This window comes from Culex quinquefasciatus, chromosome 3 (genome assembly GCF_015732765.1).
Source record: "Culex quinquefasciatus strain JHB chromosome 3, VPISU_Cqui_1.0_pri_paternal, whole genome shotgun sequence".
Taxonomy (NCBI): Eukaryota; Metazoa; Arthropoda; class Insecta; order Diptera; family Culicidae; genus Culex; species Culex quinquefasciatus.
Genome location: NC_051863.1, coordinates 88,811,571 through 88,955,749, shown reverse-complemented (window position 1 = coordinate 88,955,749; position 144,179 = coordinate 88,811,571). Strand labels below are relative to the sequence as shown.

The following is a 144,179-nucleotide window of genomic DNA, read 5'->3' as shown; positions in this document are numbered from 1 at the left end:
CGTACCGCGATTTCCTCGAAGTCCAAGCCGAGCTCGAACGCACCGATAAATCCGAGTATTTGGAAACTCATTTGACGGAACGAGCCGACTTCGAGACGAGATACTGCGAAGCCAAGGGATTTTTGCTGTCGAAGCGGACCGAGGAGCAGAACCTGACCGCAATGAACAGCACCATGAACACCAGCCAGCCTACCCATCCAGTATCCTTCCACCTACGCCTACCCAAGATCGATCTGCCGAAATTTGATGGAGATTTCTCTCGTTGGCTGTCCTTCCGTGATGCGTTCACGTCGATGGTGCATTCGAATCCAGACATCCCAACAGTGGCGAAGCTGCAGTACTTGTTGAACTCACTCGTGGATAAGGCAGCACTGCAGTTCGAGAACGTGGAGATAGAGGCAGACAAGTATGCGCCAACGTGGGACGAACTGCTGAAGCGCTACGACAACAAGCGGTTCCTGAAGCGCAAACTGTTCCATGCCCTGTACGATCTGCCTTCGCTGAAGCGCGAATCCGCTAGTGACCTGCGTACGCTCGTGGACGATTTTCACCGGCATGTGAAGGCGTTGGAAAAGCTGAAAGAGCCAGTCGCACACTGGGACACACCTCTTGTCAGCATCCTGTGCTACAAGCTGGACTCCAGATCGCTGCGTGCTTGGGAGGAGCACACTAGCAAAGACGAAGTTGTGACGTACGCAATGCTGACCGACTTCCTGTACCAACGGTTGAGAATGCTTGAATCCGTCCGTGAGACCTCAGAGCAGCAGCAGCCGTCCAAGGTGGCCGGTACCAATCCCCATCCGTTCCAGAAGAAGCCGTTCAAGGTCGTATCCAACGCTGTCGCATCTAGGACGTACAGCAACAATCCACAGTGTCTGGCCTGCTCGGAATCCCATCGTTTGTTTGAATGCCCAGTGTTTGCCAGGAAGTCCATCCAACAACGCCAAGATTTGGTGTACCAGAAGCGCCTCTGCTGGAACTGCTTCCGATCCGGACACCAATCTCGGAATTGCTTGTCGAGATTTACGTGCCAGGTCTGCCACGAGAAGCATCACACCCTGTTGCACCGAGATGCACCCCCGAAGATGTCGTCAACCCAAGCCGCGCCGAAGAAGCCATCCCAGCAACCGATCCAATCCACGTCGACGTCGGTGGATCCCGCACCTAGCACGTCGAACCCAGAATCCCAAGTTAGCTTGTCGGTCCAGTCGCACCGAAGCACAGTACTCCTGGAGACGGTTGCACTTGAAGTTCTTGGCCAGAACGGAAAGAAGTATCCTGCTAGAGCCCTGCTCGATTCGGCGTCCATGTGCAACTTCATCACGAAGAAGCTTGCGAACACCCTGAACCTCCGTCGAAAGAAGGTCGACATCGATGTAGCAGGGATCGGAGAATCCACGAAGCAGATCAAGTGCCAGCTGACTGCAACCATCCAATCCAAGTACACTCCGTACGCTGCTAAGCTCGAGTTCCTTATCCTGAAGAGACCGACGATCAACCTGCCAACCATTCCAGTCGACGTATCCCAGTGGAAGCTACCTGAAGTTTCGTTGGCAGATCCCAAGTTCAACGTTCCGTCTGATATTGACATTGTTATCGGCGGAGAATCCTACCACGAGCTGCACACTGGCAGCAAGCAGACCCTCGACGAGGGCCTCCCGTTGATGATCGAGACAGTGTTTGGGTGGACCGTATCCGGAAAAGTGTGTATCCCATCCCCAAGTATCCCACGTGTTTGCCACCTCACCACTGTTGATCGAAGCCTGGAACAAGCGCTCCAGAAGTTCTGGGAACTGGAAGCTGTCGAACCCTGTTCAGTGCTAACCACAGAAGAAACCCACTGTGAAGAAATCTATTCCGCTACCACCACGCGCGATTCGTCGGGTCGTTATATCGTTCGCTTGCCACTCACCCGCGATCCGCTCGTCACCCTCGGCGCATCCAGAACAATCGCCGAACGTCGTTTCCTGAGCCTAGAGAAGAGACTGGAGCGTGATCCCACCACTCGTGAAGCGTACTGTAAGTTCATGGACGAGTACGAACGCCTCAACCACATGCATAAGGTCGACGATCCCGTGGACGACAGCATTCCGCTCTGCTATCTTCCACACCACCCGGTATTCAAAGCCTCGAGTACCACAACCAAAGTCCGTGTAGTTTTCGACGCGTCGTGCAAGACGGCGTCGGGATTCTCCGTGAACGACCTGCAACTGGTGGGACCAGTCGTTCAGGAAGATTTGCTGTCGATCGTCATGCGTTTCCGGACCTACCCAATCGCGCTAGTAGCAGACTGTGAGAAAATGTACCGCCAAGTTTTGCTACATCCGGAAGACCGTCCGTACCAACGCATCCTCTGGCGTCCCACTCCAACCCAACCGCTTGCGACGTACGAGCTGAACACCGTAACGTACGGTTTCGCATCCTCGCCATTCTTGGCAACCCGCACCCTCCTCGAGATATCCAAAGACGAAGCCAAGAACTACCCAGAAGCAGTCGAAGCAGTGAAGCAGGATTTCTATGTGGATGATTTCCTGTCTGGCGCTGATGACCTCCCATCCGCAACCCGAATCCGGAAGCAAGTATCCGCCATGCTGCTAGCAGCCGGTTTCCCGCTGAAGAAGTGGGCATCCAACGTTCCAGAGGCGCTAGCTGATGTTCCGGAAGAAGATCTTGCCATCGTTCCGCTCCGTGACCTGAAGGACGACCAATCGGTGTCTGTGCTCGGACTTGTTTGGGATCCAGTTTCCGACACACTTCGTTTCAAGGTGGAACTTCCGCTACCCGCAGCTGTACTCACGAAGCGGATCGTGATGTCGTACATCGCCAAGATTTTCGATCCAGCTGGCTTCAGTGGTCCAGTTATCGTAGTATCCAAGCTGTACATGCAGGGTCTGTGGACTTTGCGCACCAAGGAGAAGCACCGCTACGAATGGGACCGCCCTCTCCCTCGCAGCTGCAAGCTGAATGGAAAGCGTACCACAGTACGCTTGAAGAGTTGTCGAAAGTCCGGATCCCAAGATGTGTGTACCTGCCAACCGCCATGTCCGTCGAGCTGCACTTCTACTCTGATGCGTCGGAGAAAGCCTACGGAGCCAACTGTTACGTGCGCTGTGAGACGGTCAAAGGTATCCAAGTGAGACTGTTGGCGTCAAGATCCAAGGTCGCTCCGCTGTCCAAGCTCCAATCCATCGCCGATCTTGAGTTGTGTGGAGCTGAACTGTCCGTGAAGCTGTACAAGAAGGTGGTGAAAGCCATCAAGAAGCCGGTAGAAGTGTTCTTCCATACAGACTCGATGATCGTACTGCAGTGGTTGCAGTCTCCACCAGCCCGTTGGAAGACATTTGTGGCGAACCGAGTAGCACGGATCCAAGCCGAAACCAACGTGAGACGCTGGCGAGATGTTCCCGGAATCTGTGACCCAGCCGACGTCCTCTCCCGTGGCCTGAGCCCCATCGAGCTTGTGAACTGTTTGCTGTGGTGGTTTGGCCCGGAGTACCTGTCCAAGTCCCGTGAACACTGGCCACGCTCTGTGATTCCCGATGTCGATCCTGCTACTCTACCTGGAGCAAGAAGCAAGGCCGCCGTGATGCTGATCACCGCTGCCGATCCGAAGTTCTCCGATGAGCTGTTCAGCCGTTTCTCCGATTACTTCCACCTACGTCGCACTGTTGCTTACTGGAGAAGATACTTCCGTATCCTGAAAGCTGTATCCAAGAAAGAGAAGCCAGAGCGTCCCGAAATTCTCACTGCCGCCGAGCTGCGTGACGCTGAGATCGCTCTGTGCCGTGTAGCCCAGCGAGACATGTTTGCAGAAGATGCTGCCGACCTGGTCTCCAAGGAACGAGTATCACCGTCGTCGCCGCTGAAGTGGCTCAACCCGATCCTGCACGGTGACGGACTCATTCGAGTCGGCGGAAGACTCAGCAATGCTGCAGTTCCTGATGAAGTAAAGCACCCGATCGTGCTGTTGGCGAAGCATCCGCTTTCCATCCTGTTGGCGAAATCGTACCACGTTGATTTGTTGCACGCTGGCCCCCAGCTGATGCTTGCTACGATTCGCCAGAAGTTCTGGATCATCGGTGGCCGGAATCTGGTCCGCCAAACCTACCATCTCTGCAAAGAATGTTTCCAGAACAAGCCAACCCTAGTGAAGCAGAGCATCGCCGATTTGCCAACCTCACGTGTCACCCCAACCAGACCGTTTGCTGTGAGCGGTGTAGATTATTGTGGACCTTTCTACATCAAGTCGCCCATCCGAAACCGAGCTCCAACCAAAGCGTATGTCGCTATTTTCGTGTGTTTCGCAACACGTGCTGTGCACATTGAACTAGTGTCGGACCTATCCACCCAAGCTTTTCTGTCCGCACTTCGTCGTTTTGTCGCACGCCGTGGAAGACCGAAGGAGATCCACAGCGACAACGGAACAGCGTTCAAGGGCGCATCCAACGAGCTCCGCAAGGTCTACAGCATGCTGAAAACCGATCAAGAAAGCCGGAAGTCGATTCTCGATTACTGCGCTGCAAACGAGATAACCTGGCATTTCATCCCACCGCGTGCTCCACACTTTGGCGGACTGTGGGAAGCAGCCGTCAAGTCAGCGAAGCACCACCTGTTACGTGAGATCGGCAACACCAACGTGAGTTACGAGGACATGAGCACTCTACTAACCCAGATCGAGATGTGCTTGAACTCCCGACCCCTCGTGCCAATCCCAAGCGATCCCTCGGACCTAGAGGTCCTGACACCAGGCCACTTCCTGGTCGGCACGAACCTGCAAGCTGTTGAAGAACTTAACCTGGCCGACGTTCCGGACAATCGTTTGTCGCACTGGGAGCTGACACAGAAGCGTTTCCAGAGAATCTGGTCGAGATGGTATCCTGAGTATCTGCAACAGCTCCAGTCGCGCGCAGTCAAGAGCTGCAAGAATCCCGTCACGATCGTACCAGGACGAGTTGTGCTGATCAAAGACGACAACCTGCCGCCGCCGCAGTGGCCGCTAGGCCGAATCACCCACGTCCATCCCGGCAAAGACGGCGTTGTTCGCGTCGTCACTTTGAAAACAGCAACATCGGATGCCGTCGTCAGGCCAGTCGCCAAGATCGCACTCCTGCCAGTTCCGGCCGAGTCGGAGCAGCAGCTTAATCCGGCTTGCAGTAATTGAACCCGGTAGAGCACGCCAAAATTTGCTCGATGTCTTCGTGGGAATCTCGCAGGTAATTGCGGTTCCAATCCCCTATTTTGTGTCGTTCGATCTACCGGGTCTTTTCCACTCCCAGATGCCTAAGCCGAAGAAGAAGAAGTACGTCGTTTGTCATCGTTTTTGCTGTTTGTCGACATCCGCCGTGTAAGCCGTTCATCCGACCCTGGTAGAGCACGCCGAAATTTGCTCGATGCCTTCGTGGGAATCTCGCAGGTAATTGCGGTTCCAATCCCCTTATTTGTCGCGTTCGATCTACCGGGTCTTTTCCTCTCCAGATGTCGAAGAAGATGGTGCCCAGCGAGTCAACGATCCAGTTCGTCGCAGTTTTTTGACCCTGGTAGAGCACGCCGAAATTGCTCGATGTCTTCGTGGGAATCTCGCAGGTAATTGCGGTTCCAATCCTTTACTTTTACGCGTCCGATCTACCGGGTCTTTTTCTCTGCCAGATGTTGACGAAATTGGATTTCTGGCACCACTTCTTCACCACCCCCAAACTGCATTCGTGACTCCGCCTCACCACCCACTTCGAGCCGAGAAGTCACATGGCCTGTCAGCGGACATGCCAGATGCAGCCGAAGAGTCACGTGCTGGCTCACCCGAAGTTTCCCGATCGCCAGCGGAGCCGAGTCGAGTCCGATCAAGGTCGGCGAAGGAGCGATGGAGAAGCATGGTTGTATGATTGTGAAGAGAGTGTTTTTGATTTTTTGATTGTGAAGAGAGGAATGATTGATTTTTTGTGTTAGTTTTAGAATTAGTTTTGTACATATTGTAAATAGTGTGTTGAAATAGCCGAGCCATTTCAAGGTGGCCGGAATGTTTAATATGTTAACTAACCCTAGACTTAAAACTAACAATTTAATGTAAAACTAAAAATTATTTGTAATTGATCGTGTGAACCAACCTAACAACAATCATTGAAATGATCATCGCGAGCGAAACTGTTATCTACTCTCGCGAGATCGTCACGATAACTGCAGTAGAATAGTGTAAATAGCAAGACTCAAAAAAACTACTTGATTTGTATTGGTCAGCAGTAGGTTTCAGATCAGATCAACAAAACCCCCCAGAACAGATCCCAATAAACCACGGTCAGAGTAGTATCTCGGTCGCGTCTTTTATCCCCGACGAATAAAGTTCTTCTTTTTTTGATTGTGCATCCAATTGACGATTCTTGGCTAATATCCATCCGAAAGTGCGCGAGTGATCTGTTCTGTACGGTACAGGTGTTCTGGGCTGTGAATCTGCTGTGTTGCTGGCATTGGCTCACTTGATTCCGCAAGTGGCCAAGCCGTGAAGAATTGTGCTGGCCTGCTAAGAGCAGAAGAAGCTGGGAAAGGTGTTCTGGCGAGTGTTGGAAGTGTTGGCGAGTGTTGGAAGTTTTGGGTTTGTGATCCGTTTGGGTTTGTGCGTTCAGTTGGGCTTGATTGCGCAAGCACCTGAAGCTGTTCTGAGTTCGGCAAAGTTTCTGCTGCCGTCTGTGCGTGTGTGCTCGGGGAACCTACCTCGACGTGCGTGGCTACCTGTGGAGCGTCTGAACCGGTCACGTAAGTGCGTGCGAGCTGCGTTTTTTGGGCCACTCTACGAGTGGGTGTTAATTCCTCCCATCAAACCATCCGGGATCGAGCCCGGCCCCATCAAAGGGTTATTCTGATTTTGAGTGTATATATAATTCCGTTTCAAACGGTTCCGTGTTCGAACTGTTTGTAACGTTTAAAACGGAATTCGTATACACTAAAACCCCCGTTTACGCACAAGCGTTACGCTTTTTGTTTGGTTGATTTATCGAAAACAGTGTAATGTTTTTACATTCTTTTGACAGCAATTTGTAGATCTGCACAAGACGTATAAATCGCTTTAAAAAGTTTGCAAAAATATTGCGTCGTTCCAGAGAAATCGACGAAATACAAAGCGTAACGCCTGAGCGTAAACCGGGGTTTTAGTGTACGATTATAATCAGATTCCGTTTCAGAATTCAAATTGAACTGACTGGGTGGTAACTTTTCGCTGTCATGTCACAATCTGGGACGGGACGGCTGGATAGTCTTCTTTTGAGTGTTTACGTTTGTATTCTTCTTCTGTTTTTTGCAAGAAAATTCGTGTTCGAAAACAAATATCAAGCAATCTGTGATTCAGATAGCTTGACAATTGAAATTTTCTTGATGATGTTTTTCAACTCAGTGCTCAAGCATGCGGATGACTTTTTCTTTGGTTAAAATGTTGTTGAGTTTTTCCTCGCAGATTTTTTTTTTTTTGATTTGGCTGTTAAAATTTGCGGTTGGACGTGGGTGGAGAATCCTGAGCGAGGGGTGGCTAACTTCCGCCTTGGCCTAGCGATAAAGCAACTTTTACAAGAACATTCAACGTTCGTTTTACTTTTTCCACCTTCTCTGACCTTTTCTTGTGCTAACGCGCGTTAGCTCGCCTTTTCTGTCCTTTTTTGTTGCCTTCTCTCACCAAACTGCTCGAATTATTTGACAACGAGAACTGTCAAGTACAACTGACAGTTCTCGCTGTCACATTGATCGAGAAGTTCGTCGTGGTAGAAAATTTATGTTTTTTTTACAACTATTTGCCACAAAATGCCACAAAATTCCGATAAAATTAACGCTTTTGTGTAAAAAAGGTCCACCAAGAGTTTGGTATTGGAGAAAGCAGCGAAGGTCCCGGAAGAGCACGGAAGATGCAAAGTTTCTTCCACCGAATCTGCTACGGCAAACATCAGATTGTCAAACCTCTCTGTCCAGAGTTGCGGCGATGGTTTGTCGACCGGGAACCTGTCGGTAGGAAGCTGAACGGGTTGAATTGTGTAACGGAACGTCCAGCCGTGCAACAGTAACGACGACTCTGGCCACCAGATCTACTATACAAACTTCTCAACTGTACCTAAAGTAAGTAGAACGAATCGTACGAGGCTTCATTTTATCTGCCTGCCATCGTTAAAGCCGATTAACATCTTCACAGGTCGGGCAATAATGTGACATCATCGTCCAGCTGCTGATGACAACGTAACGGCTCCCGGTCTCAAACTCCACCCTTGAGCTAAGCAGCCTCGCAGTCAAACTCCTCTTGCAACAACCCGCCCACCAGCAGCAGCAGCAGCAAAATTGTATTTCCCTTGTAACAATACCACCAGGACACAACCATCAAAGCGACAACATGCCGAAGCTAACCGGGTGACTTCGAACGGGTTGACCATCCCGGTGCAGAACGGCAGCTGACGGCGAACACGCTGTACTCTACTAGCGATGGGACAACCTCCGGACGTGATAATTCCGAGGGTGCCAGAAACGGTCGTGGGAGATTCGATGCGGACAGGTTACGACCTTGCAAATTCCGATGGTTGGCGAGAAGTTTAATCCGGTACATGAAGTTGGTCAAACGGTGTACTTTCACGAGGATTATCAGGGGTTGGGAATTGTGAAGAGGAGTACGATGAAGCGCCGGTGGCCGAATTGATCGTACCAGAGGAAGAGGTTCCGGCAGTTTACGATCACTACGGGGTGGAGCCACTGAAGCTACCGGAGATTTGGAACGATCTGATTACTGCCAACCAGAAGATTTTAATATTGCGCAAGTGGCATGATTTGAAGCACCACATTGTGGACGCAAGGAAGATCGAGGATCAGCTTGTCGCCAAAGCTTAAGGAATTTCTTAAAGTTTAATCGATTTTGTTTTCACAGACCTTCGACTACTGTCCCAAGGTGCTACCGGATGTGGGCACTTGGAACCGTCACATCAAGAAAATACAATCTTATCGCCCGTTATGAAAACCGCCACGCTGCCGCTGTACCGCTCAACCACCGTCGGAGGAACCCCAGGCGGACACAATCACTCAATGATAGATCGAAGAAAAGCTGGTCGGACAGTAGGCCGGCATAGTAGCTGATAGTCAGTTCTCACGAAACTGGTTAGACGGCTGACATATTTTCGCAAGTTGCTAATCTACGACAAACCCTTTTTGCGACATCCCGTTTTCGTCTAGCACATCCAACGCTGAAGACCGCAAAAGATCCTAAAACATTTCAACCACTCTCGATTCTCGATAATGTTTGCATTTATATAGTGTGATAGTACAAAAATGCAAAACAGATTTAAAAAAGTCGGTCAGAATGCTGCTTTTTCTTTTATTTTTTTTCAATGCATAAATAAAACAACGTGTTTGATGACAGCAAAACTAGTCATTTTTATTTAAAAGAAAACCCAATCTTAGCTTTTTTCTTCTCCACCATTCACAGTCACGACCTCTCAGTGGCCGGTTCCACGGCGCCGAATCTTGCGGAACTGACGCGTATCCGCGAGTTGTACGCAGCGACAAAGTCGTCATGCATTAGCACCGGACAGCCAGCTAGCAAAGTATTCTTCTCCTTTTTCTTGATACCTACCTCAACTCGACGAACCCGCGGATGTTCCTCAGGGCCGACGAAGGTCCGGATGGTTTAAGGAGGACGCATCGTACTTGTTCCAGATTTAATGTTCTTATCAACATGCGCTTCTCGTCGTTGTAGGTCCTCGATCCACCACGACCGCGGTGAAACCGGAAAAGAGTAGTAAAAGAAAAACCTCTTTTAAAATTCTCCCTTAAAACAATCTCGTGCGAATCTGACCAATTACGGTTTCCGTAGCCAGTGAGCGCAGGATCAAGGTAATCCCGAATGTGATGTGGATCATACAGAAACTAAAATTCTGCTTTGAAGATTTCCGTCCACCTTTGTATCGGGAACAGTGTTACAGATGAACTTAAACTGGTCATGACGGGATGAAACGCCATCCCGGCAATATCAACCGGGTTGGAGAAACGGCTTCGGTGATGATCCATCAATAACACATCTGCGGCGAAATCAGGACCTTCAGTGCCCGACCGCACCAGGTCCGATATCCAAGACTTGTTGAACTGCGTTTGCTGGCCGATCAGTTGGTTGATGTTGGTCGAGCCGCTACTGCCCGGCTTTGGCTTCATCACCGGGAGACTTTTTTTGGGGTTGTTGGATCGCTTACATGTGTTCATGCCTCCCGGCTGCAGGCTGATCCTTGCTGCGGGCTTGTTGCTGGCGGTGAACCACTCCACTATGGGGTATTTCCATATAAGCGAGCGGCCAAAAATTATTTTTTTGCTTTTTTGTGACTTTTTTGTGTTGTTTGTACTTAGTATAATGAAAACAAATGAAATTTGATATTTTTCAAAAAAGTTTAATTTTCGATTTTTTCATATATATATTTTGAGGCCACATGCATTAAAGTGGTGAATTTTAATATTCTTGCTCTGTCTATTTGATGCACGGAATGGCGGTTTATGCTATTGTAGTAAACACGGGTTTGTTTATTTATTTTATAATACACTGCAGCCATCTTGACGATGGAAACTGAAAATGTCGTCAAACGACCATCCACTGCAAATTTACAAACCAGACTGAAGACCCCGAGTCGCGCACACACACATGGCTCTCTCGTGTGCATCGCAGCAATCGATGATTTTGTCTTGTCGCTCTCTCTCTTTTGCCGACGCTTTACGTTGCGCAGCAGCAAGCGCGAGGCACTCACACTCATACGGTCACTCGCGCGTTGCTGGCTTATTTCACTCAGCAATCAAAACCGTTCGAGTTTCGATTCTAACATTTCAAATGGCCATACTTACATGTAGCATTTATTTTGCATTGAATATTTCAATCGATTAAGTTGTTTTGCTTAATATTGAGTATCCTCGTCTTGTTCTCTACAGCTATGTTAAAGTTTCTGATTTACGTTCAATCTCCCTCCCCTTTTTCTTGAGTTAAAATCCACCTCTCTTTGAAGACACCCCCCCCCCCCTCCCCCTCCAATTAAAATTTGATTTTTGCGGTGTTTTAGAATTTTAGACGGTTTATTTTATGGAACATTGTATGGATTCTCGTCCACGTTTTTGGTTGTGGTTTTTCCCTGAGTTGATCATGTGATGGTTCTGCAATGTTGTAATTCTTACAAATATACTCGAAAGCAGTTCGCACGTTTTCAGAATAGTGCTTCGTTATATCGTAAAGGGACACTACGGTATTATTATCCATACTTTCAAAAGAACACAACAACGAACTGATACGAATATTCGACGAATCGTTTCTGTAAAATACTTAGAATAGGAATTTCTAATTTTATTAAACGTACCTAAGTACCAACAAAGTCATGAATATCAAATCAATTTCAAAACATACATAGCAGGTACGTCATTTCTGCCTCCGCAGGTAAATAATGTGATTTTAACCAAGCGTATACGCGAAATCATTAATTTCCTTGCATGAATCAAAATGTTCAAAATGGCATAACTCAAAAGTGCACATAAGTGCACTTTGAAATTTGGAGACAAGTTAGGACATGGTTCAAATTTTAAGCTGCAAAATTTTCAGATCGCACAAATGCACACAAAAAAGTACTCCATTAACAAAGTTGAAAAAACTTAATTTTGAAAAAAATCCATCTTTTTTATTTTTATTATTTTTTGCCTGTAAAAGTGTGTTTTGTAAAATATTATTGGAAAGTTGAATCAATAACCTTTCTGAATATATATAATGATGCAGGAAAAATACATAAACAGCTACACAGTACAACTATGAAAATAATCATTTTTTTGTCAAAAACATGTTTTTCTTACCATTTTCGCCTTTGAAGGTCTGCAATTCAGTGAATTTTAAACCTACAACTTTCAAACTCCAGATATTTCTTAGTTAAAATGTTTATTTTCGAAAAAAAATACCAAAAAAGGTGCAGGTGGTTATGTTCTACATGACCAATATGACAAAGAACTTTGTACAAAACTCTAAAAATCATGATATTTTTATTTATATTTTTTAATTCTTTGCCTATTTATTTAATCCTGAATAATTAATTCTAATTAAATTTATTCAATCAATGGCACCACCCGGTAGAACCAACCACCAAAAACCATGAATTTTGATACCCATATTGCCCCAAGTCATATGGTTCGATAAATGTCCCCGGTAGAATCTTCCCTCAGGGCCATGGCCACTCCGGGTGTGGCCAATTCTGTCAAAATAACCATTTTCATTACCAGTATCAAAACCATGAATTTTCATACCCATATTGCCCCAAGTCGTATGGTTCGATAAATGTCCCCCCGGTAGAACCTTCCCTCAGGGCCATAGCCACTCCGGGTGTGGCCAATATCCTACCAGTTTGGTCCCAACCCCATTGCCTTGAATCATTCTGGTTTCCGAGTGACCGTTCTAACAATATTCTTTAGAACAGAATTCCTCCCAAGGTGGTGCACAACCTGTGTCTTTCAATGTGTGTATGTGTGTGAGCAATAAAATTACCACCGTCGATCCGTCTCTGACGGATTTTCGGTCAAAACTAACTGTTCAGAGGCTATCTGTTAGCTTATATAGTCCGCATGAAATGTGGCAAAATGGTGCAAATTTTGCCTCGTCTCCTGCTTTCTTGGAACTGTCACGCGAGAATGTTGCACCATTGTTGCCACATTTCATGCGGACTATATAAGCTAACAGATAGCCTCTGAACAGTTAGTTTTGACCGAAAATCCGTCAGAGACGGATCGACGGTGGTAATTTTATTGCTCACACACACATACACACATTAAAGGACACAGGTTGTGCACCAACTTGGGAGGAATTCTGTTCTAAAGAACATTGTTAGAACGGTCACTCGGAAACCAGAATGATTCAAGGCAATGGGGTTGGGACCAAACTGGTAGGATATTGGCCACACCCGGAGTGGCTATGGCCCTGAGGGAAGGTTCTACCGGGGGGACATTTATCGAACCATACGACTTGGGGCAATATGGGTATCAAAATTCATGGTTTTTGATACTGGTAATGAAAATGGCCATTTTGACAGGATTGGCCACACCCGGAGTGGCCATGGCCCTGAGGGAAGGTTCTACCGGGGGACATTTATCGAACCATACGACTTGGGGCAATATGGGTATCAAAATTCATGGTTTTTGATACTGGTAATGAAAATGGTTATTTTGACAGGATTGGCCACACCCGGAGTGGCCATGGCCCTGAGGGAAGGTTCTACCGGGGGACATTTATCGAACCATATGACTTGGGGCAATATGGGTATCAAAATTCATGGTTTTTGATACTGGTAATGAAAATTGTTATTTTGACAGGATTGGCCACACCCGGAGTGGCCATGGCCCTGAGGGAAGGTTCTACCGGAGGACATTTATTGAACCATACGACTTGGGGCAATATGGGTATCAAAATTCATGGTTTTTGATACTGGTAATGAAAATGGTTATTTTGACAGGATTGGCCACACCCGGAGTGGCCATGGCCCTGAGGGAAGGTTCTACCGGGGGACATTTATCGAACCATATGACTTGGGGCAATATGGGTATCAAAATTCATGGTTTTTGATACTGGTAATGAAAATGGCCATTTTGACAGGATTGGCCACACCCGGAGTGGCCATTGCACAGTGTTCGGATTGCCAAAATTAAGTGGAATAAATTGATAACTCTTTTATTTGACGTCCTAGCCAAATGGTGTCTTCGGAAGAGTTGTTGTACTTGATAAGGGCTATCTTTTGAAGTTATTGACATACAGGGTGACGACCTTCCAGGGTGTCAACCATAATTAACTTTGTTGGATGACGTTGTAGGGCTTTGGTGTCTTGGGCAAAGTTGTAGAGGAGAAAAATTCATGAAGGTTGTTCGAAGGCGCCAAATTTGTAGCTCTTAATCTACTCGAAATATAGTAATAAGGCGGCAATATTCTCCTGTCACTCACAGCGAAGGAGAAACGTGATTTTATCTCGCAATAAGCAATATTAAATACGATCAATTTACCCTTTCAATTTACCGATTATTACCACGTTTCAATAAGATTCCGCTTAAAAATTATAAATAAATTGATTAAAAACCGTAAAACTCAAATTGAGATACAGTGAACTCTTGTCGATATTGAAGGGACCGTCGAGAGCAGGAGTTATGAAATTATAGAACAAAAAATCAAAGCAATCTATTTGAAGGGACTAAAAAATTTATTGACAGCTGGAGTAATATTGATATCGAGAAGATCGACAACGAGAGAGTCCACTGTATCTCTAAATCGACACCGATAGACACGGAGATATTTTCAGAAAATGTAGTTGAAAGTGTGTACTTTCATGTGCATTGTTCGGTTTTGCGCCAAAATTCGCCATTTCGAAAACATTGCAACTTAAAAATATGCTCAAAATCACTTACAAATGATTATAACTCCTCAATAAAGGCTCACAACATTTTGCTGTCTTGGGCAAAGATGTGTAATTTTATGTCATGAACAACTCTTCAGAACATAGTAGGCCGCTAAAATGCTAACATATTAAGTTATCACGTAGTAGATTAAGAGCTACAAATTTGGCGCCTTTGACAAACTTTCATGAATTTTTCTCCTCTACAACTTTGCGCAATACACCAAAGCCTTCCAACAGAGTTAGTTTTTGGTTGACACCCTGGAATGTCGTCACCCTGTATGTCAATAACTTTAAAAGATAGCCCTTATCAAGTACAACAACTCTTCCGAAGACACCATTTGGCTAGGAGGTCAAATAAAGGAGTAATCAATTTATTCAATTGCCCTGAGGGAAGGTTTTACCGGGGGGATATTTATCGAACCATATAAATTGGGGCAATGTGGGTATCAAAATTCATGGTTTTTGATACTGGTAATGAAAATGGACATTTTGGCAGGATTGGCCACACCCGGAGTGGGCAGTGCCTTGGGGATGGTTCTACCGGGGATACATTTATCGAACCATGAATACAAGTATCAAAAACCATGAATTTTGATACCCATATTGCCCCAAGTCGTATGGTTCGATAAATGTCCCCCCGGTAGAACCTTCCCTCAGGGCCATGGCCACTCCGGGTGTGGCCAATCATGTCAAAATGGCCATTTTCATCACCAGTATCAAAAACCATGAATTTTGATACCCATATTGCCCCAAGTCGTATGGTTCGATAAATGTCCCCCCGGTAGAACCTTCCTCAGGGCCATGGCCACTCCGGGTGTGGCCAATCCTGTCAAAATGGCCATTTTCATCACCAGTATCAAAAACCATGAATTTTGATACCCATATTGCCCCAAGTCGTATGGTTCGATAAATGTCCCCCGGTAGAACCTTCCCTCAGGGCTATGGCCACTCCGGGTGTGGCCAATCCTGTCAAAATGGCCATTTTCATCACCAGTATCAAAAACCATGAATTTTGATACCCATATTGCTCCAAGTCGTATGGTTCGATAAATGTCCCCCGGTAGAACCTTCCCTCAGGGCATGGCCACTCCGGGTGTGGCCAATCCTGTCAAAATGGCCATTTTCATTACCAGTATCAAAAACCATGAATTTTGATACCCATATTGCCCCAAGTCGTATGGTTCGATAAATGTCCCCCGGTAGAACCTTCCCTCAGGGCCATGGCCACTCCGGGTGTGGCCAATCCTGTCAAAATGGCCATTTTCATCACCAGTATCAAAAACCATGAATTTTGATACCCATATTGCCCCAAGTCGTATGGTTCGATAAATGTCCCCCGGTAGAACCTTCCCTCAGGGCCATGGCCACTCTGGGTGTGGCCAATCGTGTCAAAATGGCCATTTTCATCACCAGTATCAAAAACCATGAATTTTGATACCCATATTGCCCCAAGTCGTATGGTTCGATAAATGTCCCCCCGGTAGAACCTTCCCTCAGGGCTATGGCCACTCCGGGTGTGGCCAATCCTGTTAAAAAAGGCCATTTTCATCACCAGTATCAAAAACCATGAATTTTGACACCCATATTGCCCCAAGTCGTATGGTTCGATAAATGTCCCTCGGTAGAACCTTCCCTCAGGGCCATGGCCACTCCGGGTGTGGCCAATCCTGTCAAAATGACCATTTTCATCACCAGTATCAAAAACCATGAATTTTGATACCCATATTGCTCCAAGTCGTATGGTTCGATAAATGTCCCCCCGGTAGAACCTTCCCTCAGGGCTATGGCCACTCCGGGTGTGGCCAATCCTGTCAAAATGGCCATTTTCATCACCAGTATCAAAAACCATGAATTTTGATACCCATATTGCCCCAAGTCGTATGGTTCGATAAATGTCCCCCCGGTAGAACCTTCCCTCAGGGCCATGGCCACTCCGGGTGTGGCCAATCCTGTCAAAATGGCCATTTTCATCACCAGTATCAAAAACCATGAATTTTGATACCCATATTGCCCCAAGCCGTATGGTTCAATAAATGTCCCCCCGGTAGAACCTTCCCTCAGGGCCATGGCCACTCCGGGTGTGGCCAATCCTGTCAAAATGGCCATTTTCATCACCAGTATCAAAAACCATGAATTTTGATACCCATATTGTCCCAAGTCGTATGGTTCGATAAATGTGTCCCCGGTAGAACCATCCCCAAGGCACTGCCCACTCCGGGTGTGGCCAATCTTGTCAAAATGGCCATTTTCATTACCAGTATCAAAAACCATGAATTTTGATACCCATATTGCCCCAAGTCGTATGGTTCGATAAATGTCCCCGGTAGAACCTTCCCTCAGGGCCATGGCCACTCCGGGTGTGGCCAATCCTGTCAAAATGGCCATTTTCATCACCAGTATCAAAAACCATGAATTTTGATACCCATATTGTCCCAAGTCGTATGGTTCGATAAATGTGTCCCCGGTAGAACCATCCCCAAGGCACTGCCCACTCCGGGTGTGGCCAATCCTGTCAAAATGGCCATTTTCATCACCAGTATCAAAAACCATGAATTTTGATACCCATATTGCCCCAAGTCGTATGGTTCGATAAATGTCCCCAAGTAGAACCTTCCCTCAGGGCCATGGCCACTCCGGGTGTGGCCAATCCTGTCAAAATGGCCATTTTCATCACCAGTATCAAAAACCATGAATTTTGATACCCATATTGCCCCAAGTCGTATGGTTCGATAAATGTCCCCCCGGTAGAACCTTCCCTCAGGGCCATGGCCACTCCGGGTGTGGCCAATCCTGTCAAAATGGCCATTTTCATCACCAGTATCAAAAACCATGAATTTTGACACCCATATTGCCCCAAGTCGTATGGTTCGATAAATGTCCCCCCGGTAGAACCTTCCCTCAGGGCCATGGCCACTCCGGGTGTGGCCAATCCTGTCAAAATGGCCATTTTCATCACCAGTATCAAAAACCATGAATTTTGATACCCATATTGCCCCAAGTCGTATGGTTCGATAAATGTCCCCCGGTAGAACCTTCCTCAGGGCTATGGCCACTCCGGGTGTGGCCAATCCTGTCAAAATGGCCATTTTCATCACCAGTATCAAAAACCATGAATTTTGATACCCATATTGCCCCAAGTCGTATGGTTCGATAAATGTCCCCCCGGTAGAACCTTCCCTCAGGGCCATGGCCACTCCGGGTGTGGCCAATCCTGTCAAAATGGCCATTTTCATCACCAGTATTAAAAACCATGAATTTTGATACCCATATTGCCCCAAGTCGTATGGTTCGATAAATGTCCCCCCGGTAGAACCTTCCCTCAGGGCCATGGCCACTCCGGGTGTGGCCAATCCTGTCAAAATGGCCATTTTCATCACCAGTATCAAAAACCATGAATTTTGATACCCATATTGCCCCAAGTCGTATGGTTCGATAAATGTCCCCCCGGTAGAACCTTCCCTCAGGGCAATGGCCACTCCGGGTGTGGCCAATCCTGTCAAAATGGCCATTTTCATCACCAGTATCAAAAACCATGAATTTTGATACCCATATTGCCCCAAGTCGTATGGTTCGATAAATGTCCCCCCGGTAGAACCTTCCCTCAGGGCCATGGCCACTCCGGGTGTGGCCAATCCTGTCAAAATGGCCATTTTCATCACCAGTATCAAAAACCATGAATTTTGATACCCATATTGCCCCAAGTCGTATGGTTCGATAAATGTCCCCCCGGTAGAACCTTCCCTCAGGGCCATGGCCACTCTGGGTGTGGCCAATCCTGTCAAAATGGCCATTTTCATCACCAGTATCAAAAACCATGAATTTTGATACCCATATTGCCCCAAGTCGTATGGTTCGATAAATGTGTCCCCGGTAGAACCATCCCCAAGGCACTGCCCACTCCGGGTGTGGCCAATCTTGTCAAAATGGCCATTTTCATCACCAGTATCAAAAACCATGAATTTTGACACCCATATTGCCCCAAGTCGTATGGTTCGATAAATGTCCCCCCGGTAGAACCTTCCCTCAGGGCCATGGCCACTCCGGGTGTGGCCAATCCTGTCAAAATGGCCATTTTCATCACCAGTATCAAAAACCATGAATTTTGATACCCATATTGCCCCAAGTCGTATGGTTCGATAAATGTCCCCCCGGTAGAACCTTCCCTCAGGGCCATGGCCACTCCGGGTGTGGCCAATCCTGTCAAAATGGCCATTTTCATCACCAGTATCAAAAACCATGAATTTTGATACCCATATTGCCCCAAGTCGTATGGTTCAATAAATGTCCCCCGGTAGAACCTTCCCTCAGGGCCATGGCCACTCCGGGTGTGGCCAATCCTGTCAAAATGGCCATTTTCATCACCAGTATCAAAAACCATGAATTTGGATACCCATATTGTCCCAAGTCGTATGGTTCGATAAATGTGTCCCCGGTAGAACCATCCCCAAGGCACTGTCCACTCCGGGTGTGGCCAATCTTGTCAAAATGGCCATTTTCATCACCAGTATCAAAAACCATGAATTTTGATACCCATATTGCCCCAAGTCGTATGGTTCGATAAATGTCCCCCGGTAGAACCTTCCCTCAGGGCTATGGCCACTCCGGGTGTGGCCAATCCTGTCAAAATGGCCATTTTCATCACCAGTATCAAAAACCATGAATTTTGATACCCATATTGCCCCAAGTCGTATGGTTCGATAAATGTCCCCCGGTAGAACCTTCCCTCAGGGCTATGGCCACTCCGGGTGTGGCCAATCCTGTTAAAAAAGGCCATTTTCATCACCAGTATCAAAAACCATGAATTTTGATACCCATATTACCCCAAGTCGTATGGTTCAATAAATGTCCCCCCGGTAGAACCTTCCCTCAGGGCCATGGCCACTCCGGGTGTGGCCAATCCTGTCAAAATGGCCATTTTCATCACCAGTATCAAAAACCATGAATTTTGATACCCATATTGTCCCAAGTCGTATGGTTCGATAAATGTGTCCCCGGTAGAACCATCCCCAAGGCACTGCCCACTCCGGGTGTGGCCAATCTTGTCAAAATGGCCATTTTCATTACCAGTATCAAAAACCATGAATTTTGATACCCATATTGCCCCAAGTCGTATGGTTCGATAAATGTCCCCCGGTAGAACCTTCCCTCAGGGCTATGGCCACTCCGGGTGTGGCCAATCCTGTCAAAATGGCCATTTTCATCACCAGTATCAAAAACCATGAATTTTGATACCCATATTGCCCCAAGTCGTATGGTTCAATAAATGTGCTTCCGGTAGAACCTTCCCTCAGGGCCATGGCCACTCCGGGTGTGGCCAATCCTGTCAAAATGGCCATTTTCATTACCAGTATCAAAAACCATGAATTTTGATACCCATATTGCCCCAAGTCGTATGGTTCGATAAATGTCCCCCGGTAGAACCTTCCCTCAGGGCCATGGCCACTCCGGGTGTGGCCAATCCTGTCAAAATGGCCATTTTCATCACCAGTATCAAAACCATGAATTTTGATACCCATATTGTCCCAAGTCGTATGGTTCGATAAATGTGTCCCCGGTAGAACCATCCCCAAGGCACTGCCCACTCCGGGTGTGGCCAATCTTGTCAAAATGGCCATTTTCATTACCAGTATCAAAAACCATGAATTTTGATACCCATATTGCCCCAAGTCGTATGGTTCAATAAATGTCCCCCCGGTAGAACCTTCCCTCAGGGCCATGGCCACTCCGGGTGTGGCCAATATCCTACCAGTTTGGTCCCAACCCCATTGCCTTGAATCATTCTGGTTTCCGAGTGACCGTTCTAACAATATTCTTTAGAACAGAATTCCTCCCAAGGTGGTGCACAACCTGTGTCTTTCAATGTGTGTATGTGTGTGTGAGCAATAAAATTACCACCGTCGATCCGTCTCTGACGGATTTTCGGTCAAAACTAACTGTTCAGAGGCTATCTGTTAGCTTATATAGTCCGCATGAAATGTGGCAACATGGTGCAAATTTTGCCTCGTCTCCTGCTTTCTTGGAACTGTCACGCGAGAATGTTGCACCATTGTTGCCACACTTCATTCGTTGCTGACCCCTTCCGCAGTACCAAGCATGCAACATTTTCGTAACGCGCGACATTTTTCGTTTTTCTGGATTGACACCTCACCAGAATAGAGCCCTTAGGACAAAGTTCTTTGTCAAAATAATTAGAGTATGTCGGTTTTTCGATTTATGGCCGCCTGAAACCCCATAGTGCGGTGGCCGGCTTCGGAACGCCAAACTGACTCACGAAAGCAAACACCCGATTGTTCTCTCTGCGCGACACCCGCTAACGGCTCTGTTGGCTAGTTACTTCCACGAGAAACTACTGCACGCAGGTCCCGCCCTCATGCTGGCCACTCTCCGCCAGAAGTACTGGATCTTGGGCGGACGAAACCTGGTGAAATCTGTCTACCATCGTTGTCACACCTGTTTCCGCAGTAAACCCACGCTGGTAATCCAGAGCATAGCAGATTTGCCAGCATCGAGGGTCGCACCAACTCGTCCGTTCTCTGTCTGCGGCGTTGACTACTGCGGGCCGTTTTATATCAAGTCACCTGTACGAAACCGCGCCCCCACCAAAGTCTACGTGGCCATTTTCGTCTGCTTTTCGACCAAGGCGGTCCACATCGAGCTGGTGAGCGATTTGTCCACGCCACACGGAAAGGAGTTCCATCTTAACACTGGAACGCCCAACGCATGTCCAACTTACACGGACGCCCAAGCCTCCCAAAAAAGTTGGAACGGCAACTTCAACTCAATGGTTCTCGGGCACAACTCAACCAATCAAGATAATTCTTCTTTCCAGTGATTTGTTAGGATGTTTAGATGATTCTAGAACTTTACAGAACTTAATTTGATCAAATCTGTATTTTTTGCGACCAAAAACGAAAGTGCAAGTGCAAAAGGTGGAGATGGTGCGTGAGTGAATGGATTAAAAGCCAGGAAGATTTTCTGCGGGCTGAGATCTTCGGTTGATTAGGTGAGAAGTTTTTTTTTTGTGTTGAGGGAAAGAGGTTAGAAGTTGAGCCTCTAATTTTTGTTTGGACGATTGGTGGCATCCCTTTGTCGTGAACCCTTTGGCGGGGGAGGTGGAGGCTGGCGTTTGTCCACACTCCACTTTTTGGTATGGACATCTGTCTACGTGGGGGGGGGGGGGGGAGGCTGCGGGTACAGAGTGTCTAGGTATAGACTGGCCAATGTTTGACAGATCCAAAATAAGTTAAGTTTAATTAAACTGAATATAGTTAAAAAGAAATAAATTTAGTCTAGTGTGGTTATATCTAGAATTTTTTGTTAAATTTAATTAAACTTAGATACATTTTTTTAAATTTCGTTACATTAGGTAGAATTTAGTTCACTTGTTGTTAAAAGTTGTTTGGTAAAACTAAGTTGAATTAAGTAAATTTCAGTTGAATGAGGTAAAAATAAGTTAAATCAAGTTAAATTAAGTTAAATTAAGTAAAATTAAGTTAAAATAAGTTAAATTAGGTTAAATTAGGTTAAAATAAGTTAAATTAAGTTAAATTAAGTTAAATTAAGTTAAATTAAGTTAAATTAAGTTAAATTAAGTTAAATTAAGTTAAATTAAGTAAAATTAAGTTAAATTAAGTTAAATTAAGTTAAATTAAGTTAAATTAAGTTAAATTAAGTTAAATTAAGTTAAATTAAGTTAAATTAAGTTAAATTAAATTAAGTTAAATTAAGTTAAATTAAGTTAAATTAAGTTAAATTAAGTTAAATTAAGTTAAATTAAGTTAAATTAAGTTAAATTTAGTTAAATTTAGTTAAATTTAGTTAAATTTAGTTAAATTTAGTTAAATTTAGTTAAATTTAGTTAAATTTAGTTAAATTAATTAAATTTAGTTAAATTTAGTTAAATTAAGTTGAATTAAGTTAAATTAATTATTTTTGTAATTTTATATTTTTGTATTTTTGTATTTCTGTATTTTTATATTTTTGTATTTTTGTATTTTTGTATTTTTGTATTTTTGTATTTTTGTATTTTTGTATTTTTGTATTTTTGTATTTTTGTATTTTTGTATTTTTGTATTTTTATTAAATTTGTCAATAGAATATATACTCAATATAACTCAATAGAATATCAGGATGGTCAATTATAACAAAGTTGAAAAAGTCTGGAATCTATTGAAACATTCAAAAAATTTGCTGGACTTCCAAAAAACGTACTTGTTGAAAAAAAACAGTTTTGCAGGCAGCAACGGTTTTTTTTTAAAGAGATTTCAAAATTACTAGTTATCGAAAAATCGAAAAATTACCTGGATGTACCGAGAAACGTTGCAAGATCAGAAAAGAAACGAGCTAAATCAGCCAAAAGGCTGGGTGAATAAAGCGAGCTTTACTGGCAGCAACGGAGGCTTTTGAAAAAAAAACTTGTAGAAATAGCAGAAAAAGTAGCTATTCTAACCAAAACACCCACCAAGAATAGTGGCAAGGTTAGCTAAACTAGCTTAAAAAGATTTGTTAAGATATCTGGATTCACAGCCATCAATGGAAAATTTTGAAAATTATTCCTAAAAAACTAGTTGAAATAGCCTAAAAACTCGCTGGGCTAACCATAAAGCTTGCTAGAATACCTTAAAATCCAGCTAAAATAGCTAACAGACTTTCTGAAAACATACAGCTTTTGAGACTGACAGCATTTTTCCAGCATACAAATTAGTAAAATTTGCTAACATTTTAGCCAGATTTACTATTTTTTGGACCTAGTTCCAGCTGTCAGATCCAGGATTTTTTTTAGGATTTCTAACTAAAAAAAATGGTGGTTGAAAAAACAACCAATTTTTTTAGGATTTTTAACCAAATTTTAGTAAGATTCACGATAAACTTTCTTTCCGGGCAAGGGCACATTTTGGTCCCTGTTATTTGCCCAAGTAATACCAAAATTTGGTATTCCCGTGTTATTTACTCCTGCTCGGGCCGTTCGCTCTGTGCTGAACAAGCGTCCTTGCTCAAACTGCCTGGCTTTGCAGGTAGCGCTTCGGAATTCTTTAGCTTCTTCAAATCTGCCGATCCTGCTGGTGAGGACCGCCTCTTTCTTGCCATGAGGCATTTTTGCACTTTTAAAGCACTTTTCAGGAGCTAATATCCAAGAGTACCGCACTGATCGGTGGTCCACAAAGGAATGCTTGTCTACCGATGTTTCCTTCAACATGTAAGATACCGTTGCTTTTCGGTTTCTTTTGCCCTGTCCGTTTTTGCATAACTGTCCAATGTTTATGCAAAAACTTTTGTGACATAGGACATTCATCCGGCTACAATCAATTTGTTTCTAGTGCGCTCCTAAAATCGCCTAAATGTAGACTTCATTTTTCGTGATTTCGTAAGTTTATTTGACAGTGTTCATTGGATTCCAATAGGAGCTTTCTAAGCTTTTCATCGTTTATATCGTTTTCAAAGTTTTCAATGCTGGCGACGCCAATGGCTTTCTACCTACCACATGCCGTCAACTCCGTCAAATTTCAGGCATCAAAACACTAGCGCCACTCCGATGCGAACGGGAAAATATTCAAACATTAAGCTTTAAAGCGATGGTGGGAGAGCGAGAGAAAAAAATAAAGTTTAAGCGCAGCGAAGAGAAGAAACACAAGAAACGAAAAAGCTTGTTGCTGCTGTCACTGTCACTGCTTTTCGCGCCACCGCACGAGATGGATGTATTTTGCTGTGCGCAGCGCTTTTTGTTTTGAATTTTTATTTGAAGCAAATCAATCAGTTAGCGTACATTTTTGTTGTTTTTCGATTGTGTAGTGATACGTATTGATCTGCACTGTTTTGACTGTAATAAATGAATCAATTTGTGACGTGAGAATATAATTTTAAGTGATAACTTATTTTGTAAGAAAACCCTCTTGATTATATTTGCTTTGACGCTTTGAGACAGTCCAAAATATTGATTTAAATATCGTTAAAAATACAAATATTGCCGTAACACCCGTCTGACCTATGTCCGATTGTTGGCCAATCCGGTCTTACCGGATCACCTGAAAATAGTTTTGCTTGTAAACCTATCAATTAACTCGTCTTGAGGACCCCTTTGTTCTCTTACTCTACCACGTCCTCGTGTAGCGTTTCCTTCGAAGACCGGAAAAAGGCACTAACCAGGCACTAACTGTTTGCTGCTTTTGTCCCTGGGAGCCTGTGACAGTTCTCTATCTGGAAGAATTTACCAGCAGAGCATTTTCCTTAGTCTTTGGCTGGATCCGGGTTTGTTATGAATTGGTTTGCCGCCTTTAGACGGGCTTCGATCTAAAAAATCGCCAAAAATCAATTTTCCAACCGATTTTTGATATTAAAAAAGCATTGGAAAGAAGAACTCTTAAAATTTTAGAAAATTTCAGGGTTGGAAGTTTAACTTGTTTTATGTGACTTTGCCAATGTTTTTTGAAATGTCATTTTTTTAGGGGTCAACTTTGGCTGTGTTTTTTACTAACATTTCCTATATTTTCAGTAAAAAGAAGTATGCAGTAATTTTTGTAGTGTCCCAGACTATGCCTCTACGCATTTTTTGCAATTTAAATGATGATGGTGCGATTCTATGGCAGAAAATGTGAAAAACATGCAAAAAATTGAAAAAGTGACTGTAAAAACATGAAAAAATTAGATAGGCGAAATGTAATTATATTAGATGGTAGAGTAGGCCAAATACTACCAAAAACAAACATAAACTAAACAAGATACAAGAAAAACATAAAACAAGAGAAGTAAAGTTTTCGTAGAACAAAAGTTGCTCAAAATGACCTCCTGAACAGGGGAAAATAAATATTTTCGAAAAAAAAATTTGGGCAGTAGAGGGTTAAGTAAACGTTGTTAGAACCGTTCAGGATGTTGTTAAACGGTCAGATTAAGAAGTGAGTTAGGCAAACGTTTTGAGAACCGTTTAAGAACATATCGTGGCAGGCAAGAATGTGCACGGAGAAAAAAGAGTTCCCAAAATCGTGAACAAGCGTTCATGAAAATGAGAACCACGAACAAAGTGTTCAAATTTCATGGTACGTTTTCAAAATCGTACCATGGGATTTGAACACTTTGTTCGAGGTTCTCATTTTCATGAACGCTTGTTCACGATTTTGGGAACTCTTTTTTCTCCGTGTGAAAGAGGTTTTTCATAAAAATACGTCCCAGGTGTTCGCTTAAGTGATTTGTTTCTTTATTTAGCACTTTATTTGTAAGTAAAATGTCACTTTCCGATACTTTAAATAGTAGCTGAATAATAAAAATATCAACCATTAAAAATCATTCAATGTCATTATTCTGGTTTTGAGATCATTTTTTTCAATCATGTTTGAGTGCTAATCAATATCGCTTGCTAATACTCTGCTGCTGCTGCTGGTTCCCATTGCTGCATTTTCAGTTTTCCTATTTGATGAAGAATCCTCAGGGCAAGTATCGAACCCAAGATCACTCCAAATGTCAAGTCCGGGCGCGCGTCTGCATCTTTCCACGAGGGGTTATGTTGGATGAGCAGGCTTAAACGTCAATAAGAAGTCTGCGGTCATCTAGGTTTTACCAAGTTCACTAACAGTTTGTCAAAACTTCCTTTGAACATTAGCTGTTTCTATTTTTAGAAATATATGTGCTTGTTTCGGCAACATGTTCTTGCTCGGTTTTTTAAACACGAACGCGAGCTACACATAAACAACTTGCTTACGAGAAATCCTAGCTGAAACCAAAGGAGCAATTCTCTACGAAATCGGTCTTTTTTCTTCAATTTTAATTTTTGTATTTTTTTAATCCGACAGAAACTTTTTGGTGGCGTCTGTATGCCCAAAGAAGCCATTTTGCATCATTAGTTTGTCCATATAATTTTTCATACAAATTTGGCAGCTGTCCATACAAAAATGATGTTTGAAAATTAAAAAATCTGTATCTTTTGAAGGAATTTTTTGATCGATTTGGTGTCTTCGGCAAAGTTGTAGGTATGGATATGGACTACACTGGAAAAAAATTACACACGGTTAAACAAATTTGGTGATTTTTTATTTAACTTTTTATCACTAAAACTTGATTTGCAAAAAAACACTATTTTTATTTTTTTTATTTTTTGATATGTTTTAGAGGACATAAAATTCCAACTTTTCAGAAATTTCCAGGTTGTGCAAAAAATCTTTGAGCGAGTTATGAATTTTTTAATCAATACTGATTTTTTCAAAAAATTGAAATATTGGTCGCAAAAATTTTTCAACTTCATTTTTCGAAGTAAAATAAAATTTGCAATCGAAAAGTATTTTTGTAAAATTTTGATAAAGTGCACCGTTTTCAAGTTAAATCCATATTTAGGTGACTTTTTGAAAATAGTCGCAGCTTTTCGTTTTTTTAAATTAGTGCACATGTTTGCACACTTTTGGAAAAAATATTTTTGAAAAGCTGAGAAAATTCTCTATATTTTGCTTCTTCGGACTTTGTTGATACGATCTTTAGTTGCTGAGATATTGCAATGCAAAGGTTTAAAAACAGGAAAATTGATGTTTTCTAAGTCTCACCCAAACAACCCACCATTTTCTAATGTCGATATCTCAGCAACTAATGGTCCGATTTTCAATGTTAATATATGAAACATTCGTGAAATTTTCCGATATTTTCGAAAACAATATTTTCAAAAATGTTAAACCAAGACTAACATTTCATATGGATTTATCTTGAAAACGGTGCACTTTATCAAAATTTTTTCTAATGTACTTTTCGATTGAAAATTTATATTTACATCGAAAAATGAAGTTGAAAAATTTTTGCGACCAATATTTCGATTTTTTGAAAAAAATAGTATTGATTAAAAAATTCATAACTTGCTCAAAGATTTTTTGCACAACCTGGAAATTTCTGAAAAGTTGGCATTTTATGTCCTCTAAAACATATCAAAAAATAAATTCAATTCAATTCGGTTTTATTGGTGAATAATCAAGATACAATCAGTTCTTTTGCAATTCATAACAGAGTTTTGGAGTTCCTTTCAGCTGTGTGTTGCATCATAATCCATTTTGGAACAATTATCTCTATAACTAAGGAACTAACAAGAGCAAGAAAAATTTAAAAAAAAACTTGCTAAAATTATCAAAAAATAAAAATAATAAAAAATAGTGTTTTTTTGCAAATCAAGTTTTAGTGATAAAAAGTTAAATAAAAAAATCACAATTTTTTTTTACCGTGCATCATTTTTTTTCCAGTGTAGTCCGTATCCATACCTACAACTTTGCCGAAGACACTAAATCGATCAAAAAATTCCTTCAAAAGATACAGATTTTTTAATTTTCAAACATCATTTTTGTATGGACAGCTGCCAAATTTGTATGGAAAATTATATGGACAAACTAATGATGCAAAATGGCTTCTTTGGGCATACCGAAGCCACCAAAAAAGTTTCAGTCGGATTAAAAAATACAAAAAAAATCGAATGACCTCCTAGGTTAAATCTACTATGTTATCATGTTTAGCAAACTGAAATGAAACATCATGTCTGCAAATGTCATTTTGCTTTTCGAGTTCTACAAGCATGTTTCATTTAATTCAGAATAAACTTCAAAATGAACTACTCGTAATCCGTTCAGGGCTGAGCTGTAGGGCGTCATCCATAAAGTATGTCACGCTAAAATCGGTCAAAATTAACCCCCTATGTCACACTTTGTCACGCTGGTTCCGACCCCCTTGAAAAGTACGTCACGATTTGTTGGACCCCCTCCCCTTCATGACTTTTTGTACAATCTTTATTAAATTTTCAAAAGGTCCTTTCTGCATAGGAAGCCCATTACTCATAGGTTGTTTCGAAAATTTGACGATTTATATGTAGAATTGTTATTTAATTCGGAGATCAATCGAGGAAGTTTTTTTTTATTTTTAAAGGTTGTGTTTGGATTTTTTTTTAATTGGAGCCTTGTATGGGATGATTTAAGCAAATTAAATCTATTATCAAAAACTCTTTTTCTTAACGTGAAGACTTCCATCATTGTCATGATTTTTCCTTCAAAGATATAAATTTTGCGTCGCTTTCAATATTATGACAAAATTCCTTTAACAAGTTGTTTAGAAGAGTGCCCTACACATGCTGATTCCTTTTGGTAACGATTATCCCATTCCTTGTTAAGTTATGGAAATCGTCATTAATCAATGATTGCCAACTAGGACGTCAATGACTGTGCCACAAAATTATATAATTTTTGAAGTACAATTAATTTAGATAAACAATTCCTTCAGTGGATTCAAGAAGGCAACAACCGACACATGCTGATTCCTTTTGGTGCTGATATTCGTTAAATTGAATTTAATATACCGTAAACTGGGGTCAATCGGGACACATGGGGCGAATTGGGACAGCAGTTTTAACCATGTTGGAGCACAATATTTTGATTTTTCTGGTTGGTTTCGGTTAGAGCAGACTCAGGCCAACAAAATGTGTACATCCATTTCCAAATTTATAAGCTTTAAGTCCTCTAAAAACTGCTGTCCCTATTCAGACTGTAGTCCCGATTCACCCCAGATTACGGTACAATATTTTATAGTGATGATTAATTTTCTACAAAAATGTTCAACGGCTTCACGTTAAAGCCTTGTATTTTGTTTCATTTATGAGTAAACTTTATCAAACATTAAACTTCTTTTTAAATATAGTTTAAGACTAAATTTTCATTATTAAAAAAAAGTCTTGCGTGACGTCACAGTCTCACGAACCCCCCCTCCCCCCCTTGTCACACTTTGTCACGCTTGCGACAACCCCCTCCCCCTAGAGCGTGACGTACTTTATGGATGACGCCTAGGTTAGTCGAGGTTAGTCGTCGACTAACAAGTTCTTTAACAAAAATGTCGCCCTCCTTAAACCATTTGGCGCCCTCAGCAGGGCCCAAGAGAAACTTTGCATTTTGCAAATTTGCCAAGTTGCCGATTTGTGCTGCGCCTTTTTGAAAAAGATAAAGCGCCCCCTCAGGAAGCCCCAGGGTGCCCAAAATGCCATTTTTGCAAATTAAAAAAAAGAGCCTAAGGGAGATCAGGGCTGAGCTGTAGGTTAGTCGAGGTTAGTCGTCGACTAACAAGTTCTTTAACAAAAATGTCGCCCTCCTTAAACCATTTGGCGCCCTCAGCAGGGCCAAGTTGCGCCGCGAAACGCTGCCGCGTTTGTTTTGAATCAACTAGTAGTGCTTCAACGTGTTCCGTTTTGATGATTCTTTCCTTTTTCTAGATGCTGCTACGTTGCTGTTCGCTCTGTTCACACTGTTCGTTTTATGCATCGCTAGCATACAATGACCGGTGTTATGGTATATCAGGGTCTGATCTGTGTTTGAAATATACATATTTGTTCGCTGCGATGAATTAATTTATTGCGGCTGGAGTGGCTAGTTTTTGCCAAATCATTAATAAAATTACCTTAAGTAGGGGTTCAATCGGTTCAAAATGATTTTTTCTATGGAATTTGCAATTCCTCAGTCTTTTCAATGAAACTTAATTATGTTTAAAGGGTAGAGTAGCATACATCTAAAAAACGTTTGCTGAAAATGTCACATTCCAAGAACAAAACCCGCGATTTTGGCAGCTTTATATATGTGGGGTACACCCAAAGGAAAAATATATCTCAAAATCTGCAACAGTGGATTTGCTGCAGAAAATGTCATATTTTATAACATTTTTTGCAGCAAGCCCCTATATCATTTTAGCCCGCGTGTAAACATTTCAGCGATCTGCAGTTCTCACCAACACATATAACGCTGGCCCGTCCCCGAGCAACACTCCAAAGAGAAGCATATGTTGGTGCTCTTTCACTCACTTTTAATCAAGCGTCCATGGCGCGGTGGTAGCGTGTCGGATCAATAACCAAGAAGTTAGTGGTTCAATCCTCGTTCTGTTAAGTGTTTTTTTTTGTGGAATACAACCAAAAAGCCGTCGGTAATGTCGAAAATTGTCGGTAACGGGCAAAAATGTCATACCCCCATATCGCAAAAAATGCATGAGGACAGTTTTCATGCAGATTCTAATATACTTTCATGCCGCCATGCATCACAATCATGCGACCGCCGTTTGGGTGTACGGTTTTCACCAAAAATGTTTTTTTCAAAAAAACAACCTTTTAATATGTTTTTTGAAATGGGTCGATTCCTTTGAAAGAGTAACACTGCTGAGTTACTTGTTTTGATCATTGCTTCGTATAAGAGCATTATTTTAGTTTCAATTTTTAAACGATTCATCAAATTCCATCATATTTTTGGAAAATGTTGATAAACTATCTAAGATCAATCCTTCGCTTTTTCGCTATCATTTAAATTGTTTTTGTTCGTTAGAAGTAATTAGATTAGATTAGATAGATTAGATTAGATTTGTTCGTAAGAAGTAATGAGAAGTGAATCGTTTTTTGACCCATAGTCACACAAACTGACGGTACAGTAATGTTAACTTGTTTTCAATGTAATTTCGAGATAGAGTATTGTTGATTTTAAATGAAATATGTTTGTATGAAAATTGATTACCTTTCCGAATAGGGGATTCATACTCGTACTGTTGCTGTATAACTGTTGCAGTTTGCCGATAATCAAACAACATTTTATGATTAGTGCAGGGACCTAATGGAAAGGGCAAATGGATAAAATTTATGTGTCTTTCTGAAACTCACTTTTTTATTTGCTAACGTAGCTGTTATTTTTTGTGTAATCAAAAAACGAACAGCATATTCCACACCCCCCATTTGTGTTATACAACCATGTTGAATAATGGTTTTTTGATCAAAATGTAAACAATTGACCAAATTGTATGACACTTGTTGAATAATTAACGTATAAAAACGCTAGTGGAGCAATTGATGCGGTAGTTAAAAATAGCTATCTCTGACTCTGTCACTTTCGTAGAAGCTGAATGGCTAGCTTCCCTGCACACAGCAAAAAATCCGATGGTAAAACGCATGCATAAGCATGCACATCACCTTCGTCAAAATGAACACTTAATATTACACACTGCAAGTACATTTTTTTTTTGAAACACAAAAAAAAGTTGCAACCGACGGATTCAAACCCAGCACCTTAGCCTACTTGCCCATCAGACCGATGAATAATGGAAAGGATAAACGCATATATGAGCATTCGGTCAAGTAGGTTTCCCATATGATGGGCTACATATTTCAGGATGTAAAATCACATAAACTTGCATGAAATAATGCAATATTTATTTTACACCCAGGCCTTTTACACGCAGCTGGATTACTACTTTTTTAGCTGTGCACCGTGCGGCACACGCGGTTCACTTGTACCTCGGTTTTGCTATGCTTGGTGCGCTGGAACGATGAACCAAAATACCAACACACAAAAGGGCTCGTACCGAAGCTAGAAAACCAAAACCGCGGTGTGCGTTGTCACTGGCGCATGGGAAGCTTGCATGATCGCGTTTGTCATAAACGCTTGTTTGATTAGAAACGTACCGTAAACTGGGGTCAATCGGGACACATGGGGCGAATTGGGACAGCAGTTTTAACCATGTTGGAGCACAATATTTTGATTTTTCTGGTTGGTTTCGGATAGAACAGACTCAGACCAACAAAATGTGTACATCCATTTCCAAATTTAAAAGCTTTAAGTGGTCTAAAAACTGCTGTCCCTATTCAGACTGTAGTCCCGATTCACCCCAGATTACGGTACATACATATTGTACGATTGAAAATATTCTTTTGGTGAAAAATGTGTTTTTTATTTCTTTTGGAAATCATATCATTTATAATACATCCCAAGTAACCGCGAGGCACTAAATAGCGGCATTAAATCAGCATTATATTGGCATTTAATACCAGCAAATAATGCTTCAAAACATTAAATCAGCACTTTTCCCTTGAGAAATATTTCAAGTGGCGCACAGTGATGCCGATTTAATGCCTCACCGAAAGCTCGAACAAAAAAACTGCTTTATCGACGTCAAGGCTGGGGGAAAAAAAGGACAGCTAGCTGCTCCACACACTTGGTGGTGGGCCTCCTTTGTTTTTTTTTTCTCCTGTTGCGTTTTATGTGTGAGTGTGACACTTTGATGTTATTCTTGCATTTTTCTCGTCGATCTCCAGGATGCGCGCCAGCCAACTGATGTATTCTGAAATGAGTGTTTGTTTTGAAAGTTTTAATCGATGTGGTTGATGCATCGAACATTAAGGAAGACTTTCTTTCTGCTGTTTCGAGTTTCTGGTTCATGAGAAAAACCCGTTGTCATTTTGTTGGACGAAAATTATTGACGAGCAAATTGCGGCCATCCAGTCAAGTACAGTACAATCAATTACGGAAGGCTTGGGGTTAATAGGGACAAGTAATGGCTAACGGCTAACGTAAACTGTTTTTCCGAGGAGTGCTTGGTCCACGGTTGGCAAAATTTCACAAAGTGTATCAGACTTCCGGAAAGAAGCTTTTTGCTTGCGAGAAAAGTCATTCAATTTACCAGAGAACTTTTGATAATGTCCATTGTGCTATAGGAATATGTTTTGAAAAATTTGGCTTAATTACAGGCTGCAGTTTTCCACAAAAAAAATAAACAAAAAAACACTTCAATCGGGAATTGAACCCAGTTCACGCAAAATAAAACTGTTGCACATTGGGGAAATGCGCCTTAGCCCGCACGCTTATTGGAACAGTATAACGGGAGAAGGATAAAAGTCAATAAGAGCGTGACTGGCTGAAATGTTTCCCGTATGGATGGGTTACTTTGTTGATAAACATCAAATGCTTTGAAGCACATTTTCAAGGTCGTAAATGGTGATTTAATGCCAGTTGTAATAGGGACGTGGCGTTACATCGTGCTGCCACCTGGTTTTTTTAAGCGCAAGAGTGTAAAAGTGCTGAGTCATCGTCTAAAAATAGACGGCGTCCTATCTCGCCCAGCAAAATGAAGTCGATAAAGCAGTCGGTTTCGATGAGCAAAAGTGGAAAATGTGGTCTAAAAATAGCGACGCCATCCCCCTATGCTGCAAAGTTTTGGTACTTTGAGGCATTCGCAAAGCTTATTTACTACTTCAAAGCATTCGAATGCTGATTTAGTACTGAATAAATACTTCAATTTAGTGCTTGTGGTTACTTGGGATTGCTTTCATCATAAGACTTTCTTTTGTGCTGATGTTATAAATAAATAAAGTCGATGTTATGAATTGAAAGAAGTTCTACCATTGTTATATTCTTTAGTAAGAAAGGCTCTATCTCACCCCATGTGGGATTAAATCGGATTTTTAGCATAACTTTTTAAGTACTTAACTCACGGTGTACTTTTTCGAGACCTCAAAGATAAAAAAAATCGGTATGTCTGATACTTGGCACCGTGAAAGAAGGGCTCTTTCCCGAAATTTTGCGGGGTTTACCGAAATATTTCGTCGGGGGGTCTAGACTAACTTTTTTTTTTTGAAGATTATTTTTCGATTTTATGGGATATTTGTTCAAAAAAGTCACAGAAAATCGGTGCATTCATGTTGATATCACTCAAATTTCTTATAAATATGCCTTGGGGACACTAACCAACTATATTTGACCAATATTTGACCTCCAATAACAAAATTCGAACCAAATTTACCAGATGTCTAGCTTTCTTTGAAATTACCCCAAAATCCAAGCTGGAAACCCCGATACGACCGAAAGTAAATCTTTTCTTTGTACAATTTGTCATGAAATTAAAGCAACACATTGCCCGTATACAAATTTGAGCATTAAACAATGCAAAACATAGATTTTTCATTTAATAAGCTGTTTATTACCCAATAGGTTCCGATTTTTTTTCAATCCTCTGCCACATTACACAATTACATTTTAAAACATTTTAGAATCAATCACATTGTAGAAAACAGTTTTCTGAACAAGTTCCATAAAAAAGTTTCAGTTTTGGTTCAATATAAGCAGAGATATGCCCAATTTCCTGAAATAAATAGTGCCTTTCTCCAAAATTTCTTAATTTAATTACCTTTCACATGATGGTCACTGACTACTAAGTTTTGTAATTAATGCTATAGAATAATTTTCATGAATTTCGTCAAAACTTGTTATAATTTCTATGTTTTAATAAAATATTTTCATCATAAAAAATATCTTAGTAGTGCCCATCATGTGAAAGGTAATTAAATTAAGAAATTTTGGAGAAAGGCACTATTTATTTCAGGAAATTGGGCATATCTCTGCTTATATTGAACCAAAATTGAAACTTTCTTATGGAACTTGTTCAGAAAACTGTTTTCTACAATGTGATTGATTTTAAAATGTTTTAAAATGTAATAGTGTGATGTGGCAGAGGATTGAAAAACTATTGTTTTGAACCTATTGGGTAATAAACAGCTTATTTATTTAATAATCTATATTTTGCATTGTTTAATACTCAAATTCGTATCTGGGCAATGTTTTGCTGTATTTTCATTACAAATTGTACAAAGAAATGATTTATTTTCGGTCATATCGGGGTTTCCAGCTTAGATTTTGGAGTAATTTCAAAGAAAGCTAGACTTCTGGTAAATTTGGTTCGATTTTTTTGATTGGAGGTCAAATATTGGTCAAATGTAGTTGGTTAGAGTCCCCAAGGCATATAAATAAGAAGTTTGAGTGATATCAACATGCATGCACCTATTTTCTGTGACTTTTTTGAACAAATATCCCATAAAATCGAAAAATAATCTTCAAAAAAAAAATTATGAGATATTTCGGTATACCCCGAAAAATGTTGGGAAAAAGCCCTTCTTTCCACACACACAGACATTTGCTCAGAATTTGATTCTGAGTCGACATGTATACGTGAAGGTGGGTCTACGAGGCCTATTTAAGAAGTTCGTTTTTCGAGTGATTTTATAGCCTTTCCTCAGTGAGGTGAGGAAGGCAAAAACTTAAATAACAAAAACTTCATGATGATAACTGCAAGTTTTTTAATTCATAAAAAATTATTTTGAACATACAACTACTATATCATCTAGCCAATAAAACGATTGCCTTAAATCTCCTTCACATAAATACGGTGCCTTAGTCCAGGATAAAATTGTAAAACCAACAATTTCAAGTTTTTTAAAAAAAGCTTCTATTTCTTTTTCAATGGACATTCCTGTGTGATTAGGCCAGTGATCCAAAAGTGGCCTTAATGGCAAATGACTCGAATCTAAAAATAAAAAACCAAAAGAGTAAATTTGTTTACACAAACATTTATGATTCAATTGAAACCGACTTTTTTCCACATAATGGCTGTACGGCAACACCAATGCTACCATTAAGCGTCCGTCAGGCGCAAGTACGCTGTAAATCTCATGCAGAAGTGCTAGTGGGTCAATGCAACGGTCTAATACATTTAAACATGATACAAAGTCAACATTATTAAGAACGTTTATTTCCTCGACAACCCTGAAACCAAGAAAAGGTTATCATTACTAAACAGAAAAAATCGTGGTAATATCACATCTGGGAAGGGGTACAACTTTTATGTCAAAAAAAGTGTAATTTTACCTCTTTTTCATATTTTTTTTTCTTCATAAAATTATTTTTAGTAATTTTACCTCTGAAAATGTGTAATTTTACCACTATTCTGGTGTAATATCACTTTTTCAGTCTTAATTTAGGTAAAATTACATTATAACAGAGGTAATATTCAACCTTCTAAAACTACACTTTCCAAAATTACACTATTTTTTGCTGTGTAGCATAAAATTGTGTATTCCGACCACTTTTTTTTTTAGTTACTCACTGGATTTGCTTTTCTGCTAATCGGCTTCGCATAACCCAACTAGACTCTGTTGCAAAAAGAGTTATGTTCGAATCTGGCACAAGCAAAGATATCGCATTTACTAATCGTGCTGTAACTTCTCCGTCACCAGCACCAATGTCTAAAACTCGTATCTGAAAAAAAATGGGTAGGTATGTAAAGGAGATATCTTAATCGGAATATATGCGAGTGATCTTTATTCAACTCTTGCACAGTCCGACAAGACTTTGATCTCTTTCCCATCTTCTACGCTCGGACATATTTTATTCATCATCAACCCAACGTTGATGATGGTAAAAGCGATAAATATCACATATATTCTTCACTAAGTCACGAATACTAAGTATCCAAATTCAGGCTTTTTCGGGGCTACCCCCTGAAATCAAAGGTTGACCCATCACAAGGCGAAATTCCAAATTTGAGCTCATTCTGACCACGGGAACCCCTCCCTCTAATCGCTTGAAGTTTGTATGGGAAATTGTCAAATTGTATGGAGATGAACTGTTTCAGTTTTTACCTGTAGAGGGCGCAATAGTCGTCCAATCTTTATCAATTCTCGGAGGCACCATTTTTTTTTTTTTTTTTTTTTTTTTTTTAATTTATATTTATTTTGATTTTCTTCCATGTACATTCATTCAGTTAAAATATTATTGAGTGTCCAATCACAATCGATGACTTTTCACCTCAATTTTAAATACTAGCAACTTTCATTTATTCATGAAATATTGTAGCTTTCGCTATTCAGTGATTTCAAATGTAGGAGGTCCTACATGTACAAAAGGGAAAAGGGATACCTTAAAACTAACTTATAAACTATATAAAGAGCGGATCAATGCAGCTGAAGACTGCAATGATTTTTGTCGAAATGCATCAATTATCTTATTGGACATAACATCCAAAGTGTCAACTTCGGCTAATTGATGAAGTTCACTGGTGCTGAACCAGGGAGGAAGTTTCAGAATCATTTTCAGAATTTTGTTCTGAATCCTCTGAAGTTTTTTCTTCCTGGTTAAGCAACAGCTTGTCCAGATCGGCACAGCATAAAGCATGGCAGGTCTGAAAATTTGTTTATAAATTAACAGTTTATTCTTGAGACAAAGTCTAGAATTCCTGTTTATAAGTGGATACAAACATTTAATATATTTGTTACATTTAACCTGGATACTTTCAATGTGATCCTTGTAAGTAAGGTTTTTGTCAAAAGCAAGTCCAAGATATTTCACTTGATCCTCCCACTTTAAATTTACCTCATTCATCTTTATAATGTGATGACTTTTGGTTTAAGAAAATCAGCCCTTGGTTTGTGAGGGAAAATAATAAGTTGAGTTTTGCAGCATTTGGAGTAATTTTCCATTCTTTCAAATAAGAATTGAAAATATCCAAGCTTTTGTAATCTTCTTGTGATGACACGAAGGCTTCTACCTTTGGCGGAGATGCTTGTATCATCAGCAAAAGTGATTTCTGACATCCTGGGGGCAAATCAGGCAAGTCAGAAGTAAAAATATTGTATAAAATTGGACCCAAAATGCTTCCTTGAGGGACGCCAGCACGTACAGGTAGTTGATCAGATTTGCTATTCTGATAACATACCTGCAGAGTACGATCCGTCAAATAATTTTGAATAATTTTCACGATATAAATCGGAAAATTAAACCTTTTCAATTTCGCAATCAAACCTTTATGCCAAACACTGTCAAATGCTTTTTCTATGTCTAGAAGAGCAGCGCCAGTAGAATAGCCCTCAGATTTGTTGCTTCGAATTAAATTTGAAACTCTCAACAACTGATGAGTAGTTGAATGCCCAAGGCGAAATCCAAACTGCTCATCAGCGAAAATTGAATTTTCATTAATGTGCGTCATCATTCTATTAAGAATTATTCTTTCGAATAATTTACTAATAGATGAAAGCAAACTAATGGGCCGATAGCTTGAGGCTTCAGCAGGATTTTTATCCGGTTTCAAAATCGGAACTACTTTGGCATTTTTCCAACTACTGGGAAAATATGCCAAATCAAAACATTTGTTGAAAATTTTGACCAAGCTACTTAAAGTTGCTTCTGGTAATTTTTTAATTAAAATGTAAAAAATGCCATCCTCACCAGGGGCTTTCATATTTTTAAATTTTTTGATAATAGATTTTATTTCATTCAGATCCGTATTAAAAACTTCATCTGATGAAAATTCTTGTTCAACAATATTCTGAAATTCTATTGAAATTTGATCTTCAATAGGACTCAAAACATTTAAGTTGAAATTATGAGCACTCTCAAACTGCTGAGCAAGTTTTTGAGCTTTTTCCCCGTTAGTTAATAGAATATTATCACCATCTTTTAAAGAAGGGATTGGTTTTGAGGTTTCTTAAGAACCTTTGAAAGTTTCCAAAAGGTTTGGAATAAGGTTTAATTTGTTCGACATCTCTTGCGAACTTTTCATTTCGCAGGAGAGTGAATCTGTGGTCAATAACCTTTTGCAAATCTTTTGAATTCGCTTCAGTGCAGGATCACGAGAACGTTGATACTGTCTTCGGCGAACATTTTCAGACGAATCAGAAGCTGAAGATCGTCATCAATAATGGGAGAATCAAATTTGACTTGGACTTTAGGAATAGCAATATTCCTAGCATCCAAAATTGCATTAGTTAAAGATTCCAAGGCTGAATCAATATCAGCTTTGGTTTCTAAAACAAAATCATGATTTAAATTATTCTCAATATGATGCTGATACCTGTCCCAATTAGCTTTGTGGTAATTAAACACAGAACTATTGGGTCTGGTAACTGCTTCATGAGAAAGTGAAAAAGTTACTGGAAGGTGATCAGAATCAAAATCAGCATGAGTCACTAAAGGACCACAATACTGACTTTGATTTGTCAAAACCAAATCAATTGTTGATGGATTTCTAACAGAAGAAAAGCAAGTTGGCCCATTCGGGTATAAAACCGAATAAAGACCAGAAGTGCAATCTCTGAATAGAATTTTACCATTGGAATTTACTTTTGAATTATTCCAAGATTGGTGTTTGGCATTAAAATCACCGATGATCAAAAATCGAGATCTATGCCGAGTAAGTTTATTCAAATCCCCTTTGAAATAATTTTTATTTTCCCCAGTGCATTGGAAGGCAAATATGCAGCTGCAATCATAATTTTCCCAAAAGAAGTTTCAAGTTCAATGCCCAAACTTTCAATAACTTTTAACTTAAAGTCACGTAACGTGCTATAAGTCATACTACGGTGGATAACTATTGCAACTCCACCGCCATTTCGATTCATTCTGTTATTGGTTATAACTTTATAATCTGGATCACTTTTCAAATAAGTGCCAGTTTTTAAAAATGTTTCGGTTATAACAGCAACATGCACGTTATGAACTCGTAAAAGTTGAAAAATTCATTTTCTTTCGCTTTTAAAGAGCGAGCATTAAAATTCATAATATTGATGGAATTACTTAGATCCATGATTAAACTTCAGGGTAAGAACAACATCATTCGCAAATTTTAATCCAATCTGGATAGCTTCCATCATGGATGTAGCATTACTCATTGTTTGAATCAAACCAAACAGTGAGTTTTGCAAAAAGTCATTTTTCAAACGTAACATCGCCGAGATCAGAAGATCCCAAAGCGTTGCCAGCAGAAAAATTTTCAAATGAAATTTGAGGTACCTGCCCAATTTGAAAATTGGTAGAGGATTTAAAATTCGTGGATGAACCCGAACCCGAAACGACGTTGGCATAAGAAATGCCATTGTGTTACCTAACTTTTCCACGGTAGAAGTATTTTGTCTAGCTTCAGAGTGAGACAGCACGAACGTTTGATTTAAAGATGCAGGTACAACCTGACTTTGAGAAAATTTCGGTTTGGATTTCGGCTGATGCTTAGCACGAGAATCCAAAACCTTTTTCTGATGGGGCAATCCCAGAAATTTGATTTGTGATTTCCACCACAATTTGCACATTTAAATTGGGTGACTTCTTTCACGGGACAATTGTCCTTGTCGTGAGAAGAATCCCCGCAAACCATGCATTTTGGAACCATGGCGCAATGATCAGTACCGTGACCGAATGCCTGGCAACGCCGGCACTGGGTCAGATTCTGGCCATTACCGCCATGTTTCTTAAAATGCTCCCACTTTACCCGTACATGGAACAAAAACTGAACTTTGTCCAAAAGTTTCAAATTGTTGATTTCATTTCTGTTGAAATGAATCAGATAAAATTGTGAAGTCAAACCAAAGCGAGAAATATTCCCGTTTGATTTTTTCTTCATTGGTATTACTTGGGATGGGGCAAAGCCAAGCAACACCTTAAGTTCGTTTTTGATCTCATCCACCGACAAGTCGTTGGAGAGACCTTTCAGGACCGCCTTGAATGGACGAGCATTCTTGGTCTCATACGTGTAGAAATTGTGTTTGTGGTTTTTCAAATAACCAACAAAAGTTTGGTGATCTTGTAAAGATTCCGTCAACAAGCGACATTCTCCTCTTCGACCAAGCTGGAACGAAACCTTCAAATTGCAAGTTTCCTTGCAATTCTTCAGTTGCGTTCGAAAGCTGGCCAAATCGGAGACGGAAGTCACTACAATTGGCGGAGCCTTTACTCGTTTCTCGACGGCAGAAGGCTCAGTACGAGGAGAAGGATTCTTGTCAACAGTTTCGGATAAAACACCGAAACTGTTTGCCAATGGAATTGGAGGATTGACCTCACTTTCAGAATCAGAATCAGACCTCGGATGAGGCTGTTTTCTTTTTCTGTTTCCGTTAGCCGATTTAGCGTTCAAACGCTTCACCGACGTAACGACCAAATCTTCAGAAGATTTGCGTTTACCTTTGTTTTGACGCATTTTGCAAGCAAAGTTCTCTTAAAAAGATGGCTTCGTTTGTAAAATACAACAAAATTTCAGGTGGGGTTAGTCTTGAAAAGACTGTTTAGAATTTTGGAAAGTAACTCAGGTAGTCTTTAAAAAGACTGTGAATTTTTTTGAAATAACTCTGAGCTTAGGTAGTAAAAAATACCGCAGCGCTCTAGTGTCCGTTCACCTCGAAGGTTCGCAAGACACTGACTCAGAGGCACCATATTTTAAAGATTTTTTGGCAGGCAAGCGAGCACGCACGTGCATTTAAAAATTATTGTTTCTAGGTAGCCCCTTAGAGCAGTCTGCGCCAAAATGGTAATTTTCAGAAGCTAATAACTTATCAGTAAAAAATCCAAAAAATATGGTGTCTTCGGAAAGTTGTTCTAAGTTTAATGAAGGTCATCTGAGAATTGATAAAGATTGGACGACTATGGCGCCCTCCACAGGTAAAAAAGTAAAATAGTTGCTTTTCTCCATACATTTTGACGATTTTTCCCATATAAATTCAAGCGATTAGAGGGAGGGGTTCCTGAGGTCAGAATGAGCTTAAATTTGAAATTTAGCCTAAAGATGGATCAATCCCGAGAAAGCCCGGATTTGGACCACCCTAGTATTTAGCAAATAAAGTTAGCTTAAATCGATGTACTCACACTTACGCAAAATCTTTTAGCATTGTTCTACTTTCACGGAGATTTTCGATAAACAAAACACATGCAAACGTGTTTTCCCGGACATTCAATTTTAACAGAAATTAATTGCTGGATTCCATTTGTAATACTTACAGTGTTGTTACCATTGTTTGCTAAATTCTTCAGTCCACTATTAGTAAGAATCGTTTGAAACTGGTTATCAGATAAAATGTACATTGATCCACGCCTTAATATTCCATTTACATCTGTTTGTGTCATAAATACGCTGAGGAATGCTTTAGCCAATAAGTGCCACAATTGGAGCCATAGTTTACTGGATTCAAGACGTGACTGTTCTATCCACTGTAATGTTATTTCATCTGGACTGCCCATGTTGATAAATCTGTTTCGGAATTCTTTCGGAATATTTAGGAGTGTATACCACTAAAAAAAGACTTAATTAAAATTTATACCTAAAGTCCAAAGTGATCCAAGATACCATGTTAAAACCTCATTAAAGGAGGGGAAAAATTGAAATAAAATAGGCTTTCTTCGAGACAATTCTTGGAATTTTATAATTTTTGCCATTTTGTCAACAAGACTTCGGACCTACGTTATATGAATTTCTAGCTTATAAGACCCCTGATTCAGATTAAACACAGAGCGGATTCGCTAATTCTAGAGTTTTTTTTAAAGGTACCGTGATCTGGGGCGAACCGGGACACATAGGGCAAATTGGGACAGCTTTTTTTTTAATTTATATTTATTCAGATTTTCTCTTCCATGTACATTCAGTTAAAATATTATTGAGTGTCCAATCACAATCGATGACTTTTCACCTCAATTTTAATTACTAGCAACTTTCATTTATTCATGAAATATTTTAGTTTTCGCTATTCAGTGATTTCAAATGTAGGACATGTACAAAAGGGAAAAGGGATCCTTAAAACTAACTTATAAACTATATAAAGAGCGGATCAATGCAGCTGAAGACTGCAATGATTTTTGTCGAAATGCATCAATTATCTTATTGGACATAACATCCAAAGTGTCCACTTCGGCTAATTGATGAAGTTCACTGGTGCTGAATCAGGGAGGAAGTTTCAGAATCATTTTCAGAATTTTGTTCTGAATCCTCTGAAGTTTTTTCTTCCTGGTTAAGCAACAGCTTGTCCAGATCGGCACAGCATAAAACATGGCAGGTCTGAAAATTTGTTTATAAATTAACAGCTTATTCTTGAGACAAAGTCTAGAATTCCTGTTTATAAGTGGATACAAACATTTAATATATTTGTTACATTTAACCTGGATACTTTCAATGTGATCCTTGTAAGTAAGGTTTTTGTCAAAAGCAAGTCCAAGATATTTCACTTGATCCTCCCACTTTAAATTTACCTCATTCATCTTTATAATGTGTTGACTTTTTGGTTTAAGAAAATCAGCCCTTGGTTTGTGAGGGAAAATAATAAGTTGAGTTTTTGCAGCATTTGGAGAAATTTTCCATTCTTTCAAATAAGAATTGAAAATATCCAAGCTTTTGTAATCTTCTTGTGATGACACGAAGGCTTCTACCTTTGGCGGAGATGCTTGTATCATCAGCAAAAGTGATTTCTGTCATCCTGGGGCAAATCAGGCAAGTCAGAAGTAAAAATATTGTATAAAATTGGACCCAAAATGCTTCCTTGAGGGACGCCAGCACGTACAGGTAGTTGATCAGATTTGCTATTCTGATAACATACCTGCAGTGTACGATCCGTCAAATAATTTTGGATAATTTTCACGATATAAATCGGAAAATTAAACCTTTTCAATTTCACAATCAAACCTTTATGCCAAACACTGTCAAATGCTTTTTCTATGTCTAGAAGAGCAGCGCCAGTAAAGTAGCCCTCAGATTTGTTGCTTCGAATTAAATTTGAAACTCTCAACAACTGATGAGTTGTTGAATGCCCAAGGCGAAATCCAAACTGCTCATCAGCGAAAATTGAATTTTCATTAATGTGCGTCATCATTCTATTAAGAATTATTCTTTCGAATAATTTACTAATAGATAAAAGCAAACTAATGGGCCGCTAGCTTGAGGCTTCAGCAGGATTTTTATCCGGTTTCAAAATCGGAACTACTTTGGCATTTTTCCAACTACTGGGAAAATATGCCAAATCAAAACATTTGTTGCAAATTTTGACCAAACTACTTAAAGTTGCTTCAGGTAATTTTTTAATTAAAATGTAAAAACGTTACTTAATCTACCAGCAGGTGGTTGCTGCCTTCCTCCTAAAAGCCTTGCAACCACACATTACGAAAGTTTTGGCTAACGCTTCCTTAGTAAAGACACTATACATCTGAGTGCTGCCATCTATGATAAATTCAATGAACCATTTGAAAGCACTGCAGTGTTTGTGTGCGTGCACTGAGTCGAAAGTTCCGACAGCTATCCGACGGAGCTTTCAAATAATGTAAATAATGACCCTTTTTTGTATCAACCAAAACAGTTTTTCGAACATAACTTTTAAGGTACTGCACCAAACCGGATGAAATTTAAAAAAGACTTAAAGGACCTAAAGGCAAATCCAAAAACATAGATCCGGACAGAATCGGTCGGGCCAGTTCCGAGAAAAGTGAGTGAGAAAAAAAATTCTACGTCCATCCACACGCACAGACATTTGCTCAGAATTTGATTCTGAGCCGATATGTATACGTGAAGGTATATCTAGAAGGCTTACACGCAAAAAAAGCGTTCTCGTAGCCATGAACAAAAAATCACGAATTTAGCAAACAAGCGTGTTCATGGAAACGTGAACAAATTCATGAAATCATGGTACAAAAATCATGAAATCATGATGGGCACTTCATGAAGTTATGAACTAGTTCACGAAGTTGTGATCCATGTTTAAAGCAGAAAAGTTGCGTTATTTTTTAAAGTCGACCGTAACGCTTGGAAACAAAACAGACATGTTTTGACGTGCTGGCCAGCTGATTGGCGGAATGTGCTTGTGCGTTGACTTTTAGAGAAATTTTTCAAGAAGTTTTCTTTGGTAATAAATGTTTGTGCTTGTGGTTTTCGATTGTCGACTTCTGGAGGCCAGGTAAGTTTCGCCAGGGGGAAATGGCCACAAGGGCTCATGCATGAAGACCGTGGCTTGTTGGGGGAGTCTAGCGAAAATCACGTTCCAAGGAATAAGTTGAAATTGTGTATGGTGAAAAGCAACGCAGGAAAGGAGTAGGGAAGTTGGGGTTGGAGGAGCATTTCAAACATTTGAAGCATTTCGATAAATTCAAGTACATGTAATGTATTTCAAGTAATTAAGGTTATTCAAGTTTTTGTTTCAATAATTTAAGTAATTCAAGCATTTCAAGTAATTATAGTATTCAAAGAAGTCCGATGCAAAAAAGTTATAAAGTTTTTGTCCCACGTCTCTGGTCGGGGTCAAGGAAGGGGGGTATTGTGGGCCAAAATTTAAAATATAGTCTCAAAATTTGCATGTCAAAAGTGTTTTCAAATGCATTTTACACTAGGTCAGTTGTTTTGCAATCATTAGTTCTCAAAAAATTAAGATTTTACGAAAACAAAAAATTGAGCGAATAAAAACTTTTTGCGATTCTAAGCACCTACAATTTTCAAAAAATCATTTTTAAATTAGCCCAAACATGCTAAAAATGCTTCTAAACGCAGGGGAATGCATTTTAAATTAATTTCAGATGATTACATTTAAATTTCCATTGACATTTTGAAGTAAAATTTTAAATATTTATAATATTTAAAATATTTAAAATATTTTTAAAATATTTAAAATATTTAAAATATTTAAAATATTTAAAATATTTAAAATATTTAAAATATTTAAAATATTTAAAATATTTAAAATATTTCAAATATTTCAAATATTTCAAATATTTCAAATATTTCAAATATTTCAAATATTTCAAATATTTCAAATATTTCAAATATTTCAAATATTTCAAATATTTCAAATATTTCAAATATTTCAAATATTTCAAATATTTCAAATATTTCAAATATTTCAAATATCTCAAATATTTCAAATATTTCAAATATTTCAAATATTTCAATATTTTAAATATTTCAAATATTTCAAATATTTCAAATATTTCAAATATTTCAAATATTTCAAATATTTCAAATATTTCAAATATTTCAAATATTTCAAATATTTCAAATATTTCAAATATTTCAAATATTTCAAATTTTCAAATATTTCAAATATTTCAAATATTTCAAATATTTCAAATATTTCAAATATTTCAAATATTTCAAATATTTCAAATATTTCAAATATTTCAAATATTTCAAATATTTCAAATATTTCAAATATTTCAAATATTTCAAATATTTCAAATATTTCAAATATTTCAAATATTTCAAATATTTCAAATATTTCAAATATTTCAAATATTTCAAATATTTCAAATATTTCAAATATTTCAAATATTTCAAATATTTCAAATATTTCAAATATTTCAAATATTTCAAATATTTCAAATATTTCAAATATTTCAAATATTTCAAATATTTCAAATATTTCAAATATTTCAAATATTTCAAATATTTCAAATATTTCAAATATTTCAAATATTTCAAATATTTCAAATATTTCAAATATTTCAAATATTTCAAATATTTCAAATATTTCAAATATTTCAAATATTTCAAATATATCAAATATTTCAAATATTTCAAATATTTCAAATATTTCAAATATTTCAAATATTTCAAATATTTCAAATATTTCAAATATTTCAAATATTTCAAATATTTCAAATATTTCAAATATTTCAAATATTTCAAATATTTCAAATATTTCAAATATTTCAAATATTTCAAATATTTCAAATATTTCAAATATTTCAAATATTTCAAATATTTCAAATATTTCAAATATTTCAAATATTTCAAATATTTCAAATATTTCAAATATTTCAAATATTTCAAATATTTCAAATATTTCAAATATTTCAAATATTTCAAATATTTCAAATATTTCAAATATTTCAAATATTTCAAATATTCATTTTTTTTTATTTTTGTATTTTTGTATTTTTGTATTTTTGTATTTTTGTATTTTTGTATTTTTTTGTATTTTTGTATTTTGTATTTTTGTATTTTGTATTTTTGTATTTTTGTATTTTTGTATTTTGTATTTTTGTATTTTTGTATTTTTGTATTTTTGTATTTTGTATTTTTGTATTTTTGTATTTTTATTTTTGTATTTTTGTATTTTTGTATTTTTGTATTTTTGTATTTTTGTATTTTTGTATTTTTGTATTGCTTTGTATTGTAACTTCTAAGTGACGTTGGGCCATAGTTCGTTGACATTTCTTTAAATAGTCGTAATTTTCAATTTGATGAATTTTGATATGTCACATGACATGGTTCCTTGCAAATTCCGAAGTGTCCCCAAGTGGCACCGGTTACCGGTGACCCGTTCCGGATTGGCCAGGTTGAACCAGAGAAGGTTGGCATCACTTATGATAGACATAGTTTTTAATTTGATGAAGTTTGATATGTCACTTGACATGGTTCCATGCAAATTCCGAAGTGTCCCAAAGTGGCACCGGTTACCGGTGACCCGTTCCGGAGTGACCAGGTTGAACCAGAGAACGTTGGCATCACTTATGATGGACATAGTTTATAATTTCTTTAATTTTGATATGTCACATGCCATGGTTCCTTGCAAATTCTGAAGTGTCCACAAGTGGCCACCGGAGACCCGTTCCGGAGTGGCCAGGTTGGACCAGAGAAGGTTGGCATCACTTAGAATGGTCATAGTTTTTAATTTGATGAATTTTGATATGTCACATGCCATGGTTCCTTGCAAATTCCGAAGTGTCCCCAAGTGGCCACCGGTTACCGGTGACCCGTTCCGGAGTGGCCAGGTTGAACCAGAGAACGTTGATATCACTTATAATGGGCATAGTTTTTAATTTGATGAAGTTTGATATGTCACTTGACATGGTTCCATGCAAATTCCGAAGTGTCCCCAAGTGGCCACCGGTTACTGGTGACCCGTTCCGGAGTGACTAGGTTGAACCACAGAACGTTGGCATCACTTATAATGGCCAAAGTTTATAATTTCTTTAATTTTGATATGTCACATGCCATGGTTCCTTGCAAATTCCGAAGTGTCCCCAAGTGGCACCGGTGACCCGTTCCGGAGTGGCCAGGTTGGACCAGAGAAGGTTGATATCACTTAGAATGGTCATAGTTTTTAATTTCTTGAATTTTGATATGTCACATGCCATGGTTCCTTGCAAATTCCTAAGTGTCCCCAAGTTGCCACCGGTTACCGGTGACCTGTTCCGGAGTGGCCAGGTTGAACCAGAGAACGTTGATATCACTTATAATGGACATAGTTTTTAATTTGATGAAGTTTGATATGTCACTTGACATGGTTCCATGCAAATTCCGAAGTGTCCCCAAGTGGCACCGATTACCCGTTCCGGAGTGGCCAGGTTGGACTACAAAGGTTGGCATCACTTATAATGGTCATAGTTTTTAATTTGATGAAGTTTGATATGTCACTTGACATGGTTCCATGCAAATTCCGAAGTGTCCCCAAGTGGCACCGGTGACCCGTTCCGGAGTGGCCAGGTTGGACCACAAAAGGTTGGCATCACTAATAATGGTCATAGTTTTCAATTTCTTGAATTTTGATATGTCACATGCCATGGTTCCTTGCAAATTCCTAAGTGTCCCCAAGTGGCACCGGTTACCGGTGACCCGTTCCGGATTGGCCAGGTTGAACCAGAGAAGGTTGGCATCACTTATGATAGACATAGTTTTTAATTTGATGAAGTTTGATATGTCACTTGACATGGTTCCATGCAAATTCCGAAGTGTCCCAAAGTGGCACCGGTTACCGGTGACCCGTTCCGAGTGACCAGGTTGAACCAGAGAACGTTGGCATCACTTATGATGGACATAGTTTATAATTTCTTTAATTTTGATATGTCACATGCCATGGTTCCTTGCAAATTCTGAAGTGTCCACAAGTGGCCACCGGAGACCCGTTCCGGAGTGGCCAGGTTGGACCAGAGAAGGTTGGCATCACTTAGAATGGTCATAGTTTTTAATTTCTTGAATTTTGATATGTCACATGCCATGGTTCCTTGCAAATTCCTAAGTGTCCCCAAGTGGCCACCGGTTACCGGTGACCCGTTCCGGAGTGGCCAGGTTGAACCAGAGAACGTTGATATCACTTATAATGGGCATAGTTTTTAATTTGATGAAGTTTGATATGTCACTTGACATGGTTCCATGCAAATTCCGAAGTGTCCCCAAGTGGCCACCGGTTACTGGTGACCCGTTCCGGAGTGACTAGGTTGAACCACAGAACGTTGGCATCACTTATAATGGCCAAAGTTTATAATTTCTTTAATTTTGATATGTCACATGCCATGGTTCCTTGCAAATTCCGAAGTGTCCCCAAGTGGCACCGGTGACCCGTTCCGGAGTGGCCAGGTTGGACCAGAGAAGGTTGATATCACTTAGAATGGTCATAGTTTTTAATTTCTTGAATTTTGATATGTCACATGCCATGGTTCCTTGCAAATTCCTAAGTGTCCCCAAGTTGCCACCGGTTACCGGTGACCTGTTCCGGAGTGGCCAGGTTGAACCAGAGAACGTTGATATCACTTATAATGGACATAGTTTTTAATTTGATGAAGTTTGATATGTCACTTGACATGGTTCCATGCAAATTCCGAAGTGTCCCCAAGTGGCACCGATTACCCGTTCCGGAGTGGCCAGGTTGGACTACAAAGGTTGGCATCACTTATAATGGTCATAGTTTTTAATTTGATGAAGTTTGATATGTCACTTGACATGGTTCCATGCAAATTCCGAAGTGTCCCCAAGTGGCACCGGTGACCCGTTCCGGAGTGGCCAGGTTGGACCACAAAAGGTTGGCATCACTTATAATGGTCATAGTTTTCAATTTCTTGAATTTTGATATGTCACATGCCATGGTTCCTTGCAAATTCCGAAGTGTCCCCAAGTGGCACCGGTTACCGGTGACCCGTTCCGGAGTGGCCAGGTTGGACCACAGAAAGTTGGCATCACTTATGATAGACATAGTTATTAATTTTATGAAGTTTGATATGTCACTTGACATGGTTCCATGCAAATTCCGAAGTGTCCCCAAGTGGCACCGATGACCCGTTCCGGAGTGGCCAGGTTGGACCACAAAAGGTTGGCATCACTTATAATGGTCATAGTTTTTAATTTCTTGAATTTTGATATGTCACATGCCATGGTTCCTTGCAAATTCCGAAGTGTCCCCAAGTGGCCACCGGTTACCGGTGACCCGTTCCGGAGTGGCCAGGTTGGACCACAAAAGGTTGGCATCACTTATAATGGTCATAGTTTTTAATTTGATGAATTTTGATATGTCACATGCCATGGTTCCTTGCAAATTCCGAAGTGTCCCCAAGTGGCCAGCGGTTACCGGTGACCCGTTCCGGAGTGGCCAGGTTGAACCAGAGACCGTTGGTATCACTTATAATGGACATAGTTTTTAATTTGATGAAGTTTGATATGTCACTTGACATAGTTCCATGCAAATTCCGAAGTGTCCCCAAGTGGCACCGGTGACCCGTTCCGGAGTGGCCAGGTTGGACCAGGTTCCGTCGGCATTGCTCCAATAAAGCAGGTTCTCGGTATCTTTCATCTGCGGCCAAAAAATCCAAAATCGGTTAAATTATCTAATTTTGGTATGCGAATAACTGATTGCAAATAAATAAATCCGTACCAGGGCCAAAATTAAACAGTTCATCACGTAATAATTGAATGATACCCTGCAACTGTCACTTTTCCGTTAAATGATTTCTGAACGTTCTTCGCCTCTGTTTCAAAACTGTGGCAACGCCCACAAAATTTCTCCGAAGGAAAATTTCATGCTTTTGTTCGCATGAGCGTGAACAAATGTATGATTTGTTTCCTGTTACCATGAACGAAGTTTATAAATACGAGAACAGGAAAAACGTAACCAGACCTGGCGTTACGGTTTTTCGTGAACAAACGATCATGGAAATCGGTTGCAAACATGCATTTGTTCACGGTGCAAAATCTTATCATAAAATTTGCTTTGTTTCCATTTTCATGGTACGTTGTTCACGTTTACGGGAACGGACTTTTTTGCGTGTATTTAAAAAGTTCAATTTTTGAGTGATTTTATAGCCTTGCCTCAGTGAGGTGAGGAAGGCAAAAATGCCATCCTAACTAGGGGCTTTCATATTTTTAAATTTTTTGATAATAGATTTTATTTCATTCAGATCCGTATTCAAAACTTCATCTGATGAAAATTCTTGTTCAACAGTATTCTGAAATTCTATTGACGTTTTTTTTTTTAACCAGGATGTCCCGGCAGAAACTACGGCGCCACATCACAGCGGAGAAACCCACAAAAAGTGTTCTAGTTTCTGAAGATTTGCATTGTTTTTTTTTTTTTGCTGCACTCTTCAGCGAGTGCCGCTGAAGTTGATGAGAGTTTGCACGAGAGTGTGATGATGATTTGACAGCTCGATACGCTCGCTTGTCACTGGACAGGCGAATTGAGGGAGGTAGGTAAGTTTAGTGAGAATAAATTTAAAAAAAGATGAATAGATAAATAGAATAATGTAACGAAATACCAGCTAAGCAAAAAAAAAACATGCAAATTGAAGCGTAGAATTTACATAGGTAATTAAAAAGTTGGAATCATAAAAAAATGTTCATAACGCTTCCTTAGTAAAGACACTATACATCTGAGTGCTGCCATCTATGATAAATTCAATGAAACATTTGAAAGCACTGCAGTCAGGGAAGGTATTTGCCGATGGGCCTCCAAAAAGATTTTTTAATTTATTTCCTTCCAGTTAAGGACTTTACTATAATCATGTATGGAGCACTTGTAGATATTTTACTAATGAACAACTTTGTAGAACATTGTTTTGTTCTAAACTGAATGCTGTTGACATTAGAGCGTAAACAAAAATCCCCTCACCATCGCGAGTGAGGGACGCCGATGGTGGCATTTTTAGACATTGTTTACGCTCTGGTGTCAACAGCATTCACTTTGGAACAAAACAATATTCTACAAAACTGTTCGTTTGTACAAAATCTACAATTGCTTCATACATCATTATAGTTAATTCTGTAACTGGATGGTAATAAATCAAACGAGGGCTTCGCGATGTTTTTCTGCCATTTGCCACCCCTGACTGCAGTGTTTGTGTGCGTGCACTGAGTCGAAAGTTCCGACAGCTATCCGACGGAGCTTTCAAATAATGTAAATAATGACCCTTTTTTGTATCAACCAAAACAGTTTTTCGAACATAACTTTTAAGGTACTGCACCAAACCGGATGAAATTTAAAAAAGACTTAAAGGACCTAAAGGCAAATCCAAAAACATAGATCCGGACAGAATCGGTCGGGCCAGTTCCGAGAAAAGTGAGTGAGAAAAAATTTACGTCCATCCACACGCACAGACATTTGCTCAGAATTTGATTCTGAGCCGATATGTATACGTGAAGGTATATCTAGAAGGCTTATTTAAAAAGTTCAATTTTTGAGTGATTTTATAGCCTTGCCTCAGTGAGGTGAGGAAGGCAAAAATGCCATCCTAACTAGGGGCTTTCATATTTTTAAATTTTTTGATAATAGATTTTATTTCATTCAGATCCGTATTCAAAACTTCATCTGATGAAAATTCTTGTTCAACAGTATTCTGAAATTCTATTGACGTTTTTTTAACCAGGATGTCCCGGCAGAAACTACGGCGCCACATCACAGCGGAGAAACCCACAAAAAGTGTTCTAGATTCTGAAGATTTGCATTGTTTTTTTGTTGCACTCTTCAGCGAGTGCCGCTGAAGTTGATGAGAGTTTGCACGAGAGTGTGATGATGATTTGACAGCTCCATACGCTCGCTTGTCACTGGACAGGCGAATTGAGGGAGGTAGGTAAGTTTAGTGAGAATAAATTTAAGAAAAGATGAATAGATAAATAGAATAATGTAACGAAATACCAGCTAAGCAAAAAAAAACATGCAAATTGAAGCGTAGAATTTACATAGGTAATTAAAAAGTTGCAATCATAAAAAAATGTTCATTAACTATTACGAAAGAAGATTTTAACAAAATGAAGAAAACAGCAGTTATTAAAAACAGTAAAAAAAGAGTAAAATCCTCAAAGGTGATAAAAATTTGCAATAATAGATAATAGTTATCAAATGTGAAGCGAAGGAAAGGAAACACGCAATTTTAGTGAAAATTTTAATTGAACTACAACAAACAAGATATATTAAAGAAAGGTTCTTATCAATGATACAAGATAAACAAGAAAAGGTAAACAGGACATTTCAGTGAAATTGCCTAAAGAAAGAATTAAATAGAGTTTGGTGGGATTTTTTTTTTAAACGCAAAGAAGAAAGGAAAAAAAAACATTTCGTGAAAATTTGAATTGAAAAAAAAAGATGTTTAACAAACATTCCTTATCAACGATACAAGAAAAAAGAAAAGGTAATCAGGAAATTTCAGTGAATTTGCCTAACACAAGAGCAATTCTCTGAGATTTCGGTCATTCGATTTTTTTTGTATTTTTTAATCCGGTTGAAACTTTTTTGGTGCCTTCGGTATGCCCAAAGAAATTTTGCATCATTAGTTTGTCCATATTTTCCATACAAGCTGTCCATACGATATGTGAAAGAAAATCTGTATCTGAAGGAATTTTTGATCGATTTGGTGTTCGGCAGTATATATTACACTGAAAAAATGATACACGGTAAATTTGGTGATTTTTATTTAACTTGTTGTCACAAAACTTGATTTGCAAAACACTATTTTAATTTTTTATTTTTGATATTTAGAGGATAAAATGCCAATTTTCAGAATGGGCAAAAATCTTTGACCGAGTTTTTAAATCAATACAGATTTTTTCAAAAATCGAAATATTGTCGCAAAATTCAACTTCATTTTCGATGTAAAATTAAGTACTTTAGTGAATTTTTGAGTGCACCGTTTTCAAGTTATAACCATTTTTAGGTAAATTTTTGAAAATAGTCGCAGTTTTTCATTTTTAAAAATAGTGCCCATGTTTGCCCATCTTTGAAAAAATATTTTGAAAAGCTGAGAAAATTTCTATATTTTGCTCTGTTGAACTTTTTGATGCGATCCATAGTTACTGATATTGCCATGCAAAGGTTAAAAACAGGAAAATTGATGTTTTTCAAGTCTCACCCAAACAACCCACCATTTTCTTATGTCGATATCTCAGCAACTATAGGTCCGATTCACAATGTTAATACATGAAACATTCGTGAAATTTTCCGATCTTTTCGAAAATATAAAAAATTTAAAATCAAGACTAACATTTCAAATGGGCGTAATATTAAATGTTTGGCCCGTTTGAAATGTTAGTCTTGATTTTAAATTTTTGAAAATATTTTTTCGAAAAGATCGAAAATTTCACGAATGTTTCATGTATTAACATTGTAAATTGGACCTATAGTTGCTGAGATATCGACATAAGAAAATGGTGGGTTGTTTGGTGAGACTTGAAAAACATCAATTTTCCTGTTTTTTACCTTTGCATGGCAATATCTCAGTAACTATGGATCGCATCAAAAAAGTTCAACAGAGCAAAATATAGAGAATTTTCTCAGCTTTTCAAAAATATTTTTTTCAAAGATGGGCAAACATGGGCACTATTTTAAAAAAATGAAAAACTGCGACTTTTTCAAAAAAGTTACGTAAAATGGTTATAACTTGAAAACGTGCACTTTATCAAAAATCACTAAAGTACTTTTGATTGCAAATTCAATTTTACATCGAAAATGAAGTTGAAAATTTTGCGACTAATATTTCGATTTTTTTAAAAATCTGTATTGATTTAATAATTCGTAACTTGGTCAAAGATTTTTGCCCATTCTGAAATTTCTGAAAGTTGGCATTTTATGTCCTCTAAAACATATCAAAAAATAAAAAATAAAAATAGTGTTTTTTGCAAATCAAGTTTTAGTGACAAAAGTTAAATCCATACCTACAACTTTGCTGAAGACACCAAATCGATCAAAAATTCCTTCAAAAGATACAGATTTTTGAATTTTCACATATCATTTTTGTATGGACAGCTGCCAAATTTGTATGGAAAATTATATGGACTAACTAATGATGCAAAATGGCTTCTTTGGGCATACCGAAGGCACCAAAAAAGTTTCAGCCGGATTAAAAAATACAAAAATTAAAATTAAAGAAAAAAGACCGATTCCGTAGAGAACTGCTCACAAAGAATCAAAAAGAGCTTGGTGGGAATTAAATAATAAAAAAAAACGTTACGAAAAGCGAAAATTAGTTTTATGTGACTGATTCTTTTTAAAATAAGTTAGCTGTGTGTGTTTTTTTTGTAATCTGAGAGCTAATTGTTACTTAATCCACCTTTAGGTGGTTGGTGCCTTCCTCGAAGAGAGAGTGTTCAGCGGCAGCACGCATGTGCTTTGTTCACCGCCGTTTTATTTAGGAAATCTCTATCCGGAGATTTATTGGAAAGTGTTTTGGGTTAAAGTTGAAGGTGTTTGCCAGGTGCACAAAGTGAAGGAATTTTGTAAAATGGTCCGAAATATGTGAAAAAATTGATTTTTGTTTTGACACTGGTGCGTCGCAAAATGGCCTCGCGTCCTCGTTCGCGTCTCTTTTTCGTTCGGTTCTCTCTGTCTCTCACAAGTATGCGTGCGGTCGAGCATCGTTGTGCCGCGTTTTGTCTTGGTGGTGGTTTTCGGCCAGAGCTGTGCTCGAATCATCGGTTGAATTTGTTGGTGTGTGAGCGAGTTTGCGCTGGCAGCTTTGCTAAGAAACGCTGGACGACGATTTTACGCCTACCCGTCGCTCGGTGGAGAGGGGCGGCAATGATCGAGAGGCGACTGCGTGCAAGCCGAGACCCGTGAGAGCGTTCTATTTATGTTGTGTGTTTGTCCCTGAGCGGTGTTGGTGAGAGTGGATTGAACGTGGTTGAATTTTTGATGAACGAGTGTGTGTGTGTGGCTGATCTAATCCTCACAGTTGATTTACAGTAGACCTGCTTTGCTTTACAATATTCTTGAAATACAACGTTAATATATAATATTTTAAATCGAAAACCTCAGAATAATATGCGCGGTAGTTGTTCTGAGTTTAATTTCTTTGGTATATAACTCTTTCTCCTTGATTCAATCTTTCCACAGCCGGCTGTCTAAGAAAGAATCTTGAAATTTAAAAAAACCATCAGCTAAATTAAACAGTCTCTACAGCAGCATCCGATTGTTTGCTTTGAGAATAAATTTTCACTCTAATAAAATACTAACCTTCCACTTGAAATAAACGGAAGTGTCTCTACAGCAGCATCCGATTGCTTGCCTTGAGAATAAAATTTACCATTTAATAATATCATGCCAACGGTCGCAACGCTCGTATCCTAGACCTTATACCTTCCCAAAAACCGTCCAACTCCAAGCGAAAATTACTTGAGGATACCGTGGAGACTTTCCTTAATACTCTGAAAAAGTGGAGCATCAACACTTCCCGTCTTCCAAATTTTTCCTTGTCCCTGGTGCGCGGTGGAGATGGGAGCGGCCGGCAATGGACGGCTGTCATGGTGGTGAGAATCTGGTTCAGGTGGAGTTGGTTCTTTTCCCAGTTATCAATTCCTAGGCAACTTGGCTTAGACAATCATCACCACATGCCGAAATCCAGTCTTGCAATCCGCTAAAATCACTGTCTCCTATGAAGCGAAGGTTGTTCTCCTCGCATATTTTTATCAAAATATCTGCAGATCCGGCCTCAAAAAAGTTTATTGAAAAAAACTGGCGTACCTTTGATGACCTTTCCAACGATGGGTCGAATGATATAACATGAACCTTAGAGAAAAAATGTTCCTTGGACCACTTCGACACGGCTACCTAGTGTAAGTGTGGGTTAAAGTTTGTCGCTTAGCTTGTAGGAGCGTTTGAAAAAATCACGCATTTCCATATTAATTTCCATGTAAACTTTAACCCCCGAGCGACAAGCCAGTTTTCAGCCAAATGGGCTCAAACTTGGTGTGAGAGTCCCTATGGGTACCCTCTACAAGATGGTCTTTATTTCAGCCGGATCCGAGCACTTTCGAAAAAAATGACCCACCCTAATAGGTATATGTGAAGGTGGGTCTACGAGGTCAAATAAAGAAGTTCATTTTTCGAGTGATTTTATAGCCTTTCCTCATTGAGGTGAGGAAGGCAAACACACAAAAACCAGCTAGCAAAACAGTAAATATAAATTGACGAGTAGAGTTTACAAAGCTGATAAACAAATTTAAAAAATGTAAATAAATATTAAGAATATAAATTTAAAAAGGTAAATAAAAGTAAAGAATAAAAATAAAAAAAAAATAAAAGAATTCACAAAAATAAGTAATTATCCAATTAAATGAGAGAGAAAAACTAAAAAAGGAAGGAAAACAAGACATTCAAGTGAAAATTTGAATTAGGCAACAATAAATAAGAGATATCTTAAAAATAGTTATATTAGATAAAAAAACAAAGGAAAGGAAAAAAACAGCGTAATTGTCTTAAAGAAAGCATTAAATAATAAATTAGATTCGCAAGGGTCAAATCGGTCAAATCATATTGGAGACCTACATTCAAAGTTGAAAATATAAATATTTTCTAATTATTCGTCCTTACCTTAATAATAGTTAAGGTAAGCAGAAACAATTGCTGGGGGAAGGGTATGAGCATGAGCATGGTTGACTGCCAATGAGCTGCTACTCCGTTATTGACAGATCAGCTGAAGTTAAACAATGAATCAACAATGATCAGTGGGAGCCAACCATCCGTTCACTGTTTAACCTCTGAAGATCCCAACTTTATTAGTCAATACCGGCGTCCTCCCAAGAAGCCTGCAGTTCAACGAAAGGGAGGAATGTTAGTCCGATAGTTGAAGTTGCAGACTCATCAAGCACAGTTTTTCGCTATATACTTGTTGATACCGCTTGAGACCGTTGAATCCACAGCATCTTCTTCAAGCATCACGTGATTAATTTTTTTCGGGTTAGTAGGATAAGGTATTGGCTTTCGATGCCTCCCGAGCTACGATGCTATGGGGAGGACTTTCATAACAAACCCGTCGGCGAGCCTTCCGAGCAACGATGCTATGGGAAGGTCTTTCTGGTTAACACACAAAATCACTCACACACAGTTAGTTTGCTCCACTATCAACTCGACGATCCAAATTGTCAGTGCGTCTTTAGATCATTATATAGAAATGGCTTTTTCACCGCAAAACATAAAACCTTATTCGAATAATTTCTAATCTAATCTAATCTAATCTAATCTAACCCTAGCGCAGCCAGTCTTTCGAGGGCATGCCTTAGGTTGATTAACGCCTAGCATCCTCTTGTCAACATTAACATTTGCAGTGCCTCAATGCAATAAATTGCTTTGAAACATCACAAACGTTAAAGCGGCCAGGCCAACTGCGTAAAGTTTTCCGCAAAGATGATTCATTGAAGTTAGAGGGTGACGAGCGGGAATTCCCGGGAAAAATTTCCCGGGAAATCGACCATTTTTGGACCTCTCGATTCCCGGGAAATTTGGTCGAGAGTCCCGGGAAATTTTGTACTTATAAAAATCGAAGCAAAATGTTATAAACTAATCAGAACATCATTTGACAAATTTCAAATGGTTTAGAACATTGGATGTTAACTTGTCGTACGTTCCAATAACTATAATCGAGAGAAGCCCAATAAATGTGGACTCCAAAATTTACCATAAAGCAAACTTAGCGGTTACATCCCAGAAATAAAATAGATTTTTTTTTATTATTTGTAATAAGGATAACCCTTTTCAAAATGTTCAATTTCCATATACTCTCTCAAGCATAGCAATTTCATTGTTGATGGCAATAAGTCATTTTGTGTTTCGCATCAACCTCAATATTAGAATATATTTTGGAAGAAAAAACTCGGCAATTTGTAAAGATTGCCTCAATTTTTGTTAAGGTCCGCCAATTGTGAACATTCGGGTTTTCCTGAAAAATGTAAATTTTTCTTCAATGAATATTTTCAGTTGATCTTGAACAAGAAAAAAAATTCAAATTGTTATGTATGATATTGCAAAATCCCGATACTGGGAAATTATATATTTGCTATTTTTACTTAACAAAAATCTAAAAACAAGTGCATGCAACAACTTTTGAAAAATCACTTAGTTCGTCTTAATTATTTTAACCTTAATTTTTTTCTGAATCTGCAAATATAAGATTTTTTTGGGACTCAAAATTGTAGTTTCAATTACGAATTAAGACTCGTAATTGAAACTACAATTTTGAGTCCCAAAAGCTCAAAACGATCTTGTATTTGCAGATTCAGAAAAAAATTAAAGGTTGAAAAAATTCCTTGAAATAATGAGGCTACTTAACTCCTTCCCGCCCAGAGCAAAATCGAGATTTTTTAAGGTTTCCACCATTACTCGAAACTGATTCGACCAAATTCGATGAAATTTTAATGGTTATAAGTTAACATTCTATTTAAAATAACGCAGGTTGAACCTGGTTGAAAAAATGCATGGTTGAAGAGAAATTTAATTTTGAAGACAAAAATGAGTGGTGCTCTGGAGTAACCATGTATGAATAAGTATGAATAAATTGTAACCGAATTCTTTGAAAAGAAATAAATTTATGACTTTTCCTTTTTAAATTATTGGCACTACTGGCATAGCTAAAAAACTCCCGGGTCCCGAGAATTCCGGAAATGGCCAAATTCAACTCTCGATTCCCGGGAAATTCAAATTCTCGAGAATCGTCACCCTCTAATTGAAGTGGATTGAGTTTGAGCACGAATGTTCAAACAACAACACAATTCTGAATCTACAGGGAAGGAAGAAACGTGGGGATCCCCCGCTCACGTTCCTGTTTGTTTAAGCAATAAATCGTTGGAAGCCACCATGCTAAGAAGTTTTGGTGCTCCGGGACCTTCTGGGATGGGACATTGTATTTCCACAAATGCCCTGGACACTATTTGCCGTGGTTATAGCGCCACAACTCGCTCACTGTTGAAGAAAATATTTTGAAACTATTTCTACTTTAATCGACGCAGACTTAGTGTTTGGATTACTGAATGCAAAAAGATCAATAACTAGAAATATTTCTGGTTAGGTCATTAGAGTCATTAGAGTGAAAGGAGTCTAAATAGCTTAAAATAAAATTTATAAAAATTTTACTTACCTTATCAAATCACTCATGAGCTAAAAAGGAATGAGCCTACCTCAAATTCAATGTTCCTTGGTCAAACCTCTCCCGCTGATGCTACCCAGTCACGACGTTCTAGCAGGATTCTAGCAGAGTTCTCACAGAGTTGGATATTCTTACAGCATTCTATCAGAAATGTTCCACCGTTCTAGCAGGATTCTGGCAGAACCAGCTCTGCTAGAATATTTCGTGACTGGGTAGGTGCTCCTGCCTCGTTGGTCAAATCTGTGGTGTCTCTGTGCCCATGTGTGTGCACAGCAACGAACACATGTCGACTCGTCAGCCACCCACCATCAAAACGAGCGCCGGTCGACACAAAAAGAGAGTCTTCCTTCATCTCCCGCAACCTTCGTTCGTACACAGACGATTTCCTCCCAAGGCACGCCACTTTTCGCAAAACTTCCCTAAAATATAAACTTTTCCAGATTTTTTCAAAAGCCAACGTATAACACTTTGGAATCACACGCGAACAGTTTCTGGCCTTGAGCGAAGACTTTTCTCTCGCGTCGAACACTTTCGCTCTTTTGTTTTCTTTCTCTCTTTCAAGCCAACTGTCATCAAAAGCAAAGGATGGCCAAGATTTTCCTCGATTTCGATGCAACGAAAAACACTGTAATTTGCAAAATATTTGCAAAACTTCACCATAATCGTAGTCTGCTGTTCAAAACGAATCGATTAACACTAATTTCACTTCTTAAATCGAATAAATAACACGAATATTCGCGATGTTCCGCGGAGCTACCGGACGACGCGATTTGCTCACAGAGGCAGTGTTGCCGATCTCCTAAAACCTTATTCGAATAATTTTAACACAATCCACCCGACGCCGTGCCTTCCGATCAACGATGATATAGGAAGAGCTTTGAAAATCACAAAACAATTAATTAAGTTTTACGACCACGCTCCCTTTACAAATTATGCACTCACCCCATACAAACAGCGACACTCAATCACAAAAAACCTGAATAATCACGACTTCGCGTCCCCACTTCCAGCGCACCAATGATGCTATTATTCAATTACCACATCACTCACCCCATACGAACAGCGACACAAAAGCACACAAAAAAATTAACCTGAATAATCATGACTTCGCGTCCCCAATTCCAGCGCACCAATGATGATATTATTCGATTACCACAATCACTCACCCCATACGAATAGCGACACAAAAGCACACGAAAAATTAACCTGAATTTGACCTGAATAATCACGACTTCGCGTCCCCACTTCCAGCGCACCAATGATGCTATTATTCGATTACCACAATCACTCACCCCATACGAACAGCGACACAAAAGCACACACAAAAATTAACCTGAATCATCACGACTTCGCGTCCCCACTTCCAGCGCACCAATGATGCTATTCACAATTGCTGGGGGAAGGGTATGAGCGCGTAAAACAAAAATGACTGAAAACCTTTGAAAAACATAACAATGAATTATTTCAAGAAGATTTATGCTGTGGTAAGTTCGATTCAATGTTATGTGCTTGGTTGATTAAAATATAACATTTAACTGTTTTATGTACCTAAACAGTTTGATGACTACCTTTCCAGCGTGCGGGTTAGAAGCAACCATTAAAAAAATGTAATTCCGTTTAATAAATCGTTCAGTGCTTGGAAACGGCTGATCATTTTTTAATATAGATAATCATTCTCTTTCTCATTCTAGAAAATGGGGTAAAATTATTGAAACAGCTCTTTTATACAAAAGGCCCCAAATTGCTAGTGTTTGAAATAACCCATTTGAATGAAATAATATAAATTATCATTGTTATGTTTTAGCACATAAAGGGTGGCTCCTCTTCCCCCAAGTAAATTAAATTTAACAATTCCGATACAAATCTTCTGAAAATATTCAATTACAGATTCAATATGAACATTCTCTAAAATGCTCCGAATATGAGGGATGATTAGTACTTTAATTAAGCTTACTGCTGGTTTTTTTAAAGGTAAAATAAAACATTTTTTTTTGCTTTTTTGGTGTTTTTAAAACCGCCTTGAGTCCGGATTCTAAAAACATAAAATAAACATAATTTGTCAATTAATTGAATTTTTTTGTACATATCAGTGCATCTCTTCACGTCAATGAATTTTTACATTAAGAATGAGTTAGCTCTTTGTTAGCTCACTAAAGAGTGAATCATTCTGCCCCTTGGCTAATTCTAAATTTAAAACAGAACGTATATTTCGGTTCGCCGACTAAATCCATTTCATTGCTTACTTTTGTTTGTTTGACCTCTTTCTTGTTTGTTTTTGCTGCCTGTGTTATGATAGTTTTAGAAACTTCGTTTCAAACAGGCAGATGCTTCAAAAGGGAAAAAACAACTACCTACTTTGGCTCAACAGCTCACGTGAGCGCAAAACGCTCCGGTCTTCAAAGAGAGGTGGATTTTAACTCAAGAGGAATGGGAGGGGGGTTGAACGTAAATCAGAAACTATAACATAGCATAGCATAAGCCGCCATTCCGTGCATCAAATAGACAGAGCAAGAATATTAAAATTCACCACTTTAACGCATGTGGCCTCAAATATATGAAAAAATCGAAAATTAAACTTTTTTTTGAAAAAATATCAAATTTCTTTTGTTTTTATTATAGTAAGTACAAACAACACAAAAAAGCAAAAAAAATTTTTGGCCGCTCGCTTCTATGTAAATACCCCATAGTGCTGTGTAGGCCCCACACTGAAAATATGCCACACTTTTTATTCAAGTGCCCAAACACTTGAATGATTGAATAAAGTCACATCGTAGATCTAATTGGTTTGTGTTTCAACATCAATCCAAACCACTATCAAATGCAAGTGTTTGGGCGGTTGACTTTTGGTATTTTTAACATGTTATTTTCATTCGGGTGGCTCAAGCTTTTCAATTGTTTGCTCATGAATTTGTCCCACCTTCTTGAACTATTCAAAATGATGAGCAAAACACTTGAAAATGATCTTAAGATCTACCCAAAACAGGCACTATTCAAAGTCAACGTGATTATCCACATGAATTTAATGTGTTTCACTGATTGATTTTTGCGCGACTTTCATCGAAGGCTAGAAGCGAGGCAAGAACCAATAGCACAAAAAACACTCCCATCTTCAACTGGCCGGCCGGCGCAGTGGTAGCGTGCATGACTAGCAAGCGAGAACCTGTGAATCGCTTGACGTACTTTTTTTTTCAACACCATTTAAAATTCAAGTGTTTGGCTATTGACATTATTTCATGGCCAATCACCGAAATTTCAAGTGTTTTGCGATTGATATTTGAGTGCTCTGTACAGCAGGGCCAGATCATGTGTAGAACACTTCGTTGAGCTGTGTAAGTTTTGCTCAGTGTACTCCACGGCAAAACAAAACAGCCAATCAGAGAGCGGCAAGATTTTCTGCGTGGTTCAAAGCACGCGCTTGCTTGTTCAAGGCCAACTGCGATCGTTTGGCACTTGCAAGCGAAAATTGTTAATATTCGTTCTATTTTTTAAAATGAAAATTTTGGGGGAAATATTTTTAAATTAATTTATACGCAAAGCATCAAAAGCTTTAAAAGATGCACCAAAAGCACACACAAAAAAATATTTCCGAATGTTACAGTGCAGTGCAATTTGATGTAAATTTGCAACAAATTATATGTAAAAACACGATTTTTACAGCGGTTTGTTTGGTTTTAAAGCTAATTACATTGCTCATAACTGAAAACATAATATTTTTTCAGTGTAGTATAGTAACCTGGATAGTAAATTAGCTTATATCTGTAAGCCCATACATCCAATTGAAATGTGCACAGAAAAAAAAATCCGGTAAATTTACATCATTTATGATGTACCAAAAGTGCACGTCATTAATGATGCTAATTTACATCAACTTTATTTGAAATTTACGTGTCATCCGATTTAATTCTGTAGAACAAAAAGCGTTTCGAAAACATGTAAATTTCCGATGAAATCTACGTAAATTTACCAAAGTTCGAAATTTTTTTACTCCGTTGAATTTTAAATCCGATGTAAATTTCAAATACTTTTATGGCCAAAATGTAGTATGAAAGATCACTCTTTGTTATCATTTCTAATCAATTCAAGCACATGATTCCATTGACATAATGCTTATTATTGACCAGATAATACAAAAAAGAATCATTTCAAACTGTAGGCAACCAAAAGCTTGAAAAATAGCATGGGATTTTAAATTCAACGGAGTAAAACCAAATTCCATAAAATGCACACTAAGTTTGATAAGAATTTAGATTGTGATTTTAACTCTGCGGATTTACTCAGAAATAAAAAAATGGCAATACTAACAGTTAAGCAATTTAAACCTCTGAAGATCTTTCTAGCCAAATACTCATCTCGATCTGCTCTATCTTCAGGCTCGAACTGTAGAACTGGTGATAAAGGCGAACACGGACGGCTCGACCGAAACCACCTGCTGCAGGTTAACGTCGCGCAGCAAAATACCTTCAAGTTGTTGCGTCCTGTTGCGTCAATCCAGCGATCGGCCAAATTCAAACCCCTTTAGCTGTATAAAAAAGTATAAATTTTTACTCCACAATTGTAGCGAATCTATTACCTACGACTTACCAGCTAAGTGTAACTCTTCTGGCCTGCTTCCACCAGTGATTTCCGGATGATGTTTCGCTGTGACGACGGCGTCTAGTGTCCTCGCCACTAGCGTGCCCAGATCCTAAAGGAAGGTGGGGCAACAATATATGAGCGTTTTTAAAATTTCGTCGGTTATGGACACACCCTGAGCAAATTTAGATGGTGGGGCAACTGCCCCATGTTGCCCCACCCTGTGCACGCTAGTGCTCATGAATCAAACATGATACAAGGCATTGATTGGCATTAATTGAACTCAGAATTAAAAGAAAGTAAAATGTCAAAAAGGTACAAAACGTGACGTACTTTTCAAGGGCGGGGGCGTTGTAGATGACGCCTCATACTAAAAATAATGTTATTATCTTTGTTAAATAAATTAGGGGATGGGAGGGGTTTGTATGGGTGGTTGGGGCCTTAAATATAGTGAAATATTTCATGGACGACCCAGTATCCATTGCATTTAAAAGCATTTGGGAGGTGTTGTGCAGCCGCAAAGTAACCAAAAGTACCGTGCTCCTCCATTTATAGGGGAGAGTGGGGAGACTTGATCCCCTTTTTTTGTACCGCACATAACTCTGTCAATTTCTCACAAAACTATAAACTTTTTGCATGAATTGAAAGCTTAAACATTCATCTATGTTTGGCTAATAAGGGTATTTCATCAGATGAACTCTTCGAACCATGCCAAGCGTTTTAAAAAAATATTTTAAACCGGCATTTTAAAAATGTTAGGGGTAACTTGATCCCCCTTTCAACATTTTGAAGAAATCTTAAGCAAAATGTTTCTTATTCATTCAAACTTTTAATTTTCTATAAATTACAGCAATTTCACATAAAACCTGTACTTTTGTGTTCAAAATATAACAAGTTTAGTATGTAAAATATTTAAAACCTACAATATTATTTTTAGACCAAAATTAAGCATGTTTAAAGCTGGAATTTTTGTTTACAAAACTTTTGAAAAATGTTCATACTGCAGTAAGTTATGTACAACTAAACTAAAGGAAACTATGGAAACCCAGCCCAATTAATTAATCTTGAGGCTGATTCCAGTGACTGTAAAAATGCAGGATCAAGTCTCCCTATACGCACTTTTTTAAACAATTGATTGTAAAAATAGTATGACGATAAATTTAACATCAAATGCGTAAGGGTTTTGGAGTTGATAAGTTTATCAAACAATTCATGTATAAAAAATATTTTTTTGAATAAATTTTGAGTGTTTTCTATACATATCAAAACAAAGAAAAAAAGATCTCTTGGAAGTTTTTTGCAGCTCGTTTTCGAAAAATGTGTGTAACTCAATCTAAACATTTTTTTAATTTTTTTTCTTTGTTTTCTACAGTGAGTTTTAGTTAATTTCGCACATCTTTCTAGAACAAAGCTAATTGTTTTACCCACATGCTGACGAGATACAGGCTTGGGATCAAGTCTCCCGGGGATCAAGTCTCCCACTCTCCCTACAGTTAAAAACTGAAAATGACAAAAATCGAAAATCCCTCGGTGAAATATTTTCTAGGTCACGGATATCGAAAAGGAACCACCTTAGCTACCTTTCCACTAAAAAACATTTTAGGTACATTTAATTTCAATAATAATTGCCTTCCGCCATGGCGTGCGGTATTTACAATTTATCGAGCAGAGATTCCTAACATTCTAATAACGACACAAACTCAGTAACGCTCAAAACATAGGTTTGAAGTCATTCAAAGATAGAACAAAACATGAACAACGTTGGATTAAAATACTCTCGTTATCATCTCTAAGATTCTAAACACCACAAGTCTGTAAGCCTGCAGATTAAATGTTTTTGCTGGTATTTTGGCAACTCTGACTTCAACCTGTCAGATGTCAGATGCCAGACGTTAAATCTGCCACCAGGGTTCCTACACATACACACATAAGCCAAATGACACCTCTCGCGGCGAGAGTGTCACTTTTTCCGTCAAGGAACGCACTCACCCGATTGAAATCTCCTCCAGGGCCGGAGGCCATTCCGCTCTCCTCCGCACCAGGGTCACGTCAACATTCCTTCTTGATTCCCTCCTCTGCCAATTCGTGGTCACCAGCCAAAGACAACCACTATCACCTCAACCAGTATAAACACACACAAAAAACACTCAAAGAAGTCATTCTCCCGGCAAATGTCCCGTCCGAGGTCCCCTCTCACTCTCTCTGCCTTCTGAGCACCAAAAAAATTGCACAATGGCAACAAAATAAAACACAGCCAACACTAAAATGGCCCAAAAACACCCCATTTCACGCAATACTCGACACTATTTCGAAATAACACTCCTTGGCGCGTCGACAAACACGTATTGAACCCGAAACGCCGGTCAGGTTTTACACCGAAAATCGAAGGATTTCCTTTCCGATCGCGGAACAACGCGTCTGATCCGTTTAAGCTGACTTTTCTCCAATTGAAAGGGCACATAAATATAAGAAAAAAAAGCAGTCAAGAATCAATTGAATATTTCTGACTGCAAAACCAATATTGTTTATATTTTTAGTTATGACACTACATACTTAAATAAGAGAGGATCAACAGGTTATCGTTCAATGATCATAGTGAAATAACACAATTAAAGCATTCCATCACAATAAAAATGCTTCAAAGCATAATGGCATCTGATAAATCTCTTTCAAAAAATGGCAACGCAGTGCATGCAACTCTAAAAACAATTGAAAATATACGAAGTTTTATGAATTAACCTGAATTATAGCAATAACAACAATAAACAATGAAAAAAATATATTTTTGTTGAATTTTAGATAACCTGACTCCGGGCTATCAGAAATATTCGGACTCTGACTCCAGCTCATAAAAATTTAGCCGACTCCAGCTGTTCGAGTTTTGACGACTCCGACTCCCCAAAAAGACCCGACTCCACTGACTCCGGCCACAGCCTTGCTTATTTTTGCGGAAAGAATCGAACCAGGGGAAATCCCTTAAGATTTTACAAAATTTTAAATTTTTCTTGTCACCCTAATATGTGTATTGTCCGTTTCTCTCCAAGGTATGCACTCTGCGTAGCATTTCGAAATGTGCCGTTGACATTAGGTATATTCCCGTACTGCAGAATTCTGCAGTTCTGCACAAAAACGGCAGCAGAGCGTTCCCGTACTTTTCTGCAACAAAAGTAACTTTTCTCTCAGGTAGAACTTCTGCAGTGAGAGAGGTAGAAGTTGCAGCAAAACCGTTCCCGTACTTTTCTGCAAGCTCTCTTCTCTTTCTTGTTGAAAAGTTACTGCAATTTGGTGTGATGGACAACGATGCCAGTTTATTTTATGGGAGATCTGTATTTTCTTAAAAATAAATCTGTATTTTATCTGTATCATGTCAAATTCGAAACCATACAAAAAAAAAATTTAATTTCAACAGCAGATTTAAGCTTTTAAATGATATTAAAGCATAATTCAATTACTAAATTGTTGAAATTTATAAATATAATCATTTAAAAAAAATCTGTATATACAGATTTTTGTGATTTTTGGGATCAAAAAATCTGTATAATACAGATTTATCTGTATATCTGGCATGGCTGGTGATGGATGTTGAGTACACGCTTACGTAAAATTTGCAAGTTGGGTGAAATCATCAATTTAATTATTAGTTGCAATAAACTTTATGTTTTATTATTACTAAATTAGAGTAGTCTTTTGAAGGAAGTTTGTATATTTTGAATTAATGGATTTTGGAGTAGTTTTTCTAATGTCTGTTTTTAATGAGAACGGTTTCAGGCTTAGTTCTTTATGATATAGCGATTTTTAGTGTTAATATTTTAACCTGACAAAAAAAGATAGCTAAAGTCAGTATTACAGCACGGCTAATACCTCAACAAAAAAATATTATAATAACAGATTGTTTCAAAATTTTAAAAGACACATTTTTTGTGTTTAATAATTTCAAATAAATATTTGTTTAGAAATAATTTTTGATCTTCAATTGATTGTGAAAAGACTAAATATGTTTGTTTAAATAATAGGTAAATTTAATTGGCAAATAAATTCATTGTACCTTTAACGGTGCTACCAATTTGTATTCTTATATGAACCAAAAATTTGATGTAGTTTTGTCGAATTCTTCTATTTTAAGAAATTTAAACTCTAAAATTCGGAAATTTTTAAATGCCGCCATCTTGAATCATAAAAGTACAATTTTTATTGGAGTCATATTTTAGGTTAGAAGCTCAGATTAGAGGGTTTAGAGGTTGGAAATTTTGACAAGTTCTTCGGAAAATAGAGTACTAACTGTTTCTATTTTTAATATCTGAATTTTAAAATTTTTGATTCACAGAATTTTAACATTACTTATTTTTGAAATTTTTAGCAACATTTTTTTTAATTGTAGCTTTTGAATTTTGGTGTTCTGGACTCTGAAATATTCAAACTTTTGATTTTTTTATTCAGAATTTCAAAATATAAGAATTTTTAAGTTTAGGAACTTTTAAGTTTAATTTGAATTTTTAAAATTATGATTTTTTTTATATTTTGAACATTTTGATATATTTATTTTTTAATTATTTGTATTTTTCAAGCTTTGAACGAGGCTTTGAATTTGTGTTTTATTTTTTTTCTGATATAAATATTTGCATTTTAAAATTTCTCAAATATCAGATTTTTTTTATGTTTCTCAATTTGAATAAGTTTTTTGTAAATATTTTTAATCATGAATTTCTAAATGTCTAGATTTCTAATTTTATGATTTTGTGATTCACTTATTTTTTTAAATTTGTCAATTTCGCTGCATCACCGTTGTTCTTCTATGTGACATCCATTTATAATTTATTTATGGTTTCCTGAATAATCTTTTAAACATTTTGCTATTAAAACGTGTATTTATGGTACGAGTTTGTCATTTTTTAATTATTTTTATAAAACGTACCTGCAACCCTCACTATTTTTTTACCTAATGTGTTTTGAATAATTTTTAATGTATAATTTCTACCTAAGCATAATTTATTTCTAGTTACCTAATAAATGGTACATGCTTTTAAATAAAATATTAAGTTGAATAAAAAAATAATGCCCCGTTCTAGAGGCAAACTCCTTTCAATTACTGTTTTTCTCAATCCCCTCGTCAATCCCTCTATTTTAATTTTTTGAAATAATTAAATAACTTTCATACCCAATTTGAGTAAATCCATTCAACTGTGTACAATATTGCAGAAAAAGTACTGGAACGCGCTACCCAGGCAAAATAGTTGCTGCTTCTCTCCTTGCAGAACTTCTGCAAAAGAGAGAGATGAAGAGAGCGAGTTGAAAAGTACGGGAACGTGCTGCAAAAAAGTGACTTATGCGGGCTGCAGAATTCTGCAGAAGCTGCAGAAATTCTGCAATTCTACAAGTACGGGAATAGACCTATTGTTGTCAATGATTTTCAATACTTTTAGTGCAATACAAAAAATTCCGGCATTTGCCGAAAGTACGTTCGTAATTTCAGGTTGATTTGCAGCGACTTTTTTTTTGGCCTCATGATTTTCGAACTTACCTCCGACATATCACAATTTTCCAGAATTGTATCATTTCTGCATTTATCTATAAGCAGGCGAGCAAAGAATCCTTTTGGTTGATAATTCATTACCTTTAAATAGTAAAATATATTAAAAAATAAAATTGATTTTATTCAAACAAATAAAAATACTACAACACTAAAATAAATCTACTTTTAGCGGAAAAGATATAAAATCAAAGAAATAATAATTTCAAAAATAAGGCCGTTGCAAATATTTTTCAAAGTTTATTGGAAACTCTTGATTGCAAAACAACTGGATATATACCCAAGTAACGGACTCTAAAACTTAACATTAAATCCACTCTATATCAAAATATAAAGTAAGCTATTTACAGTCACATAACTCTATATTCCTTGTAAAGTGAGTTTAAAGCCAAAAGTGGCGACTGCAACAGTGGATATAGAGTTTACGTGCATTGGAAAAGCACCTTAAAAATATCAAAGAAGAAAAAGCTTTTGCAACGCGCCATCTGTTGCATATCTGATTGGTGAACTTTTCAAATTCAGATGGCGCGCTACCACCAAAGCTTATGTGTTTTTTTTTGTGATTTCTTCCAATTTGCTGCTCCGGGTCCGGGTCGGTCGGTGATGATATTGTGATGAACTCCAAGATTATAATGCCGTGCACTAACCAACTGCTCTGTAAAGTAAAACGCTTTCCAACGAAGAAAATTGTCGATGTCTTCTCCAGAGATCGTTCCAAAAGTGCACCTGAGTAATCAATTTAGAAACTAGAAACTGATCGCTATTTATTTATTATTTTAAACATTTTCAATACACAATCACTTTTAACTTGATCACAAATCACCATTTATTGGATTTTAAGCAGCAGCCGGTTTTTTCTTGCCTGAGATGGTTCTCGTCCCGTCACACGTAGACTAGTCTTGTAGTCTTGTACTTTCACCTAGGATAAGTCGATGGGAAAGCCCGGAATTCTGGGAGTATGCTGAAAATTTTCAATAATGTTTTAGTAACAAATAATTTCCACTGCAGTTTATCGCCAGCTTACCCATCATTATCACAGTTTAGGGCCCAGACTTACCTTTTGACGGGTGCGACAACGGTTTGCTATGATACCGGTTTTTCTATGCGCACCATTTCTCGTCACGACCCAAACCCGACACAACTCGGTAGCTTGATCGGTGCACCAAACCGAAGTTTGGTGTGACGGCGGTGTGGATTGGGTACACAAAACTGACATGGTTTCTGCGCCTACCACACGGGAGAAGTTTGGTACTTTTGATGCTTTGCAAGCCAATTGAACCCATCAGTTCTTAATGGTGTGGTTGTCAAAGGCAATGCATTAGTATTTTAAAGGTTCTTGGTTCGAAACTGGCAGTTATTATTTTATTTTTGAATGTTTTTTTGTTTAGAATAATTTGTTAGGAATAGAATTTCGTAGTGTCATGAAATATAAACTTTAACTTTCGTGCATATAATCCTGAAATAGGCATTTTCACTTAAACCTGCCTGCATAATATGGAATGTTTTTCTATTCCACTACAAAATCCATTCAATTTTCTAACTCTTTGAGTAAAGCGTCGCAGGTTCGAAGAAGTTACTTTAAAAATGTATATAATCAGTAATTTTGACAGCAAATATTGAAAAAAAAATCCTCAAAAATAATTGTATCCAGGATTGAACCAGAAACCTCGTGGTTAAAAGACGAAGACAACAACCGCCACGCCATCCCGAAGTTGTGAATGATGGCTGGCAAACCTCAATCAAAACAATGTCGCCTCCGGTTTACTTGGATCAACCATATGTTGAGTTGCATCCTTGGTAAACAGTTTGGGTGCACCGGTGGTGTACCAAGGTGCTTTCGGTACAGTTGCTATGGTGTGACAATAAACAGCTCGGTTTGGTTTCTAGAGTGACACGAAAACCGCACCACGGCGCACCAGATCTTGGTGTTCAGTGAAGCCTGGTTTAGGCGAAAAATTCAACACCAAAATCAACACTTTGAATCAGGGGCGCCGACTAGTCCAAAATTTGGGGGGGGGCACGGTTGTTTTCCGAAATCGATAGGTAAGAGTGGCAATTAGATGTTAAAGTTTCTTGTATATCACGAATTTTAATAATTTTATTACGATTTTTGTATCATCCGGAATCCATTTTTTTTTTAGAAAAAGATAATTTATTAAATCGTGATTGAGAATGTTAATTGGGGGGAATTTTGAATATGTTTTGAAGGCGAATTCCTTCGCATTGGCATATTTTCACTTAATCAGATATTTAGAAATTCAACAATACAAATATTCTTAAAATAAAAAAACAAAGGTAAACAGCAAAAATTGAGAACTCCAGAAATTTTAAAATACAAATACACATTTAAAAAAAACATCCTTTTTTCAAATCAGCAATTGATAAAAAATTAAATAAAATTCAAAAAAATAAGAAAAAAATTCTAGTGTAAAAAATACTACTTCTAGGGTTAAACATTCTAGGCTTAAAAATGTTAAGAAAAAAAAATAATCAAAAAACTAGAAATTAAGAAATAACAATAACATTCAATGTTTAAATAACATCGAAAATTTCAAAATTATGATACATCAATCAATTTTTTTGAATTTAAAAATTTTAGAAATTTAAGAATTTAAGAATTTAAAAATTTAAGAATTTAAGAATTTAAGAATTTAAGAATTTAAGAATTTAAGAATTTAAGAATTTAAGAATTTAAGAATTTAAGAATTTAAGAATTTAAGAATCCCAATTTAAGAACTTTAAGAACCTAGAACCCAAGAACTTTAAGAACTTAAGAATTTAAGAACTCAAGAACTCCAAGAACTTAAGAATTTAAGAATCCAAGAATTCAAGAACTTAAGAACTTTAAGAATTTAAGAATCTTAAGAATTTAAGAACTCAAGAACTTAAGAATCTTAAGAACCTAAGAACTCAAGAACCCAAGAACTTAAGAACTTAAGAACTCAAGAACTCAAGAACTCAAGAACTCCAAGAACTCTGTTCTGAACTCCAAGAACCTAAGAACTTAAGAATTTAAGAATCTTAAGAATCCCAAGAACTTAAGAACTCAAGAACTAAGAATCCAAGAATCCAAGAATTTAAGAACCTAAGAACTCAAGAACTTTAAGAATCCTAAGAACTCAAGAATCCCAAGAACTTAAGAATCCCAAGAATCCTAAGAACTCAAGAACCTTAAGAACTTAAGAACTCAATAAACCTTAAGAACCTAAGAACTCCAAGAACCTAAGAACTAAGTTGAACTTAAGAACTCAAGAACTTAAGAACTCAAGAATTTAAGAATTTAAGAACCAAGAATTTAAGAATCCCAAGAACTTAATAACTCCAAGAACTTAAGAACTTAAGAATCTAAGAATTTAAGAATTTAAGAACCTAAGAATCCCAAGAATCCTAAGAATCAGACTCAAACCCTAAAGAATCTAAGAACTTTAAGAACCCAAGAACTCAAGAACCCAAGAACTCCAAGAATCCTAAGAATTTAAGAACTCAAGAACTCCAAGAATTTAAGAACTCAAGAACTCAAGAACTCCAAGAACTCCAAGAACTCAAGAACTTAAGAACTTAAGAACCTAAGAACTCAAGAACTCAAGAACCTAAGAACTCAAGAATTTAAGAACCTAAGAACTTAAGAATCTCAAGAATTCAAGAACCTAAGAACTTAAGAATTTAAGAATCAAGAATCCAAGAACTCAAGAACTTAAGAATTTAAGAATTTAAGAATTTAAGAATTTAAGAATTTAAGAATTTAAGAATTTAAGAATTTAAGAATTTAAGAATTTAAGAATTTAAGAATTTAAGAATTTAAGAATTTAAGAATTTAAGAATTTAAGAATTTAAGAATTTAAGAATTTAAGAATTTAAGAATTTAAGAATTTAAGAATTTAAGAATTTAAGAATTTAAGAATTTAAGAATTTAAGAATTTAAGAATTTAAGAATTTAAGAATTTAAGAATTTAAGAATTTAAGAATTTAAGAATTTAAGAATTTAAGAATTTAAGAATTTAAGAATTTAAGAATTTAAGAATTTAAGAATTTAAGAATTTAAGAATTTAAGAATTTAAGAATTTAAGAATTTAAGAACTTAAGAATTTAAGAATTTAAGAATTTAAGAATTTAAGAATTTGGGTTGAATTTAAGAATTTAAGAATTTAAGAATTTAAGAATTTAAGAATTTAAGAATTTAAGAATTCAAGAATTTAAGAATTAAGAAGAATTAAGAATTTTAGAATTTAAGAACTAAGAATTCAAGAACCTAAGAATCTAAGAATTCAAGAACCAAGAATTCAAGAACCTAAGAATTTAAGAATTTAAGAACTTAAGAACTTAAGAATTCAAGAACTTAAGAACCCAAGAATCAAGAATCAAGAATCCTTAAGAATCCAAGAACTTAAGAATTTAAGAACTTCTAAGAACTCAAGAATCCTAAGAATTTAAGAATCCTAAGAATCAAAGAATCCTATAAGAATTTAAGAATCCTAAGAATTTAAGAATTTAAGAATCCTAAGAACTCAAGAATCCCAAGAACTCAAGAACTTAAGAACTCAAGAACTCAAGAACCTAAGAATCCAAGAACTTGAACTTAAGAACTTAAGAACTCAAGAACTTAAGAACTTAAGAACCCAAGAACTCTAAGAACTCAAGAACTTAACTCCAAGAACTCAAAGAACTCCAAGAACCTAAGAACTCCAAGAACTCCAAGAACTCCAAGAATCCCAAGAATCCTAAGAACCTAAGAACTCCAAGAATCCCAAGAACCTTAAGAATCTAAGAACTCCAAGAATCCCAAGAACTCAAGAATTTAAGAACTTTAAGAACCCAAGAACTCCAAATTTAAGAATTTAAGAATCTAAGAATCCCAAGAACTCAAGAATCCAAGAATCCCAAGAATCCAAGAATCTTAAGAATCCTAAGAATTTAAGAATTTAAGAAGAATCCAAGAACTTTAAGAATCCTTAAGAACCTAAGAACTCAAGAACTCCAAGAATCCCAAGAACCTAAGAATCCCAAGAACTCCAAGAACCCAAGAATCCCAAGAATCAAGAACTTAAGAACTCCAAGAACCTTAAGAACTCAAGAATCCAGAACCTAAATAAACCTTAAGAACCTAAGAACTCAAGAACCCAAGAACTCAAGAACCTTAAGAACTCAAGAACCTAAGAACTTGAAGAATCCAAGAACTCCAAGAACTCAAGAACCTTAAGAATCCAAGAACTCAAGAACTCCAAGAATCCAAGAATCCAAGAACTTAAGAACTTAAGAACTTAAGAACTTAAGAATCCAAGAATCCAAGAACCTAAGAATCCAAGAATTTAAGAACCTAAGAATCCCAAGAATCCAAGAACTTAAGAACTCCAAGAACTCAAGAATTTAAGAATTTAAGAATCCAAGAATCCAAGAACCTAAGAACTCAAGAACTCAAGAATTCCAAGAATCCCAAGAACCTAAGAACTCTCAAGAACTCAAGAACCTAAGAATCCTAAGAACTCAAGAACTCAAGAACTCAAGAACTCAAGAATCCTAAGAACCTAATCAAGAACCTCAAGAACTCAAGAACTCAAGAACCTAAGAATCAAGAACTTAAGAACTCAAGAACCTAAGAACCTAAGAACTAAGAACCTAAGAACTCCAAGAACCCAAGAATCCAAGAACTCAAGAATCCCAAGAACTCAAGAACTCAAGAACCTAAGAACTCAAGAACTCAAGAATTCAAGAACTCAAGAACTCAAGAACTCATTGAACCTAAGAACTCAAGAACCCAAGAACTCTAAGAACCTAAGAATTCATTGAATTTAAGAACTCAAGAATCCCAAGAACCTAAGAACCTAAGAACTTAAGAATCCTAAGAACTCAAGAACTCCAAGAACTCAAGAACTCCAAGAATCCAAGAACTTAAGAACTCCAAGAATCCCAAGAACCTAAGAATCCCAAGAATCCCAAGAACTCCAAGAACTCAAGAATCCCAAGAATCCCAAGAACTCAAGAATCCCAAGAATCCCAAGAATCCTTAAGAACCTAAGAATCCCAAGAACCTAAGAACCTAAGAATCCCAAGAACTCAAGAACCTAAGAACCTAAGAACTCAAGAACTCAAGAACTCAAGAACTCCAAGAACTCAAGAACTCAAGAACTTAAGAATCCCATTAAATCCTTAAGAATCCAAGAATCCAAGAACTCAAGAATTTAAGAACTCAAGAACTCAAGAACTCAAGAACTCAAGAACTCAAGAACCTTAAGAATCCTTAAGAATCCAAGAATTTAGAACTCAAGAACTTAAGAATTCAAGAACTCCAAGAATTTAAGAATCCCTAAGAACTCAAGAACCTAAGAACTTAAGAATCCCAAGAATTTAAGAACTCAAGAATCCAAGAACTCAAGAATTTAAGAACTTAAGAACCTAAGAACCTTAAGAATCTAAGAACTTTAAGAACCTAAGAACTTTAAGAATTTAAGAACTTAAGAATTTAAGAACTTTAAGAATCCTTAAGAATTTAAGAATTTAAGAATCCCAAGAACTTCAAGAACTTCAAGAACTTAAGAACTCAAGAATCAAGAACTCTAAGAATTCAAGAACTTTAAGAATCTAAGAATTTAAGAACTTTAAGAATTTAAGAATTTAAGAACTCAAGAACCTAAGAACTCAAGAACCTAAGAACCTAAGAACTCAAGAACTCAAGAATCTTAAGAACTCAAGAACTCCAAGAACTCAAGAATCTAAGAACTCAAGAACTTAAGAACTCAAACTTAAGAACTCAAGAACTCAAGAATCAAGAACTTAAAGAACTTAAGAATCCTAAGAACTTAAGAATCCCAAGAACCAAGAACTCCAAGAACTCAAGAACCTGAAGAACTCAAGAACCTAAGAATCCAAGAACTCAAGAACTCAAGAACTCAAGAACTCAAGAATCCCAAGAACTCAAGAACTCAAGAACTCCAAGAACCTAAGAACCTAAGAACCTAAGAACTTAAGAACCTAAGAACCTAAGAACTCAAGAACTTAAGAACTCAAGAACTCAAGAACTCAAGAACTCAAGAACTTAAGAATCCAAGAACCTAAGAATCCCAAGAATCCCAAGAACTCAAGAACTCCAAGAACTCAAGAACCTTAAGAATTTAAGAACTTAAGAACTCAAGAACCTAAGAACTCAAGAACCTAAGAACTCAAGAATCCCAAGAATCCCAAGAACCTAAGAATCTAAGAATTTAAATCTAAGAATCCCAAGAATCCAAGAACCTAAGAACTCCAAGAACTCAAGAACCTAAGAATTTAAGAACTCTAAGAACTCAAGAACTTTAAGAACTCAAGAACCCAAGAACTCAAGAACTCAAGAACCTAAGAATCCTAAGAACTCCAAGAATTTAAGAATCCCAAGAACCTAAGAACTTTAAGAATCCCAAGAATTTAAGAACTCAAGAACTTAAGAATTCAAGAACTCAAGAACTTAAGAATCCCAAGAATCCCAAGAACTCAAGAATTTAAGAATTTAAGAATTTAAGAACTCTAAGAACCTAAGAACTCCAAGAATTTAAGAATCCAAGAATCCAAGAATTTAAGAACTCCAAGAATTTAAGAATCCAAGAATTTAAGAATTCAAGAACCTAAGAACTTTAAGAATCCCAAGAATCAAGAATTTAAGAACTTAAGAATTTAAGAACTCCAAGAACTTAAGAATTCAAGAATTTAAGAATTTAAGAATTTAAGAACCTAAGAACTTAACTCAAGAATTCCAAGAACTTCCAAGAATTTAAGAACTTAAGAATTTAAGAATTCAAGAATCCTAAGAATCCCAAGAATCAAGAACTTAAGAACTTAAGAATCTAAGAACCTTAAGAACTCAAGAACTCAAGAACCTAAGAACTCAAGAACTTAAGAATCTTAAGAACTCAAGAATCCAAGAACTCAAGAATCCCAAGAATTTAAGAATCAAGAATCCCAAGAACTCAAGAATTTAAGAATCCTAAGAATCCTAAGAATCCCAAGAATCCAAGAACTTAAGAATCCCAAGAACTCCAAGAACTTTAAGAACCTAAGAATCCTAAGAACTAAGAATCCCAAGAATTCAAGAACTCAAGAACTCAAGAATCCCAAGAACTCCAAGAATCCAAGAACTCAAGAACTCAAGAATTTAAGAACTTAAGAACTAAGAATTCAAGAACTCAAGAACCTAAGAACTTAAGAACTCAAGAATTTAAGAACCTAAGAATTTAGAATTAAGAACCTAAAGAACTCAAGAATTTAAGAATTTAAGAATTTAAGAATTTAAGAATTTAAGAATTTAAGAATTTAAGAATTTAAGAATTTAAGAATTTAAGAATTTAAGAATTTAAGAATTTAAGAATTTAAGAATTTAAGAATTTAAGAATTTAGGAATTTAAGAATTTAAGAATTTAAGAATTTAAGAATTTAAGAATTTAAGAATTTAAGAATTTAAGAATTTAAGAATTTGACCAAAAACGTTTTAAAATGGAATCCCAATACTCAATAATGCTGATTTCCTGTTTTTTTTTGCGTATTTTTGAATTTAATTTTTTTTTTAATTTTTTTTTTTAAATCGAACATAAATGGCAGAAGGCGATACACTTTTGTTTTTTAAGATTATAGTGAAATTGTCTCAGATTAGGTTTTAATTTGTCTGTTTCTCAGTAAAGCGGTGCGCTAGTTTTTAAAAATTTACTTTTTTTGAAACAATTGTATTTTTGGGCTAATATTGGTATAGAACGGTTAGCGGTTAACAAATGTATTTGAAATCTTTTCAAATCGTTTCTTAAATTACCCAAAAAATTATCGAATTTATCAGCATTTTTGTAAATGTAAAGCTGTCAACAAATGACCATTTTGAAAAGTCTTTCAGTTTATATTCGCTAAATCCTGACCTACAATGGCAAATCGCAGAATGTTGAGTTTGAAAACATGATGATTGTTTTCACAAGAGTTTGCGTAAGTTTGATTGTAGATGAAGTGCTATGGAAAAAGTACATTGGTTTTGTTTTTGAAACAACATGCACAGATAGAAATCTTGTGAGCAAATCAGTTAAATCTATGTTGACGAAATCTCTCAAATTATTTACCGATGACTCTGTGATCTTGTACTAAGCTTACTGATTTTCCTAGAGAGCACAGTGGTATAGATAAAATGTTGTCGACTTAGAATAAAAATGCATCTAAATCCAGAAAATTGTAAACGATTTTGTTCATAAAATTTCAGCGATTTCGAAAACAACAAATGTTTTTGTACTATTTTACGGATTCGCTTACAAGAATTCTATCCGTGTGTACAAACAATGTTCCATTTTAGTTTTAGATATTATTTTCAATTATTTCTGTGATTTTTTTATATTTGATATAAGAATATTTTTATTCCAAAATTTCTGGGGGGGGGGGGCAAATTGTATGGGCTGCCCCCCCAGCCAAATTTTAGGGGGGGGCAAAAAGTACCGTGCCCCCCCAGAGTCGGCGCCCCTGCTTTGAATATTTCAATGTCGCTTTTGTTTACAATTTAATGAAGCACTCGAACAGTTGATATAAAGTTATTTTAGAGTTACATGAATTGTCAAAGTTTTGAAACTTAAACCAAAGCTTATATAGAGTTAGAACTCTAAAGTAACATTATAATTTGCATTTTAGGGGCTCAAAACATGGAAATAACGATTTAGTGCTGATTTACAGTTCCGATTTAGTGCTTGTGGTTACTTGGGTATTGCATTTTTTTTTTTAACTTTTTTCATTCAAATGTGGAAACCGAGGCCTGTATTTTTTTTACTTTTTTTATTTTTTGAGAATTTTAGAATTTTAGAATTTGAGTGTACCGAAAGTCTAGATTTTCAATAAAATTTATTTCAATTTTAAAGAATATATAATATGTTGTGTAAACAACGAAATTTTTGTTTAAGCAAAAATATTATGTTCGTCAATTATATAACCTAAGGAGGTATTATACTATGACAACATACAAACTCGCACTGTTTGACAGTTTGCCTGATTTGTTTGTTTTTTTTTATAGTCCAATATCTCCTTATGATTTCATCATTGAAAGATCGACAAAATTACTTTTTTTGTTCATATAAGAATACAAATTGGTAGCAGGTATAATTAATTATTTTCCAATTAAATTTACCTATTATTTTAACACACATATTAAGTCGGTTCAAAAACAATTGAAGATTAAAAATAATCCCTCAAAAATATTTATTTGATATATATTTATTATAAAAAAAAAGGTGCAGGTGGTTATGTTCTACATGACCAATATGACAAAGAACTTTGTACAAAACTCTAAAAATCATGCTATTTTTATTTATATTTTTTAATTCTTTGCCTATTTATTTAATCCTGAATAATTAATTCTAATAAAATGTATTCAATCTATGGCCTCTCTATGGATATAAATTGCCAAAACATCCCCCACCCTTCCCAGAAAAAACGGCAGCGATAGAGCTGCATCCGGAAATCATGGACTTTACAACCACTATCGAAATGGCAATTTTATGTCCAGTCCCAAAACCATGTTGCCAAAATCGTATGGTTCGATAAATGTCCCCAGTAGAACCTTCCTCAGGGCCATGGCCACCCGGGTGTGGCCAATCCTGTCAAAATAACCATTTTCATTACCAGTATCAAAAACCATGAATTTTGATACCCATATTGCCCCAAGTCGTATGGTTCAATAAATGTCCGCCCGACAGAACCTTCCTTCAGGCCATGGCCACCGGGTGGCCAATCCTGTGGCAATTTTCATCAAAACCATGAATTTTGATACCCATATTGCCCCAAGTCGTATGGTTCAATAAATGTCCCCCGGCAGAACCTTCCTCAGGGCCATGGCTACCGGGTGTGGCCAATCCTGCCAAAATGGCCATTTTCATCAAAAAAAACCATGAATTTTGATACCCATATTGCCCCAAGTCGTATGGTTCGATAAATGTCCCCGGCAGAACCTCCTCAGGGCCATGGCCACTTCGGGTGTGGCCAATCCTGTCAAAATGGCCATTTTCATCACCAGTATCAAAAACCATGAATTTTGATACCCATATTACCCCAAGTCGTATGGTTCGATAAATGTCCCCGGCAGAACCTTCCTCAGGGCCATGGCCACCCGGGTGTGGCCAACATCCTACCAGTTTGGTCCCAACCCCATTGTCTCAAATCACCTGGTTTCCGAGGACTGTTCTAATGTTCTTTAGAACAGAATTCCTCCCAAGGTGGTGCACAACCTGTGTCTTTCAATGTGTGTATGTGTGTGAGCAAAATTACCACCGTCGATCCGTCTCTGACGGATTTTCGGTCAAAACTAACTGTTCAGAGGCTATCTGTTAGCTTATATAGCTCGCATGAAATGTGGCAACATGGTGCAAATTTCGCCTCGTCTCCTGCTTTCTTGGAACTGTCACGCGAGAATGTTGCACCATTGTTGCCACATTTCATGCGAGCTATACAGATAGCCTCTGAACAGTTAGTTTTGACCGAAAATCCGTCAGAGACGGGTCGGCGGTGGTAATTTTATTGCTCACACACACACATACACACATTGAAAGACACAGTTTGTGCACCAACTTGGGAGGAATTCTGTTCTAAAGAACATTGTTAGAATGGTCACTCGGAAACCAGAGTGATTCAAGGCAATGGGGTTGGGACCAAACTGTAGGATGTTGGCCACACGGAGTGGCCATGGCCCTGAGGGAAGGTTCTACCGGGACATTTATCGAACCATACGACTTGGGCAATATGGGTATCAAAATTCATGGTTTTTGATACTGGTAATGAAAATGGTTATTTTGACAGGATTGGCCACACCCGGAGTGGCCATGGCCCTGAGGGAAGGTTTTACCGTGGGGACATTTATCGAACCATACGACTTGGGGCAATATAGGTATCAAAATTCATGGTTTTTGATACTGGTAATGAAAATGGCCTTTTTGACAGGATTGGCCACACCCGGAGTGGCCATTGCACAGTGTTCGGAATGGCAAAATTAAGTGGAATAAATTGATAACTATTTTATTTGACGTCCTAGCCAAATGGTGTCTTCGGAAGAGTTGTTGTACTTGATAAGGGCTATCTTTTGAAGTTATTGACATACAGGGTGACGACCTTCCAGGGTGTCAACCATAATTAACTTTGTTGGATGACGTTGTAGGGCTTTGGTGTCTTGGGCAAAGTTGTAGAGGAGAAAAATTCATGAATGTTGGTCGAAGGCGCCAAATTTGTAGCTCTTAATCTACTCGAGATATACGCCAGTTTTGCAAAAATGGTCCAAAAAGCACTTTTTTGTGATAACTTAAAATGTTAGCGTTTTAGCGGCCTACTATGTTCTGAAGAGTTGTTTATGACATAAAATTACATATCTTTGCCGAAAACAGCAAAATGTTTTGAGACTTTATTAAGGAGTTAGGGGAAATATACCCATTCTAATCACACTAAGCCGTTCGACCAATTCTCATCACTTTTGCAGTTTTCCGCTATTAAATCAACATTTTCAGATGTATCAACAATGGAGAGTTGCTTGCATACTTGAATTTGAGCTATTTATTACTTTGGAACAGTCAAAAACACTGTATGAAAGCTGTAATTCATGATCTAAGTGTTGATAGGCCGATAATAGAAATAGGCTGAGAAAGGGTATAGTTCCCCTATAACAATTTTAAAGTGATTTGAGCCTATTTTCAAGTTGCAATGTTTTCAAAATGGCGCATTTTGGCGCAAAACCGAACAATGCACCTGAAAGTACACACTTTCAACTACATTTCCTGAAAATATCTCCTTGTATATATTTTTAGATATCGCAATTTGAATGTGCCAATTTTTAATCAATCTTCTATATATATAAAAAATTTCGATGGTTTTGTTCGAACGCGAATCAGTTCAATACGGAGCGTCGGATCGAGGTGCTCTTTGTTGCGTTGGGTTCGTATAAGCCCAAGGAAGGTTCTTACGCCAAAAGTGGCAACTTTGGCCACTCTGGAACCGATTCCAGAAAATCTGCAGATTGCATGGAAAACGTTGCGTAAAATCAAATTTTGATCATAGGAGGCTGAGATAAGGAAAAAGCTAAAAACGTCAACAAACGAAAAAAGGAAAAGACGAAGTTTTTCGGGTAAGGCTTGTTTATTTATAAATGTTATTCGAAATCATAATGAATACATGGTGAAAATCGGTAAATTGAAAGGTAAATTGATCGATTTTTATGGAAATTACATTGTCTATGAAAAAATACGACAACCTTTCCAGAGTGACCACATATAAAAGGAAATAATACGACCGTAAGATAATGTTCGCATGACAGCCGCAAGACAACCGCAGAACAAATTTTTGGCTGTTGTCAAAGGTTGCCTGGAGTTTTGAGCTGACTTTTTGGAAAATATTGAAAACAAACCAAGTTGACAGCCAAATCAACCAGAATTTCAGTTCAACTTGCTGATTTTTACACTGCGGCAGGGCTTGCGAAATTTCGACTTTTTTGGTGATAGCTGACAGAACACTCCAATCGTCTTCACCACGACAACTCGATTTTTACATTCTACTTTCGTTCGTTTCACACACAAAGGAATGAGTGCTACGCAAAGTCACTCACACAATCATTGACTTCCCTCCAGGAGAAAATCGCTTGGAGAGCGTTCGTTTGACGTTCTACCGAGATTCCGATCATCTCTCCAATGATAGCAATCATATGACTCCTGTCACCACGCAGCATACATTAGGAAGAGAGAGACAAAAACAAGAGAGAGAAAGAGCACGTTGTCTCGTTCGGGCGGCTGCTTGAGCTTAAGGCATTAAATTTTTTCGTTCGTTTCGTTCACTGACCGTCGCCAAGCAACGACGGTCATGATAGGCGTTGTGTGTCAGCGATCAAATATCGTTTTGGAAAATGATCGCTGACAGAAAGTTCTATCGAATATCGAGCAGTCCCATTCAGTGATAGATCCCTTTTCAAGCATTGCACTGCGGTAATAAGGCGGCAATAATCTCCTGTCACTCACAGCGAAGGAGAAACGTGATTTTATCTCGCAATAAGCAATATTAAAATCGATCAATTTACCCTTTCAATTTACCGATTATTACCACGTTTCAATAAGATTTCGCTTAAAAATTATAAATAAATTGATTAAATACCGTCAAATTCAAATTGAGATACAGTGGACTCTCTTGTTGTCGATATTGAAGGGACCGTCGAGAGCAGGAGTTATGAAATTATAGAACAAAAAATCAAAGCAATCTATTTGAAGGGACTGAAAAATGTATTGACAGCTGGAGTAATATTGATATCGAGAAGATCGACAATGAGAGAGTCCACTGTATCTCTAAATCGACACCGATAGACACGGAGATATTTTCAGAAAATGTAGTTGAAAGTGTGTACTTTCATGTGCATTGTTCGGTTTTGCGCCAAAATTCGCCATTTCGAAAACATTGCAACTTAAAAATATGCTCAAAATCACTTACAAATGGTTATAACTCCTCAATAAAGGCTCACAACATTTTGCTGTCTTGGGCAAAGATGTGTAATTTTATGTCATAAACAACTCTTCAGAACATAGTAGGCCGCTAAAATGCTAACATTTTAAGTTATCCAAAAAAAATGTTTTTTTTACCATTTTTGCAAAAATGACGTAGTAGATTAAGAGCTACAAATTTGGCGCCTTTGACAAACTTTCATGAAATATTCTCCTCTACAACTTTGCGCAATACACCAAAGCCCTACAACGTCATCCAACAGAGTTAGTTTTTGGTTGACACCCTGGAAGGTCGTCACCCTGTATGTCATAACTTTAAAAGATAGCCCTTATCAAGTACAACAACTCTTCCGAAGACACCATTTGGCTAGGAGGTCAAATAAAGGAGTAATCAATTTATTCAAATGCCCTGAGGGAAGGTTTTACCGGGGGGATATTTATCGAACCATATAAATTGGGGCAATATTTTTATCAAAATTCATGGTTTTTGATACTGGTAATGAAAATGGACATTTTGGCAGGATCGGCCTCAACCGAAGTGGCCATGGCCCTGGGGAAGGTTCTACCGGGGACATTTTTCGAACCATACGACTTGGGACGGTACCAAAAACCATGAATTTTGATACCCATATTGTCCCAAGTCGTATGGTTCGATAAATGTCCCCCCCCCGGTAGAACCTTCCCTCAGGGCCATGGCCATTCCGAGTGTGGCCAATCTTGTCAAAATGGCCATTTTCATCACCAGTATCAAAAACCATGAATTTTGATACCCATATTGTCCCAAGTCGTATGGTTCGATAAATGTCCCCCCGGTAGAACCTTCCCTCAGGGCCATGGCCACTCCGGGTGTGGCCAATCCTGTCAAAATAACCATTTTCATTACCAGTATCAAAAACCATGAATTTTGATACCCATATTGCCCCAAGTCGTATGGTTCGATAAACGTCCCCCCGGTAGAACCTTCCCTCAGGGCCATGGCCGCTCCGGGTGTGGCCAATCCTGTCAAAATGGCCATTTTCATCACAAGTATCAAAAACCATGAATTTTGATACCCATATTGCCCCAAGTCGTATGGTTCGATAAATGTCCCCCCGGTAAAACCTTCCCTCAGGGCCATGGCCACCCGGGTGTGGCCAATCCTGTCAAAATAACCATTTTCATCACAAGTATCAAAAACCATGAATTTTGATACCCATATTGCCCAAGTCGTATGGTTCGATAAATGTCCCCCCAGTAGAACCTTCCCTCAGGGCCATGACCACTCCGGGTGTGGCCAATCCTGTCAAAATGGCCATTTTCATCACAAGTATCAAATCCATGAATTTTGATACCCATATTGCCCCAAGTCGTATGGTTCGATAAATGTCCCCCCGGTAAAACCTTCCCTCAGGGCCATGGCCACTCCGGGTGTGGCCAATCCTGTCAAAATAACCATTTTATTACCAGTATCAAAAACCATGAATTTTGATACCCATATTGCCCCAAGTCGTATGGTTCGATGAATGTCCCCCCGGTAGAACCTTCCCTCAGGGCCATGGCCACTCCGGGTGTGGCCAACATCCTACCAGTTTGGTCCCAACCCCATTGCCTTGAATCACTCTGGTTTCCGAGTGACCATTCTAACAATGTTCTTTAGAACAGAATTCCTCCCAAGTTGGTGCACAAACTGTGTCATTCAATGTGTGTATGTGTGTGTGTGAGCAATAAAATTACCACCGTCGATCCGTCTCTGACGGATTTTCGGTCGAAACTAAATTGTTCAGAGGCTATCTGTTAGCTTATATAGTCCGCATGAAATGTGGCAACATGGTGCAAATTTTGCCTCGTCTCCTGCTTTCTTGGAACTGTCACGCGAGAATGTTGCACCATTGTTGCCACATTTCATTCGTTGCAGACCCCTTCCGCAGTACCAAGCATGCAACATTTTCGTAACGCGCGACATTTTTCGTTTTTCTGGATTGACACCTCACCAGAATAGAGCCCTTAGGACAAAGTTCTTTGTCAAAAAATCAAAATTCTTCATATTGGAAGAGAGAGAAAAGTTACTTTTGTTGCAGAAAAGTACGGAAATGCTCTGCTGCCGATTTAATGCAGAATTGCAGAATTCTGCAGTACGGGAAAAGACCTATTGTTTTAATATTTTTAAAAGACGTTCTCGTAAAGAGATTTTTTTTTAATTTCACGTTGTTGCAGTAGGGTATTTTAACCTATAGTGGACCCCCTAGTAGAGCCGAAGCACACTTTTCACCAATTTTCAATATTTTAAGCACTTTTTCATAACCCTTTGTACAAAACAATGAAAACTGAAGTCTTTTGAACAATTTTGACTATTTGTTTCATCAGTTTATTTGTTTTTGAGCAGAAAAAAAGCCATTTGAAAAAAAAGGTTTTTTGCCTGTTATGGACCCCCTTTTCCTATAGTGGACCCGGGTCCATAATCCGATTGTGGATCCGGGTCTACTATAGGCAAACTGTTATTTTTATACCTAATTTAACCGATATTTGATATTTTAATGCATGGTGTAGGTCTAATGATAGATATAATGAATAAAACCCGATTTAATCCCACCTGGGGTGAGAAAGAGCCTTTCTTACTAAAGAATATAACAATGGTAGAACTTCTTTTAATTAATAACATCGAATTTGTTTATTTATAACGTCAGCACAAAAGAAAGTCTTCCCAGATCGAAAGTCCGTAGACGCACGATGTTTTGTAAGGCAACGATGTTTTTCGAAAATTTCGATGAACTGTATGCTACGCGTTAGAGCGAAAGAGAAAGCATGCTTTGTATTTTCATCGAAGTTTCGCTAAGCATGCTATCTCGTTCTTTCATGTCTACGAATTTTTCGGCAGTTCTGTCAAACGCAAAATTTCTCGTTTGCGTGTTTGGCTGTAAAAAAAGTTAGGCCACGACGGTTTACCGGAGCAACTCCGGGTTTTCCGGCCCCTGGTGCATTGCAATGGAAGCGGCTTGAGCAAGTGAGTAAGTAAATTACGAAAGCGATTCTAACTGCGGTCGTGAACATCAAATTCGGCAAAGTTTTTTTTTCATACTTATTTCCTCTCCTTCCAGAGCTGCAGCGAAACCAAGATGGACACCGATTCTGACGTAGAGGACGACGACTTCAGCTACGGAACGTCCCCTTTCAGAACCAGAACCAGTCAACTAACAACGGTTGTGCCAAATGGCCAACGGTGACCAAGTGGTCTGTGGTGCTGGCGACGAAAACAACTAATCTGGCATTCGGTGGTAGCGGAACCGGTGCTGCAAGAGCGCAGGTACAACAATAATTATTGTTCTTGGAATCTCAAACCCGAACTAACCTTCCTCTCTTTTAGGCAAAATACTTTGGTCGTCAAACCCGGAAAGAACAGAAACGGCAGTCGGTTCTGGAGTAGGGTGTCCCGCTTTTGCCAATCTGCAAAGCATAACGGCGCAGAATTACTTGGGGTGACCGGTTCAGACAGAGAACCTGGAAGCTGCCCACATGAGTGGTACCGGTGAGGATCCCCGAACTCCGCCAACTACGGCAACGCAAAGCTGAATGAATCCGTCGAGAAGACACCAAACGAGGCGGTGAGCCAGCAGTAGCCATGCAAGTCAGTGTCCGGAAACAGTTGCAGAGAAGCGTTACCCATCGACAAACTAATCACGGTCAAGAGCGCGGGAAGGTCGGCAAATCAACGCTTGCTGGCAAACAATCTGCAGGATGTGCGCGAGAAAATTGCCAAGGCCGGGGTCGTCAACATGAGCCGGTTAAATCGAGACGAGCGTGAATAATACGATGGTTTCTGAGGGCATGCAGGTGTCTTTCGTTTTTTCCAGAACCAGCAACATCAGCACGGAGTGGACGGAGTGGCCAGTAGGGACGACGACGATCAATTTCTGGACACCAGCGGAGAATACGATGATGGCTCCGGCGAGGCGTAACACAATTATAAATTTAAGGATCTTTCATAATATGATCACACCCATTAATTTTTATTTAACATTTTTGTAAACGGTTTTTTTTATTTATTTCACAGAGTTTCCGGTCTCGTCGCCGACCAAGAAGATTTGAGGTCTTCCAACATCAAGAACCTGACGGCTGCAAAATATTTCGGTGTGACCAGACTCGTTTAGGCCGGTCAGTGACAAGAACGCCGGCGGTGGCGCTGGAGCCCAGTTTCAGGGACAACGATGCTGAGCAGAAACTACATCTAGTGACCAATCAGAACGTGACGACCATGAGTCAAGAAACGCTCCAAAACCTCTGAAGACTCGATCAGCCATATCCTCCAGGCCCGTTCCAGGTCATCCAACCACGCGCACAGCGCTGCATGGCCAGGTAGTGAACTTTTAAGTTTGCCGGCAGTTTCTTTGCTCACAACAAAGAGTTCATGGATTGGAAAGTTTGCCAATTGCTCCGTAAACATCCCAAGCTGGTTTCACTCAAGGTGCAGGAAAATCTCCATCACCACTGGGGCCAAGAGCGGACTGCACCTGTTGCTTCAGGTTTTAAAGCACGAGCTGTGATCCACCACAACCATGTTCATCGTGACGAACCTACCCTGACACAATATCTTCTGGAAAACTCCCGGCAGAAGACAGAAGTCTGCAGGTTGGCAGGTGCGTGTTTTCGGTGACCGCAACAATTTATGTGGACGAGCATGCCACCCACCCACACCCACATCCAGCCACGAGATCAACAACCAGAACGCGGAAAACGGCAATCGTTTTAAATTGCACCCGGTGAACTGCACGTAACGTCTACCTGGAGAACAAACGCAAGCGGCCACAGTCTCGCTTCTCCAGCATGGGTCCGATAACCGGTCAGCCTTGGCCAGCAAGAAATAGTAAGTTCAAAGATCTTTTATAATATGATCACAATTGTTTATTTTTATTTATATTTCCTTTTGAAATTTATCTCACAGAATTCCTCCCTGCGAAATGTTCCGGTGTGGTCAACCTGCTGAGAACGGCACAGATTCGTTTGAGGCGGTCAGTTGTTCGCCAAAACTTATCCCGGAAAAGTGACCGGTATCTCCGACGCGTGAGAAATGCCACGATCCTGGAGCTGGCTTCACTGTAAAGCGGTCAAGTTCCGGTCGATTGAATCTCGTCCAGCTCCAAGATTGATAACGGGACCACCACCTCCACTGCGGAAGTGGCACAGCGCAGGAATAATCGAGGGCATGTTGAAGGAAATCAACAGATGACTGCTTGGCCGTGTGGGGCAAGTTCGAGGGGTTTGGTGCAACGAGCCGTCCACGAAGATGAATCTGCTGCAGGAATTCCAACACATGGCGCTGTTCAAATTGCTTGTGGTCAACCGGAACGAGGACCAATTCAGGGTACCCAATCGTGGTCACGAACAATAATTCCAACTGGTGAGTTTGTTTTTGAAGCAAAACATTATGTTTGCTAATCCCAGTGTAATACTTTTTTTCTCATTAAATAGGCTGATGCCGTCTGGAACCAGCACGCGGGGCGTTTATTGATCAACATGTTCCCTCAGAAAATACTAACGGATCTGTGCGAATCACCGGAATTACTACGTGGGATGAACATGGCACAGAAAGTGCCCTCGGAAAGACGCTACTCAAGAAGACGGGCACGATGGGTGATTTTCTGCACTATGCGCCCAGATCAAAAGAACGAAAGTGCAGGGACAGAAACGAAAGTCAGCACGAAGCTGGTCGAACGATGACTTAACAGGGCGACGGAATGACGATTCGGGCCATTCCGCAACAGAAAAAATATCCCAACCCCGGACTCCCGTTTTCTGGTGAGTTAACTGTTTGGCTTTAGATAAAATTAAATTCAAATTTCTAATTAATCTTTTCAGAGTGTGAGCGCGGATTACTTTCATACAAAGTACCCTGCAAAGTAGACCATCATAAAGTGCACCATGGGCGGGTCCGCCAAAGCTGCTGTGTGGTTCCAGCGAGGTTTTCTGAACGCCGCGGCGTCGTGTTTCGCAGAATATCTCCGTTACGCAGACAGACATTTCCCCAGGAATGACCGACAGTAGTATCCAGCCACACCGAAAGCAAGAGAGGAACCAGTAACTACTGGAACAGTTCCTACTGACTGGTTGGCATCACGGTGGCGCCGAGACTTGCGATTGACGTGGGACATCTGGGAGCGCGCAGTTAGACCACCTCGGAGGTGGCGTAGGTGTAGTCGGTGGCAATGGAATCAGTGCCACTGAAGGACAGGTAGAACATTGATATTGCAATCTTTCAACCCAAGCTAATGTTTCCCTCTTCCAGCTCAATAGTTCCGGGTGGTTCGGAAGCGGAAGCCATGTGTGCTGTTCAAATCGCTGGTTTTCAACCGAAACGCGGCGTTAAAACCGCCTGTTCCGCCTGTAAACAGCAACCAAGCGGGCCCAGGTCACCAATAGCAGCAAGTTCCGTTACCGCCGCAATTCGGAGCGCTGATGCCAAAACCGTGGAATACGAAACAACAGGGGCGGAGGCGGATACAACAGTATGCTATCGAGCTTCTTCTCGGGCGGTAGGGCCGGCGGTATCTCAATTCATACCAAGTAGGCGATCGCGGCCCTCGCGGGCAAATGCAACCTCTAAGGTTGGCCAACTAGCAGCAGCGAGACCAGCACCGGGATCACGACGGTATCCGCGGGACTCTTCGGCGGTGGCGGCTCCGTTCATGTATTCGTTCAGCTGTCTATCATCTCGTCCTGGATGCTGCAGCAACAACTTCACCACCAGGAAGAGGACAAGCGCATGGCTTGGAGTCGCGAAGTGGAACCCGAGCAGGACCGAGTGGAGCAAAGCAACGCGAACGGCAAAACAGTGAATCGGCCGTTCATCTACCGATGCCGCCCTCGCAACGGATTGGCTACGTCGCGTCCAAGGTCCATCTCAAGTTGTGCCGCACGGAGGACCAGCGAAGGAAGATGGAACCCAAGCAAGCCGCGGCCAGGAAGCTACAGGAACTGGAGCAGTAGCTGAAAAGTAAGAAGGTTGAAGACAGAGGATCGGTCCAAGAAGCGTAAGCTAGAGCAAAATCCTTCCGGAAATAATCTCCAAGGAAGTCAACCGCAGGGTAGCTGGTTACGGTAGTCGAGATAAGACCAATAATCGTAGCGCTGCCAGCAACCATGGTCCACCGGCCCAGAAGCGTTCTGTTGCGCAGCAGTACGGTCAACCGGCGGGTCAGAAGCGCCGTTAAATGGATCATGGCGATCGTGACCGCGGTGACATGGCCCCCCGGAAGATCATGAAGCGTCGCAATGACACCGAGGAGGACGATTGTTTCAGCAGCAGTGGCCGGGAGTCCTAGCGCAAGATAAACAGCGGCCGTACCACGTCGCAGTTGAATCGACAAATATCGGACAAGCTGGAGTCGTCGAAGGTGAAAGAGCAGAAGCCCAGCGAACCTGTTTGGCTGATGTCGGAGTTTTTGTAGGATTCGGTAGAAGCTGCGGAGGAACGAGCAAGTCACTTGAGCCTCGTTGGAAGTGATGACGGATAAAAATAACGCTTCCGGATCGGAAGCTGGCAAACACGACAACGGCAGTTCGTTTGCGGACCGTACGGGTGCACTCGATTGTGCTCACTGATAACTATACAAACTAGAAGTTCGGTTTTTGAAGCACGGGACCTGCAATCCCCCACGGTCACTTCCAAGCTGCCGGAAGTTCCCCCCTGAATCTTGCCGAAAGCTGCCGTTTGACCAGGTGTCCAGGTTTATACGACCGCAAAAGTTAATGTCCCGAGCATTCCAAAAAGTTCAATACCCAGCCACACGATTCACGAATCCCGGAAGAATCTTCAGAACCGTGTTCCTAGGATTTCTTCCCCCTCAAAAGTGGCCAGTACTAGTTCAAAATGCGGTCCACATTCCTAAAAATAATCACTCCAGCCGCAATCCGGAATTGTCACGCGTGACGGCCAAGGCCTTGCAAGTGCCCTCGGATTGACGCAGCATGGAACAGATTCCAAGGACGGTCCCGGCCCTACAAGTGTTCACGAATCCTTCAAAGTAAAGTTGCACAAAAGAACCAGGTCCAGATCAATCGTAACCGGTTCACGTTCCTGGAACTTTTCCCCCGCTGCTATCCGGAAGTGCCACTTGGGACGGCCATGAACTTGTAAGTGACGACGAAAGCAACGCTGCACGGAAGTGGCCCCGGCCCTGCAAAGGGTCCCCGGAACAACGCTGCGCTTAAAAAGGCGGGTGAAATGCTGCACAATCCAGATTGACCGGATTCGGTCCCCATTTGCCTGAAGTTTTTCTCTCCTTCCTTTAAACGGCTTTCAAGTGGAAAATGTCGGAAATAATCGGAAAATCGGAGTGCAGACTTATTTTTAAGTTTAATTAACTTTATAACAGGTGCAAAAGTGCCTGCAAAGAACTAATTTTCTGCGCAGTGTCTCTGGCAACCGGTGGGGTGCTCATCCTTCTGACCTGCTTCGACTGTACAAGACAACGATACTCTCGGTACTGGAATATGGCAGTTTCTGCTTCCAGTCAGCTGCGAAATCACGCTTGTTGGTTCTCCAGCGGATACAGTACCGAAGTCTTCGCATTGTCTTGGGATGCATGCACTCAACTCACAACATGACCCTCGAGGTCTTGGCGGGAGTATTGCCTCTGCGAACTCGTTACTACGAACTGTCTTACCGGTTCCTGATCCGGTGTGATTACAGGAATAAACTGGTAATTGACAACTTTGAAACGTTGCTGAACCTTCACGTTGAGTCTCGGCGCATGCTTCTATACTATGACTTTATGTCATCGTGGGAGTGGAGCCCGAGCACAACGGTACAGCGCACGCCTCCGTTAACCAGCAGCACCCTGATTGGCTTCGACACGTCCATGAAAGCCGATACTCGCGGTATCCCAAACCATCTTCTGCGGGGAGTTGTACCGTCGATCTTCGCATCAAAGTACAACCATGTTCCTCCAAACAACAGATTCTTCACCGATGGCTCCAAGCTCGACGGCTGTACGGGCTTCGGTGTTTATCATGAATCTTATCAACTGTTCTTTAAGCTGAAGGACCCGAGTTCGGTTTACGTCGCAGAGTTAGCCGCGGATTACTGCGCACTGCGAATCATCGAGACCATGCCACCTGACCACTACTTCATCTTCACCGATAGCTTTAGCTCCGTTGAGGCTATCCGGTCTCTGAAGCCGACCAGGGAGTCTGCGTTTTTCCTCACGGAAATACGCAAGACTTTAAACAACCTGGCGGCTCAGTCCTTCAGCATCACGGTGGTGTGGGTCCGCGCTCATTGCTCGATTCCGGGTAATGAGAAAGCGGACTTGCTCGCCAAGAAGGGTGCTGAGAGTGGAGACATTTTGAAAGGCCAATTAGCCTACAAGAATGCTACGGTTTGCCGAGGCAGCGTGCGCTTCTGGATTGGCAAAAACAATGGGACGACGACACCAAGGGACGTTGGATGTATTCCATACGACCTAAGGTGCAAAGAAAAGCCTGGTTCAAGGGAATGGACTTGACGCGTGGATTCATCAGAACGATGTCCCGCCTTATGTCGAACCATTACTCGTCCAAGGCTCATCTTTACCGTATCAACATGAGTGATACGAACCTTTGCGACTGTGGGCAGGGTTATCAGGACATCGACCATCTCGTATGGGCGTGTCCAGATCACCATGTTCACAGAATTAAGTTGAAAGATACCCTTAGGGCCCGAGGAAGACCACCAGAAATCCCGATGCGAGACGCGTTATCTCAACTAGACCTTGATGTTCTCTATCCGATCTATCAGTTCCTCGTAGATTCCAAAATATCCATTTAGTTTTCTTCCAGTTAGTTTTCCTTCAGTTAGTTTTCCTTTTGTTAGTATAACTCGCCTTCGCACAAAGCCGTCGTTTCTGGATTGCACCGGAAGCAAAGCAAGAACGCCCCAGCAGCTGGACACCGAGTTGCGGCTGAGGACAAAAGAAAAGGCCAGCAGAGCCAACCAAGACCCCAACACAATCCCCCTTCCCATCCCACGCCTTGTCTTTAACATCAATCCCTTCCCCACTAACCCCGAGTAGGCCGCGGGTAATCGGCTTCCCTCCCACTAACATTTACACACAAGATCCTCTGTAATTATTAAGTCAAATGTAATTACAAAAGCCAACTCGGTCCTAACCATGTCCCAGTACCGAAAAGGACCTAATAAAAATAATTTTATGAAAAAAAAAAAAATAATAACTTTATAACAGGCAAATTTATAACAATAAACAAAGGAAATTCAAAAACGACTGTTTTAATAAAAACAAATCTAATGACAGATGACAGAAAAAGAAGAAGAAAAACACAAAAAACAGGTTGATGCGCGTCCGATTTTTCACCATTACGTCGTTCTTACATCACCCCCGCACGTAGGCCTCTCGCGATGTTCGAACAAGGTTGACAGGTTTACGTTTCGGGTGCAAAATACCTTGATTCGGGTCTGATGCGTGTCTCAAAATCAGACCCGCATCGGCCCCTGTAGGCCTGATCGTCGCTCTTACGATCAGACCCGATCGGCCCCGTATTTCTTACTGGGTTATGATGAAAGCAAAGTATTATGATGATATTATGGGTATTATGAATGATATGAATTCCAAAAGAAATAAAAACGCAATTTTCACCAAAAGAATATTTTTAATCGTACAATATGTTTGTACGTTTCTAATCAAACAAGCGTTTATGACAAACGCGATCATAGCAAGCTTCCCAACAACGCACACCGCGGTTTTGGTTTTCTAGTTTCGGTACGAGCCCTTTTGTGTGACTGTGTTGGTGTTTTGGTTCATCGTACCAGCGCACCAAGAAAACAAAACCGAAAAAATTAAGTCTACATTTGGGCGATTTTAGGAGCGCACGGGAAACAAAATGATTGTAGCCGGATGAATGTCCTATGTCACAAAGGTTTTTGCATAAACATTGGACAGTTATGCAAAAACGGACAGGGCAAAAGAAAACGAAAAGCTACGATATCTTACATATTGAAGGAAACATCGGTAGACAAGCTACTACAAAATGAGTATAAGTCGAGCCACAAAATATATGCGCCAGCATTCTCGCGCCAGTATTCGAAGCTCAACTTGACAACTTGTCGACTTGGCGACGAAGCGTCAAAAATCGATGCAGTGTGATTTTTTGACGATTTTTCCGATTAAAATTCATGCTGAATCGACATATTTACGAAGATGGAAGTGACGTCCTGCCTTAAAGTAAAACCTATACCTTTCTTTAGTAAGAAAGGCAAAAAGTAAATCGTTCTAAAAATTGATCGGGATTGCCGATCGATGTCGAATTTGTTTCAGATGCTCACTCATGGTCTGTACTATGAATGTAGCAAGAAATTTCGAATAAAATCAGAAATGAAAAATGTTGGCGAAGGTCAACAGGTGGGCTTTTACCTTTTTTTGGGTTTTTTTTTTCTTATGGTAGGTCAATCAAATGGCTCTAACTCCAGAACCATATTATGAATCTGGATGAAAATTTGGGAGGTTGTAGGGCTCGAAAAATGCAATTTTTGAGATAAATAAAAGAAATGAAAATGAAAAAATTTGACCAAATTTCATTTGAAAACTGTGTATTTTGCTGAAAAGTCTGGCCGCATCCGAAAACAGATGGATATTTCGAAATTTGCGCGGCAACTCGCCCAGGTTCAGCACACTAGCTTTCATCTGCATTCAGAAGAATCGAAATCGGATTAAGGGAGCTGAGAACGGCGCGACACAAAATTTTGCAAAATTTTACCACATACTAACATCACTCGACCTCCACGGAATTTATTTTCTCAAAATTCGAGGGTTGGAGATAGACGAGTTCTGTCATGGTGAATCGATAGAGCGTCAAAAATCGATGCAGTGTGATTTTTTGACGATTTTTCCGATTAAAATTCATGCTGAATCGACATATTTACGAAGATGGAAATGACGTCCTGCCTTAAAGTAAAACCTATACCTTTCTTTAGTAAGAAAGGTAAAAAGATGAATTTTGCTCACTTTTCATAATAAACAGATATGTTTTGTTAACAAATTTGGCTTTAAACAACAAAAAAAACCTAACAGACATTTAAACACATTTATTTCCGAAAAAGATCAGAGAAAACGTTTCAAAAACCACTGTAAACATAAGAATAATTTAAAAAAAAGTAATTTTGAAGCACATTTTTCTATATTAATTAATTAAATGGTTGACCGAAACTAAACAATAGATTTGTTTACAGTTGCTGATAAAACCACGCATGTTTATTTAAAAAAAAAATGTTTTGTTCTTGATTTATTATTATAAAATATAATTTCAAACTGCAATTATAATGCTTCAGTTAAGTACAATTGACTACAGTTTTGATTAATTATATTTTTTACGGCTTCAGCATTTTGGGTACAGTCATCCCACATATTCGGAACACTTTTGTGATAATTTATCAATAGCATGCCAAATGCAGCTCTTCGCTCGACCCTTCTATTTTCAGGACCTTTATTTGGACATTCTCTTGCTATTTCACTAGTAAAAGTAGTACTTTTTAAACAAAAAACTGCATTTCAAGAATATTTTATTACGAGCAGCAAAAAACTGCCTCCAAACTGCCTGTTTCATAGTTGTGGTTTGTTATTGTGCCTTCCACAATTGTGGGACACCTGAATTTAACGGATATTTTTACAAAAAAAAAAGTTATCAGACCATTGATAAAACATCACTGAGCTTGAGTTTCACTGGTTGCAGTGTTTGAAGTCATTATTTTGTTACAAATATGTACTCCTGGAGAGATCCAAAGTTTGTTTACATCCGTAAGAAAAAAGTGTTCCGAATTTGTGGATTTCAAGGGTCAAAGAAAAGCTTTCAAATGAAGTAAAAGCGAATCATTAAGTTGAATAATCGATTTGCTATGATTTTTTGAACATTTGCCGATCTGTAAACTGTTCCGAATATGAGGGATGACTGTACTTTTAACATGAAACAGCTATATTTATACCCATAATTTAAAAAAAAAATGCGTTTAGGTTGATAACAACAAGCATTTATTGTATTTTTAAGAGAAACTTTTGCTTAAATACACAGTTTTCTTCATTTTTGAAAGTTAAATTAACAGGGGTTCACTTTTGGAAAAGTTTGGATTTTCGTTGTCCTATATTGGACCCCCCTAATTTTTGCTCGAAAATGAGCAGTTCTTCGCTTTTTTTGTAAAGTTCCTTAAACTTACATTATTTCGACTTGCTGAAGTTAAATAATCAGTGAAAATATGATTGGATAGTTAATTCAATCATAAAATATAAATGCAGTTTTGTTGTGAAAATGCTAGTGGCCATGGCTGATTTCAGATGCCGAACTCGAAACACTTATTTTGGTGAAAAGGGCAATTCAATGTTAGTCAATATTTTTTCGAATGATGCTGAACATGCCAATGAAAAGATTTGTAGACAACAACACGCTTGAAATTGTGATTTTAATGAATTTTTCATCAAAAACCCTTCAGAGGGTCCACTGTAGGAAAGGGGTCCACTAATGGATAACGTACCCTATTACATTGGTATCCAGGTTTTTAAGCGAAGATGGCGTTCGAATGGTGAACGCCCGAAATGTCAAAATCGCGCAGTAGCACCAACATTAGAAAAAAAAAATGTGGCTGTCATGCCATGGCACACTTGTTCCGTAATGTTGGTACCACTGCGTGATTTTGACATTTCGGGCGTTCACCATTCGAACGCCATCTTCGCTTAAAAACCTCGATAGTAGTTGTCCTAAGCTGAGATGAGGAGTACCCTTAGAAACTGTTTAATTCAAAGAAAGATTTTGGTTTTGAGCGAATAATTCAACTGAAGAAAGAACATCACATTTCTTCAATATTTTATTTTGTTTTATTATTTTAGTGTTTTAATGAATTTGAGCATGAATCGTTTTTAAGTTTATAAATTGATTTTTTTAGAAGTAGATTAACTTAAAGTCAATGTAACTTTTGCCAACAAAAAGTTGTTTATATTACATTGAAAAACTGATGATCTATGAAACTTGCAATATCAAATGAAGGGAAATTTTATTTAAATATTTAATGAACCTCTTAATTATTTTTGACATTAAAAAATATTGTTGACTTTCAGTACATCATTTTATTAACAGATTGATTAAAAGTTATTAACAAAAACATAAAAAATAGATAAGACTGTTATCCCTTAAAAAATAAACAATGTAACTGAGTTTTGTGGCATGTGGCAATATAAAATGAATATTTATGGGAAAAAATCAATACATAAATCGATTTAATTTAAAAATCAATTTTGATAATTAATTCAATTTATACGCAATCTTTTTTCACAGTACGCTTTCACTGTGCGCGCACACTCTCTCTCTCTTTTCGCTTTTCTCCCACTTGCTGCTTACGCTCGCACACACGGCGAAATGTCAAAACAGGAATCAAAACAAACCGGTGCTGTGCGCAGCGCCTGTGTTTTTTTTTGTTTTGTAAATCGGGTGGGCAATTTGTGGCGATAGTCGTATGTATTTGTGTTTGTTTATGTGTAGTGAGTAAGGGGAAAGTGGAGGTTGTCGTTTTACCGCGGAAAAGAACGATTTGTAGTGAGAATCTTGTGTGTTTTTGCGTCACCAATTTGATGCATTAGAAGAAGGAAAACTAAGTAGATTCACCACCGCCAGAGTGGGCCACCAATGGAAACTGAGGCTTCAATTCGGTGTGGAGTGAACCCGGCAGGTTGTGCTGTTTTTGTTTATGTGTTTTATGTCGGTAATTGCGTGTGTTTTAGTTTGTTTATGTGAGTGATGTGGTTTGCAAAAGAATTTGGAGGAGGTTTTTTCGCGGTCGACTTTTGCACCTGTCACAGAAGAAGTCAGAAGAGGAATCCCCGTTGCCGGTATGGTCACCATCATTCAGCTCTACGGAAGCTCTACAATCTTCAGATTCTTCCTGTGGCAGACGGTGCTAATTTTGCTTCTTTACAGAAGCATCTCGCGGAAGAGAAGCTTTGCAGTCGCAAGGTATTATTTAATTTTTTTCAGCCCCTTAAGTTTTTGTTCTGCTGCAGCTTGTCCCCTCCGTCATTTTTTTTTCAACCTCTGAAAGTTGCGTTTTGTAACTGTGTCCAGCGGGACGGGTCCTACCTAGAGGGTGACGATTCTCGAGATTTTCAATTTCCCGGGAATCGAGAGTTGAATTTAACCATTTCCCGGGAATTCCCGGGACCCGGGAATTTTTTTTTTCTATGGCAATAGTGGCAATAATTCAAAAGGAATTGTAATTATATTGTTTTTTAATCAATTAAGTTACATTCAATTCATACTTATTCTATGAAACTTCAGTATCCTCTTTATCTGAGGAACTATATCTACCTTTTGATTTTTTTCTGAATCTGCAAATATAAGATCGATTCTCCCGCTTTTTAGGACTCAAAATTGTAGTTTAAAATGTTAACGAATCTTTATTCGCACTGAGTGATTTTTCAAAAGTTTCACAAGCTTGTTGCATGAACTTCTTATTAGATGTTTGTGAAGTAAAACAATAGCTAATATATAATTTCCCAGTATCGGGATATTTGCAATATGATAAACAACGACGAAAAACAACAATGTGAACTTTTTTTTTTCTTTTTATGGTCAACTGTAAATATTCATTGAAGAAATATTTACAGTTATCAGGAAAATCCGAATGTTCAAAATTGGTGGACCTTAACTTTACAAAGATTGACAGAGTGTTTTTATCCAAAATATAATTGAATATTAAAGTTGACGTGAATCACAAAACAACTTATCTACATCAAAAAAGAATTAACCTTGGTACAGCAAAATCAACTTAGGTACTTCGAATTAAAAAAAAAACATATGGGGATTGCAAGATAGGATATCAAAATTGAACTTATTTTGAAAAAGCTTTTCCCTCTTAGAAACAATAAATAAAAATAATTTAAAACAACTTTTGATTTCATTTCTGGGAGTAACTGCTAAGTATGCTTCAAGAAAAATGTTGGGGTCCAATTTTTTTGGCTTCTCTCAATTATAGTTATTGAAATTTTTGATAGGTTAAATTTTAAACTTTCTGAATAAAAAGATCAGAGAAGCAAAAAAAAAACCTTGTACATCGAACATTGAATTTCCAATGTTCTAAGCAATTTAGAATTTTTCAAATAATTTTCTAATTAGTTTATATAATTTTGCTTGAATATTTATAAGTATAAAATTTCCCGGGAGTCTCGACCGAATTTCCCGGGAATCGAGAGGTCCAAAAATGGTCGATTTCCCGGGAAATTTTTCCCGGGAATTCCCGCTCGTCACCCTCTAGTCCTACCTATTTAGCAGCATCATCTTCCACCGGAAGATTTAAGGGCCTCCATCGTTCCGGTAGCCATAATTTGCATTGGACAAATCCGGTAATTTCGACAACGGAATTCTCGTTTTTATTCAGATAAGTATTGCTTTCATTTTGTAGTAGTTACATTTAATAGGCGGAGTACCTTTACAAAAATGATTTGGATTTTCATTGGGGAATTGATACTTTGTGTTCTCTTCTCTTTCACAGGACAGAAATTTCAGGACAACCATCATCATATCATAGTATTCATCATAATGAATTTTTTGGATGGATTTAGAGATCATTTACAAGGTATGTTAAAAAATATTGTTATGTGAACATATCACTGTCTCGTCAATTCTCGTTTGGTTTTTTTTTTTAAAGATAATGGTTTTAATTGAAAACATTCATGGTGTTAATTTTTGAGATATTACCCTTAAAACTACCATTTAGAAAAACTTCTTGCAAATTGTAATTCTCGCTTACTTTTTAAAAAGGTCCTATGTAAATAGGAAACCCATGGCGCATTGGTGGTTTTTAAAAGTAATCTAGAATTTTTGATTGGCAAGAATAAAAAGGAATATAAAATTATGCAATTTAGCATTTCAAATAGAAGATTACACCAACTGTATGATTAACGATTTTTTCTTTCGTATTCATTCATACTTTCGTTTTGCAAAATCATTTTCAATCAAAGTCATCTGGTTTATGGTACCCATGACTATTAATGTTAACCCCAAATCAAACAAAACAATCAATTTTATGTAAATAAATTAGACTCTAGTACATTTATATATTTTCAGAAAATAAAAAAAACACCAATATATCACTCAATTTCATAGTTCTTTTATGTTTTCAGATGACAGTTTTCGACATTAAAAAAACTTCTTGTGACTATTTTTTTGTAAACAGTGCATTGGGCTTAGTCCTTTTAAGTTTTCTGTCGAAAAATACCATCTGAAAATAAAAATGTATCATGGGAAGTTGCGAAATATGGATTTCTTCACAAATCACAACTTTTCATGATACATTAATGTTTCTGGATGATATTTTTACGAACAGTTTTTTTCAGGAAAAAACCTGAACTTGTCTTGATTTTTTTATGTTTCTGGATGATATTTTTCGCACCAATTTTTTCAGGAAAAAGTAATGTAATTTTCTGATCGGGAAAGCAATTTCCGTATTACTAAAGTAAAACTTTCAAATAGAAAATGATTTATTTTTGTCTCTTTCAACGTTCAAATAAAAGTTCAGACTTTTATGCCAAAAGTAAAAAAAAACAAGTTTTGCTTAATCTTCCTTAATATTAAACGGGTATAAAAAAATACAAGCTGAAATGCTGATATTTGGCGAAGAATAGTCAATACCGCAAAACTTTTCACCGACATTGAAGTTGTATTGTTAAATCTTATAATGATTTTTTTTGGAAACATTTCATCGCACAAATTTAATGGGATTGTGGAGTAAAAGATGATCGAATTGTTCATCTAGCGCTCACATTCGATTCCAGAACCAAGTTGCCTGCCGGTATGGAGATCAAAAATACATAGGGGAGAGTGGGGAGACTTGATCCCCTTTTTTTGTATCGCACATAACTCTGTCAATTTCTCACAAAACTATAAACTTTTTGCATGAATTGAAAGCTTAAACATTCATCTATGTTTGGCTTATAAGGATATTTCATCAGATGAACTCTTCGAATCATGCCAAGCGTTTTAAAAAAATATTTTAAACCGGCATTTTAAAAATGTTAGGGGTAACTTGATCCCCTTTCAACATTTTGAAGAAATCTTAAGCAAAATGTTTCTTATTCATCCAAACTTTTAATTTTCTATAAGTCACAGCAATTTCACATAAAACCTGTACGTTTGTGTTCAAAATATAACAAGTTTAGTATGTTAAATATTTAAAAACTTAAAATATTATTTTTTAGCCCAAAATTAAGCATGTTTACAAAAGCTGGAAATTTTTGTTTACAAAACTTTTGATAAAAGGTTCAAACTGCAGTAAGTTATGTACAACTATACTAAAGGAAACTATGTATGAAAACCCAGCTCAATTAATTAATCTTGAAGCTGATTCCAGTGACTGTAAAAATGCAGGGATCAAGTCTCCCTAAACGCACTTTTTTAAACAATTGATTGTAAAAATAGTTTGACGATAAATTTAATATCAAATGCGTAAGGGTTTTGGAGTTGATAAGTTTATCAAACAATTCATGCATAAAAAATATTTGTTTGAATAATTTTTGAGTGTTTTCTATACATATCAATACAAAGAAAAAAGATCTCTTGGATGTTTTTGTAGCTCGTTTTAGAAAAATGTGTGTAATTGAATCTAAACATTTTTTAATTTTTTTTCTTTGTTTTCTACAATGAGTTTTAGTTAATTTCGCACAACTTTCTAGAACAAAGCTAATTGTTTTACCCACATGCTGACGAGATACAGGCTTGGGATCAAGTGTCCCCGGGGATCAAGTCTCCCCACTCTCCCCTACATAGAGTAATCTACGTGCGCGTATTGTGTATTGCGTGTACGTACACGAAAAAGATTGAGGTTAAATTTTGTACCGGCCAGCAAAACAAATGGCGTACTAGTGTGCGTGAGAGTGGGCTTAGATAACTCTATACATTTCATCGCACAAATTTAATGGCACATGTCAGGAAGACGTTTGGCGAAGAAGTGTCAATCCCTGCCAAACTTTTCGCTGACATACCATCTTAATGAAACCAAGACATTATCAACACTACTAAACACCATAAAATTTTGACAGGGGCAACTCACAAATACTAATGCATGGACTAGTTTCAGATAGGGGCTACTCACGAATACAACTGCGTGGGCTAGTCAGGTTTTAGTGATAGGCGAGTCTAATGTCACTTAGCTCTCCCATCACCAACACGACATGAGAAAACGTACCGTTGAAAAATTTCTAGCAAAACAATGCAAAAGGGCCGTTGTGGGTTGTAAACAAAGAGTGTATCCCTTTCAAGCCAGATGTAAAATCCTCTAGCATAAGCAGTCCCAAGTAACCATCCAGCACTAAATAACAGTCACTGTTCGGCCCTTAATGCACTTTCACAGCTGCGAGTAAAAGCTGAACGGTTTTTACGTCAGCACTACCAGCTACTATAGTGCTGAATAGTGGCCGCTTTTGGACTTTTCTCGGCTGTTTAGGTGCTGGCCCCTACTGTTTTTCATCCAACCCTGCACAAAACGTCAAAAAATGAGAGGAGAAAAAATGTTGCTCTCTCTCCCTTTCCTCCCTAGTCATGCAGGCTACAAAATTCCGGTCAAGGCGTTCGAAATTAAACACTTTTGTCTTTTTCATATATCCGTGAGCCAATATATAAATATAAATTAGATTAAGGGAAATGTCTAAAAAATAAAATTTATAAAAGATATACAAAAGAAGATAATTAATATTTAAAAAATGCTGTTGAAAGAAGTCTGCTCAATAAACTGGTAAGCAAAACTCAAAATATTATTTTCAGGAATCGGAGTACGTTGAATAAATTGAATCAAATGCAATGAAAGTGTGTTGCCAAAAGTGGTTGTTAAATTATTGCAAGCTTGGTAAGTAGCATTATTGATATTTCTTCTTTCCTCATTATTATTACATTTATTTACGTTTCTTTTTTTCAGTTTATAGCCGAAATTAAGGGTCCTCGTGGCGCAGGGGTAGCGGCTTCGGCTGCCGATCCCGATGATGCTATGAGACGCGGGTTCGATTCCCGCCTTATCCACTGAGCTTCTATCGGATGGTGAAGTAAAACGTCGGTCCCGGTTTCTCCTGTCTCGTCAGAGGCGCTGGAGCAGAAATCCCACGTTAGAGGAAGGCCATGCCCCGGGGGGCGTAGTGCCAATAGTTTCGTTTTTTTTTCCGAAATTAAGAATTTTGTATAAAATTGCTAATAATTTTCATATGTTTATTGCAGCAAAAGGTTCACTTTGATGTAAATTCTGTGCCCTACCACAAGAAAAAATAACTAAACCTGAGACCGTTGTAGATAATTCGCGATTAAAAGCTCCATAATTCCGACAGATGGCGCAAAGCATCGAAGAATGACGATTCAAATTTTCGCTGTTCGGTTATACAGGAATGCAAACTTAAAATTAAATTTACAGCTCTTAGAACAACTTTTGAGAAACCACACGGAGAGACCGTGCCCAGAAATTTTAACAATAAAAATTGTTGATTTTACTTTCGTAAATTTTAACAAAAACGTACTTGTTACTGCCAATTTTCAGTTAAAATAACCAAAATTCAATATTAATTTTATAACCCGTTTGTTGAAAATGCTAAAGGCAAAAAGCTAACAGATTTCCCGAACTCGAATGAACGTGCTCGACTGTTAGCTTTGGTTTTAGGAAAATCAAAAATTTTGTTGGTTGAATATAATTTACATTTGGTTGAATATTTTAAAGATGAACTTGGGTTTGTTTACGTCTGTCATTTGAAGTCAGGATTCGAACGAGAGCGGTCGATTTGTTGAGTTTGTGTCGTTAATTATGAAGTGAGAGAATGTGAAAGGTGAAAATTACACTATTTAGCTAATGTTGAAGTGGCAAATCAAAGTGTTGCAACTGGGGAGGTGGAATTGGTGAGTAGGTTTGTTGATGATTTCTTTGCAGGTGAAGAGCAAGAGGACGACCTTCGCCATGAGGACCTCTAATGCGAGTGAGTTGAACACGTTATAAGAATGTTTGATGGAAAGAGAGGGCAATAAAGGAAAGGCGGGCCGACTCTTCACGGATAGAGCAGCCCGGGCAAATTTAACAAAATGTTGGTTAATCCAAGTAAGTATGGGTTTATTTTTGCACAATAATTTATGTGATGTGATTCTTATTAGAAAACTGAATCATTAAAAAGCTTCGTGCTTACGACGGATAAAATCTTAATGAACCATTCTTTTTTCAGAATCATCAATTATAAAATACATAAAAACACATGACAACATAAAAAAGAGATGAAGTAAAATAAAAAAAAAATATATAAAATAAATAAAAGAAGAAAATTATTATCTTGAATGTTTTGTTGCAATACGTCTGCTCAATAAACTGGTAAGTAAAACTCTAAATATTTTTTTCAGGAATCGGAGTAGGGGAAATCTACCCATTTTAATCCTAATAAGCGGTCGTGTTTGAATGATGCTGGATAATCTAGAGTCTCCCTTGAATTTTACTAAAACCAAGTACACCAACGAGTAGAGCAAGTTTTTGTGAACATTTCTGTTTATTTTCACTTTCACTAAAAGTTATTCTATTTCTTTACCAAGCATTTAACAAAAAAAAAATTCCCAATGGTATTCTAATCGAGGCGAATGCATTGGGCCACGCCCATTTTTCTAATATCGGCTTAGTTCTTTTTTCTTCCAACACTCTGTCGAGTGTTGCCATTTGCGCTGACAGTTCAAACGAACACTCACGAAAAGTGGCATTTATAGGGAAAGTTTCCTGGCATCGCTGGCTGTGCTGCAGGTGGTGTTGACGGCCAGCCTTTGTTCTTTTTTGCCTTCGTCTCTAGCTCGGTTTTCTTCAGCCTTCGATTTGAATGCAAAGTGAAAATTGAAACGTCAAACGACTTGGCGCGTTTGTTTTTTTGATGGCGCTTGCTAATTTATTACATATTTCGGGATTATTCTTCAAGTGAGTGACTAAGTAACGGTCAAAAGAACATGTTGCCGGTAGTTGGAAGCAATTTCATATCTTAAGCGCCGTGAAAAAGTAAGCGAAAGTGAAAAGTTAATTTTGGCGATATTCATTAAGCGCTTGAGGGATTCTCGTGTGTGTCACTGTGTGTGCCAACAAAATGATGAGAAGTGGTCTCGCAAAATACAAATTATGATCAAAAGTGCATTAAATGTGATCTTTTTGGCCAGTAAGTGGCATACATTTGCGTGCTTACTCGAGGCGGTGCTGTTGCTGGTAAGTTTATAGCCCAAATAGTATTTTTGGAGCACTAATCGAGCATCAAACTCTCCATATGACGAAGATAGGTGTTTGATTGGAAAGGGTAGATTTCCCCTACGTTGAATAAATTGAATCAAATGCAATGAAAGTTTGTTGCCAAAAGTAATTGTTAAATTAATGCAAGCTTGGTAAGTAGCATTATTGATATTTCTTCTTTCCTCAATATAATTACATTTATTTACGTTCCTTTTTTCAGTTTATAGCCGAAATTAAGAATAGTGTATTAAATTACTAATATATTTCACATGTCTATTTGCAGCAAAAGGTTCACTTTAGTGAAAATTCTGTGTCCAACCACAAGAAAAATAACTAAACCTGAGACCATTGTAGATGATGATGACTTATTGGATGATTGCACAGTGATGGTAAGTGAAATTGTATACAACATAATAAAAATATAAGCATAAAACTTGGTGAAAATTTTGCTCGGTTTCTATTTTTAAGGAAATCACGAGAACTTAAACATCTTTTTTTAAATATGTTTACCAAAAAAAGTAATTTGCTTTTTTATATATTTTTTAGTTTAATGCAACGTAACATGTTTTATAACAACAGTTAAAAAAGTTTAGTTTTGATGCTTTTTAACAGTAATTTAACAACTTCATGCAAAAAAACAAATTTGTACAAAACGTTAAATTTTTGGGCAGAATAAATGCGAATATTAAAACACTCAGCATTAATTTGTGAGGCATTATTACAAAATTTACTGCAAATCTAATAAAAATATTGCTAACAACTGCTAGTTATTGACTACATGTACAAATATTTTCTGTATTCAAGTAAGACATTAGTTAAAATATAGCTAGAAATTCGGCCCAGCCTGTATCGTTGGATAATTAAAGAAAATATATATCAACACTTGCATAAATTATGTCTAATTAAGAAATGTTTTGTTATAAACCACTAATAATTTGCTGCATGCAAAAATATTTCGGTTGATACAACAAAAAAAATTGTTGAAAAATAGTTGAAAAATATTTCACAGCCAGTTTTTAACAGAATATAATAACATTTTTAGTTAATTTTCTGAAAAAAATATTCTAGCAGTTGACTGCTAGAATTTTTTTCGGACATTTAACCAACAAAAATGGCAATTCCAACTATTTTTTTAGTTAATTTTAGTTACTGGTGGTCAGCAATTTCGGGTTAACAAAATCAACAATCGATTGTTGAAAAAAGCTGTGTAAAAAATAACCCATACTTTTAGTTAAATTAACCAAGATTTTCTTGGATTTGCCCCGGCCGGTCTCTCCGTGTATTATTACACATTTCCCTTGTTATTTACCTATGCTCGTGATTAAGTAAATATGGTAGGAATCACTAAGGATGTTTTTTTTTTGTAACATCTTGGATCTCAATTAATTTTCCACATATGCTCATTTGTAGCGTTTCGTCGAAAAAATAAATAAATAAATAATTATTCTAGATAGTTCTGGGTAAGTACTCACTTTGCTATCAGCTAATTTCGTTGAACTCCTTTCAATAGTTACTTCTATATTACTTTTTCAACACAACCAATTCGCTATGGATTTCCTATGTTTAATGACCTTTTGAAAAAGTAAGTGAGATTTCATGAAAGCTTAAAAGAAGAAAAAGATTGCATTAAGGGTTAATAAATTCGAATATCTGGTTTGTTTAATAATTATTTTTGTCCCATATTATTCGGATGTCAAGACTGTCAAAAAATGTCAAATTATATTAAATATGAACAGGTATCATGGATTTATCTTCCCCAGTCAGCGCGTTCCGTTTGAATTCCGCATGAGCGAAAAAAATTCGTTTCGCAAAACGCAACAATACAGTCAGCGTGTTCCGCTTAAATTCAGTTAAAGGTCGTTTGAAATCGTGATCAAATTCCGTTTCATTTCCGCTGCTTCAAATTTATACTCCAATTCCTTATGTTTTCGTTATTCGCTAAGGGGTAAAGTTGTCATCCTGTGTATGAAGTAATGATTTTATAAAATTATACAGAAACTTCACCTAGTATGGTTACCATTTGTGATATCGCTGTTATATTGTCATAACCATTTAACAAAATTACGACGATACCATTTCCCGAGCAGGGGTAAATAACACGGGAATACCAAATTTTGGTATTACTTGGGCAAATAACAGGGACCAAAATGTGCCCTTGGTTGCCCAGTAATAGATGGTAAAAAACCATGAAATCATACCAAAGTCTAGTATGTGGAAGGGCACAACAATACCAAACCATGTTATTCCAAGGGTAAAATAATACCTCAAAATAAAACCATTTCAATACCAAGTTGAGGTCTTCTGGAGTTTTGAACATTGCTTGAATACCAAAACTTGGTATTGCCATGGTTTAATTTTTAGGTATTCCCGCGCCCTTGGAAAATCCGGATTGGTGCGCTGGAAGTGGGGACGCGAAGTCGTGATTATGCAGGTTAATTTTTTGGTGTGCTTTTGTGTCGCTGTTAGTATGGGGTGAGTGATTGTGGTAATCAAATAATAGCATCATTGGTGCGCTGGAAGTGGGGACGCGAAGTCGTGATTATGCAGGTTAATTTTTTTGTGTGCTTCTGTGTCGCTATTCGTATGGGGTGAGTGATTGTGGTAATTGAAGAATAGCATCATTGGTGCGCTGGAAGTGGGGACGCGAAGTCGTGATTATGCAGGTTAATTTTTTGGTGTGCTTTTGTGTCGCTATTCGTATGGGGTGAGTGATTGTGGTAATCGAATAATAGCATCATTGGTGCGCTGGAAGTGGGGACGCGAAGTCGTGATTATGCACGTTAATTTTTTGGTGTGCTTTTGTGTCGCTGTTTGTATGGGGTGAGTGATTGTGGTAATCGAATAATAGCATCATTGGTGCGCTGGAAGTGGGGACGCGAAGTCGTGATTATGCAGGTTAATTTTTTTGTGTGCTTTTGTGTCGCTATTCGTATGGGGTGAGTGATTGTGGTAATCGAATAATAGCATCATTGGTGCGCTGGAAGTAGGGACGCGAAGTCGTGATTATGCAGGTTAATTTTTTTGTGTGCTTTTGTGTCGCTGTTCGTATGGGGTGAGTGATTGTGGTAATCGAATAATAGCATCATTGGTGCGCTGGAAGTGGGGACGCGAAGTCGTGATTATGCAGGTTAATTTTTTTGTGTGCTTTTGTGTCGCTGTTCGTATGGGGTGAGTGATTGTGGTAATCGAATAATAGGATGCCTTACTGAATTATTTGTGTCTTTAGAGTAATTTTCGTTGAGTAATTGGTGTTTTTTTGTGATTTTTTTTGTGATCTTAATTAATTGTTTTGTGATTTTCAAAGCCCTTCCTATATCATCGTTGATCGGAAGGCACGGCGTCGGGTAAAATGTGTATAATTTTTTCGAATAAGGTTTTATTTTTTATGGTGAAAAAGCCATTTCTATATAATGATCGAAAGACGCACTGACATTTTGGATTAATTAATAGTGGAGTGAAATAATTGTGAGTGAGTGATTTTGTGTGTTAACCAGAAAGACCTTCCCATAGCATCGTTGCTCGGAAGGCTCGCCGACGGGTCTGTTATGAAAGTCCTCCCCATAGCATCGTAGCTCGGGAGGCATCGAAAAGCCAATACCTTATCCTACTAACCCAAAAAAATAATAATCACGTGATGCTTGAAGGAGATGCTGTGGATTCAACGGTCTCAAGCGGTATCAACAAGTATATAGCGAAAAACTGTGTGCTTGATGAGTCTGCAACTTAAACTATCAGACTAACATTCCTCCCTTTCGTTGAACTGCAGGCTTCTTGGGAGGGCGCCGGTATTGACTAATGAAGTAGGGATCTTCAGAGGTTAAACAGTGAACGGATGGTTGGCTCCCACTGATCATTTTTGATTCATTGTTTAACTTCAGCTGATCTGTCAATAACGGAGTAGCAGCTCATTGGCAGTCAACCATGCTCATGCTCATGCTCATGCTCATTCCCGCGCCCTTGGAAAATCCGATTTTGGCATTCCTGTGGTCTTCCAAATACATGATTTTGGTATGATTTCATGGTATTTTACCATCTATTACTGGGCAACCAAGAGCACATTTTGGTCGCTGGTATTTGCACAAGAAATACCAAAATTTGGTAATTTCATACCATTTTTAGTGCAACAGTTGCAGTTAGTGAAAAAACGGAAATGATCCATATGCAACAGCCGAATCTACTCACGTGATGATTTGTTCTTAGTGATATTCTTCACCACATTGAATGCATTTGTCATTGATGAACGGCCTGTGCTTGAAGTTCTTGAAGCTTCTAAAAAATAACAAGATTGAAAAATAAGTGTTATTAAAATGAAACTGGATTGAAATTCACCAAAATTCTATAATCTGTCGATTAACTCGTTTTTCAAAGTATTTGGTTAACCCAACTTAGAGAAATTTCAACGTTTTAAAAAAAATCTTAGTGGGTATATGAAAAAAAAATTAAATCAGCTTTTACATTTTTGGGTTTCAAGTCATTTTAGCGCAAAATTAATTATCTCATCAAAATTTATGAAAAAAAAATTCCCATAGTTTCAGAGGAATTTGATGAAACCTTTCAATACCAAAATAATACCAAAATGTGGCATCCTGACTTAGAAATTTTTTCACAATGTCAAGTAATTTCTTTAGGGGGTATATCAAAAATGTTTGAAATCAAGTTTGAAATTTCCGGTTTTCAATAAAAACATTCGCTTTGAGAAATGATTTTAGCGCAAAATTAATTACTTTGTCAAAATTGTCAACATTTTCCCATAGCTTCAGAGGAATTTGATAAAACACTGTAATACCAAAAGAATACCAATATGTGGTGTTCGACCATTGACAAATTCTGCAATTTTGCAATATCAAAACAATACCGTTAATTGGTATGATAGCACATTTTGCTCTTGCATAATCCTTAAGACAAATTTTAAAGGGTCCAGGAATACCAAAATTTGGTATTGATACCAGAGAAAGGTATTATAACGCATTTCCCTTGTTATTTACCCATGCTCGGGATTGCCGGCCGCTCCCATCTCCACCATTCACCGGGAGAGGAAAAAGGATTCGGAGCACGGGAAATGTTGATGCTTGACTTACTTAGAAAAAGGTAGCGAAACCGCAGGCTCTTTTTCCCAACCCTTTTGTGGAACTCGACCAAATTGACCGTTTGACCAAATTTGATCGAATTTAAACAACAGGGCTGCGTAAGCGTCGCGTGGAGTTGGTATTTGTGTAGGGTAAAGGTCTGGGAGTCGCTCTAAGCAAGCGATACGACTATTGGCATAAATGAGTTTAGATGGTGTGGCATTAATCTCAAAGCAAGCAATCGGATGCTGCTGTCGAGACACTTCCCGTTTATTTATTTGTCATATGTTAGAACTTTTATGGAGTGTTATATTATTCTCAAAGCAATACAAAAGATACTGCTGTTGAGACAGTTTTTTTTTAATTTAAGTTTTTGGTAATTTTAAAGCTTATCCCGACGCGAATATTTAGGCAGCCGGCTGCGGAAAGATAGGATCCGTGTTCAATATCATTATTTCTACTCTTGACCGAAAGAGCATATCCATAACTACAACACATAAACTAATAAATTAACGCGTCCGTTGTCATTATGACTTTCTCTATCTTGCGGCATTGTTATTTCCACAGAACGTTAAATGAAATTTAAGTTGTACCTATGATAAAATGAAATATGACGTATTTGCTGTATCTCCAGATTTAATTCTGTATGCACGGATTAAATCGCAAAATGAAACAAATCCGACTCGACGTAAACGCGTTGCAAATCGTGTTCAAAAGTTCCTAAAAAATAGATCGCCCAACCACCGTAACGCTCAAAACCGAAACCAACCTTATTGACGGCAAACCTTGTGACGGTAGTATAAATAATTTTTACGCGCAACGAACCGCTCAAAAAGCCCATTCCAATTTTCATAATCACAATCATCATCTAAGCTGAAAAGTTGTTTTTTTTTAACAGAACATAAAATGAATATTACAATAAAGGGATACACTCACACTCACTTTTATTCTCAACTAAGCCGAATCCATAGAAACATTGGACATTTCAACGTTTCAAGAATAAAAGAAAAAAAATATTTAAGAGCAGCAAACGGATGTTGCTTATTTGTCAGCACCCAAAACATGGCACCGCTCCCCTAATTAAAAGTTATCTAGACAAGTTGTTTCGGCTCATTCCAACCCTCTTGCACCACTGTAAATGGCTAGAACATTTGACAGTCACCAAAACCTCGAAAAGCCCACGCAGTAGTATTAGTGAAGAGCCCACGTTGTTTATCGTGGGCTCTTCACTAATACTACTGCGTGGGCTCTGTGAATGTAGCAGTATTGGTGTTGTCTGTTTGTTTACACCACATCTTCAAGAAACATCACTTTTTGTGTGTGCAAATCTGTTACAAAAAGATGAGAACTGTTGCTTCCGATTGACGGAAAGATTTGCCGGGTATTACTGGACCGGGGACTGGCCAAGTCCCGCTATTGATCCTTCCGAACAACTCGCTGGAATCTCCGGCAGGGAGTAACCGACCAAGTGCAGAAACATCCGTGATTCCGGTGATTGTGGTGGAGCTGGTCTTTCCGAGCATCCTTCGATAACCTTCTCCGAGGACTGGCCCACTCCCGACTCGCACAGGGAATCTAAGGAATCGCGTGCTTGTGTAGAATCCGACCTTTTGTGGACTCACAAAAAGTTCATCGTGAAGTAGTTCGAACAAATCTGAACTTTGAACTTGCAAAACCGTCTTCATCGCCACTTCGCGGGGCATTTATCCATAGTCTCTGGCGGATAGGGTCCTTCGGGAACTTGTGTTTGGAAATCCGTCCCGTGTCGTTATTTTTTCATGGAAATCATTTCAACATTATGAAATTATGCCTTTTTTTACCACGCGGTTTGTTTATTTTCAAATTTTGACAGCAAATGCGTTCTTCGTCTTCTTTGTTGTCTTCATGTTCGCGTCGAACATTTTGGTTTCATAAACATGGCCGTCGTGACAGAGGGCTGACTTTAACGCATTGGAGCAAGACGGAATTATTTTGTTTTCTCGTTAATTCTTGATATTTTGAAAAGTGCAAAAAAAACACTCAGAGAATACGAACAATTTAGCGATATGCAGAAAACATTACGAACATCGCAAATTGTGAGCTAATTCTCTGTCTCAAAATCAATGTGTTCTGATTTAAAAAATCGAAAATGCTTGTGTGCGAGCACAGCTTACAACCGGCCATGGCAAATGGGGCAAAAACCAGCGCTTTTCAGTTATATGAAAAAATATGGTTGAGTTTCGAATTGTATTATGAATGGACCATTCTTTATTTTGCTATTTCTTTGAAAAAAAAAAATCAACTGCCGTTAACTTCCTTTTGTAAGAAAGGCTCTATCTCACCCCAGGTGGGATTAAATCGGGTTTTCGTAACAGATTTGCACAAACAAAAAGTGATGTTTCTTGAAGATTTGGTGTAAACAAACAGACAACACCAATACTGCTATACTCACAGAGCCCACGCAGTAGTATTAGTGAAGAGCCCACGATAAACAACGTGGGCTCTTCACTAATACTACTATGTGGGCTCTTCGAGGTTTTGGTGACTGTCAAACGTTCTAGCCATTTACAGTGGTGCCAGAGGGTTGGTTAAAGTGGTTACAAAATGACTAGCAGAAAGTGTTTCAACACCCGAGAATTTTCCGTGTTGTAAACAACGATGTAACGGTAAAGCCGCATAAATGTTCTTGAAAGCTTTGAAACGCCTACTGTAATTCACTAAACTTTCATTTAGGCGTTAGGCAAAATTGTGAGCTTTCAATAAGTATGCATGAGCAGTGTTGAAAATCCGACGACTATGATTAATTTGGCGATTAATCGCTGCCTGTTACACCTCACGAATAAGACTGCTGGGAATAATCTTTATTCTCAAATTGCCACGACTAGCTGTCATTCGTCAAGAGTGCAGACGATGATTGTAACAACCCATGACTGCTGGTGTTAAATGGGGAAAATTATAATCAGATCGCAGCAAGTTGACGACTAAACCCAATCATTGAAATTTTTATTCGTCTATGCCACAGCCAGCGATCAAGTGTCAGTCGGGAAAGAAACGATCGAAGCATACTCAGAGGGCCTTTCTTCAGGCAATCGTTATTCGCTCGAAGTGATTTTTTTTCAACCTTGTGCATGAGTATGTAGTATGCATTTAGGCGTTTTTGGGATTGGGAAGCATACAACGGCTGAGCGCTCGGTGGGACTTCACTACGACAAACGCAAACGTACCGAATAAATCACCTTGGTGCGCTGGTACGATGAACAAAAATACTAATACACAAAAAGGCTAGTACCGAAGCTAGAAAACCAAACCCGCGATGTGCGTTGTCACTGGCACATGGGAAGCTTGGACGCTTCCCAGAAATTCGTTCGCTAAGAGTTCGATCAGAGAATGAGCAAAACAAAAAAGAAAGGCAAAAGAATGAGCATGAGGCTTCAGAACAGATAGCTGCTTGCGTCTAGTTTGCGTTCACTGAAGCTTAGCATAGAAAATAATGATAGGCGATATGTGATGAACGAGCAATCGATAAAGCAACTTGCACTAAAAGGGGGTAATCTAGTATCAAAACTCTATACGCGCCAGCATTGCTCGCGTCTGCATGTGAAGCTCAACTTGACAACTTGTCGACGAGGCGATGAAAATCGATCGTCCATGATTTTTTGCAAATTTTTCGAATTTATATTTCTCGAGAAATGATTTGAGAACGAAGCTTGAATTGGAGTCGGAGCCAAAAGCAAGCACTATACCTTTCTTTAGTAAGAAAGGCAAAAATGGAAATTTTCTAAAATCTGAACGGTAAATCCGAATGAGGTCAAATTTGTTTCAGAACATCGAGTATGGTCTAGATTATGATGTGGAGAAAAAAAATTAGATAAAATGCCAAAGGAATAGTTTTGGCATTTGGTGAAAGTTGGCTTTTACCTTTTTAGGGTTTTTCCCCTCACAGTGAATTAGTCCACAAGCTGTAAATCAAGAACCACATTACCGACGTGGATGAAAATTTGGGAGGATGTAGGGCTGGAAAAATGCAATTTTTGGATAAATAAACGATTTCAATACTTCAATTTTCGACCGAATTTTCATTTGAAAACCGCCTGATTTGGTGAAAACACACTCCGAGTCCCCATAAAAATGGATAAATTCAAATTTGGTATGGAACTGGTTCAGGTTCAGCACATCCCCTTTCAAATGCGCCCAAGAGAGCTTAAATCCATAATGTGGGCTCTGAGAAACCCCCTACCACAAAATTGAGCACTTTTTTACCACACACGGACGTCACGCGTGCTCTACAGTAAATTAAGCGCCAAAATTCGGATATTGGAGGTAGACCAATTCTGTCGTTGTCAATCGATCGGGTGTCGAAAATCGATCGTCCATGATTTTTTGCAAATTTTTCGAATGTATATTTCTCGAGAAATGATTTGAGAACGAAGCTTGAATTGGAGTCGGAGCCAAAAGCAAACACTATACCTTTCTTTAGTAAGAAAGGCAAAAATGGAAATTTTCTAAAATCTGAACGGTAAATCCGAATGAGGTCAAATTTGTTTCAGAACATCGAGTATGGTCTAGATTATGATGTGGAGAAAAAAAATTAGATAAAATGCCAAAGGAATAGTTTTGGCATTTGGTGAAAGTTGGCTTTTACCTTTTTTAGGGGTTTTTCCCCCTCACGGTGAATTAGTCCACAAGCTGTAAATCAAGAACCACATTACCGACGTGGATGAAAATTTGGGAGGATGTAAGGCTGTAAAAATGCAATTTTTTGGATAAATAAACGATTTCAATACTTCAAATTTCGACCGAATTTTCATTTGAAAACCGCCTGATTTGGTGAAAACACACTCCGAGTCCCATAAAAATGGATAAATTCAAATTTGGTATGGAACTGGTTCAGGTTCAGCACATCCCCTTTCAAATGCGCCCAAGAGAGCTTAAATCCATAATGTGGGCTCTGAGAAACCCCCTACCACAAAATTGAGCACTTTTTTACCACACACGGACGTCACGCGTGCTCTACAGTAAATTAAGCGCCAAAATTCGGATATTGGAGGTAGACCAATTCTGTCGTTGTCAATCGATCGGGCGTCAAAAATCGATCGTCCATGATTTTTTGAAATTTTTTCGAATTTATATTTCTCGAGAAATGATTTGAGAACGAAGCTTGAATTGGAGTCGGAGCCAAAAGCAAACACTATACCTTTCTTTAGTAAGAAAGGCAAAAAGGTGATAACTGTTGCTTCCGATTGACCGGGAAGATTTGCCGGGTAGTACTGGGCCGGGGACTAGAGATCCTTAATAGGGAGACTGGTCGAAGTGAATTTGACGTACCCAAACAGACACGAGTTTGACGTATCCAAACGAGCATTTGCCTTTATGCCCAGCAAAACTTATCAGTGTTGCCAAGCTCAAAACATACGTTGCCAGATCGATTTAGCCAGCTTAGACCAGTCTCCCTATTTAGGGTCTCTACCGGGGACTGGCCAAGTCCCGCTGTTGATCCTTCCAAACAACTCGCTGCAATCTCCGGCAGAGAGTAATCGACCAAGTGCAGAAACATCCGTAATTCCGGTGATTGTGGTGGAGCTGGTCTTTCCGAGTATCTTCGATAACCTTCTCCGAGGACTGGCCCTCTCCCGCTGTCGACTCGCTTGTGTTTGGAAATCCGTCCCGTGTCGTTATTTTTTCATGGAAATCATTTCAACATTATGAAATTATGCTTTTTTTAACACGCGGTTTGTTTATTTTCAAATTTTGACAGCAAATACGTTCTTCATCTTCTTTAATGTCTTCATGTTCGCGTCGAACATTTAGGTTTCAGAAACATGGCCATCGTGACAGAGGGCTGGGAATTCCATAAGAAATTGCGTTTTCAAGCATTTTAAGACTAACGCAATAAGTTTCGGTTAATATTTTTTCAAAATATTAATTTAGTGAAGTTTATTAAAAGTCTATGCACCTCAAAAAAAATGTCTGGCACAAGCTTAAATGTCTGTGAAACACAGACAAATCTGTGTATCTGGCATCCCTGGTGACAAGTACGGTTTTGTTAAAAATTACGAAAGTAAAATCAAAAATTTTTATTGTTAAAATGTCTGGGCACGGTCTCTCCGTGTATACACTGAAATAAATATCATGGTAGATGCTATTAGTTTCACATACACAGTAAAAAAAATCATGGTAAAATTTCATCTAAAAAGGAGTACATCTTTTATGTCAGAAAAAAGCTTTGATTTTACCTCTAATAATGTGTAAATTTACATCTGGTAGACGCTAGGAAAAAATATATGTAATCCCAAAAAAATATCAAACCGGCGATAGTTATATCCAGCTTACTATGTCCACGCCCCAACTCGCACGGCCATCTCGCCGCTGTGATAACTGGACGATCAAAGCCAATGTAGCTCTATGTGCTCCGTACATTGTATACTGTATTTACTGCATATACGATACATAGAGCCGGGTCCGGTGGTTTAGTGGTTAGCGTGGTAGCCTCTGAACCTCAGTATGGCCTGGGTTCAATCCCAGACGGACCCGGTGGCATTTGCCTGACCTGATTTGCCTGACCACGCCTTCTATCGGATGGGGAAGCAAAACGTCGGTCCATTTACGTAAAAGAGGTTTTGGGTGACTCACCACACATAACCTTCGGACGCCTAGAAATGAGCAGAAACTTGCAACAGAGACCACAAAAGACCCTGTTCGCGCCGGCACGTTGACCCCACGGAAAATGGCGGAATACTCACGGGTGGACTGTACTTTGATTGTTCGAACTGGCCGTGGGTGTGGTAAAAAAGTAAACGCACTCGGATTTAACCTCGGATTTAACACTACAAACTAGCTTTATTACAACTAAGTTAAAAACTACGTGTTCTCGCTACCGAGGGTGAAAAGAGACTGTACCCGCAAAATGGCGGTTTTTCACTCGTCCTCTTCGTCATCGTCTTCGTCATCGTCTTCGTCGTCGTCTTTCGTCGTCGTCGTGGTTCGTCGCGCCGTTGTGCGGCCGTAGCGTTGCGCAGGGTTGTGCTTGATCGCAGGAAGCTGTTGCGGCAGGCGATCAGGGTTGCTATCTTGTGGTGAAAAATCGTAGTAGTCGTGGTTGTGAAGTGTTGCCAGTCCAACTGACACTTCGTAGATCCAACATACTCCCCCCGGGCTGGGAAGAAGTTCCAGCCATACCTGCCTTGCTGGATTACGCAGAAATTGCCACCCCAACGTTGACCGGAAATCGCGTTTGTAGATTATCGTCGACGCCACCATGTCCAGCAACGACCCAACCAAGGTGAGTTTCTCGAAGATCCGGTTGATTGCCATCTAATTCAATCTGTCCGTTTTTCAGCAACCGAAAGAACATGGTTACTCCCAGGATCATGTCGATAGAGTCTGGCTTGTGGAACGTTGGATCAGCAAGCTGGGTGCCAACGGGGATTGGCCACTCTGTGATGTCGACCGGCGAGGGTGGCACCGTTCCGGTCACCTTCGGAACAATCAAGCACTCCACGTTTGCATTGAAGCTGCTGATTCGGGAATGGAGTTTCACAGAGACCAACTGCTTCGAAACAGTCTTTGATGCTCCGATGCCGCAAATGGAAACGCTTGCGGCCGTAGTTTGCAGTTTGAGACGATCTGCCATGGCTTCAGAAATAAAATTTACCTGTGATCCGCTGTCCATGAGTATGCGACACGGCACAGGTTGGTTCTCGTTGTCGCTCAGGTTGACCAACGCTGTGGGCAGTATAGCGTTGAACGCCCGTGGGTTTTCACAGGATGCTGGTGAGGACTGAGGTTGTGTTTGGCCGGTAATTCGAGAGACTCGTGGTTGCCGGTGTAGCAATGTGTTGTGCCTTCGTTGACATTTGCGGCACGAATGTTGGGATCCACATTCCTTCCAGTGATGTCCACTCCTCAGGCAATTTTGGCACAGGTTCCTCTCTCTGACCGCTGCCATACGCTGGTACACCGGAAGGCCATTGAAGGCAGTGCACTTGAAGGTGATGTGATGTTCGTTACAGAAACTGCACCGGAATTTCGGATGCGACATGACGGCTGTGTTGGCGATATGGTAAGGCTGCTCGGATACGGAAGTCAGATGACTTGATCGTTCTCGTTGTTTTGGTTCTGCCATCTTGGTAGTTTCCCATCGCTCAAGCACGGAGACGCGGCTTTTCAGGAACTTGATGGCCTCGTCGTATTTGGGGAGTTCTCCACGCTTGATGGTCGCCTCCCAGAGTTTATATGTATCTTCGTCCAGCGCGTGTGCCAGGATGTAGACGGCGATCTGTTCCGACACTCCGGTAAACTCCTGGCCCATGAATTTGAGGTTTTCGACGTGACCGTGGAAGTTCTGCACTAGGGACCTCAACTCCTCGTGGCTCTCTTTGACCAGCTTCTGGACTCGTAGCAAACCACCGATGTGCAGATCGATCATCCGTCGCTTGTCCCCGTACTGCTCCTCCAAAATCTCCCAGGTATGAGCGTAATTGCCGTCCTGGATCGTTTTTTCGTCGATCGCACCCTGAGCGCTTCCAATCAAGGCCTTCTCTAGGTGATAGAGCTTGATTCTGGGAAGTTCGTTTGACCGGTCCACAACGTCCTTGAACATGATCTTGAATCTGTCCCAAGACTCATACTTGCCGTCGAACGTTGGGATGATTTTGGGCAGAGGCTGGTTGATGACCACCGGTTGAGGGCCGGCTGGCGCGAGGGCGTTGGACGTTCCTGCTGCGACGGCGGGTTTGAGGTCATCGGTCCACTGCTCAAGGGTCATGATGAGCTCATCGTACATGGCTTCGAACTCTCGCTGCTTGGCATCATGCTGACCTCGAGACTTTGCATCCGCCAGGAGGATGATCCGCTGATGGACGCTGTCGAACTCACTGTTAACCTACTCAAGCTTCTTCTGGTTTCCTCTTATCGTCGCGGCTGTGCGCCCTCCTCTGGGCACACTGGTAATCGCTTCTTTCATCCGGGTGATCCTGTCCACCTTCTGCTCTTTGATGTGGACCAGGCCATCCAGCTCTTCTTGGCGGATGTCTTCCTCCGTCTTCTTCAACGGAGTACGTGGGATTTTTGGCGGCATTTTGAGCACTGTTCACTGTTTGTTTCCTTTAGGTTAGGTTCTTCTTCTTTGCTCTTTGGACACTCGCGAACGGGATTGGGCCGGTTTGCCTCCGTCGTGATTGTTTGCGAATGTTCCGGAAACGCACTTTTGCACTCGCGGCTACGTGTCTCTCACCGGAGCGACTTTTCGCGGGAACTGTCCGCTTGTTCTCTGAGGCACGTTTGCCTCGCACTTTTCACCGGGCTTCTTTACCACATCCACGCCGGATGTCCAAATTCGGGTCGATTGGACCAATGTTCGGGCCGGCACGTTGGCCCCACGGAAAATGGCGGAATACTCACGGGTGGACTGTACTTTGATTGTTCGAACTGGCCGTGGGTGTGGTAAAAAAGTAAACGCACTCGGATTTAACACTACAAACTAGCTTTATTGCAACTAAGTTAAAAACTACGTGTTCTCGCTACCGAGGGTGAAAAGAGACTGTACCCGCAAAATGGCGGTTTTTCACTCGTCCTCTTCGTCGTCGTCTTCGTCGTCGTCTTTCGTCGTCGTCGTGGTTCGTCGCGCCGTTGTGCGGCCGTAGCGTTGCGCAGGGTTGTGCTTGATCGCAGGAAGCTGTTGCGGCAGGCGATCAGGGTTGCTATCTTGTGGTGAAAAATCGTAGTAGTCGTGGTTGTGAAGTGTTGCCAGTCCAACTGACACTTCGTAGATCCAACAGACCCGGGGGTCATTAAAGTGGATTACTTTGCTTTTTACGATACATAGAAGTACATTGGCTTTGATCGTCCAGTTTTCACAGCGGCGAGTTGGCCGTGCGGGTTGGGGCGCGGACTTAGTAAGCTAGATATAACTATCGCCGGTTTGATATTTTTTTAGGATTACAGATATTTTTTCCTAGCGTCTGCCAGATGTAAATTTACACATTTTTAGAGGAAAAATTAAAGCTTTTTCTGACATAAAAGATGTACTCCGTTTTAGATAAAATTTTACCATGATTTTTTTACTGTGAATAGATTTTTGCAGAGTGCCTGTGCATTTGACTTGTATATGTGATGCGCATAATTTGTATGAGCACTGCATATACATGGTTATGAATTCGAAATATGTCAACGCATATCAAAGTTATGTACCGGGATATAGGCAGTATATGCAAAGCAAATAGCATGTATATGCAGTTTTCATGTTTTCCAAGTGAATTTTCATTTGATTCCCAATAGTACTACTTGTAATAATTATTTGTTAATCATGATGTTGTAAAATTTCTCAATTTTCTTTATTAGAAAATATTGAAGGATTAGTTTTTTGTACATAACTTTTATTTAAGCATATCAATGTTTTTGATCACTTATTGTTTAAAAAAATATTTGCCCAGTTGTGACGCCTCAGAATCTGCATCGTCGATTTGTACTGGCCTTGGTGATGGTGGGAACAACGGCAACGAACATGACCATGAGCATTTTGGCGATGGTCGGAGCGGCCAGTTTCTTAAGCAGCCACATTGCCAATCATTTTGTCGGGATCACCATACTTCCAGACGTTTCCGGAGCGGTGTGGAGAACCTGGCCATGCACCACTGGAACAGCCGTTGGTCGGTGTTGTCCGCAATGTGATTCCGGCTGTAGGTTGTGGCTAGCAAGACGTGCCGCTCGCAACTGGTTGCTTTACACTGCCTGATTATTGTAAGAAAGAGAGAAGAAATAAATTCAAGAAAATGTTAGAACCTGTTCAAAACCTACCGGTGCACTTTTGCCATGGATCACCCCTTCCGCCTTCTTGGCCGCTCCTGGTTCTGGAAAGCTTCGTTAAGCGCACCCTTGTCCAGCGGTTTCAACTATTCCTTCACCTGGCTTGAGGTGTGACCATGTCTCCGTGTTCACGATCCGGTCACCCTGTCCACACCGGATCGCATCTGCTATTCATCCCCGGTACCTGCAATCCTCAGCCAAATCGATGGCAACTTCGGCTGTTTTCGTTACCCGGTCAGTTTCTCTTTCACACGCTCGATATCGATGCTCGACCTTTTGCGCCGCTAAATTCACACCTTTTGCAGAACGTCTCCCGCGTCCAGCCGCAACGCGTTCTCAACTCGGTCAATTAAACCGTCTCGGTATTGATGGTATCGTCCTTTGCCAGGGAAGTGGCCACGTCGAACTGGTCGTCCGGCCGGTAGTTCTCCGTCCCCCAACCGCCCCGGTTCTGGTGCAGCGCCATAATGTTCCGTCATCTGTAAATGTGTCATGCTGTAAATCAACCCGTAGGGCACCTCCTGGAATGACACCAAACACACCATGAATAAGACCATGAAAACGGACTTAAAAGCGGAAGCATCAGTCTGCGATCAGCAGAGAAGCGAGTCAGAAGAGCGTCCCTCACAAACCAAAAAGTGCTTAAAAGTGCAAAAATGCCTCACGGCAAGAAAAAGAGGCGGTCCTCACCAGCAGGATCGGCAGATTTGAAGAAGCTAAAAAATGCCGAAGCGCTACCTGCAAAGCCAGGCAGTTTGAGCAAGGACGCTCAAAAATTGTCTGGAAACCAGTTCGCTACCCTCCCTGTGGACGTGAGCGAGAAGGAAGAATTTGAACGACGGGAAAAGTTGCCACCCATTTTTGTGAAAACATCGTCATCGGATTCGGTGCGAAAATGGCTGACCGGATTTATCAAATCTGGTGCTTTACGAGCTTCCATTCGCTTGTGTGCTGATGGACTCAAAATTCTGCTACCTACCAGAAAGGATCACAACTACGTTCGGGATTTCCTGAACAACACCAAGATTGAATACTACAGCCATGACGATCCAGGTAAACGCCCCATGAAACAGGTCCTCCGTGGCCTGTACGACATGGATGTGAGTGTGCTGAAAGAAGAGCTCAAAACTCTTAAGTTGAACGTAATCGAAGTCTTCAAGATGACGAGACACAACAAGGACATCAAGTATCGTGATCAACTGTATCTGGTTCATCTCGAGAAAGGATCGACAACGCCGTCTGAGTCGAAAGCAGTTCGGGCAATTTTCAACATCATCGTGACTTGGGAACGTTATCGTCCAGTGCACCGTGACGTGACGCAATGTTCGAACTGCTTGCAGTTTGGACATGGTGGAAGGAACTGTTTCATCAAGAGTCGTTGTGCAACCTGCGGAGGTGAGCACAAAACTCAAGCTTGCGAAACAATCAACGAGAACATCGAAGCGAAATGCTTCAATTGCGGCGGCGACCATTCCACTATGGTACATTAGGTGGCCAAGTTTCAAAAAAGTGACCTTCTCCAAATATTTTTTGGTATTTTTTTCTCGAAAGTAAACATTCTAACTAAGAAAAATCAAATTTTCAAAGCTCTAAGTTTGTTCATTACGGAGATACGCAAGCTGAAAGTCAAAAGATGGAGTAAAAAACTAGCGTTTTTCGTGAAAAAGGCTGATTGTTTAATTTTAACATAGCTCAGCCATTTTAAATATTTCATTAGGACAATTATACATCGTTGGAAAGGTAATGAGATAAGCTTTGAAACTATTTATAAATAAAATGTTGTTTCCAAACCAAAAACTGAAGTTTTCATCGAATAACTGGAGCATTTTTTTGACAAAACTTATTTTTTTTTGTGTTTGTTAATCGAGTAGGGGAAGGTGGGGCAAGAGGAACAATCGCTCGTACGGCCGTAATTTTTACAATTTTGATTATTTCCAGTATGAGGAATTGATGCTAACAATGCAATTAGCTGATACTACTACCACATAACCGCCAAAACGACGTTAACGCCACGGGGCATAAGATTTAATGAAGTTTTTTTCAAAACCTTTGTTTTCTTATAATATTTGGATGGTACAAAATAAGGCTTAGGGTTCGTTTTAAGCCTCATTCTATCAAAATGCTATTTTTCCTAGATCAGTAGTGTCCCTACCAATGACTTGCACCTATTATAAAGTATGATTTAACTTATGGTTATTTTTGTTGAGAGCTTTTAAAAAATCTTGTTCAGGTGGGGCAAGAGTACCATATGGATTTTTAGTATGGTAAAAATTACGAATTGCTGCAACAACATATTTTATTGGGGGAAAAAAATACATAAAAGTACTTAAAAACTGATAAACAATTGTTAAAAAAAATTGTCCCTGCAAAATATAATGATATTATGAAAATTTCCTTTTTTCATCTAAGTAATATATTTTTCGTAAAACGATCAAATTTTTAGTAAAATATTATTATTTAATCTAAAAATGAAAGAAACGTTTCAAATACATTCTAATCTGATGTATCTAAGTGATAACAGTTCAATTGTTAGCAAATTAACATGTTGTTTCATGCATTGTTCCTCTTGCCCCAACGGGTTGTTCGTCTTGCCCCACTAGTTGAGAAGAACGTACGGAAAATCAAAAATTTTAAAATTAATTTTTACATTAAAAAACAGGATTTTTTTAAAACTTTTTCTTTCAAAGTCTTAGTCAAGACCTGGAATAAGATGATTATAAAAAAATCCAACAGATTTTTCAATTTTTTAATGGCTAATAACGAGCATTTCCTTAGCTTGTTACACTTGCCCCACTTTTTTTGTTAACCGATGCTAAACATGAAACTAAGATCACTTGAAAGATTTGATCATAATCTAACATTGCTGAAATTTCAAGCCTGCGATTTTTTGCGTTTTCGGAGATATGCCATTTTGAACATTTACGTTTTATCAAAATTTGCTGCAATCTACATATGCGCCCGTTTATTTCACTTGCTTTGTTACCTACTTCGTGGGCATCGTCGCTTCAAAAATCAATACCTGGTTTCAAGAAGTTCAAAATGACTTTATTGGAATTTCTGTTGCCTACATTTAAAATTGAGTACCTTAGTTAAAATAAGGTATTCGTACCGAAGTTTCTCAAGCGAAACTGGAGAATCTTAGTTTGACAGCGAAAAAGTATTATGCAAAATATTGACTGATCCACATTTAAGTTCTATGTTGGTTAGTACAAAACGTCATAAAAGTACCTTTAACATATCGAAGCCGTCAGAAACTCTATAATCAAATGAATTTTCATGAACAAGAACATTAGGATTAGTATGAATATGTTTTGTATTTTATCGTTTTACTTCATAATTAATATTTAGAATAAAATAAATTTTTCTGTTATTTGATTTAACAATTAAAATTTTCGCAATTTATGCCCGTAAGGGTAGGGGGGGGGTCTCAATTTGTATGGCATGGACTCACATAAAGAAACACACAGCAGTAAATAATAAATATTTGACTAAAAATGAATTTATTACGCTTAACAAAATTTTATTGGTGGGGAGGGGGGATGGTGAAAGAAAGAGGGGGAAGGGGTTATGTTCTTGAAGTGGGGATGTATTGGCTTATCCATAATTTAATAATATAGACTCGCAATACAATATATACTAGCCTGGGTAAAAAAATTAAAGTTGCTTAAATCAAAAATTATATGAGATTGCCCGAAACAGTACTCAAAATGGAGGCTCAGGCCAAAATTTCAGCCCATTTGGTTGAAAACTGGCTTGCCTTGAGCAGGAACAAGTTTAAATGGGAATTGTCGTGGCTGGAGCGGGATTTTTCTCAGATTTTCCGAATATTTGGGATTATTTTCGGAGACACAGAAACACGCGTTGTTCAGGCCCAAAACATAACACAAGACTGTTTATTCTTTTCTCTCTCTCGCGTCAGCCAAGCACACGCACACACTCAACATCAATGTATATCCGAAGCAAGGTGTGGCATTTCCAATTACTAGCTTGTATGAGTATCTTATTTATTCTTCGCCTACCAATCTCATCCACTACATCCTCCTCCTCTTCTACTCTTTGATTAATGAAATTACAACAAATACATCAATGATAACCTAATCTATACAATATTTAAATTTCGTTCAATGGCCTTTATTTTTTTTTCTTTTTTTTTTTTTTGCCAGGAAAAGCCTTATAACATCCGGCGTAAAAACCTGAATCTTTTCAAAACTATTTACAATATATATCTAATCTCGTATACAATAGTTTCTTTGAAGATAGATAACAGCGAACGATGTCGTCTAATCGATGCCCGAGCTAGATAACAGTGAGTGATGTCCTCTATCCGAAACCCTTCAACGTTCTTGGCAGTTTGCTGCTACCGGTTGTTCCGTCTCTAAGGCCCAATGTGGTCCACAAATTTATCCTGTAAATAAACCTAAAAAAGAAAACAAAAAACAAAAATCTAACCGAAAGAGGCTAGATGCAATGATTAAATAAGCATGATATTGCGTATTTCAGCCAATCTTCCAAAATCATGATCTTAGCCTAATTCGTGTTGATCAAAAGTCTATAGCTCTTCTTAAGTCCAGCCTGGAAAACATAAATCCCGTCCCGTTATTTTAAATCAACAATTTACTTATCTCTTACAATTTCATTAATCATATCCAGTTTCAGAAGTTCAATCATTACCTCAATTTTAAGTCATCGAAGTAATAAGCTTATCGATCCTTAAACCCATCACTTTTAATTTCTTGCATTTAACCCATTTTCAGACGATCAATCAGAAGCTTAAATTTAAGTCGTCAAGGTTATGAGCCTTTCGATTTTTAAACCATCACTTCAAAAAGACTGAAATTCTTTTAAAAATATCTATTTTTTGTTACAATCACTTTTACATTCTAACATTTTATCCATTTTCAGAAGTTCAATCAGAAGCTCAAATTTAAGTCTTCAAGGTTACAAGCCTATTAATCCTTAAACCATAACTTCAAAAAGACTGAAATTCTTTTAAAAATATCTATTTTATTTTACCAATCACTTTTAATTTCTTATATTTTATCCATTTTCAGAAGTTCAATCAGGAGCTCAAATTTAAGTCTTCAAGGTTACAAGCCTTTCGATCCTTAAACCATCACTTCAAAAAGACTGAAATTCTTTTAAAATTTATTTATTTTATTTTACCAATCTCTTTAACATTCTTACATTTTATCCATTTTCAGAAGTTCAATCAGGAGCTCAAATTTAAGTCGTCAAGGTTACAAGCCTTTCGATCCTTAAACCATCACTTCAAAAAGACTGAAATTCTTTTAAAAATCATCTATTTTATTTTACTAATCTCTTTCAATTTTTTTTACATTTTATCCATTTTCAGAAGTTCGATCAGGAGCTCAAATTTAAGTCGTCAAGGTTACAAGCCTTTCGATCCTCAAACCATCACTTCAAAAAGACTGAAATTCTTTTAAAAATATCTATTTTATTTTACCAATCTCTTTAACATTCTTACATTTTATCCATTTTCAGAAGTTCAATCAGGAGCTCAAATTTAAGTCGTCAAGGTTACAAACCTTTCGATCCTTAAACCATCACTTCAAAAAGACCGAAATTCTTTTAAAATTTATTTATTTTATTTCACCAATCTCTTTAACATTCTTACATTTTATCCATTTTCAGAAGTTCAATCAGAAGCTCAAATTTAAGTCTTCAAGGTTACAAGCCTATTGATCCTTAAACCATCACTTCAAAAAGACTGAAATTCTTTTAAAAATATCTTTTTTATTTTACCAATCACTTTTAATTTCTTATATTTTATCCATTTTCAGAAGTTCAATCAGGAGCTCAAATTTAAGTCTTCAAGGTTACAAGCCTTTCGATCCTTAAACCATCACTTCAAAAAGACTGAAATTCTTTTAAAAATTATCTATTTTATTTTACCAATCTCTTTAACTTTCTTACATTTTATCCATTTTCAGAAGTTCAATCAGGAGCTCAAATTTAAGTCGTCAAGGTTACAAGCCTATCGATACTCAAACCATCACTTCAAAAAGACTGAAATTCTTTTAAAAATATCTATTTTTTGTTACAATCACTTTTACATTCTTACATTTTATCCATTTTCAGAAGTTCAATCAGAAGCTCAAATTTAAGTCTTCAAGGTTACAAGCCTATTGATCCTTAAACCATCACTTCAAAAAGATTGAAATTCTTTTAAAAATATCTATTTTATTTTACCAATCACTTTTAATTTCTTATATTTTATCCATTTTCAGAAGTTCAATCAGGAGCTCAAATTTAAGTCGTCAAGGTTACAAGCCTTTCGATCCTTAAACCATCACTTCAAAAAGACTGAAATTGTTTTAAAAATATCTATTTTTTGTTACAATCACTTTTACATTCTTACATTTTATCCATTTTCAGAAGTTCAATCAGAAGCTCAAATTTAAGTCTTCAAGGTTACAAGCCTTTCGATCCTTAAACCATCACTTCAAAAAGATTGAAATTCTTTTAAAAATATCTATTTTATTTTACCAATCACTTTTAATTTCTTACACTTTATCCATTTTCAGAAGTTCAATCAGGAGCTCAAATTTAAGTCGTCAAGGTTACAAGCCTTTCGATCCTTAAACCATCACTTCAAAAAGACTGAAATTCTTTTAAAAGTTATCTATTTTATTTTACCAATCTCTTTAACTTTCTTACATTTTATCCATTTTCAGAAGTTCAATCAGGAGCTCAAATTTAAGTCGTCAAGGTTACAAGCCTTTCGATCCTTAAAAAATCACTTCAAAAAGACTGAAATTCTTTTAAAAATTATCTATTTTATTTTACCAATCACTTTTAATTTCTTACACTTTATCCATTTTCAGAAGTCATCAGGAGCTCAAATTTATGTCGTCAAGGTTACAAGCCTTCGATCCTTAAACCATCACTTCAAAAGACTGAAATTCTTTTAAAAATATCTATTTTATTTTACCAATCTCTTAAACTTTCTTACATTTTATCCATTTTCAGAAGTTCAATCAGAAGCTCAAATTTAAGTCTTCAAGGTTAAAAGCCTATTGATCCTTAAACCATCACTTCAAAAAGATTGAAATTCTTTTAAAAATATCTATTTTATTTTACCAATCACTTTTAATTTCTTACACTTTATCCATTTTCAGAAGTTCAATCAGGAGCTCAAATTTAAGTCGTCAAGGTTACAAGCCTTTCGATTCTTAAACCATCACTTCAGATAGACTGAAATTCTTTAAAAAATATCTATTTTATTTTACCAATCACTTTTAATCTTCTTACATCACTTCAAAAAGACTGAAATTCTTTCAAAAATTATCTTTTTTGTTTTACCAATCACTTTTAAATTATTACATTTTACCCATTTTCAGAAGCTCAATCGGAGCTCATATTTAAGTCGTCAAGGTTATCAGTTTTTTTGATACTTTAAACATAACATCGAAAGGACTGAAATTCTTTGTTTTTAATATCAATCTTTCTAGAATTTCAATCATTAGTGCAAATTAATATCGTCAAGGTTGTGAGCCTAATGATCTTTAATCAAGTCTTGTAGTTGCTCAATAATCAATAAGATTTTTAAGTTCATATAAAATTAATTATAAGTTCGCTTTATTTAAAGATGGTTTCAAGCCTATAGTTATTACAATCAGACATGCATCTGCTCTAACTCCTCTTTTAGAAGAACTTGTTTGGCATTTCACGTAGAAGATACCCAGCATGTTGTGCCAGTGATCAAAATACGCTAATTACGCTTGTCTTTTAGGCTCCCGAAGACCCTGAGAGATTATTTTGAAACCCAACCGAGATATAGGTTAAGAACTCTTAATTGCACTCAAAGAGCTTTTAAGAAGTTCTTCTTGAGAGCTTAAGAGAACATTTACATGAACATATAGCTAAAATCGGGTTTTCCAATGAACCAATGTTTTCTACACATTATTCAAGCCAAAATCAAGAGATTTTTACCTAGCAACAAGCATAACATTGCTTTAAACGAAAATGCCATCTATAACAAGCTGAGTGCCGTTAAAAAGAGCTCATAGTGCCGATGCATGTCTGATTACAATCTTCTCTTCTTCTCGACTAGTACAATAAGTATTGAAGATTCTTTGAGTGTAAGTCTAGAGCATTTTTCTCGAACATTTGCGTTCTACCCTCACGGGGGACTCAAACTCCAATTCATTCCCGTTCATGCTCTACCCTCCCAGGGGACTCAAGCTCAAATTTTCAACAATCACGCTCTACCCTCTCAGGGGACTCAAGCTCAAAAAATTCAACATTTGCGATCTACTCTCACGGGGGACTCAAACTGCAATTTATCCATGTCCATGCTCTACCCTCCCAGGAGACTCAAGCTCAAATTTTCAACAATCACGCTCTACCCTCTCAGGGGACTCAAGCTCAAAAAATCCAACATTTGCGTTCTACCTCACGGGGACTCAAACTCTAATTCATTCACGTTCATGCTCTACCCTCCCAGGGACTCAAGCTCAAATTTTCAACAATCACGATCTACTTCCGCTCTACCCTCTCAGGGGACTCAAGCTCAAAACTCCAACATTTGCGTTCTACCCTCCCAGGGACTCAAGCTCAAATTTTCAACAATCACGCTCTACTTCCGCTTTACCCTCTCAGGGATTCAAGCTCAAAACGCAAGCTCAAAACTCCAACATTTGCGTTCTACCCTCACGGGGGACTCAAACTCCAATTTATCCATGTCCATGCTCTACCCTCCCAGGGGACTCAAGCTCAAATTTCCAACAATCACGCTCTACCCTCTCAGGGGACTCAATGTATGTATGTATGTATGATCCCCATACCCGCAGGCAACTTGGTCCTGAAACACATGTGAGCGCTAGGTGAACAATTCGATCATCTTTTACTCCGTAATCTGTACACCCACGTGCATAAGTTTTTGCACGAATTTTAATGCTACAAATACCGGCGCATAGAACAAAATGGTTCCCTCATCCCTCCCCAAGCACCGGAAATTTGTAGCGGGTGTAGGGACACTTTGCATAGACGCCCTTGTCCCCATCACGTCACTGAGGGTATGGAGCGACGAGAAATTAATAAGCATGCCCCCCCAGTCGAACCTTCATTAGAGAAGCAGGCAATCCACAACTCACAGCGAACGACCGAGGGAACACCCTACCGCGTATATAATAAGGTTGGCGTAGGTTGACTTTAGTGAAATGTATGAATGTTAGAGTAGATGAAAGAATATGTTGTTATTCAAATAGGAAAGGTCTCACCAAATTAGTAATCCGTGGTTTAGGCATTTTGCGTTCGTCTCAAACTTGATGGAACTTGCGATCAGATAGCTGAATTCTTGCACCACACGAACGACAGCAACCAGCTTGACCTTGGAAGTTTGCAGACGATGACCATCACTCAGCACACTCAATCAGGAAGACATCCAGCAGTACTTGAATGACGTTGGTTCAGTAAGGACATTTCTGGTACACGGGGCTGGAACAACAGGAACGTTTCCTCGATGGCCACTTCGTAATTGCCACTGCTCCCACAGTTAACACTTCACCGAAAAGGACAGCAAAGTCTCCAAATGATACAAATTTGTCTTTTTTTAAACGAAATCTAGGGACCAAAAAGTGACAGAGGAAAAAAAACGCGTCCGGTTGCGCGCGCAGTTTACTTCGATCTCCCTCTACCCTCTCAGGGGACTCAAGCTCAAAAAATCCAACATTTGCGTTCTACCCTCACGGGGGACTCAAACTCTAATTCATTCACGTTCATGCTCTACCCTCCCAGGGGACTCAAGCTCAAATTTTCAACAATCACGCTCTACTTCCGCTTTACCATCTCAGGGGACTCAAGCTCAAAACTCAAGCTCAAAACTCCAACATTTGCGTTCTACCCTCACGGGGGACTCAAACTCTAATTTATCCATGTCCATGCTCTACCCTCCCAGGGACTCAAGCTCAAATTTCCAACAATCACGCTCTACCCTCTCAGGGACTCAAGCTCAAAATCCAACATTTGCGTTCTACCCTCATGGGGACTCAAACTCTAATTCATTCACGTTCATGCTCTACCCTCCCAGGGGACTCAAGCTCAAATTTTCAACAATCACGATCTACTTCCGCTCTACCCTCTCAGGGGACTCAAGCTCAAAAACTCCAACATTTGCGTTCTACCCTCACGGGGGACTCAAATTCTAATTTATCCGTGTCCATGCTCTACCCTCCCAGGGACTCAAGCTCAAATTTCCAACAATCACGCTCTACCCTCTCAGAGGACTTAAGCTCAAAAACTCCAACATTTGCGTTCTACCCTCACGGGGGACTCAAACTCTAATTCATTCACGTTCAAGCTCAACCCTCCCAGGGGACTCAAGCTCAAATTTTCAACAATCACGCTCTACCCTCTCAGGGGACTCAAGCTCAAAAACTCCAACATTTGCGTTCTACCCTCACGGGGGACTCAAACTTCAATTTATCCGTGTCCATGCTCTACCCTCCCAGGGGACTCAAGCTCAAATTTTCAACAATCACGCTCTACTTCCGCTTTACCCTCTCAGGGGACTCAAGCTCAAAACTCAAGCTCAAAACTCCAACATTTGCGTTCTACCCTCACGGGGGACTCAAACTCTAATTTATCCATGTCCATGCTCTACCCTCCCAGGGGACTCAAGCTCAAATTTCCAACAATCACGCTCTACCCTCTCAGGGGACTCAAGCTCAAAAAATCCAACATTTGCGTTCTACCCTCATGGGGGACTCAAACTCTAATTCATTCACGTTCATGCTCTACCCTCCCAGGGGACTCAAGCTCAAATTTTCAACAATCACGATCTACTTCCGCTCTACCCTCTCAGGGGACTCAAGCTCAAAAACTCCAACATTTGCGTTCTACCCTCACGGGGGACTCAAATTCTAATTTATCCGTGTCCATGCTCTACCCTCCCAGGGGACTCAAGCTCAAATTTCCAACAATCACGCTCTACCCTCTCAGAGGACTTAAGCTCAAAAACTCCAACATTTGCGTTCTACCCTCACGGGGGACTCAAACTCTAATTCATTCACGTTCAAGCTCAACCCTCCCAGGGGACTCAAGCTCAAATTTTCAACAATCACGCTCTACCCTCTCAGGGGACTCAAGCTCAAAAACTCCAACATTTGCGTTCTACCCTCACGGGGGACTCAAACTTCAATTTATCCGTGTCCATGCTCTACCCTCCCAGGGGACTCAAGCTCAAATTTTCAACAATCACGCTCTACCCTCTCAGGGGACTCAAGCTCAAAACTCCAACATTTGAGTTCTACCCTCACGGGGACTCAAACTCTAATTCATTCACGTTCATGCTCTACCCTCCCAGGGGACTCAAGCTCAATTTTTAACAATCACGCTCTACTTCCGCTCTACCCTCTCAGGGGACTCAAGCAATGCTACCATGCTCTACTCTCCCAGGGGACTCAAGCTCAATTTTTAGCAATCACGCTCTACCCTCTCAGGGGACATAAGCATACATTTCACAAACGTTCTTCAATCGAGAAATTAGAAGTGCAACATGGAGTTAAACTTTCTGTCAAACTGCTGTGAGGTTTTCTATGAGAGCTGCGAAAGTTTCACTCCATGTTACCGGCTCACATCTCTCTTTTAAATTTCTCGATACCAAACGTTCTTCAATACCATCAAGAATTCATTATAATTTCTAAATTATAAAACATCTGCATTTATTTTCGTTCCATGGTAATTAAGTGTTCAGCGCCAAGAAAATCATATTTTTTAACTGTTCACTGTATCGTTGTATCAATATGCAGTGTTTCTTCTATATTAGTGAAATATTCAATTAACTCGTTTAGACAACCAATGGTTTAACACAGTTTTTCAACGTTGTCCCACAAAAACTAGAATTTTGATCAAACATCAACTATTTATCGGACCGACAGTAGATCATCCACCATATGCTAATTTTTAAAGATTCGGTCCTAAATCGTGGTAATGTTTAGACGCTTTCTCTTACAGGGTAAACACTTGTCAGGTATTTCGTCTCTGTTCATGCATTTTTTTGCCGCAAAAACTTACCGAACCTGGTTTTTTTAATCGCAATCTTCATGTAATTTCGTTTCCATCGCTTGGACCTCCTCCTGCAATAACTTGGTCACGATTTACTTGGCAAAATTAACGGCGCAGTTCAAAAATAATTAAGAAAGTAAAACCCGTAATATATTTCGGACATTCACCGAATTTTGTTTATGTTGCAATTGCAGTTCACTAAAACCACTATTTGAATATAACAACACTGTTACTCACGTTTTTATTAGTGATAAACAACTGTTCCGTCGTTCGGAACAAAACATTTCAGCTCAATCATGCAGTCGTTAAACGCCCGACGTTTGTCGAGCCATGTCAGTCGCTTGGCCTAATATCCAACCTTGTATGTTTTTTACCGGGCAGCTCCATCATGGCTTCCCAAGCGTCACAAAACAGCACCCGAACCAGGCGGAAAAATGCACTAAACTTTTCACATTTTCACTGTAAAAACAAGTTTCTTCACTATTAAACAATCGCGGGAGCGCTGTTTGCGCCATTGTCGTGGCTGGAGCGGGATTTTTCTCAGATTTTCCGAATATTTGGGATTATTTTCGGAGACACAGAAACACGCGTTGTTCAGGCCCAAAACATAACACAAGACTGTTTATTCTTTTCTCTCTCTCGCGTCAGCCAAGCACACGCACACACTCAACATCAATGTATATCCGAAGCAAGGTGTGGCATTTCCAATTACTAGCTTGTATGAGTATCTTATTTATTCTTCGCCTACCAATCTCATCCACTACAGGAATTAACCCGTAAAACTGGAGCATTTAGGTAAATTGCTCTGTACATGTCAGCCGTTAACAATTGACGACCGTGGTGGTCGGTTGACATGTGGCGTCCTCTGATCGAGGCAGCCTTCTTAGTGTGCTTTGATTTTTCCCTATACATTTGGCTGGGACCATGAGAATTTCTGCGACGCCGGAATGAATCCGGTTCAAGGCAAGACCAGGAGCCTCGGATCGTCTTGCACCCTTCGGAGGAATTGTTCCCCAGACCATCCCCTAGGACCCCATGGTATGTAAATGTCGTCAATTGTAAACGGCTGACATGTACAGAGCATTTTACCTAAATGCTCCAGTTTTACGGGTTAATTCCCATTTAAACTTGTTCCTGCTCAAGGCAAACCAGTTTTCAACCAAATGAGCTGAAATTTTGGCCTGAGCCTCCATTTTGTGTACTCTTTCGGGCAATCTCATATAATTTTTGATTTGAGCAACTTTATTTTTTTACCCGGGCTAATATATACGCAATTCTGTTTTACTTGCAAATGTATGAAAAGTAGACTATTTATTACAAACAATCAACTATTGAAAAACTTGAAAAGTCATAAAAATAGACGTATACCATTTCAATACCATACAATTACTCAAATTTGTATGAAAAAAACATTTAAAAAGCAAAAAAATAATTTGGCCGCCTGTTTGTATGGGGATGGCCCATAGTGCATTCTACCAAGAATCGGAGCTGCCCAAAACGAGCTGAGTTTGTGAAAATTCGGCAGCAAGCGACGACGAGGCACCAACCAAATCGTCGCAAAACACCACCAACTTTCACGGACGTGGATTTTCCTGCTTTGGCGTCACCTGGAGCGGGATCTGTTCGAGTGGTTCCAAATCTGCAGCCATTGCCGTTGAATCAGCGGCAAAAAGTTGCAGAGAATACAACACCTCCTGGGTTCAGTCAGCAAATGAAGGAAAACCAACCAGCATCAACGGGTGAAGGCAGTAGTGACCTGTTTTCACCACAAGAACTTCTGAACATTTTCATCGAGATGACAACAACACTGCGTGGTTGCAAAACTCGTGCGGAACAAGTAAGAACGCTTGGAGGTTTTATCTTAAAATACAGTTCGTAGTTTACTCGTTCTAATGATTTTGAATATTTTAATGAATTTACTTTATTAGTTTTAAGTTAGAATTAGTTGTTAAAGAGCAATTCTCTGAGATTTCGGTCATTCGATTTTTTTTGTATTTTTTAATCCGGCTGAAACTTTTTTGGTGCCTTCGGTATGCCCAAAGAAGCCATTTTGCATCATTAAAAATATTTTTTTCGATAAGATCGGAAAATTTCACGAATGTTTCATGTTTCGACATTGTAAATCGGATTTATAGTTGCTGAGATATCGACATTAGAAAATGGCGGGTTGTTTGGGTGAGACTTAGAAAACATCAATTTTCCTGTTTTTTAGCCTTTGCATGGCAATATCTCAGCAACTATGGGTCGTTTCAACAAAGTTCAATAAAGCAAAATATAGAGAATTTTCTCAGCTTTTCAAAAATATTTTTTTCAAGGGTGGGCAAACATGGGCACTAATTTAAAAAAAATGAAAAACTGAGACTATTTTTAAAATAGTTACATAAAAATGGTTATAACTTGAAAACGGTGCACTTTATCAAAAATTCACTAAAGTACTTTTTGATTGCAAATTCGATTTTACATCGAAAAATGAAGTTGAAAATTTTTTGCGACCAATATTTCGATTTTTTGAAAAAATCTGTATTGATTCAAAAAATCATAACTCGGTCAAAGATTTTTTGCCTATTCGGGAAATTTCTGAAAAGTTGGCATTTTATGTCCTCTAAAACATATCAAAAAATAAAAAAAAATTAAAAATAGTGTTTTTTTGCAAATCAAGTTTTAGTGATAAAAAGTTAAATAAAAAATCACCAGATTTTTTTTACCGTGCATCATTTTTTTTCAGTGTAGTCCATATCCATACCTACACTGAAAGAAAGGCACATAGCAATATCACATGTTTTGCACATGAATCTACCCCATACGACTTAGCATGTGAATGTCATGTGTAAATCACTTGAAAAATCCAACGCGTGAACCGGCAAATCTAAGTGCAAAACACGTGAATTTGACGTGAATGTTCACATGAATTTGGAATGGGTGTGCACATGAATTTCAAATGATTTTGTAGTATAAATGCAATGGTTTTCCAGTGGTTTTTATGTGAGCTGAATATTGTTTATATTTCGATTTATTTTAAAATATTTTTTACTACGATTATATGTTTTATTTAACACGTTTTTATTGATACATGAAATAAATAATAATTACAAATTATTCGAACCATTTTTTTTGCACTTCACTTATTACTTTCCTTTAAAAAAAAAGTGAAATTAACAGTACACAACGGCACAGTTTACTGGTAGCAGATTCCGGTAACACACCAGCAGGAACAGTTACTTGAAGCCGTGAAACTGCTGACGGCGGTTCTTGGAGGCCTCCACCAACTCGACCTTGATGATCTGGATCGAGTGGCCTTGGTGCCGAATCGTACCGCAGCCAGATTTCATCGTTGTCGGATCAATCGGCCAATACAGTGTCGGTGTTGAGAGAAAATAAACTCAGGAGTCAACTTTTCGCCGGAGTTTTATTTCCTGAAATTTCATTGCCATATTAGTCTTACATTTGTCAATTTTCACTGTTTTTCTATAAAATACTTACCAACAAGTTCTAGTACGATTGAGATTTACACACAAAAATATCAATTCTATTTTTTTTTTTTTTTTTTTGTAAAATTTGGTTTATTTTGCAGCTTAAAAGAATTACCTACATAATTGTTCAAACTTCGCAGTTTAGGTGAAAATCAAGAGCGTTCACATCGATTCTTCCATTGACTGTATCAATGAAATGGATGTAGCCATTGATCAACTGAAGGAATTTTCTCCTCCTTGATGGTCCGATGTTGTGGAGCTCTGGCTTCAGGACGTCATTGATGGTTAGTGCTCGCATTCGCTGGAGAATTGGCGCTGCCACCCGCTTCAGATGAACCCACGCGGCTGCAACACGTGGACATGTGCTGAATTTGTGTTCAAGTGTTTCAGCTAGTGCCCCGCAATGGAGACAAGATGCTCCATCCGCTCGTCCAATGGTATGCATAAGCTGTCGATGTTCTGTTTTCCATTGACCAACAGGTACAGGTCACTCCGAACTGCCGAACTAATGTTTCTTGTTGAGATATTAGTCCATATCCTGCTCCAGTCAACCGTAGGGTTTAGCCGCACGATTCTGGGAGTTTCAGTTTGGTTTATAAAGAAACTGTGAATGAGACTGGAGGAGGGATTTTGTTGGACTTGGTTGGGCAAAAGGGAAATATTTTGGAGGATAACTTTGAGGCAAGGACAGTCTGCTGGTGGGTTGGGATTTACTTGGGCAATGAAGGATGAGTAAAAGGGAATGGAGCCAGTCTCTTGTAGATGTCTGCCGACCAACAAGGCTCTGCTGTTTAGTGCAGGGAGTTGTAGTTTGAGACCACCTTGATCTCGACTTCGTGCTAACTGTTGAATCGCAACTCGAGCTGGCAACCCTTTCCACAGGTACGTACCCATTGTAGCTGTTATTTTTGCTACATGGTACGCGCAGGGGGAGAGAGTTGACGAGAGGTACCAAATTCTCGAGGTGATGAACGTGTTTAGCAATGTCACCTTCTGGAGCAGCGTCAGAGTTCGCATCGAATGTAGGTAGACCTGTTGGGCAAATCTGGACACTGCAGCATCCCAGTTCAGCTTCACCATCGCTCGAATCGAGTTGGTGTAAATAACACCGAGAATTTTGATTTTGATCTCCGTCCGAAGGCCGGGTACCAGCAGCGGGGCACCGTCGATGAGACCAACGTCGATGGAGACAGTTTTCTCCATGTTTATCCTCGCTCCAGAAACGATCTCGAAGTTGGAGAACAATTCTCCCATTTGTTGTATTTTCTCCACACTGCTGGAGATCACGCTGATGTCGTCCGCGTAGGCCACAAGTAGATCATCCCCACACACACGCTCGAGTCTGCTTACTAGTGGATGTAGATACAGAACGAACAAGTGCATCGAAATGGGATCACCCTGGCGCACGGAACGCTGGATCGGGAATGCGGGAGAGAGGTGGCCGTTTACGAGGAGACGAGAGGTGGAGCGGTCCGCAATACATGCAAGAAGGTCTACGAAGCGACGATCAAAACCGAGCGAGCGCATGGTTTGGTGAAGGAAGGCTGTACGTACCCTGTCGAATGCATGGTCGAGATCGTACGAGATGATTTTGGCTTTCTCTCTTCGGCTAATTAGCTGTGCGAGCCGATCCTTGATCGATAGTGTGGCCTGGAAAATGTTGCGCTCGGCGTTCGAACACTTTTGCCCATCGCTGAGAATTCCGTGTAGTTTCATCACATCATCTAAGCGAGCTTTCAGCATCCGAGAGAAGATCTTGTAGTCTACGTTCAGTAGAGAGATCGGCCTGTAAGAGCGAGCAGTGTTGCTGTTCCCTTTCTTTTTAACTAGAACAACCACACCTTCGACAAACTCTGGCGGAAAATCACCACGTAGAGCTTCGTTCAGGACGAGGTTGATTTCCCGATGGATGACGTCAAACAACCGTTGGTAGAACTCCTTAGGAATTCCATCTGGTCCACACAGAAAAAAAAATCATGGTAATATTACATCTGGGAAGGGGTACATCTTTTATGTCAGAAAAAAGGTGTAATTTTACCTCTGGAAATGTGTAATTTTACCACTTTTCATGTGTAATGTCACTTTTTCAGTCTAAATTGAGGTAAAATTACATCATAAAAGAGGTAATATTAAACCTTCCAAAATTAAAGCATCCAAATTTACATTATTTTTTTCTGTGCAGGTGATTTTCTTGGTGCACTCGACTTGATGGCTGCGAGGATGTCTGCTGTGGTGATTTCTCCCGTACAAGCTTCGTTCGTTGGATCGGCATTCGGGATGATCTGGCAGCACTGGAACTCGTCGACTGCTTCTCTCTCTTCGTGGACTTCGGCGTAGAGCTCGGAGAAATATCGGTGCAAGTGTTCTTCAACAGCTGGTGAGCCGTCGATCAGATCTCCTTGCTCAGCGTGCAGTTGTGTGATCGTGGTAGTTTTTTTCCGTCTCTCGCCCAGCTGGAACATGGACAGCGGCTCGCCTGCGACGTAGGTCTCGTTTACCCTCACACACATTTGCGAGAATTGTCGTTGTAGTGTGAGCATCTCTCCCTTGATACGATTGATAGCAATCAGAGTCACCGGGTTCTGATAGTACTGATCATATGCTGCTCGCAGCTGCGCGTACAGTCGCTGATGCTTACCGTTGAACTCGTCGTATGCTTCTTTGGCTTTCCAGCGGAAAAACTTTTTGATCTGTGGCTTCGCGAACTCCAACCACCATCTCATCCACGACGGGAAGTTTCGGCGCTGGCGGGTCCAGTATTGCCACCTGTTCCGGAACTCTGCGATGTTTTCTGGTGTAAGAAGATGGGGGCGTAGGGACCAGTAACCGCGACCAGATTCATGGCCGAGGTGAGGAAGACAAATTCTCGCAGTGACAGCTTTGTGATTTGTGAATGAGCATACGTGGGTGTCCGATTTTCTCAGCTGATTTCTAAGCCCTTGGGTGACGTAGATTCGATCCAGCCGGGACGCTGAGTTGTGTGAGATGTACGTGTATCCTTGTGCTTGTGGTTGTAGCTGCTCCCATACATCGAACAGTTGTAGTTGGCGTACAGCTGTTTGTAGTGCTGGACTCAAATTGTACCCCGTTGCATCACACTGCCGCAGAACACAGTTGAAGTCACCCATTAGCACTGTGTGCGAAGTGCGACGGCGGAGGTAGTATGCGAGCGTGTTGTTAAAGAACCGTTCTCTGTCTGCTCGCTGTGCTGTTCCCGATGGAGCATAGATGTTACAGAGTGTGGTGTCGTTGATTTGGAGAGCGATCAACCTGCCGTCCAAGCTTTTTTCAACGTGAGAGTAACGGATATGCTCTTTGAGCGCAATTGCAGTGCCGCGTCTAGCATGATCGACGTTGCAGATCACGTTGTATCCAGGCAAGGTAAGCTGCTCGTTCTCAACTTCCTGCAAACATAGGATGTCCAAGTTCATAGTCCGTGTGAATGTACAAAGGGCGTCGATTTTGGTGGTGTTGGTTATTGTGTTGATGTTGATGGTTGCAATATTACAGCTGTTGTAGTTGGCCATATTTACAACACCATCCCCTCATCAACACTCACAGCACCGTCACGTTTGTGCTTCTTGGATTTGGATCTCAAGCTTCTGGTGGACGTTGAAGAGGTGTCAGTGTCGTTGCCGTCAGTCTTGCTTCCCTTGCCTTTGGATTTTTGGGGTCGAGGAGTTAGTTTGGTGAAGACAAGGCGATCTTTTGGAGGCAACATAAGGTCGTCATTCAGTCTGGGTTGGCTGGGACCAGCCCCTTGGTTGAGTTGGGAGCCCGTTGGCAGGCGTGGTGTTGACTTGGGGGTTGGCTTGGTCACCTGTTTTGGTTGTTTTGCTGCATCAGCGTACGTTTTTTGCACCATCAGCTTTTTGTTGTTCACACACGAGATTCCGTTGTGTGCGAATTCGTTGCAGTGGCGACACGTGTGTTGTTGACCGTGGTATTGGAGCTGTGTCACGAGTCCACCGATACTCACGTACGAGTCGATGTTTCGCTCCACAAACATCTTGACCACACACACACCAGTGGGGATGGCCCTGAAAAAGTATTTGTCTTCCCAGTAGAGGTCACGGACAGAAAGCACTTCCCCGTAGTCGCTCAAGAACTCGATGATCTCGTCATCGGACACTTCGTCGGACAGGTCAAACAGCTTCACATCTACAGCTCCATCTTCCATGGCAATACGGATTGGGTACGACTTGCCCTCGTGCTCGATCGCGTGTTTGCCGTCGTGTTGGTCCACAATCTGCTGCGCCAAGTCGTTGTCGATGACCTTGACGAAGGCACAGCCGTGTGTTCTGCTACACTGCAGTCTGGTTACCTCGTCCGGTTTCAGGCCAAGCTCGTTCCCGATGAAGTTATGAACATCCTCGAAAGACGGCTTTTTCGGCATATTCGAATAATCAACGCGGAACGTATTCTCCCGGCGACTCATCACGGAACTTGCGTAGGTTTTAGCGTAACGAAAATTTGCGATTGACTTCCTTGTCTTGCTCTAGCGAAAGCTCGACTGCTCGGCTCGGAAGTTGAGCGCTAACTGAATAAAAATATTTTTACTACGATTATATGTTTTATTTAACACGTTTTTATTGATACATGAAATAAATAATAATTACAAATTATTCGAACCATTTTTTTGCACTTCACTTATTACTTTCCTTTAAAAAAGTGAAATTAACAGTACACAACGGCACAGTTTACTGGTAGCAGATTCCGGTAACACACCAGCAGGAACAGTTACTTGAAGCCGTGAAACTGCTGACGGCGGTTCTTGGAGGCCTCCACCAACTCGACCTTGATGATCTGGATCGAGTGGCCTTGGTGCCGAATCGTACCGCAGCCAGATTTCATCGTTGTCGGATCAATCGGCCAAAAGAGAAAATAAACTCAGGAGTCAACTTTTCGCCGGAGTTTTATTTCCTGAAATTTCATTGCCATATTAGTCTTTATGTACATTTGTCAATTTTCACTGTTTTTCTATAAAATACTTACCAACAAGTTCTAGTACGATTGAGATTTACACACAAAAATATCAATTCTATTGTAAAATAATTAATTCGACAGAAAATACGCAAATAAGACCGTCTTCGTCCGTCGCCATCTTACGAATAAATAATTTTTCATCAAACACCTTAAATAACCAATACATTTCAATCTCACGTGATTTTCACTATGAAATCAAGGGAAAAGTCGTATGGGGCGAATCCAAGTGAAATTCCATTGAATCCAAAGTGAACACCAAGCGAAAAAAGAATGAAAAAAATCTCGCTTGCGATCAGCTGTTTTCAAATGATTATCAAATAAATGTCACATGAAAAACACATCGAAGTCAAGGGAAAAGCATGGCAAATTATCGTGTTGATTTTGGAGCAGCTCACGTGAAAAAGCACATGACTTTGCTATGTGAGATTTTTCAGTGTACAACTTTGCCGAAGACACCAAATCGATCAAAAAAATCCTTCAAAAGATACAGATTTTTGAATTTTCACATATCATTTTTGTATGGACAACTGCCAAATTTGTATGGAAAATTATATGGACAAACTAATGATGCAAAATGGCTTCTTTAGGCATACCGAAGGCACCAAAAAAGTTTCAGCCGGATTAAAAAATACAAAAATAAAATTAAAGAAAAAGACCGATTCCGTAGAGAACTGCTCTAAAGCGATTTTTTTCTTTTTACCCAAATGTATTCGATTTAATGCAAAAATGTAAAACAATTTGAAGTAAATAAATGAATGTGCACAGTTAATAAGAAAACGAAAAATATAACAAAGATGAAGAGCATGTAGCCATACCACTTAGAATGTAAATGAAATGTAATTATTATAAGAAAGTTCAATAAAGACATATTTAATTTCAAAAAATTTCAAAAAAAGCGGAAGCACACCTCGAATAAAGTCCCTTCCGCTGTACCTCAGGTGGACGTCACTTACAATCAGAATCTTTGTCGTACGGTTCGATGCCGGAGTCTTGCATCTCCGTGGACCAGCCGGATCAGGTTGCAGCCTTAAAAAACAACTTATTTTAAAGAAAATCACAATTTACTTGAAGCACAGACAACAGACGTTTGGGCTCGATTCTTCACTTGTGTAAATCATTGCTACAGATTTTTTAGTTGTAGCAATCCGTTTGTGGCGCTGCAGTCGCTTTGCCCTGACACATTGCCCACTGTCAAAATATCGCTTTCCGCCTACTGTCATTTTTCATTTTGTTGGTTTTCAACGTTTGTAATCGTTTGTTCTGGTTCTGGCGTTTGAGGATCGCTTGCACTA

General features: G+C 38.9%; 2 protein-coding genes across 3 annotated transcripts in view; one reads left to right on the top strand and one right to left on the bottom strand.

Moving 5' to 3' along the window:
• Positions 1 to 5,161, top strand: part of LOC119769040 — a 5,312-nt gene extending 151 nt beyond the window's left edge. Inside the window, exons 1-2 of the mRNA XM_038260924.1 lie at positions 1 to 2,864; positions 2,954 to 5,161. The exon at positions 1 to 2,864 is cut by the window's left edge and continues 151 nt beyond it. Coding sequence (XP_038116852.1) covers positions 1 to 2,864; positions 2,954 to 5,161 — 5,072 coding nt within the window. The remainder of the gene's footprint in view (positions 2,865 to 2,953) is intronic.
• A 30,077-nt stretch (positions 5,162 to 35,238) lies between these two features.
• On the bottom strand, positions 35,239 to 108,257 carry LOC6048655 (methyltransferase-like protein 9). 2 transcript variants are annotated; one of them, XM_038263670.1, is made up of 6 exons: positions 108,029 to 108,257; positions 69,894 to 69,986; positions 41,720 to 42,010; positions 36,069 to 36,220; positions 35,556 to 35,728; positions 35,239 to 35,489 (listed from the first exon to the last, which is right to left on the bottom strand). In XM_038263670.1, the coding sequence occupies exons 2-6, from the start codon at positions 69,981 to 69,983 to the stop codon at positions 35,278 to 35,280; spliced, it is 918 nt and encodes a 305-aa protein (XP_038119598.1). In that variant the 5' UTR covers positions 69,984 to 69,986; positions 108,029 to 108,257; the 3' UTR covers positions 35,239 to 35,277. The 2 variants fall into 2 exon arrangements, with proteins under 2 accessions (XP_038119598.1, XP_001865541.2); XM_001865506.2 differs by lacking the exon at positions 69,894 to 69,986 and having other exon boundaries at positions 108,029 to 108,256.
• Positions 108,258 to 144,179: the final 35,922 nt, after the last annotated feature.

Bases quoted from the DNA above. Each gene is read 5' to 3' on its own strand.
- LOC6048655 (XM_038263670.1), bottom strand. From the start codon at position 69,983: ATGAATTATCAACCAAAAGGATTCTTTGCTCGCCTGCTTATAGATAAA. The intron at 36,221-41,719 runs GTAAGTATTACA...ATTTTTTTTCAG, and splicing joins CAAACAATGGTAACAACACT to ATACGAGTTTTAGACATTGG. The intron at 35,729-36,068 runs GTGAGTAACTAA...TCTTGGTTTCAG, and splicing joins TTAGCAGAAAAGCAAATCCA to GGTTGTCGAGGAAATAAACG.